Raw genomic sequence first — 144179 nt, forward strand, 5'->3', positions numbered from 1 at the left:
TGGTTTGCAGGTAGGCGGCCACCGCCTCGGATCTCTCCTTGGCGGTTTCCGCCACCCCTGCGGGAGTGGTGATGGGTGGGATGGTCGACGGGGTGGCTTTGAGCCTTCTGAGGTATGATCAGAGGGAGCCGGTGGTTGTGGAGAGGGAGGCGAGACGCTGTGTTTCCTGCCGGGCCCTCCATTCCGCCGTCAGCCAGCGACACCAGCCCCTCAGCAGGAGGTACACCCTCCTGCCGAACGGGGATCTGGTGTCCTGCCAGCGAGCGCGGAAGCGGTTCCGGAGGGACAGAGCGTCTCTGATGGTCTTTGGGAAGGGGATGATGAGGGAGCGTGGTGGTGTCATAGGGACATGGGAGTGGGCAGCGTCCGATATTGCACGGGTGAGGGTGAGGGTGTTGGCGTCAATATCGGCAGGTGAGTTGAAGGGGGTGGTGAGGTCGAGGGATTGGGAAAGGGCGTTCTGGAAAGAGAACCAATCCGCTTTCTGGAAGTCGAAGCTGGGGAGGTGGGGGTTGGTGTGTGGTAAGTAGTGGAGTGAGCCAATGACGGGGATGTGGTCTGAGGTGCCGGTGGTGATGGTGCGGAGGTCTGTGATGAGGGGGAGGGCCGAGGATAGGGCGAGGTCGATGATGCTGGGGTGCCTGTTCTGCTGGGCTGGGTAGAATGTTGGGGTGGGGGGGGGCATGAAGGGTGAGATGGGAGGTGCGGAGGAGCTGGCGGAGTGACCTGCCCCTCCTGTTGGCAGTCGTGCAGCCCCAGAAGGGGTGTGTGGCATTGAGGTCCCCCGCAAGCACGACGTGCGCGTCGAGCCTGCCGAGGGCCACAATGTCGGCTGTGGGGAAAGGGTGCTGTGGGGGGAGGTAAAGGGATACAATGGTGAGGGCGTAAGGGCCTCCGTGGAGTTGCACAGCGACTGCCTCAGCCGCGGGGGAAGTTTGGATGTGGCGGCGGTGGTGGGAGATTCGGGAGTGGAGAAGCAGTGCCACCCCCCCTCCCCGACCATCCCGGTCGGAGCGGTGGGCGGCGTAGCCGGGGATCTGGAGTTGGTCGGTGGGGGAGAGCCAGGTTTCTGAAAGGAACACGACATCGGGGGAGTGGGTTTGGAGGAGTTGGAGGAGGTCGGGTAGTTTAGGAAGGAGCGAGAAGGTATTCCAGATGAGGATTCTGAGGGGTGGGGGAGGATTCATTCAAAGAATGAGAGGAGAGCTTGGAGGAGGACTTCGAATTTCTCGGTTTTGGTGGGGGCTAGGGAGAGGGCAGTCATGGTGCGGCGGATGATGGGTAGATAGCTCTTTACCCAGGAGATGATGGTGTGGAAGATTTCGGTGAGTGAGGAAGTATCTGTGGAGGCAGGGGCAGGGGGGTTGTTTGTGGGGGCCGGGGAGGTGTTGGCTGGTGGAGTGAGGTGTGGTGTGGTGGTTGTATGTGGTTGTGTCCAGGCATTTCCCTTGAGGGGGGGGAAGGACCGGGCTGAGGTGATGTTGGGTGGAGGGGGGGTGCAGCGGTAGTGGTGGGGGTGTCAGCAGTGGTGCGGAGTGGGTGGCGTTTTGCATAGGCGATGAGAGTGGGGCATTCAGGTGAGGTGGCGATGTGGGCCCCCTTGCAGAGGCAGCATCTCTTCTTGTCGGGGCTGGCAGTGCACTCCCGGGACCAGTGCTCCCCGGCGCACTTGAAGCACCGGACAGTGCGCTCGCACAGGCTGGAGGGGTGGCCGGGGGTCTGGCAGCGATAGCACTGCGGAACCCTCCCGGATCCACGGTACTTCTCTACCCTGACCACCCAGCCGCCAAGGTTTCTCATTTGAAGGAGTTGGGGTGCCTCCCCCAATTTGTTGGTGGACACCAAGAAGGGCTTGGTGTCCGCGTCAGGCCCCATCCTCAGGGGGGTCACGGTGGAGACAGGGTAGCCATCATGGAGTAATTGTTCTTTTAGTTCGTCGGCAGTCGTCGCAAGTGGTAGTCTTTTGATGACTACCTTGTCGCACATTTCGTCATCATGTCGACCAGTGAACGGCTGGTAGCCTCGTTGTTTCAATGAGTGGAAGAGCGTCGTGTGGTCGTGTTCGTTTGATGTGTAGAAAGAAGTTTTGTCCTTGATACTGGTGATGGTGAGGGTACCAGTCAATTGTTTTTGGAGTCGGGTGGCAGTCAGGAATGGTTGTGCGTGGGCTGGGACGATGCAGGAGATGGGTGGCATTCTGGGCTGTAGGGGAGGGCGGTTTTGGGATGGGGCGGGGGCGGATGAAGTGGAGGCCTGTTGATGGTCCTTTTTGACAGTCTGTCTTCGTTGTTGTTGGTTATGTGGTGTTTGTCGTGCTTTTGTCGGGGGAGTGGGGGCGTCGTCAGCGTCGTCTGCGTCCAGTTGAAGGTTGTCGGCGAATCTGTTGCTGGTGGCGATGGTGGAGGCGACAGATGAGGAGGAACCCATCGACTCCTTCCTGGCACGTTTGATGGCCTTCTTGGGCCTCACCAAGCCATCCGCCATGACTACGTCACGCGGCGGCTGCGGTGCCTGTTGAGCTGGTGGTGGTGCCTGGTGAGCTGGTGGTGGTGGCCCCAGAGGGAGGTCCAGTAGGGCAGGGATTTGTTGTTGAGGTTGTTGTTGGTGTTGTTGTTGTTGTTGGAGCATGAGTTGTTGTATTTCGTGTTCCTGTTGTTGCTGTTGCTGCTGTTCCAGTATTTGTTGTTGGAGTTGTTGTTGTTGCAGGTCTTGTAGTTGCAGTTGTTGTTGTAGTTCTTGTTGAAGTTGTTGGTGTCGAGGGTCGGTTTGTTGTTGCAGTTGGTGGTGTTGTTGGCTGTACGGGAAATTGTGCACACTGCTACTGATTGGCGCGATGCTGGCGGTCGTGGTCGTGAATGTCGTCGTTGTGAGTGCAAGGGGGAGACTGGATGTTGGGATCAACCCATCCAGTCGTCGGAGTTCCGACACCTTGACACATGTGGATTGGGTCTTCCTAGGAGCCTCTGTGGGCGTCACTGGGCGAGAAAGTGGTTCGGTATGGTCAGGGATCACTGGTGAGGCTGTAGCATGAACAATGCTCGTTTCATTGGTATTGATACAGTTTTTCGGTTTTTGACGGGCGTAAGTCCGTTTTTCTGGTGATGCGGCCAAATTGGGTAGTGCCGGGTATTCGTCTGAGTTCATTTCGGTGGTTTCCATTATTTAAAACTAAGTCCTGAATTTAGAAAAAATAAAAAATGTTTTTCGCCAGAATCGTCCTTGTTGTATGGTCACTGAGCAGACTCTACAGTTCGTCTGCGCGCTCGCAGCGCGCCTGGAGTGACGCCAGTGTACTATCTGTCTAAATCGCGGTAAAATTGCGTGAAAAAAAAAAACTTGCAAAACAATAAATCGAAGCACTTTTTGAGGTTTTTGGCACACAACATTGAATTAAAATAAAATTAACTGGTGGAACACATTATTTTCAGGTTAAATATTAATAAAAGTTTCGAGAAAAGTGTTTTGAAGAAAATAAGTTAAATAAAGGTTATGAACTGTTAGTATTAAATATTAATTGCCGAAAATCCACAAATAATCAAAACAGACTGTCCGAAATGGACGTGAAGTATGCTATGCAATACGCAAGTAAATGAATTTGTGTAATTCTCGCGTACTTCAAGATGAAAATACGTCTTCATTTGAAAATTTTTTGGTCATATATTATACATCATTTAAATAATTTAAGAGGTCGTAAAATAAATATCATTAATTTTGTATTTTACTAGTATCAATAAATAAATTGACAAAATTCATTTATGGATATTTAAAACGACGTTTCGACAAACACACATACATATTTAGCCTACCGATCGTTAATAAAAAACAAAAGTACAATAATAATGTAAGTTGCCGTAAATTCACGTGACAGCGATGAAGTGTTAAAAAAATGGACTAACTTCACATGCGTTTAAAAATAAAATCTAAACATCCTTTTCAGCTGGCTTAACATTGAACCTATCCGGATTCGTCAAAGTCAAGTGAAATACGAAAGGTTGCAAACATGTAACTGCATTACTTTCTGATTAATTTTTATAAAATTATGCATATCTCCAAAAAAGTTCAGTTAAAATTAGTTTTGTATTGGTGTTTGTATTAAAATATAATGTAGACCGGGTGTATTTTTATTGTGTTTTAATATTTGTTGACTTTTGTGCCTCATGTACTTTTGGTGAAAAATGAAAATGTAATTATGTATTATTATCAGGGCCCAAAGCATAACTATATTTTCGTTGGCCGAAAATGAAATGTAGTTATACTTGTATATCTAAAAAAAATATTTTTATTTTGTATGAATGTATTTTATTACGTAAATTTTTACTACTTACAAATATTTTGTACTCATAATATCTAGTTTCCATTTGTCTTAAAACATAATCAAGTTATACACTAAGCAAAAAATATTTATTGGTTCGCAATTTTTCATTGTAACAAAATTTATAATGTAAATTTGCTATTCAGCAATATCAACTTCTAAAACGTGAGTAAAAATTATCATTAAATTATATAAATGGCATATTTATTTAATTAGTATTCCTTGCTCTTAATCATTTACTCTGGTTGATTACCTTCTGTATAACCTCAGTGATCTTAATTTATGTACACCTTTTCCCCACTAAGACGATTCAGGTGCAGATTCTGGAGCAGTGTTTTTTTATGTACGGATGTGTCAATAAATCCATCAGTTTGGTGTTGGTGTTGGGGGGAGGGATTACTACTCTTAAAATATCACTTTATCTGTATGCACGATAAAATATCATTGGTTAGCTCCCTCCGAAATATTCTTATACAACCTATGACGTGTAGCCTACTCCTTAGATACGTTTGATTGCGTAGAGATGCCGATTCTTCGAGTATGTGGCCCTTTCAGAATTAAATTATTATTATTAGTTACAACTGATGTTTATTTCGAGCCTCTTTGACTTACATTTCATACAAAAAAGATGAACTACCAGTGATGCTTGACGTCACCAGTAGGGATAGCGTGGAGCTCCTCATTTCGCCAGACGCGACTGGCATACACAAGTATTTATATTGCAATAATAAATTAATAAATGATAGCTTAATTTTCGAAAATATGATTACGTTTTTTACAAGAAGTACGAATGCCAGGACATTTACTAATAACATCGTTTTTAAACATCACATAAAAAAGGAAGTGTAATCAAAAGCCACAAGCTGCAGGTCAGCTAAAAAAGCAAACAAAAACTTTTTTCTAGCTCTAGCCTCATGTATATATACATAAAAACATAATAAATTTAAAACACTAAAATTAATGCAATAACCTGCAATATTTTGAAGACAAATATTCAGCTACAAAAAATTATCCGATAGTATAAAATGTTCGCCTGTATATTATATATATATATATAGTTGCACAGAAAAATACAGTCCTAATCAGATATCAAATATAGCAAATAATACCGCTTTGCAACATAACGTCATGCTATTAGATGGTCAACATCCAACTGTTTGTGTAATACAAATACGCACACACCTGTGACAAAATGTGTAAAGAAAGAAAATTTGTAGAAGCGCAAAACCTTTGTAGTACACAGTTAAATTTTTTTTTGACGTGACGTCTAATAAATCGATGAACGCCGGCTGCACGCACGAAAAAATGTCCCGTAACGCACATTATCCCACTACGATGTTTTTACAGGGGCAGGAAAACTACATTTGCACTCGGTTACGTACAGGTTTCTAACTGAAATGTACCAAAAATAGTAATATTTATTCTCTTGTGCTTTGTTGAGGATCGAGTAGTTTTGGGTGCGTGTTGGGTAAAGGGACAGAGAGGCAAGGGATTGGAAATCTAAATGCTCGCCGAGGCAGAGTACACCCATCCCCCACCCCCCTCTGCCTAACCGGTCGTAAACATGACACCCTGCTGGGCGATAAGAATTCTGAGAACAGCGTCCTCTTCCCCACCCCCCTTCTTCTTTTTCGCACGTCGCTACATCGTTCAACCGTACTGCTAGTGTGCTCTGTTGAGGACGTAGATAACTACACGTGTCTTTGCCCGCTCGCGAGAAACTCAGGATCTTAGCCTTAAAATATATTGTAATTTTTATGCATTTCATTCACTAACCACGTCACGACGGGAGACAGGGTAACTGTTCAGGGTGCTTGGTGCCAAACACCCCACCCCCCCTTCTCCTTCCCGCTAACTTTTCGGCCATTGCTCGCACAGTCGCTTCCCGTCGCTACCTGAAAAAAGACGCTCCGTTCCGGCTCTCCAAGGACTTCGCCTTTATGCATCTATCGAGGTGGTTGGACCACAGCTGTGCCTGTCGTGCTGCGAGGCGTTTTCATAGAGCCATTGTGTTTGCGTCCTTCGAGTGTTGTCTGTCGGCGTGTGGGGCACCCTGAGATCCCACTGCGTGGCTTTTATAAACAGCATGCTCGACGCTGAGAGCGGGCCAGGTCAGTGGTTATGGTAATTGCTGAAGGGGGAAACGAGTCACGCCGCCACATGGGCTACGTCAAGCCTGAGACAGAGTCTTCTCGCCGGGTCCATGACCCCTACACACGGTGGCGCCCAATAAACGTATGTTATAAATACTACCAAATCCCCCGACCTTGTCAATTGGCTCCCAAGAGCGTCGGGCGTGACAAAAAGCTGCCTTGACCATCAAGACCAGATGCGCGGGAGTTGAGCGATTGTTAACCGGAGTGCACGGAGCCGAGCAGCCATTGTCCGTGCAGCGCGCCTAACGGTACTCCGTCGCGACCAATCCAGTGACCACTAGCGCACTTCCACGAATCCAGGCGCAGCAGAGGCATTCCGCATCCCAGGAGCGGTAATTTTGTTGCAGTGCTTATGTCAGTTGAACTAATGCGATCATGGCAGACGATAGACGACCGGTAGCTGGAGTGGGCTTAATTAAACCAGAGCTCGTGTTTAATATAAACAGTATGTATTGCATCACGTGCGCATGTCCGAGGCACGTGGGGGCATCACGGGGGCCTCATGGATGGACACGTGTGTGTGTCTGGAATGCTGCGAACCACGCCTGGATGGTTTTGCAGGGCGAATGAATTCAGTCGGGATAGAACGTTTGAAGTGAACTGTGGCAACCTGTACTGGAGAGGCGGGTAAGGACGCTTGGTGCCGAAACTGCCGGGCCTTCAAACACGTGCGGTGTATGGACCAGACCGAGCAGGCTTCTTCACGCGACAGTTGGTATGACTGCACCGAATGTCGGGAGGTGAAGTTCGCAACACGCGGGGCGGCGTTCGCCACGGGGACGCGAGTCTATGTCAAGCCAACAAATGCGTGCGCGCGACCTACGCCTGTGGGTCACATCGAGCTGCCCGAATTTTTTGGACGGACGTGTGATGACCCGGGGAAGTTCGTGCGAGTGTGTCATGAGAGACTGAATCGGTACGGCGTGCCGGACGTGGAGTGGACAGAGCGTGTGGGAGGCGCGCTAAGAGGGGAGGCGAAGACGTGGTGGAGCATCGTCAGTGAATTCGACATGCCCTGGTCGGAGTTCACACGGCGATTCGAGGCGCGGTTCGTGGATGTGAAAGCGGAGATAAAGGTCAGGACAGAGTTGTACTGTCTGGAACAGACTCTGAATGAATCGGCGGAGGTGTTCATTGTCAAGAAGCTCCGGCTACATAGACGGGTGTTCCCGGTAAGCGGCCCAGAGGAATTGTTGGAGCGCATCATCGAGCTGATGCGTCTGGAGCTACGCCCGCATCTACGACATGCAACCCGCCAGACAGCCGAGGAGTTCACGCAACACGTGCGCGCCATTGAGTATGACCTGAAGTCGGTACGGTCATCCAAATCGACAGTACGAGCAGAGACAGTGACAGCCGCTGACGCAACGGCTGTGGTGCCGTACTTCCCATCCGCCAACAACAGTCGGCAGGAACGCCCGCCACCGGCATGGCACAGACACGAGATTGGCATGGGGCCACCACCGCAATGCCACTCGTGCCCGAGTGGCACCTTCCACTGGCATGAGGACTGCCCAGTGCGCACCAATATCGGCCAGCTGCCCAACGGAACGATATGTCGGGAAACGGGCAGCCAGGGGCGACGCGCTAACGCAGCCCGCCACCCTCGCGCAACAGGCTATCACAAAAACAGCTTGACCAAGCCTGGGGCACGTGAGCGTGGAGGAGTGCGTGCCACTTCGCATCCCGGTCGTGGTCAACGGGCGGGCAGTCAGTGCCCTCATTGACACCGGCACCAGCCACAACTGTCTGTCATCGCAGTTCGCCGAAGGGACTCCCTTCGAGGCCTGGATGGGCCAACTCCAGCTGGCGACCACTGGGAACGCCTGCCACACCAGGGGCGTCGTAATCCTGCACGTGGACGTGCGTGACCAACGTTCGAGCACCACGGCGTTGGTGGTCGACAACCTCCGAGACGATGTTATCCTGGGACATCCGTGGCTGTACAACCAAGGTGCCATGATCTAGGTACGAGGTGGGTGCGTACATGTCGGCAACCAGGGCCGCCGTACAGTGTATGGCCTCAGACACTCTTCGCCACCAACCAAACACCAGGTCAGTCTCGCTACTTTCAAGCATGGAGTGCTCTGTGAGCACCAGGCAGCTATCCAGAGTGTAATTGTTCCCCGCAGTGACGTGTTCGCGACTGCCGATCTGCTGAGATGTACGACGGTCGCAGAGCACTCTATTCCTACTCACCCCCACACCCCTATGTTCATCCCTCCTGGCAGCTACGGGCACACGGGGAAACAGACCATCCTGAATCAAGTGAGGGAAATGTTGCGAGATGGCATTATCGAGCCGAGCGAGAGCCCATACAACTTCCAGGTCGTGCTAGCGGAAAAAAAAAGATGGCACTTTACGTTTCTGCGTTAATTTTAAACCAATTAACAAGGTAACAGTAAACGCACCACCTCCACTGTTGAACATCGCAGATACAATCGCGGGGTTGGGTAATGTAAAGATTTTTTCCTCGTTAGATCTAAAAGCGGGTTACTGGCAAGTACCCATACGCCCAGAGGACCGCCCTAAAACCACTTTTACGACTCCGGAGGCAGATGGTTTCAGATTTGCGCCATGCCCTTTGGATTGCAGGATGCACCCGCCACATTCCAGAACATGATGATGCGTGTGTTAGGGGACTATGCGGGCAAGTTCGCGGCCGCATATCTCGATGAAATTATAATTTGGTCACAGACATGGAACGAACACGCGCACCACCTCGCGTTGATCCTAGAGCGACAAGCCGCCCACAGGCTTACATGTAACCCCGAGAAATGTCACGTAGGTACAACGGAACTAGATTTTTTGGGCCTGGACGTGAATGCGGAGGGGAATCGGCCAACGTCACAACAACTGTCTGTCATTGTAAACAAGCCTATCCAAAACACTCGTAAGCAGCTGCAACGGTTCATCGGACTGGCCAATTGGCTACGTGTGTTCATACCAGAGTTCTCTGCCATCGCCGCACCACTGACCGAACAGCTGTCACCAAAAAAGTCCTACCGGTGGACCACGGAAAAACAAGCTGCTTTCGAGGAATTGAAACAGCATTTCCGGCAATGTCACTTGCTGGCCCGACTAGATCCAGGGAAGCAGATAATTGTACAAATGGGCGCAAGCCAACAGGGAATAGGAGCCATATTGTTAAAGCTTGGAGATTCTGGCGAGCCTCGCATAATTGAGTAGGCGAGCGCCAAGTTCGGGGCAGTAGAGCAACGCTACAGTGTGAATGAGAGGGAGTGTTTGGGCGTGCTGTGGGCCCTGAGGAGGTACAGGCCACACCTAGAGGGCCAGCATTTCATACTGTGGACAGACAGACAGTGCCTGAAATGGCTTGCCACTATGCAGGGGCGGCGGTCAAAATTGACGTGGTGGGCTATGGTCCTGCAAGCACTCGACTTTACTGTGGAACACATCGCTGGCAATCAGAAAGAGCTGGCCGACGAGCTGTCGCGTAACCCAGACGACACAGTAGAGGCGCGGGACGACACGGACTGGGACGAGCTCCTCCCACCCACGAGCGGCACACCGACACCAAGGCCACACACGCTTAGTCAGGCGGCGGCGCTGTCTGCGATCACAGATGTAAACAATACCCCACCCTACCGCCAGGGGCGGAACAAGACGATCTAGATGCATTCGTGCGCGCGGCACAATGCAGAGACGAACACACGCAAGGGCTAATACGTCAGTGCGGGGAAGCGGCGTGCGAGGGGTATCGTGTGCTCGAGGGATTGTTACAGGCACGCACCGCAGGCACTCAACAACCATGGTGGACATTTGCACCCGCAGTGATGCGACGCGAAATATTCACAATGTTACATGTAGACAGACTAGCCAGACACCCGGGTACGGATCAGACTGTACGTGCAGTACGAGACCTCTTCTTTTGGCCCGGGGTTAACAAGTATGTGAGGGACGGCGTGCGAGGATGCCGACACTGCCAATGGCGAAAGGCGCGGCGAGCCGATTGGCGAGAAAAACAAAGACCCCGGCGACCATCCGAGCCATTTCACACGGTCGCTCTGGACTTGATGGGGCCGTACCCAAGGTCAGCGCGCAGGAAGAGATTCCTATTGGTTGTGACGGATTGCTTCACGCGCTGGGTCGAGGCCTTTCCGCTGTCAAACTGCCGCGCTGGCACCATTGCACACACCATGGACACAGAATTTTTCCCGCGCTGGGGCTATCTACGCGTTGTGTTGACGGATAACGCGTGACAGTTCTCGGGACGAAAGTGGAGGGAGCTATGCGAGGCGTGGCGAGTCACGACGCATACCACGCCGTTGTACCACCCCCGCGCTAACCCCACCGAGAGGCGCAACCAGGAGATAAAGGCGCAGCTGAGACTCCGGCTGGCTGAAGACCACATCCTGTGGGACACGCACATCCCGGAAATTACTTATTGCCTGCGTCGCCGTGTGAACACAGTTACCGGCGAAACTCCAGCCACACTCATGCAAGGACGTAACCTACCCCTGCCCGGCCAGTACCGGGTGCAAGAGAGATGCACGGAGGACAGGGAGGAAACCCCAGAGGAGCGCGGGCGGAACATCGCTATGACGCATGAAGAGGCTCGTCGCAGGCAGGCGGCCTACCAGGCGCAACACACGCCCGTCACAACACGACTACCGCCGCCACTGAAACCTGGGCAGATGGTGTACGCACGTCTACATCCACTCTCAGCTGGAAACAAAAACTTCTGTGCGGGGCTTGCCTCCAAGTGGATCGGCCCCATAGCAGTGTTGCGCATACCAGGCCCCACCGCGGTCGTAGTTACACTTCCGAGTGGTCGTGCCGCGAAGTACCATCGGAATGATGTACGAATCGCGCATGAAGGTGGGGAAGGAGGCCCTGAGGGAGAGGGAAGCAAACCCGTGACCCCCACAGTTACCGAGGACCAACATCATGCCAATGCTGCGACATCAACCCCTATGGAGAAAGAAGGCGCAGGATTCCAGGGGTTTCCGGGAGTGGAAGTGGAGTTGCCGGTTCCAGCCCCACGCAGAACGGGCCTGACAAGACAGCTGCTCACAGAGACAGACAGAGAGGAAAATCCCTTCCGCGGGTTCGCGGAAACAGACAAACTGCCGACGAGAGGAGTCGGTATACCCTTGCCACTGATATGGACGCCAGGCGAAGCGTACGAACGACCAGAGTCGCCGGACAGCCATGAGATAATGTGGCCATCCCACTACTCCATAGAGGACTCAGATGTTCAGGTCTTCGTGGAAGAACCCACAGAATCCGAGGCAGGTGAAGGAGAGGGAGGAGCACCCGAGCCCGCTCCAAGGTACAACCTATGACCCAGGAGACATCCAAGGGCACGGAGCTGCTGCTCAGCTGGCGAAATCTAAACATTGCCACAGGGAGCGCGAGGTAAACAATGCCACGCCCACTCAAGGTCGGGAGATGTCATCACATCGGCCTACTTTAGGAGGGGGCAATTGACGTCGTCCAGGGCTGCGCCCATCTGAGCCCGATGTGCCACCACCTCCCTCCCCTCCTGTTTATCCTCCAGGCTGACGTGTTTTTAAATAGCGCGCCACCGCAAAAGGGCGCTGTAGAATCAGTGCTTCGCTCCCCAAGAGATAATACTGTGCAAATCTTTTGTTTTGTTCCCCAAGTGCAATATGTTTTTATATTAAAATTTATTGTAATTTTTATGCATTTCAATCACTAACCACGTCCGCGGCACGACGGGAGACAGGGTAACTGTTCAGGGTGCTTGGCCCCAAATCCCCCCCCCCCCCCTCACATTCCCGCTACCTTTGCGGCCATTGCTCGCGCAGTCGCTTCCCGTCGCTACCTGAAGAAAGACGCTCCGTTCCGGCTCTCCGAGGACTTTGCCTTTGTGCGTCTATCGAGGTGGTTGGACCACAGCTGTGCCTGTCGTGCCGCGAGGCGTTTTCATAGAGGCATTGTGTTTGCGTCCTTCGAGTGTTGTCTGTCGGCGTGTGGAGCACCCTGAGATCCCACTGCGTGGCTTTTATAAACAGCGTGCTCGACGCTGAGAGCGGGCCAGGTCAGTGGTTAGGGTAATTGCTGAAGGGGGAAACGAGTCATGCCGCCACACGGGCTACGTCACGCCTGAGACAGAGTCTTCTCACCGGGTCCGTGCCCCCTAGACACGGTAGCGCCCACTAAACGTACGTTATAAATACTACCAAATCCCCCGACCTTGTCAAGTGTTGAATGAGGGACCCCAGTCGTATAAAAATAAAATTTTCTATTATTGGAATAAATAATTCCATTATTTTATAGCCCAATTTTTTTTCTTTATCGTAAAAAATAAACATTACCACATTGAAAACTTGATAAAGCAGTATGTGAATCACTCCAGGAGTGTAAAAATAAATTTTACTTTGCATAAATAATTGCATTATTTTGTAGTTTTAACAAAAAATATTTCCTTTTTTTTTTTGTAAAAATCAAATACGTCTGCCACATTGAAAATTGTGCTAGCATGTTTTTGAATGCTACCTGGAAGCTGTCATAACAGTAAAATAATCATAGAAGGGAAACACTGTAATAATAAATATATGGAAATGAGGTTTTTTTTCTTACCATTTTGTAGCAGAAAATTACGTCATTCATAAATAAATCGCTACTAAATAAAAGCATGAAACATTTACCTTCATTTGTAGATAATACAAAGTCAGGATCACAATCGGAACTATCTCAGAGTCCATCAAATGACCAATAATTGTCTTCACTGTCTTGGGTATTCATTTTACGAAACATTTATGTATTCCATTAGCATATATTATATTTTTAAGGCGCCAAAAAATACTCCGCAAATGTAATTGCATGTGGTGCCCAGCACAGTAAGGAATGGTGCAAGCTGCACTATCAGGCGCCGCACTTCCGAATTAAACTCGAAGTCGCGATTCAATAGTAAGCAAATGAGGCTACCTGACGTAGATAAAGTGAACTACATGGACAGATGATGCCGCTAGAACAACCAGACACCATAAATATACGTTACGCACGTTAAAAATACAAGGCAAATGTTGCGCAGTAATATTGCGTTGATCACATTTTTACCAGAACACACATTGACATAATATTACGTCGGTAGCCTTCAAAGTGTTAAGCAAATAGAGTTAATAATGGAATTTATTAAGTTTTACAGATTTTGTCTTTTAAGGCTGTAAAAAGGGAGCAAGATTTAAAATTCATATCTCCATAGCAAACAAAGCTCGATGTAAGAATCTTAGCATAAAAATTATAAAAAGTTATAAATTACATAGAGTACTTTTACAATTTTTCGATATTCTACCCCAAAAGCAGTGACATAGAGCAAAATTATTTTTTATTAATAAATTATACAGCCAAGCAAATTAAGATGAATATAAGAAAGTGAACATGAATTATGATTTAATATCATGTTTTACCATATTTCTGTATTTCACCGCAAAAGGGGTGAAAAGGCAGTCAATTTGTTTTACTATAAAAGTTGTATCCCTGAAGCTAATCAAGCAAGATTTAAGTTATGTGGTATGATTTATAAACATGCGACTACTAACTTGTTTTAACAATTTGCTGAAGTTCTACTTTTAAAAAGGTTGAATATATTAATAACTGAAAACAACTGTAAATTGTAAATATTTGGAAATCTTAAATTTTAACATTAAAAATAATATCTTCTAATCAAATCAAGCTTAATTTAGGATATTGGAAATGATAAATAAACATACCTTTAGCTACCTACCTTCTTTTATTCAACGTTCTCTGAAATATCATCTCTCAAGTAAGGGCGCGGTTACACGGGAGTCTGAACTACTTCAGGTGAACATGTTCAGCTGTTGAGTGCGGTTACACACAGTCTGAACATGTTTCGTTCGAGGCCATTTCTCATTTAACTTAAACAGGTTGGCAAAGTAGTTCAGATCGACATATCTTCTACATTAGCCTCTGATTGGCTGGTTAGAATATAAACAGTCTTTTGCAGAAATTCTAGATGGAAAGTGTTTCTGGCACAAGTTCGAGTAATATTTTACCGAATGCAACAAAAAAACCAACAGATAATTATACATATTTTTTAATTTATCCTGACCTTAATTTTCTTAAAACTGAGATAGGTACTCTCGCTCAAAAAATAATAAAAAATAAGTTTAAAAATTTTACTGTGCATGTTTGAATTCCCGATTTGTAAAAAATTATTGAGCAATATGTAAACACATTTCATTTCTGCTGATAATGCTGTATAAACAAGTGAGAAAATCCCGCGTTTTCTGGATGCAATTAAAAAATAGAGATCAACAACACAGTCATTCGTTGACAGTAGACAATCGGTTTTAGAGCTAAACACACTTTTCAGCAACTACCGTGTAACCGCACACTTTCGCGTTTGTAAACGTGTTTACTTAAACATGTTCACCTGAAGTAGTTTAGGGTCCCGTGTAACCGCGCCCTAAGGCTTAATATTATTTTAAAAATATAAAAAAGTTATGAAATCCATTATCAGTAGGCCTATTGAAAGAAAAAATTAAACTTAATATAAATATAAGATTACTATAATTATTCTGGAATTCACATCTGCGGTAAAATAAAAAAAAAGACAAGTTTGGTATTTGTTTAAAAACAAATATTGCCAAATTTACTTAGTTCTAAAGTTTTACATGGGCATCCATGTAGGAAAAGAGTAGAGGGGTAAAACATTAGAGTATTTTATTTAAGTAATACTAAGCAAACTAAGAATCAACTAATGCGTTAAGAATTTTGATATCTGTATTCATTATTTCAAATAAATATGTGATTGTATCAAATTTCTTTGTATAATAGCAAGTATTTGTAATAAGGTAAAATTATCTAATTATTTGAGTATAGCTTAAACTATAGTAAATTAAAGTGTTAATTTACATGATTGCCTTAAAATAGTTAAAATAAAAAAGGTATTAAACTCTTTTTTTAAAGAAAAGGAGGTAAGTGTAATTTCAAAAATGCAAAATATTGAGGGCGTACCGGTGTTGAGGTGAGAATATTGGTGGAAATTAATGGGCGCCACCACGTGAGTGGGCACGTGGACGCGGCTGAAAGACTACTCAGGGCATTACGTGGCCCGTGTGCGGCGAGATACTAGCCCTCCTGATGTTTTACGCAGCTCCTGTCCCTAACTAAGCCCGCTCTCAGCAACGGGCACGCTCCTAATTGTCGCAGTGGGCTCTCAGGGCATCCCACATGCCGCTGACCAGGTTGAGGACCCACGTGGCCCCCCCAAACACAAAGCACGTAACTAAGTTAATTGGTTTTTATTCTACTCACGGTACACATCTTTACACGATCCGCCCGAGGCACGAATCAGATTAGGTGAAGAGGCGAACCACGCACGTGGCCGCCTCAAGCCGTTACTTAATACGCCGATGAGATAAAAACTCCGAAGAGTGAATAATTATTACTTATGCAGTCTCTCCGACCGAGAGAGGCCCCGAGGATGAAAAGAAAGCGATTTGAATAAATTAATTTACAGAATTACTACTCGGTGAACCAACGGTGATGTCCTCGGGGTGTCGGCAGAGACGTCCGCTCTCGGCCGGCTGTAGAAGGAGACTGGGATGAGCTCATGGCTTGCGGGAGGCAACATGGCGCCCCTTCGCGCCGAACACAATTACCGTTACAACTTAGCTGTGGCGTGCCCCGGGTTACTATTAAAAAATACATAAATCCTTTTACAAAAATTAGTAAATTACTTCCATGTCCAGACCGTCTGTAATAATTACTTATATGAATAAAAAGTGGTTCAAATGAAGTTGCATGCTAGTTCCTCCGTCGCCCGCTAGGGAGCGTCCTTGTTCGTGCTTGCACTTAATAATTAACAAAACATCATGAACTAGTTAAATAAACGACACTCACATGCATAGCCGTAGTGACACTTTTGGGGCAAAAAGAAAAAGGATTACAATATTTATTAATATATATTAGGGGTGCGGCGCACTGCAGCTAAGTGCCCTCTTGCCGGGCTAGCAACAAACACACGCATACACGCACGCACAAGCAGGAGGTTTGAACAGATGGTGGCATATCGGACTCCAAGGGGCCGCAGGCCCGGACGACGTCAATATATACTCAAACAAAAACAGAAGTTAAAATTCCAAATCACTGTATAACATTATCATGGTTGCTACAAGCTTGGAATTACAATATTTCCTGACTTTCCAGGTTTTCCAGACCTGAATTGAGAAATTTCACTGACCTTTCAGACATGAACAATCCTGCTGCACCACTTGATGTTGACAAGTATTGTGCTGTTCAAATGTTCCGTTTTCATATCAAAACTTATGCACACCAAAATAAATAAATAATTAATTATTTATAATTTATAATTAATAATTTATCGGAAGAAAACACTAACAAAGGACTTCAACTGCACCTATAATTTGTTTTTACTCATTAGTACTCACCCAATTGAAATTAATAATTGGTAATTCTGAAGGAAAGCCTCTTTTCTGGAAAAAAAAAGTCATAAGTTGCATTCTTACTGCCTTGACGTCGACCGGGGCTACCCCTATTCCTTCCTTGCCGGCATTCGAATCTCCCGCGGCCGACGTATGCGTATGTGGACGCCAGGCAAGGGGCAGAGTCAAGCCAGTGCCTCGTTCCCTCCTAATTTTTAATTATCCCTAGTGTTGTTTTTGTAAGTTTCAGGGCATAATACTTTATTTCATTTGTTTTCCTTTTGGCAGAAATGCTAACGGGTCGCTACAGACTCTCACTTGCCGAAGGCCATTCAGTTACTATAACTTTATTTAATTCTTTCTTGTTCAACTTAATTATTACGTGGTCGCGGTTCATGAACCGCCAGGGTAAAATGTAAAAGGGTGTTTGGTGATTTAATTGGTTTTATTAAATATGCCATGGCGCGATATGGTTCGGAATAACGATGCTATCTGTCTTGGCGCGCAACACAATTGTCCTGTCACCCCGGAGGCCATCGCTCGCAGAGTCACTTTGCATCACCACCTGAGGTAGGACGTGCTCTGCACTGCGAGGACTTCAACTTCGCTATACTGACCCGGTAATTCTGTTCTGTGTAATTATTATTAATTGCTTTCGCCATCCTCGGAGCCTACCTCGGGGGTCGGCTGTTTCATTAATAGCATTGTAATCCGTAAGGAGTTCAGACATCACCACGAACGTAATGTCAGACCACGTGGTGGCCCCGGACAGCCCGTAAACCGATCGCGCCGCAAGGCTTTTAATCAGTGTTAACATATTTAAGGTTCTGTATGTAACGCGCTCAAGCGGGAATTGTACCGTGTAGTCTACAATATATCACAGCGTTACCGAACTTGTCTCTTTTCGTTTGATCACATGTGTACTTCAGGTTGGCGTGTGGGACGCCATTAGAGCCCAACGGCGTTAATACATAGCATGCCCATCACTGAGAGCGAGCCCAGGTTAACTATTCTGTAGGCAGTGTACGGGGGTCGAGTCATGTCCCCACATGGGTGACATCACACCCAGAGTTAAAAGTGTCTCACCCGGGTCCGTGCCCCCTAGACACGGTGGCGCCCTTCTTATTTAACGTCTCTCTAATGGCCCGACACCCCCCGCCCCCCGACCACAACCTGATACAAATTACAATCATTTATGTTGTTAAATTACCACTCTTAAATGATTAGGTTAGTTTTAATATATTACAATTACTGTGGTATAATCATCAATTGGAATAGTTTGGCCACATTTAAAATATTGGTTATAATTTACCTATTTCAGCATACCTAACCTAACCAAAAACAAAATTTTATGTCAAAGTGAAAAATCAATAGTACTGAAGTAGAAACCACTTAATAGAATAACAAGTACAACCAAAATTTTGATGTAGTTAAAATACAAATTTTATAAACTATAATTATTTACCTAGTTTATTTTTACCTGAGATTGTCAATTTCACAAGATGAGGTTACCTGATTTTGAAAGCTAGTTTTACACATCACTCACTTCATACAGATGCTCTGGCAGATTTGCTGACTTCAGGGTCATACCACACTTTATAGCACATCGTGTAGTTTTTTCTCAAATGTTTTAGAATTTATAAATGATTCCCGATGCCATTATTTTCCCCCACCGGCACCAAAAAGTGAGGTCTACTTTTTGTTTCATATATATTATGTTTAATATTAACACATAAGCCCTATGCATCCAGTCTATACGAATATTTTAGAAATCACTAATATATTCTCCTTAAAAATACTTTGGTCTTGATCTCTTTACCACAACAAATATTATTAATTTAAATTTATCATAAGTGAATTATTCTGCTGTTTTTGATTAACTCTTCGTAACTTTATCTCTATTATTCTCCAGAAGCCGGTAATCACCAGAATTATTGGAATAAAATTATATGTTGAAGTGACTATTGGCAATAATATTCTTAATACTGTAAAAACAGCAAAATTACTGGGACTGAATCTTGATGAGAATCTAAATTGGAATAATCATATATCTTTTCTGTGTCGTAGACTTAGTTCTCTTTGTTTTGCCATAAAAACTATTAATACTGTAACTTCACATAAAGCAGTAATGGCTATGTATTATGCAAACATATATTCAATAATGAGATATGGTGTTATTTTTTGGGGAAATTCCTTAAATTGGCTAAAGATATTTAAGCTTCAAAAACGGGTTATTAGAATTATTTATAATCTTAGTAAGACAGATTCTTGTAGGCCTATTTTCCTGAATAACAAACTCTTAACATTTCCAGCCATTTATATATATTCGGTTGTCATTTATGTAATTCAAAATATTAAGTATGTAAAGAATAATGAAATACATAATCACTTTACCAGATCCATTTATAAGAATCATATTCCTTTTCATTCAACAAAAAAATATGAATTGAACCCTTTTTACATGGGCCTTAAACTAATAAATGTTCTACCGATATCCCTGTTAAATACAGCATCCCAATCACATACCATATTCAAACGACATCTCAAAGATTACCTACTACGAATAGCTCCATACTCTGTTAATGAATTCCTCAGTGCATCTACATAAATTGCTGCATTGTTTTTTATTATCATTTTTTATTGTATCATATATTATTGTGTTATAATGTATTTTTTTTTATATTGTTTTGTTAGTGTATTATGATGTATTTTATTTATAATGTTGCTGACAAAACCTGGACATATGTACTGTCAAATATAGGACGCTAATAAAATGAAATGAAATGAAATGAAATGATTATTTATTGATGATACACACTCATCAAAATAAATAGCCATGTAGTAAAATTACCGCAGTTTGAGATCAACAAACGAATACTATCGATTTACCTGAAACTATTGAGTAAAGGCTATGGAACTTATGTATAAACATGCGTAAAGACATTTTTATTTCTTGTTAAACTAAATGTTTAAGTTTATTGCAAAAAGCCTGAGAATTCATGGAAAGAGGGAAAATCAAATGAATTTCATGATATTAAACACGTTTCCAAATTTTTTGAGGTGTCTAAACATCAACAAAAGCTGTATTTTACATTTCACTTTTTTTAGCATAAGAATAAATTCCAGAAATAAGTTGTGATTTTCCTGAAAATTTCCAGAACTTCCTGTTTTAAATACCCTGTCTCTTCCCTGTTTTCTTTTCCTGTAGCAACAGTGATTGTAATTTTAATCTGATTAATTAAAAGTAAAGAGAAAGAATAGAATCATAAGTACCATCATAAAAGTTGATATACTTGACTAAAGCTATAGTTCTGCTGGAACTACTAATTAGATGATTAACAAGCTGATGAAAATATAATTTAGAATCTAAAATTATGCCAAGATCTTTTAAAGTGAAAGGTTTGGGAAGCGCAGTATTTTCTAGTTTGTAATCATATTATATGTAATCATATACTATATGTAGTAGGGAAATAAATGTGACGTGGAAATAAATGTGTTTTTAGAATGTTGGCGATTGCCAGAGAGTCATGTAAACTAAGTGGTTATGTGTAAAGCCTGTATTCCACGATGGAAGTTTCCTTGGAAGGTCTTCCATGGCAGCTGGCATGGAAGGTTCTGTGGAAGAAATATCGGAGCGCTGGCCGTTTCCATGGAAGTTTTTGTAATCGGTCGCGTTTGAATTTCCATGGAAGGTTTCATAAAATGTGAAAATTTTAGCCAATCAGAATGAAGTAGTGTGCCCCTAGTAGAGGTGTAAAAGTAACGAAAAAATGTGTACCCGTATGTATTCATTACTATAACAATTAGTACTCGTTACTTTCGTATCGTTACTCGTTACTTCTGATACCGCATGACATGGCACATGCTATGTTATGTAACAGCATCGAATCAGTCGTATTTCGTACGCGTACAGTATGACGTCGCGTAAATAAAAATAAATCGAATATAAACAATTAAAAATATTTGATAATTAACAGCTTTTGTTAACCAAGAAACAATTAACTCTCATTAGAGCGGCTTTATTATAATATATCTTTTAAGATAAGAACATAAAACGTGAAAATACGCGATTATAAAAAACAAAAACATACATATTTATAATTTGTAAAAAATATTTTCTTACGTTGTTTCTGTTCGAATCTAAAACTTTGTCTACACACACAATACCTTTAATAAACAGTAAAAAACTTGGACGACGAATTTCCAAATTATACTTTTATTAATAAACAAACATCGTTCTTTGTAAAGCTAGGCCTACACCAGGCACAGTCGTCCTCGATTCTACGTGTAATAGTTTCTTCCACTGAAACATCCATACCTGCTGCCCTGGAGGCTTGGCTAGCAGTTTCGTTGGAAGCTTTTAGAGGAGCATGTACGGAACCTTCCATCGTGGAATACGGGCTTAAGCAACGTGATGTACGATAGATTTCATTAAACGAGTGTGCGATGGCAGTTAAAGTGTTTTATTTTAGTAACACGATACACTATATGCAATATTTCTTAGTAAATGATATGATTTTATTTTTTCCTTATTAAGAGATACAGAATTAAGTTTGCACCAATTGAAAATTGCATTAATATCAGTTTGTAGTTATAGACAGTATTCCAAAGAGTTAATTTTGCTACAAATTTTGAGGTTATCAGCAAATAATACTCCATTGGAATGAATGGGAACATAAGAGATATCAACAATAAATATATTAAAACATAAGGGTGATAGGGTACCACCTTGTGGAACACCAGGTAAAGAGTGGTAACTGTTAATAGAAACAAAGCAGCTTCTAATTTTGAGACAGCTAAAAACAAGTTAACAAAATTGTCACTTAGACCAAAAAATTGGGATTTAGAACCCATATTGATAGAACAATACTTTATTTTTAAAGGGAAATTTATAATCTTAAAAATAATTTTTATCAAAAATATTAGAAAGGCCATTGAGAAGAGAAATATGTCTATAGTTAGTAACATTTAATTTGAAACCATTTTTTGGATGGAAATAACTTTGGCAATTTTTCATTTGTTAGGAAAAACTTCAGGTTTGAGGCTCATATTGAATAAATGTTTCAAAAGAGGTACAAGTAGGTGAGAAAAACCATTTAGAATAAAATTAGATATTCCATTGGGACCAGAGAACATGGAAGATTTAATGGACTTAATACTCCAAAGCAGAAGTCTTTCTGAAATGATAGGAACTGAGATTGTCTTAACACAAATTTGAAGTAGTAGTTTGGATCTTATCATTAATGGTCAAATAAATACACATACAGCAAATACATAGGATAGTACAGAAGGATCACTAGATAAAACGTTAAGCAAAACTTTTAATGCATGTTGTTCATAAAAAAACCATCTTTCATTATTTTAACAATGTGCCAAAAATTTTTGGGATTGGTATTGATGTTGTTATTAATATATGGTCAATTTATTTTGTCATACTTGATAAAGGTCTTTCTTCACCTGCTTCCCCTAGAAAGAAAAAAGTGAAAAGTAATACCATTTATTATTTCTTTTGTAAAGTTTATGAAAATGTTTCTTACATTATAGAGCTTGTATTAATTTTCTGGAAAACTAGCAAGGGTAATTAGATTTTTTTTTTGTAATAACTGGAATGAAGACATTTATATTATTACATAAACAAGTTGTTAATAGGATCAATAGATTTATAAAAGTTGGACCCATCAAAATTTTTCATGGAATTATAAAGACCTAAGAAGTCACCCTGTTTAAAGTTCTTAAACACAGTAGAAAGATTGATCATGCAGGGAAAAGTGACCATTATAATTGTTATATTAGGTCAGGATGATATAGGGTAGGTGGGGGCAATTGTCCGCGATTTTTGGTTTTAAATATTTGTGGACAGCAGTTATATGATTTTACCAGGTTTCTGGTATAGAATTAAAAGATTAGGATGTAACTAACCATTGTATAACAATTCCAGCTAAATATAGTTATTATTTTGGGAAATATTAATTTTTATTCGAACAAATGATTGTGCGGAGATTTGCCCCATTTTGTGGGGCAAAGTTCCGCACTGCGGAGATTTGCCCCAATAGTGGAAAACGGGAGGTAAAAATACGAATTCTTTTAAAACTCATCATAAAAACTTTATTTTAGTAGTTATAAAAGTCACTAGAAAGAATAGAAACTGTGAAAGGCTTATTTTTTTAATATCTAACTACCATCTCTGAACATAACATTATTGTGATGAAACAATAGGCTAATATTACAAGAACTTAAACTTATTGAAAATCACCTACGTCAAAAAGTGTAGGTAGTTTACTTAACATAAAAAATAATAAAATTAAACTACCTGCCAACTTAAAGACTAGGAATCTATTGATTTCTCGACTAGTAGACAGTCAAATCAGTCAAATCGTCTGGGAAAGTTAACATTTTATGAAATCTAGCACTGTGGCTCTCATTTGGTTTTGACAGTTTCAGGATGATATCTTTTTTGTCAACGAACGCTTCTTCTGGAGTTTCTGAGAATTTGTAGGTATTAGGATACCGCTTGAAAAACATACATTCGTATCCTCCGTGGCTATGAGAAAGGATTTTAGCCACATAAAGTCAGAAAGAGTCCTTAGTTATTCCATGAACTTTAACTATAGCATAGTCATTCGATGATAGCGAACCAGAGTTCTTGTTCTCTTCAAAGTTTTCTGTTTCATCTCCATCAACCTCACTTCCAGAAAACAGAGACCTCACATCAAGGTCAGTGTCAGTGTTTTGAAGAGACATTTCACCTTCAGATTCTGAAGTGCTTGAGAACTCAGTGTCAGTCTTTTTATTTTTTGTTTTTTTATACCTTTTTTCAGGAGGAAAGAGCTGTCTACCCTGCTTCCTTGACATCAAACGTTTCTCCTTTTCAGTTGCTTCTTTTTTCTTTGCATTCAATTCTTTTTCCATGTTTTCTTTATGAGGAGTTGACGTCAGCAACACAGATTTTAACCCTTTTCGTGACCGTTTCCTTCTTATAAGTATTTTCGGAAGAGGAATTATTTCTTCTGGGCTCTTGGCTTGATGCTGACATTGTTCAGCATTGTCTTTGGCTTAAGTTCTATCAATACAAGCAGGAGGTTGGGCAACAAATTCTTCTTGGCTTGCGACAACTGATGAATGTGCTAAGGAGGCAGAGGATGTTGGACCAGGAGCAGCTTCCGAGATTTTATCAGGTTGATTGAATGCAATCAATCTATTGTTATCTGGGTCCTGTAAGTCTTCTTCTTCTTCATGTGGTAGTTCCTGGTTTGTTATTTCAGCAGGAAGAAAGTCATCATCTGTGAATTTATTTACATCCAAGGGGTAAATTCCTGTAGCTCTAAAACCTTGTACGGCATTTTCGATAGTGCCTGCCTTCTCGAAAGCTATCTTGAAAGCTTCGGCAACACAGGATATGTTGAAAACTTCTCCTGGGTGGTTGACATCCCAAGTGTCAACAGCAGCATCGTAATATTTTTTCAAGGGACCAAAAAAATTACGATCAAGTGGTTGTGTCTTGTGACTGCTGTGTGGTGGCAAAGTCAGGAGGTGAATATTGTTTGTTTTTGCATAAATCACAGCCTCAAGAGTTGTGTGAGACACATGGTTATCCAATATCAGCAATATAGGATTGTTCTCACTTGGGTTTGCATGTTTTTTGAAGTGCTCAAGCCATGTGATAAATGTGACTGTCGTCATATATCCTTTATCCGTTATACCCATGTCGCATCCAGTAGGCCCTCCTTTGATTAGCAAACGATTTATTCTTTTACGTGCATATATGAAAAAAGGAGGTACATAATGACCAGTGGCATTCATAGCGCAGACAGCTGCGACTGTTTTGGAAACATCCCTTTTCCCTGTTGGTGCTACATGTTTTGGAAGTTTATTTGGTACCGTTTGTACCCCACTTTCGTCCATGTTGTAAATTTGATGTGGACCAAATTGAAACTTTGTCAATGTGGCCTCCAAATTATTAAATACATTGATAATTGGACCCTATTAAAGCCCATAGTTCTAGCCACACTTGTCTTACGTGGCACTCGTAGTGACAGGTTGTTCCTTTTCATGAAATCCCGAGTGAAGTCTCTACCAGCTAATTTCGCCTCGGTTGAAAATTGGTGGGGAATTTCATTTTCCTCAGCATATTGATAAAGGAGAAAACGTAATGATTTAAGGGTCAAACCAAAGTACATTTTGTCAAGTTGAATGCAATGTTTAACCAAAGCATCCTCCTGCTCCTTGGTGAATGTCTTCTTCCTCCCAAATTGCCCACTTGCTTTATTTGCCTTCAGTCGATTTCGTAGTGTCTTTTCATCGAATCCAACTTCTTTAGCAGCTCTACGAACCGAGAACCCTCTTTGAACTAACGAACAAGCGACTTTGAATTGCTCTTCTGTCATGGGTTTGTAAGTTTTCTTCCTCACATAGTTCCTGGAACAAAACAAATCTTTAGAATAGGTATGTATCTAACTAAAGCCAGTACACAAATGTTACATGTGCAGGTAGATATTAATTTTAAAGTGAAAGACTTGATGGGTATAAGTAAACCTTTAAGTTAATAGAAATACTACATTTATTTTCACTATTTATAACTCTGTTAGAAAAAAAAGGAAAGTAAAAAGGTTTTGCAAAAATGGAGCAGACAAGGGGCAAATGTCCGCAATCGGAAGAGTGCGGAGAATTGCCCCAAATAAAGTGAGGAGACTTGCCCCATTTTGTAATGTCCAAATGATGAGCTACTTTTTTTTTGTAAACAAAAGAAAGAATAAAAATTAAGCTTTAATTTCAAAGATAATCAGTAACACTTTTTGACAGAAAATTCTACAGTTATAATAAGTAGCTCTATTCTTCTAGAACTTTAAAGAGAAGTCACGAAAATATTGTAATAAACATATAAATATCTGACTTACCTCATTTTTTCTGCTCCCGAATGACCATTAACCACGAGTTCTCGAGATACAACTGGAAGTTGCACTAACAACCTACTGAGGCAAGACTGATTGAGTAATCGATTGTTAAAATCGATATAACATCGATGCGGACACTTGCCCCCTGCGGACAATTGCCCCCACCTACCCTATGTCTTCTTTGATGAGAGCTTCACCTGCTTGAATTACCGTACTCTGAGAGGAATTGGTACAATTTAAAAGATTTTTAGATACTAACTAAAGTATTATTACACTGTAACAGATCAAGAATACACAAAAAATAAATAAAGGATTGACCCTTATTTTTAATGGACGCATTTGTCTGTTTATTGAGCCATACCACACCAGGAACATTACAAAAAATAAGTATTACTATATCATCTTGAAAACAGGTAAGTTTATATTCAAGAGCCTTGATATGTATTTGTAGTTGTGTGAAGGTAAATGTATATTTCCGAGATTAACAAATCTATTCGTTGATGTTCTGATTTTAACCCACTCAGCTTCAAGGTATTATTATTAATGAGTTGAACTGAAGAAAAATTCAGTCTGTTGACTGCTATCAAACATCACCACCACATTCTTCCATCATCAGTAGAGCATCTCTATCATTTCTAATAATAAGATAATGGTCCATAAAAAAGGGGAAATTTCGACTATGGTTATTGAACCAGATTTACATTAAGCAGAAGATATGATAGTTGGTGTTGAGAAGATTATTGAAAAATTCAAAAGATTTGGTTCTGAGACTTATGACATTTTGATTTTAAAAAAATTCTCACTCCATGGGGATAATTTGCACGGAAGAATTTTAGGGTGCTACTCCAGGTACCTGAGTTGGAATCGAAGCAGTATTCAAAACTGATAGGGGTTCAGGGCTTGTCTTAGCTGAGTGATCAAGATTAAGTGAGGAAGAATCATTGCTGACAATTTGTTCGGGAAAAAGTTTACCATAAATGGGGCTTATTATTAAACATCCACTTGGCCAAAACACAATGTTATTGATTCTATCTAGTATATGAATCATGAAATGAATCATAAGAATTGAATTTGGTCTGGAGTTTCACTACTTTTACATGGTGTAGATAGAGCTCATTGGCTATATATTCAGCAATTTCTTGTTATTGCACTAAAGAATCTAGTCTGGTAACAAACAAGGCCTTAGTTTTTTTTAATGCTGGTTTGGCAACCATTTGCAAGGTGGGAATGTTTCTGATGCCCATTTGCATGAGCATTTTCTTCTGTTCCTTATCACGTTTTTCATCGGGGATTACATTTATCTTGCATTTGTCTTTTGCTTGTGTTGCACTACAGTGAACCTGTCTTTATAATTTCTCCCAATTGTATTTTCTCATATCAAAGATCACATCAATTATTTTTTCTTGAAGTGTGAGACCTTTTGCATTTTTGAGATATTGTTCACTTCCTCTGAGGTGACACACATTACATAACATACGGGACAAAATAAAAAAAAAACATTCAAACAGTTGCTTATGTTGGATATGTTTTGTGAGACACATAAGTCACGAAAGTAATAATGTTTTATTTGTATTTGCTACATAGACTTTGATTTGACTTCCTTTGTTTAGGTGCCATCTTGTTTTTGTATGTGTACGAATGTTGATATCGTTGCAGCCATGTCGGCTCTGTGTGTACTGTGCGATACTAGTAAATAGAGATTGAGTTAAATGCAAAAGGTTGGCTACATCATTTATTGAAACTTACAACAGGTTATGGGCCCAGGACGTTTTTTGCGAGTGATGAGATTGTGACTGTGATTGGCAGTGAGTCGGTAAAGTTGCCGATCGGCGCGCGTGGCAAACTGTGGTTCAAGATGGCTTTGCACGAAAATACAGAATATAGAAGCAACATCCCGCGGCTGGATTCCAAAAATTACTTTGCATGGAAGTTACGGGCAAAGGCCGAACTTATACAAATTAACTGCTGGAATGCTATAGAACAAGGATTTGTGCCACCAATGAATGCGGATCAAGAAAGGGTTAACAGGAAGGCTTTGGCATTTATGTACAAAAACGTGTCCGATTCATATCTTAACGATATTGCGGAATGTGTACTGGCGAAAGAAGCGTGGGAAATACTGGCGGACATACATACGAAGGTTAGTTTTTTGCAGGGATTGAGATCACTAAAAGCTATGTTTTTGATCTCTAAAGGTGAAGGGGAGGAACTGCATGAATATGTGGCTCGTGTACAAACACAATACCAGAAAGTGAAATCGGCTGGTTGGGTGTACACGGACAAACAGATTGCGGGTATCATCCTCCTTGGACTCCAATGGGATAAATATGGCGGACTGGTGGAAGAGTTGGGAAAGGAACCTAACCTATCGATCAGGTTGGTAAAAGCAAGACTTTTAGAAGAAGGTAATGAAGATCGGGAAGAAAATGAAGTTTCAGCACTTGCAGCAAAAGACGATGGTCATCTAGGAGGTGCTCAAGCGTTCAGAGGGCGTAGAAGAGGAGGAAGACAAGGAAATGAAGGTACGGAGTATTGGAAGAACAGGTATGTTGAAAGAAATACTCAAGGAAGTGATAGGTTATTTGGTATCCCCACTGATAGAAAGTGCTACAGGTGTAACGAGTGGGGTCACATGGCTAAGACTTGTGACAAAGTGAAGTGCTACAGATGCGGAAATAATGGACATTGGGCAAGTGACTGCAATGAGGATGACCAGTCAAAGCCTTATAACAACACAACTGGCAAAGAACAGGATAGGAAGCTAAAACACAAGGCATTAGTGAGTGCATGTGGCTTGGTTTCACCCATGAAAAACACTGTGGACTGGGTTGTAGATTCCGCTGCAACTGACCACATATCAAATCAAAGGGAATTGTTCCTCAACATGAAAGACTGCAAAGGGGAAATAACGATGGGTAAAGGTACAGCGAAGGTTAGTGGATGTGGTATGGTAGAGATAAAAATCACTGATGAATGTGGGGGGTGGACTCTCACTGTATCGGATGTACTGTATGTGCCAGAATTTAACTTCAATCTGCTCTCGGTAAGCAAGATGGCAAAAAAGGGTATTCGTCTGGAAATGAATGTCAGAGAAGCCATAGCTTACGATCATGACGAAATGTTTTTCAAGGCTCCAGTCTCAAATGGCTTATATGTACTACACTCTGAAAAGAAATTGGACAGTATCGCAAATGTAGTAAATATGCCAAACCATGACGGTGAAATTAGGGATGCTACAGCGTTGAAGAGTGTAATGGTGTGGCACCAAAGGCTTGGCCACCTAAATGAAGAAAGTATCAGAAAAATACCTGAACTGGAGATTGAGGGGAAGATGCTTAATGCTTGTGACACTTGCATAAAAGGAAAAATGACAAAAATGGGCTTTCCCCAAATGAGCGAAAGGAAATCTAAAGGACCACTGGAGCTAATACACTCTGACTTAATGGGAAAACTGCCTATGTCCTTGGGAAAGGCTCAGTATTTACTAACCTTCATAGATGACTACTCTAGGCACCTTACTGTGAAATTCTTGGCGAATAAGAGTGATGTGTTTGCTGCATTCAAGTTATACCAAAATGAAGTTGAACTGCAGCATGATATCCGGATAAAGGGACTTCAGACAGATGGAGGAGGAGAGTATTGCAACAAGGAATTCGAGGCGCATCTCAAAAAATGTGGGATAGTGCACAGGAAAACCGTTGCTGCGTCACCGCAACAAAACGGTGTCGCAGAAAGAGCGAATAGAACAATTATAAATTCCACCAGGTGTATGCTTGCAGAATCAGGCCTACCAAAGGAATTTTGGGCTGAGGCGGCAAATACTGTGGCATTCGTGAAAAATCTAAGCCCTTCCCGTGCCATAAATTTTCAGATACCCTTGGAGCTGTGGCGAGGGGAAACGGTGAAACTGAAGACATTCAATTTTCTGAGGGTGTTCGGTTGCAGAGCCTGGATGTATGTGAATGGGAGAGATAAGTTGGATAGCAAAGGTGTCGAGTGCGTTTTCATAGGTTATGAAACAAACATTAAGGGTTACCGACTGTGGCAATTAGAAGCTAAGAAGGTCAAAATTGCCCACAACGTTATTTTCCAGGAGAGCAAATTTCCGTACAATGCGTGTGGTATGTCAACAGAGAACAAAACCATTGTGGTACTGGAAGAAAACTGCGAGGGCATGCTGGAAACTGAGAAACATCATGAGAACGAGGAGGTAAGAGAAGGCACTGAACCAAGAACAAACAATGAGCCAAACTCCAATGACACCCTGTCGGAAGACGAAGAACCCTTCTTGGGATGGGAGGAGGAACCGGTAGTGGAAATCAGGAGGTCTGCTCGACTCCTGTCAAGATACTCGGAAGCACCTACTTGTCCATACGGGTGCATTACTATGTCTACAGAGTTTTGCTCCCACGAACCAAAGAGTGCCGAAGAAGCTTTAGGGGGCAGTGATGCGATAAATTGGAAAAGAGCGATGGATGAAGAAATTGAAAATTTGACAAGCAAAAACACTTATGAAATTGTTGACAGGCCCAAAGGAAAAAATGTTTTAGGGTGAAAGTGGGTCTTGAAATTAAAGGAGAGCTCGGATGGAAGCTCCGTACAGTATAGAGCAAGACTGGTAGCACGTGGGTTTTCCCAAATACCGGGGATAGATTTTACTGAAACTTACTCTCCAGTGGTGAAGAAAAAGACAGTTCGTGTCCTCCTAGCTTTGTCAGTGAAGTTGGGCTGGGTCAGGGAATACCTGGACGTCTTGGCTGCGTATCTGAACGGGGTCCTCACCGAGGAAATCTACATGGAGCAACCGCCGATGTACTAAAAAGGGAGTGACAAGGTCTGTAAACTGCTAAAAAGTATTTACGGCCTGAAACAGAGTGGTAAGGAGTGGCATGACACCCTTGACGGTATCCTAACTGGCTGGGATTTGAGAAGGTTGAAGAAAGACCCTTGCGTATATATAGATGACCACAAGGAACTAGTGGTATTTGTCTACGTTGATGACCTAGGCATATTCGGGACGCGTGAGAAAGTGGAGTATATGAAAAAGAAGCTGTCTGGGACTATCGAAGTGAGAGCCATGGGGGAGATGACCAATTTTCTTTCAGTGAACATAATTTCCACAGGTGACTCTGTATTACTGGATCAGTCTCACTACATCGAGCAACTGCTGCGTACTTTTCAAATGACAAATGCAAGAGGAAAAGCGTTCCCCATAGAGATCAACCGTGATGATGGAACAGATGCTGGAAACAAAGCTTTTGACAAGCACTTATACCGCAAAGCGATTGGGAGCCTACTACATTTGTCGCAAACAACAAGACCGGACATTAGCTTTGCAGTGTGCAGGTCTAGTCAAAAATGTGAGACCCCCAACCCTTCGGGACTGGCAAGATATTGTACATGTGCTCAGATACCTGAGACAAACCAAAGACTGGAGGTTGAAATTTACCAAACAAAATGGCGCTGCCATATTCTACTGTGATGCAGACCTAGCCAATGATAGGCGTGACAGAAAGTCTATAACAGGAGTTGTGGCAACCTTAGCGGGAGGTCCTGTTATCTGGGTTTCGAGAAAACAGACCTGTGTTGCTGATTTCACTGCAGTTGCGGAATATTATGCAATCTACGAAGCAACAAAGGAAGCAAGATGGTTATCGCAGTTCATGTCTGAATTGGGGCAAGATGGCTCTGCGCCCAGCCCTGCCGTGATCCTCTCTGACGAGACGGCCATAGCCATGTGTAAGACATGGGAAGTGTCTGAAAGGACGAAACATATAGATATCAAATATCATTTTGTGAGGGACATGACGGAAAAGGGGAAGATACAGGTTAAGCACATCACTGGCAGGGAGAACCCTGCTGATTTGTTCACCAAGGCAGTGAATGGTGCGCGCATCAAGTACCTGTGTGAAAAACTGAATCTTGCACGTGTTCCTTGAGTGTCTGTCATGATTGTTAAATTTTGAGATTTAACTAGGAGCTATGAATGACGTGAACTGGGATATGTTTTGAAGTTAAGTCAAATAGTGTTTGATGGGTTTTTTTGTAAGTTCATACCGAAGGTTTTATTCAACGAACACATACTGTGCTGAAGGAAATCTTAGTTTCTCTAACCTTAAGTGTCTCAAGGGGAAGTGTTGGATATGTTTTGTGAGACACATAAGTCACAAAAGTAATAATGTTTTATTTGTATTTGCTACACAGACTTTGATTTGACTTCCTTTGTTTAGGTGCCATCTTGTTTTTGTATGTGTACGAATGTTGATATTGTTGCAGCCATGTCGGCTCTGTGTGTACTGTGCGATACTAGTAAATAGAGATTGAGTTAAAAGCAAAAGGTTGGCTACATCATTTATTGAAACTTACAACAGCTTATTGGTAAGACACATACGTGGTCAAATAAAGTGTCCTTTGTCTGTGAGGTTGGTAGCACCAAGTTAGTGGGTAAAGGATCAGCATGGCAGCTTTAGCTGAATTGTGACTGATTGCATGGCTTTGCATTACTGTTGGCAAAGAAACATTCCATAAGAACAAATTTATTTATTTATTTATATATACACACCCATACACAGAAAGACCCTAACACATTCCAAGAAAAAAGAGCATTAATCAAATTATTTTTATTTCATAAGAGTATGTTAATCAAAGTAATTCTATTTCCAATCAGGTACGTGTGCTTGCTGACTACATATTAATCATGACACTACTCCCATTAAAATCAATTTACGGTATTATTATACAAAAATATTTGGAGTAGGTACATTTAAATAAACATTTGAATAACATTTTGAGATTAAACTACCTAAAATTAAATTACTGTGTAAAAGAAATCATGGACTGCATTGTTTACATAAGTAGGGATTGGGAAAAACATTTCTAAGTAGGTGCTAACAACATTTCTGAGTTGCAACAGAATAATGTTATTAATATTCAGTTCAAATAACATTAAAAAAAAACATAATCTTAACTTAGAAATATAATTTAGGTAACCTGTTTACTAAATGTATGTCAGCCATGATTCGCCACTAGTGCCGCTTGATGCTGTTTTTGATGCTGCAACAATGTGTGTCTGTGTGTCTGTGTGAGAGTGTGATTGTGAGTGTGTGTGTGAGTGTGTGTGTGGGTGTGTATGTGGGTGTGTGCACGCGTGTTTGAGACAATTAATAGAGTTGTTGGATTAACAGGAGGCAGTGTGTGCCGGGAAATTGAAATTCATCTGTTGTTAGGAAATGTTGGTTTTTAGGAAGTGACCGTATAAGGTCTCATAATTATAAATCCAAGCACTTTGTGCATATGTTACATAAGAACCCTAAATTAATTTTGTTAAAGCAATAACAACAACTAATAAAAATATGTTGAATTGGTTTAAAATTAAACTGTTCTTGCAGACTACAGATGTAACAAGAAACCATATTAACATAGATAAAAACAAAAGCATTTAATCCCTTAGCATGTAATCCGAAACTACATTAACATTGATGATAAATATTCTTATTTCCACAGAAAGATGTTTTATCAGAAAGGATTCTCGTCAATGTCTCATGAATACATTCACATTATCACTAGTTTGCATTCACCTGTGTTCATTAAATACTTGTATAATTAATTGAGTCCTGAAAAAATCATGACGCGTAAATATCCAAAAAAAAATTACTTAACACTATTAAACAGTGGGAAATGGTGTTAAAGCAAGTTAAATGTGAATTTTTGTAGTTTTGACTATTGAAAAACTCACAAATTTCTTTGGATATGATTGTATTCATAAATTGTATTAATTCACAAATATCTAAAAAAAATTATTTATTTCATACCATCTGGGTTTTTTTAAATAATAAAACAGACATGAACTCAACAGCATGAGATTATTACCGTAACGCATCAGACATTCTAAAAGAGTGGGAGGCAGAGATGATATAATTATCTTAATTATACACAACTAGCATTTGAAAAATATAACATCTAACGTGATCACACATTTTTTTAACTTTAAGAAAATAATTACGGTTATAAAAAAAAGTAACATAATCAACGCAAAAATCTTAATGGAGATTACAATGAATGCATTTGCTGCTGTTCTGTTAGATTCTGCCGGCAAATAAAAAGGAAAGATAACAATTCCAACTAACATCTTAGAAGAGCGCTCATTAGTAAACAAAACAACATCTTCCTTTATGTCAACTTGCCCTCACTACCAACCCTTAAAAAATACACATCCTCGGTTGTTCGAGTGTTTCAACACTCTCACTTCTTTCTCCCCTCACGCTCACCTCCCGACCCGCCTGTTCAGCCTCAGCAGTTCCACCCCAGCCACAGATTCCCAAGTCAGATGATCCGCTAACACTGATAGTTACAGTATTTTGGGGAGGATGGTTCCTGTGGGCAAGTGGTGATGGTAGTACCTGCAAGACCAGGGGATGTAGATACAATACAATATCCACCTGCTTTTATTTACAAAGTTAGAAATTACTTTGTTGTTAAATAGAATATAAGCAGAATTAATTCAGTTTTAAATGTTAATAAGTAATTGATATGGCCTATTTTGTGGTATGTATGTATCTTCTACAAAAGTCTTTTTACTCAAGATTTCCAATTTTACTCAAGAATTTTGATCTCTGTAACCCATGATATTTTCAGGTCTAGTAATCAGCAAAAATATTGCAACATTCAAATGATCATTCAACAGAGTGTAGTTTCATATCCTTTAAGATCACTTTTGTGCCTGAAATATTTGCTAAACATGATGAATATGAGAATGGCCATTCACCAGTGCAAAGTCTCATAGCTACTTTAATAACACCCCTTCCCTTGAAAGTTACAGAATATAAAGAACACAAGATTGGTCTCCCAACAGCAGAAGCCAATTACATTGTAAAAACTTTTCACCCACACTTGAATCACAGTATCACTCATAATCACAACAAAACAAATTATCGTATGTTATTAGGTTTTTTTCTTATTTGTGTCTCATTTGCAAACTCAACTTTAATGTTTCAGACTCGGATGACTGGAACGAGTTACCAGTCTGTGGTGTTAGTTCGTGGTTATCCAAGCGAATTGATAGTTCTGCATCCTTCTGATCTTCAGGACTGCCTGGTTCCACGCACATCTGTTCACTACTGCCTATAAACACCATAATGGAAAAAATATTATAACTTTAAAATGTTATGTAAATTTGTCAGTACATTGCAAATGTTTCAGTTTTTTTCAAAACAACAATCCAAATCTAGCAACAAAAAAACTTCTTCACGTTATTAGTTATGGAAGACTTAACTAGAAATAAAAGAGTAACTTGAGTAACTGAAGAAAATCAATTTGATAAATTTCAAAGTGACTATAACTATAATTTTAATTATCACAATGGTAGCACCCAATTTATTTTGAACACAATCAGTAATAGTTTTTTTTGCCAGTTATCTTGACATCTGATAGGGGTGAAACAAGTTCACTTTTCTAGGTAAAAGTCAAATTCTGAATCTTCTACATTACAAAGTTCGAATTCCAATTATAACTTTTCAACAGAATAATTGTAATTTTTTACAGTCTAATATCTGTACTTTAAAAAATGTTTTGAAACAATCATCTCTATATTAGAAACACACTAGTTCAGTAAAAATGTATGTAACTAGACTATTTTGTATTAAGTTTTAACAATATTTACAACAATTCAAACCACAAGAGTTTGTAACTGAAAGGTGCTGATTAATTATAGTGTAGATTTAGATTTAAACCTACTTCTGGAGTCATCTCTAGCATATCAGCTATTTCTTACTAATTTTAGTACCATTAAAGTAAAATATTAAAGAATCATTTTGAAATAAGTTTTACAAATTTACTAGAAAAGGAAGGGGGGGGGGGGGGGGTGAATAAGTTAGAACAGATAATATTCACAACATTTTGTCAGAGTAAATTGGTACCTAATTAAAATAGAATATATTAATATTAAATTTTTGAACAATAAACATAACTCACACGAGGGTGTCTTTCTGCAAGTTTTGCAGACACAAGTATTTTTTTCTTTACTCATGTCAATGAATAACTATATAACATAATTTGAGACTGTTAGCTTGTCCTGAGAATAGGATCACCTTCCTCATGATCACCCTTGCGTGCAACCGACACCACATCCATTATAACTGGCTATTCACATGAACATAATCAGCATAATACTGTGGAATGTATGGATGGATATTTTACCAATCAGTTGCAAAACATTGGGGAAAAAAATAAAACTCATGTAATCCCGTGAGTTTCCATGTTAAACAAATGCTAATAGCCAAATATTGTGTTTGTACTGTTCGTTAGTGCAAACAGAAATTTGGTAACATTGTTACCTTGCCAATTTTAACATCTACGACAGCAATCCGTATATAATATGCCAAAAACCACATTTTTGGGGGTTTAGTACAATTTTTCATCGTGCAGAGACACAAACAGGGTGGCTACTGACACTGGAAAACCTGGAAAACCTGGAAAAATCAGGGAATATTGTAATCAGGGAATAATCAGGGAAAAATCAGGGAATTTTTGTTTGGTAGGTTGTAGTTGGCAGTTTTTTTGTTTATTGATCAGGTTGCATTAACGTAGCATCAAGTGTATCCCCTCCCATTTTTATTTTTGAATGGCAAATAATGAACAGTTCCCACGTCCATTTTCGGATTCGGAAGTGGCGTCAAATCACGTGATACAAACTGGTTCAAGCTGGTCTGTTATCCTGCTGACGTGACGTGCTGTGGCATATGCTTCCCACGTTCGGATTATACGGACAGGTGCATTTAATTTTAAGTATCTATGGATGCTCCCATCGTAAACTGGGCATTTTTGTTAGCTTTGAAAATACGTATCACAGACACTTTTGGTGAAGATTCGCCATAACTGCTAGAAATTGGTGGCTGTGGGCTTCATACGGTCCATGGTGCTTTCAAAACTGGAATTTCTGCTACACAATGGGACGTTGTTAGTTTTTTGAGGCACAGTAATTTTTTTTTAAGCATGTACCTGCATGGAGGGCAGATTACATTAGAATAACTGGATCAGAGCTTTTTCCCAAGAAATTTTGTGCAATCAGATGGTTAGAAAATACTGCAGTTGCTGAGCGTGCCATGAAAACATTACCCCACCCAAAGAAATTTGTTAGTGAAGTTTCTATTTCATCTGTCTCTTTCAATGTAGTGAAAAGTGCTCTTGAAGATAGTCTTCTAGAAGTAAAATTCTTCCACTCTTTAGCATCAGAGCTGGAATTGTTTCTTACAATGTTCCAAAGTGAAGCACCCGTGGCACTTTTTCTCTATGATTCACTGGTAGACATTTTATTAACTTTGGCAGGAAAGTTTGTGAAACCAGAGGTACTGAAGAGCTTTAGGGACAAACGCAATGTATCTCGATTGGATGTAAATAACCAGGAAAATCTATTGACTGCTAACAATATCAAGTTGGGTTATGCAGTACGCCATGCCATCAAGAAAGTGAAAGTACCAGAGAAGTCTGTCTTGTTACTGAAAAATAATGTTAGGACTTGTCCAAAGTTTATGGTAAAAAAACTTCAAGACAAAATTCCCCTGAAGTACAAACATACCAAGGGAATTTCCTGCTTATGTCCGTCTGTGGCTTTAAATACGGGTGTGAAGAAACAGCTTGTGAATGTGAAGTATAGTCTATAATGTTGTCTTCGAAACAGGTGGCTATCAGGACAAGAAGCTGATAACATTGAGTGATCATGTCAGTTGGTATGTTCCTCGCAAGATTCTGAAGCACTGTGGATGCTCATTCTTAAGGCACATACAGTAGCTGCTAAAACAGGCCTTCTAAAGTTTGTGAGGATGATGTTGGTACTTTTCCATGAAAATGCATCATTGGAAAGAGGATTTTCAGTGAATTATAATCTGCTGACTGAAAACTTGCAGGTAGAAACGCTGATTGCACAAAGACAAGTGTACGACTTTGTTCAACGTTCTGGAGGTGTAGAGCATGTTGATATCACCAAGTCCATGTTACAGTATGTAAGAAATGCTAGTTGTAGGCATAAGGAAGCCCTGCAAACAAAACAAAAAGAAAAGGAAGCTGCAGACAAGAAGAAGGCAGAAAAAGAAGAGTTGAAGAGGAGATCAAGGCATTGCAGTTTAAGAAAGCTCGAGTGTTGGATTTGGCTCGTTCTGAAGCAAGTGCAATAGACGCAAAAGTTGAGTCACTGCGAAATTGACGGGAGCTTCCTTTTACTAATTTTTTTGCAATAGTAATTGTGTGAAATATTTGTAGCAGCATGTTTTATTTGCCATCAATTGAGTCAGTTTGGCCACGTCTGGAAGAAGGTAATTTTTTTACTAATTTAATTAAGTTGAAATACTTTGAAACCCGTAAATGTATTGTTATGCAGTTTTTTCAGTTTCGTGGAATGTCGTAATTGTGTTAAAGAAAACCTGGAAAAATTCAGTTTTAGACCTGGAAAACCTGGAAAAATCAGGGAATTTCATTTACTAGATTTGGTAGACACCCTGCACAAACTAGAGAGAAAAATCCACCACTTTCAGAAACAATACATAAATATCATTTTAAGACCACAAAAATGTTAACATTTTAACATCAACAATGCACATAATCATTTGTAACTACCCCAAAACTGTTTATAGCTGAAACTGAAATTAACGTTTACGCATAATAACATTTTGATGCTACCAAGATCGCCAACTGCTGTTTTAAGAAATTCTTAAAATGTAAATTTGTTAAAATGGTTATAAACAATAACAAATATTATCTTTTGATAGGTAATATAACAATATAAGTAATCATTGCACTGCTTTTATGGGTGTGGGATGTAAACAAATCCTTCTGTTAATTTTTATTCATAAATCATATTACGTTGGCAAAACTTCAATCATTGTGAACATAAGATTGTTACTAATAAAATATATATTTCTGAACTCTATTTTACTGTAATAAATAAAGTGATAAAAGTTACATTAATCATCTGCATGCCAGTGTTCAATGAAGCCACAACCCTATAAGATGTTATTGATGATTCCTACGAAGAAAATTCTTAGTGTTAACTTTGAATCAAAGTCAGCAAGCTTTGATTCAATTTAGACTTTTTCGAAGCTTTGAACACCCCTAGCATCTGATCCATAACCACAATGAAGAATGCAAAATCTCTGGTGTTCCCAACTTCCAAGGTCCATTAGTGCCAACCATGCCTTTTCCTAATTAAGAAACAACACTAACCACTCTGTCGATTCAAGAGTTCTAAATAACACCCAACACTGCAGCCAGTAACTGAACAGTAACAATTAAAATTATAAAATCGTTCATAAAAGCATATTCAGTGTGTCATTATGCACCACAAATGTCTATGTATTTTTTTGTCTGGTTAAAATTAGTATTCGGTTATTTTGCTTAATTTATATTTACCATTTTTCATATATTTCAGTACTCAGTTGCTTTTGAATGACCATGATGGTGAGCAGACTTTGCAGCTGATGGACTTCTGCAGCCTGGGAAGACGACAATGAGAACCCGGCCTACTGTGACTGATGAGGACGAGCATCGTTTGAAATGCCGAAACAAACTGTAAGTTATTAGCAGTGACTGGATTGGGTGTGAGGCCCAGAACGTTCCCACCATTATTAATCGGTCAGTTTTTTTAGAGTGTTTTTCAGTGCCGAGGAAACAGACTGAGAATCCCTGGAAGCCTAAGCAGTGAGCAAAAGGGAAATCAGTCAGTGAATTTCTTTGATGAGAAGTAACTTGTTTCTCACGCGGGTGCGCACGGAGTTGTTGGACAGTCCTGACAGCGCTCAGCTGTGTGTTGCATCACAGGGAAGGTTACACTGGCCGCACAGCCTGTAAACATATTTTGCACTAGGCTTATAGTGTGCATATTTTTGCCTAAGAATTGTAAAAACGGTGCAGGAAATCAACACCCAACCTTTTGTGAACTGTAGTTGGAATTTAAACAATGTCCTAAGTTGCTAGGGGCCTTGGAAAGAAGGATTTTCAATCCTTTACCAGCCTGTAGAGGGCTGTATAGATGAATGGACTATGCCACAAATAAACTGAAATGACTGCGTCGGAGGAAAAACGAAATATGGGTATATAAACTTTTAAAAGAACTTAATCAATTTTTAAGAAATGGTACCACCGCGGTAGACGACATTCGCACAATTTCCTAAATTCAGTGTAGTGTTTGATTTAATTTTCTGTAAAGATACTTTCGTGGGGATTTTGCTGCAAGAGCATTTACTGTCGGTATACCAAACATTATAAGGAACTTTATGAATTATAAATATAGCTTAATTTTAATGTTAGACAATATTGCTAATAAGAAAATGGTACACAGGAAACTCTTGATTATCCGGGTGCGGATTATCCGGTTTGCTGGTTAACCATGGCATATTTCACTTCCATAAATATTTTCTGTTTTTTTTTTTTTTTTTTTTTTTTTAATTTTTTATCTCCATGCGTGCACAATGGCAACGACACTTGTGTAACATTAAATCTAATGCATTTAATTAGTAATGCAACAAAATAATAATGTAACGATTTATCAAATAATAATTTGCTCTTTCCTCAAAAGCTATTCGCTTCCTTCATTGTATATAACATTTCCGATGACACTCGAATTTCAGCCAATGTTTATATTCCGCAGTAACTCTGCTTTCTGGGCTAGTTTACCGTGCACCTCCTAGTGAAAGGAGGTTAGGCCCTGACCTACCCTTAACATTGATTCTTTTAACGTGGGGATTTTGAAATATAAAAAATATTTATTCTTGTGTTGTGTTTGGTGTTGTAATATTTGTATTTGCATTCCTTAGATGTTTTTTCTGTAACTCCTTTTGTTCCGTTGGTGACTTCTGGCAGAGGTGATTTATAAATTTAAGGTTAAGCCGGGTTTTGGGAAGTATGAGTAAGGAAGGGCCTTCCAGCTGGCGCCAAGAGGTGTTTAAAAATGTTGTGGTGTAACTTAGTTAGCTGTGATTGGCCAAGTGACGTTTCACTTTATTTGGGAGAAAATCGCTGTAGGCTGCCGCCATATTGTGCCGGAACTATTTCTTTATAGGTTGCCAGAGGTTATTGTAACCTATTAAATAATGGTAAAGTAAATGAATTTGTGGTTTAAAATCTTGTATCTATTTGTTGTTAAGCTCATGTTACTTTGAAGTGTATGTTTGGTTGAAGTAATTGCAAATATTGACCGCGGAAGGATATGTAACTTTGTCTTTGGAGGGAGAGAGAGGCTTGTAACGGTGAATTGGAAGGAGCTGTGAAAAGGTGGTTAAAATAAAGCTTTTCTTTTGTAGTTGGGCATTGTTAAATTTATTACTGAAGAGGGACCCACTACATATATTTGGCGCCCGAACAGGGACCCGATGGGTAAACAATGGACAGTGTTGAGTGAGAAAAAGAGGAACAAAAGGAGTTGTTAAAAGGTCGGCGTGGCAAATGCAGCGGAAACAGGGGCGGTGTAATCACCTTGGGAGAGTGACTGGAGGTCTGCAAAGGGCAGAATAACGAGTGCTGTGTAAATAGTCACTCGCGGTGTAATCACGGGGAGGAAGTGTGATTGTACATGTGAAGTCAGCATGGCTACAGCGGCGGAGGCGATAGCGTGGTACAGCTCGGCAGAGGACAACAGCCTAGGACACTCCATGGACGACAGGGCGGCATTCGCAGCTGTCACCAGGGAACCCGGCAATTAAGGTCGGAGATATATCATCACACACAGTATCAGCAGAGTATTTCGACCCATCGGTTTGTGTTAGTAGCCTATTGACGGTATTATATATTTTCTTTGTGTGAAGTAGTAGTGCACTTTTGTTATGTAGAGTTATTGTAAAAAAAAAAAAACATAAAAACGTGCAAAACAGAATAAGGTGCAGTGGTGTAAGTTGCAACTGTAATCATTGATTAGCTGTACACGTGCGAGATCCTGTTTGGTTTAGTGGAAGGGAAAAAGTTTTTTTTCGTTTTTGTCTATTTAGATGAACTGGTGTATGAGTAAAATAATATCATTGTCTTTGAACATGGCGCCAGTAAATACGCGTTCAACCGGGGCACTAGCCAGTAGTGCAACAGACGCACTTTTGGAGGACCTGCCACTAGTAAGTGTTGGGGTGCTCGATCAGCAAGGGGAAACTAACAGTATATCAAGGGGAGGAACAATCTGTCGGGGGCATATTCACAGCACCTCCGCCAGCAGGGGAGAGTAACCAGGATCTAGCGTCACTAATCAAAGAAATGTTTGCGGTACACAATCAAAAGTTGGAAAGTTTCAAAGCAGAGATCAGGGGGGATTTTGCAGAGTTTCGCTCGAGGCAGGAGGTTTTGGAAGAGCGGTATGCTGGACGTTTAGCAGAAGCGGAAAACCAAGTTTCCAGCATAGTGCAGAACAGGTTGCCATTAGGGAGCAAATAGCCAAAGTGGAGGAGGAAGTAAACACTCACCAACTTGATGTCAAAAAAATAGAACATCAGCTGACATCCTCTAGGGATGTGATGGCCAGCAGCTGAGGGGAATTTTTGCTCGTTAATCAAGAGCTAGAGATGGCTAAAGCAAAACTATCGAGCGAAAGTAGGTTACAGGAAGAAGCCATTGCACAAACTCGTAATGAGATGAACCAAAAGATAGACGGAAACGAAACCGAGATAGGGAACCTCAGTCAAAAGTTAGCTACGATAGAGGGGGAACTTAGCGCTGGGGGGTACAGTGGAAACAGTATTTGTCGAAATAGGCGTCTCACGCAGCCATATCAGGACCGAGACATCCCTAAATTTTCGGGGCAGGATAGGGTACACCCAAAGAAGCATCTTAGCAAACTACATGAATTTTTCGCAGTTTATGGGTGCTCGGAAGAAGAAAAACTTTTTGTTGCAAAGAGATCCATTGTGGGGACAGGTGAGAATTGGTTGAGGCTGAGTGAAAACCGCATTACCACGCTCCGAGAATTCGAAAAAGAATTTACAAGTGAATACTGGGGAAAAAGGGTGTAAGGGATAGACCGAGCGAATCTGTATCAGGGGAGATGTGTGGCAGGGCAGCTAGAGGCTCATCTTAGCAATGTAGTTGAGCGTAGTAGGTATTGCGATACGGCGTTCAGTGAAGAGGAGATAGTTACTCTCGTGTATTCTCAAACACCTGAACATGTACAAGAGGCACTGGTGGAAGGGATATATCCACTGTTGAGCAGTTGCGCAAGGTGCTTAAAGAGTTAGACCGTATCAATGCTTGGAGAGAGCCACGAGTAGCTTCTGGGCAACCACAGAGTCTGGGGGTCAATAATTTTTGCCATGGCAAAGCAAGTGGGGGGTATCAGAGCCAAGGTGGGTGTTTTCAGGAAAAGACCAGTAGCAGTAACCAGGACTCCAATAACAGCCACTGGGAGACCATGCCATGGAAGGGAGGAGGATTTGGTAATCGGAGGGGGCAAGGTGGCTTGAGATACGGGAAAAACGGTAGTGGACCAGCAGATGGGGATGATAGAAAAGCAGGTGCAGGACAGGGAGAGAGGGGAGAGAAAGAAGGTAAGATAGATGAGAGAGGAGGCAGCGGCGACCACCGTTCTAATGCCCAATCGGGAAACGAAGTGGATCGTCAAGCCTAGGCAGTCAGGCTAGGGCGATCGAATCTGTTGAAGGGCTGGTAGGTGGGTGTAGGCCTATTCACATGGCTGATGCAATCTTCACTGATGATAAAGAATTTTTATTGTCTGAAGGAGCCCAGAAACCAAATCAAGTATGTGTGCCTGAACTAATGTGTAAGATAGGGGACCAGGAGGTGGCAGTCCTTTTTGATTCGGGATTGGAAGTCAGTGGGATTTCTGAACAGTTCCTAGCAGACCTAAACAAGCAGGGATTCACGTATCCCATATTGCCCGTACCTCAGCTGACGGTAATTGGGGCCACCAGGGGTAAAAGCAGAAAGGTAAACAAGCAAATATTTTTGGATTTTCAGTTAGGGAGAGAAACCTACCGTGCGAATTGTCTGGTTATACCCACATTAACCAAGGAGGTGATACTTGGCATTGATTTCATGCATAGTCACAACATAGTTGTTGATTTTGTTCAGTCTAGGATTTTCATTAAAGGAGACCCTTATGCTATGGTGAGGAGTGACAACTGGTTGGACCGGAGTCCTGGGGTGTTGAGGGTACAGTGTGTGGAGGATTAGAAGGAGGGTAAATTGGAGGAAGAACTAAGAGAAATGTTAGAAAAGGACCCACAACAAATTCAAAGGGTCACTGCTACACCTTGGGAGGAGGAGGTAAAGCATATGTTAGAGCGATGTGAGGTAAGAAGTGAGGAGGAAAGGATGCAGTTGAGGGGACTGTTGCTTGAATTTAAAGATGTTTTTCGGGGAGAACCTGGGCTGACCACCAAGTATGTGGCCAGAATACCCATGAAAGACGACACGCCATTCAGAGGTAGGAGCTACCCGATCCCTTGGGCGTGTAAGGATGAGGTTGAGAACCAAATTAGGCAGATGGAAGCTAGCGGCATAATCAAGAGAGGGAACAGTCCTTTTGTAAACCCCTTGGTGTGTGCTAGAAAGAAAGATGGGAGGGTGAGGCTATGTGTAGATTCAAGGGCATTAAAAGGCAGAATTATTCCCGATAGGCAGAGTCCAGTGGAGCCCAGCCAATTGTTCACTGCGTTCAATGGATGTAGATACATCAGCATGACTGATTTTGTAAAGGGGTACTGGCAGGTGCCACTGCATGTCAACGATAGAAAATACACAGCTTTTCTTTAAAAGGGGCGTGTATACCAATTTAAGGTACTGCCTTTTGGTTTGCCTAATAGTGTAGGGGAGCTCTGTAGGGCGGTGGATGCTTCTTTAGGTCCTGAATTAGAATCCAGAGTTCGAACCTATGTGGATGATGTGCTAATTGCAACAGAAACGTTTGGCGAGCACTTGGAAATTCTTGAACAGTTGTTGTACCGACTAAGGGAGGTGAATTTAACCTTGAACGTATCCAAAGCAATGTTTCTAAGGAACAAGGTGATTTTTCTAGGTTTTAGGTTGAGTGCAGAGGGGATAAGACCGGACCCGGAAAAGGTGAGGTTAATTAAAGAATTTACGCGACCCAAAACTGTCAAAGAACTGCGAGGATTTTTGGGATTGTGTAATTTTTACTGAAGATTTGTTGAACGGTTCTCGGATGTGGTGGCACCTATGTTGAATTTACTTAGGAAGGGTGGCGTCTGGGATTGGAATGACCTATGTGAGAGTAGTTTCCACAGGGCAAAAACCCTTTTCATGGACAGTTGTGTAATCCGGCACCCTGATTTCACCAAGGAATTCTACATCAGTACAGATGCCTCCAGCTATGGACTGGGTGCAAAGTGCTTCCAGCTAGGGGAGGAGGGGGAAGAACACCTGATAGCCATGCTAAGTAGGAGTTTGAATGCAGCTGAAAGGTCCTATACTGTTACGGAACAGGAATGTTTGGCAGTAGTGTGGAGCCTCGAGAAATTGAGAAATCTAATGTTAGGCAGTAAAATCATAGTGCAGTCCGATCATCATTCACTAGCTTTCTTACAATCATGCAAACTGATGGGGAGCCGTCTGACTAGGTAGTGCCTAGCTCTGCAGTATGACTTGGAGATTGTTTATATCTCGGGCAAGGAGAATGTGGATGCAGATTTACTAAGTAGGATGATAATAGAGCAAGGGGAGTTAGTTATGGAGGAGAAACCCCGAGCAGGACTCCTTATGGCCATTATTAATGTGGGAAAGGATGATGAACTATTTAGGAAGTTCACCAAATTAGGGGAGGGCCAAAGGGAAGATGAAGTCTGGGGCGTGATCATAGGGGTATTAGAAGATGAAAATAAAGATGTCAACCAACCACAAATCCAGAAGCTCGCTTTTGTGGTACTGTAAAACGGGGAAAGTACTCTATAGGAAGGATGCTTCGGGAAAATGGAGACTATGTATACCTAAGATATTGGTCAACCGATTAGTATGGCATCTTCACCGATCCACTGGACATTTTGGGAACAAAAAGGTATTTTGGTTAGCAAGTAACAGCTACTATTGGTCTAACATGGAAAAGACAATTAGGAAAATAATCAGTAGTTGCGACATTTGCCAAAAGGCAAAATACCCGAATCGTAATTGGGAAGGTAAATGGGAACCGATTGTTCCATCAGGATCGGAGAATCTTTTAGCTGTGGACCTATATGGCCCACTGCCCAAGTCAAGGGGAGGTGTCCAGTACATTTTCGCGGTATTAAATGTTTTCACCAAGTTTGTGCTTTGCTATCCTTTAAAGAAAGCCACGGCAGCGGCATGTGTTGACAAATTATTCAATCATTATTTTGAAAGAATGGGTGTGCCTAAAAGAATACTGAGTGACCACGGTAGCCAGTTCACAGCGGATGTTTGGCGCTGGGAGTTAGCCTGGAAGGGTGTTGATGTGATCTATAGCTCTGTCAGGCATCCACAGGGGAATCCGATTGAGCGTGTTATGAGGGAAATAGGGAGATTGCTACGCACCTATTGCCATGAGCAGCACAGCAAGTGGGCTGAAGCTGTGCCATTATTAAATAGGTTTTTTAATGAAAACATTCACAGCAGTACTGGTTTTTCACCGCAGATACTTACCAGTGGTAAAATTCAGAGGGACAGTCTAGCCCTAAAATTTAAGTTTCCGGGTGGGGAGGAGGATCAGACTAGTGACAGTATTGAGGAAGTTAAACTGAAACTTAAGCATGCAGCATTGAGGAGAGGATTACAACAGAGAGTTATAAGCATTAACTTCAAGGTAGGGGATTTGGTACTGCTCAGAGTTGGTGGGAGAAGTGATTTTATGTTAAAAGAGACGAAAAAACTGGGACTGCTATATGAAGGGCCGTTCAGGATCACTAGGGAAGTAGGAAAAAATGTCTGGGAGATTGGACACTTGACTGGTGGCGGGGGTGTTCGAGGTAGCTTCAACCAATATTTGTTAAAGCCGTACATTAGTGAAACATAAATACAATCGTGTGGCGCCATTTTCAAGTTTATTGGGGTTTCGAGAGTTGTTTCATGTTATATTGTGAGTAAGTTTAGTTTGATGTTTCTCGTGTGGTTAGTGATGTAACGGAATAACTTGCATAACATGTTGGCTTTAAGCAGGAAATCTCTTGAGACATTTTGGGACTCTCATAATGGGGTTGTTGGTAACAGCCAATGTGGTTTTATTTTATTGATGATTGTGTGCAAGCAGTTTTGTGCTAAGGATATTCTTTTGTTTTGTTTGTTAATTACAAGTCTATAATTTTGTCTACTGGGATTCTGTGACTCTTATTATTAACTATGCCAGAGAGAGTAACTAAGTAAAACTAAATACTTCTAAATGGCTATCGTGTTTTGTGAAGTAATTGGTGTAAAAGCCACAAGGAAGTAAATAAGGGAGAATTGGTTGCCGGCTTGCACATACCTCAGGCAAAAGTTAAATTTTGTTTACTCAAACTCCATTTAACTTGGGGGGTTGTAAGGAGGTTAGGCCCTGACCTACCCTTAACATTGATTCTTTTAACGTGGGGGTTTTGATAATATAAAATATTTATTCTTGTGTTGTGTTGGTTGTAATATTTGTCTTTGCATTCCTTAGATGTTTTTTCTGTAACTCCTTTTGTTCCTGGCAGAGGTGATTATTAAATTTAAGGTTAAGCCGGGTTTTGGGAAGTATGAGTAAGGAAGGGCCGCCCAGCTGGCGCCAAGAGGTGTTTAAAAATGTTGTGGTGTAGCTTAGTTAGCTGTGATTGGCCAAGTGACGTTTCACTTTATTTGGGAGAAAATTGCTGTAGGCTGCCGCCATATTGTGCCGGAACTATTTCTTTATAGGTTGCCACAGGTTATTGTAACCTATTAAATAATGGTAAAGTAAATGAATTTGTGGTTTAAAATCTTGTACCGTCAAGCGGGGTGACTACGGTCACGGGGGTGACTATGGTCAAAGCAAAGATATATTTTAAGATTGCTCCTATCCTACAATAAATTACACTACTAGCAATAACTATATTTTTTACAGAATATATGAACATATTGAAATATAACAGGAGAATGTTAACTTAAACTTCGCCAATATATATATTTTTTTTGTTAAATTTTTTGTACCAGCAAATTTACCTCAAAATAAATGTTGGCTAAACTGTTTAACACAGCTGATCAGTGTCATGTGGTATAGCAAAAGGAGTACTTGTGTAACCTGCACCAAGATTTCAGGATTTTAGGTAAGTAAACATGTAAGCATTTATTTTAAAATTGCTGTATGCCATTAATATTTCTAATAAATAGTGTAAATACATAAATAATTTGGGGTTACTATGGTCATTTGTTAATTTTCATTATAACCTATGAAACATGCATATTTTTTAAAATATTAATGTCTACGATAGGTAACCTATTCAGAATTAACTAGCAATTAGGCCTTAAATGTATAAAAACAAGAATACAGATACTTATCACTGTGTTCTTTTTATATTTATTTGCAGGTGATCTTCATGGTGAGAACCTATCAACGATCCCCTGGGTCGCGATCCTACATGGATTACAGCCCAGAACAAATGGATTCAGCAATTACTGCTGTTAGAAAGGGAATGAGCATGACAGCTTCCGAAAGATACAAAGTAAAAATGGAAGCGTTGAGGAAAAGATGCAAGAACATGGACATGAAGAGACCATGGGGACAGACAATATTTACGGAAGCTGAAGAATCTTTGTTGTGTTCTTACACCACCCAGCTTGCTGAATGGGGCTTCCCAATAACCTCATTTGAGTTACGTTTGCTCGTGCGATCAAACTTAAAAAGGCAGGGTAAAACAATCACAAGGTTTTCTGATGGGTGTACCCCAGGAGTAGAGTGGGCTCGGTCGTTCATAAAACGCAACAGTGAAAAAATATGTTCCCGCATGGTCTCAAACATCAACCCCAATCGTTCTCAGTGAAGTCCTGAAGATGTTAACAACTATTTTGACAATATGGCAGACATTAGTAACAGAATCTACAGACTTAGGACTTTTCTTAAAAAATCTCGAGGGGGTTTCTTTATTTGGTCAGACAAGCCAGATGTTTTTGTCATTGACAAAGCACAGGTAATCAGAATTCTTCCTGCATCAGTTGAAGAGAGAAGAGGCAGGTTAATGTTTCATGTAACGTTTGATAGCTTTAATGTTGGTTAAACTGTTCAACCGAACGTATGTTTTTTAGTGACGTTGTTGGAGAATTTACAAATTGGTTGGCAAAATGAACAATTATGGAACTGCATGTAACATAACTATGGGTACCGTAGATATGATGCCCTATTTAGGACTATTTTATATATTTCACTCTTGTGTATTCCTATGTATTCATTATTTTGTGTGACCATGTTCACCCCTTTAAAAATTCACCATTTTCAGAATGTTTTGCATTGGTTTTGTGTTGTGACCATAGTGACCCCAATCGGTGAGGTGACTATGGTCACAATGTATTATTTTTTTAGTTAAATATATAGGCTCAAAAAAATTCATGCTAATAGTATTTTGAAAGCCAGAATCATGTACTTTGTTGTACAAATTTTTAATGAAATATATAATTACATATAACAAATCTGGTATGAAAAAACCATTAAAAGTGACCATAGTCACCCCGCTTGACGGTATCTATTTGCTGTTAAGCTCATGTTACTTTTAAGTGTATGTTTGGTTGAAGTAATTGCAAATATTGACTGCGGAAGGATATGTAACTTTGTCTTTGGAGGGAGAGAGAGGCTTGTAACGGTGAATTGGAAGGAGCTGTGAAAAAGTGGTGAAAATAAAGCTTTTCTTTTGTAGTTGGGCGTTGTTAAATTTATTACTGAAGAGTGACCCACTACACTAGGATGCGCTAGTTGCAAATCATGGCAGAAATGCATCTAGTAAACAACAGTGTCAGGAATTACATGAACAGGTTCAATAATCTTTTTAATAATAGAAAATGTTACGTTTATGCTTTTTTAAATCTTATTACAACTGAAATATATCTCCTATATCTAAAACATTATTATGTATTTTGTAACTCAGAAATGTTGGTAATGCCTACATAGAAATGTCATGCCCAAGAGGCCAAGCCTTATCATGTAAACAATGCAGAACGTGAATTATTAAATTTAATTTTAGGTGGTTTAACCTCAAAATGTTGTTTATAATGTATTTAAATGTACTACTAATGTATTTAGATGAAAGTATATTAATACTGTATAATAATTCTTAATGGGAGTAATGTTGATTAAAATGGTAGTCAGCAAGCACACTTTGCTGATTGGAAAACAAATTATTTTTATTAAATACTCTCATAATGAAAAAACGTATTTGACTAACGCTATTTTGATTAGCGCTCCGTTTAACTGGAATGAATTAAGGCGTTACTTCGAGGGGAGTTTGTTACAGTGTTTCTCCAGATAATAGAGTTAAAACAAATTTTAGGTTTTTTTATTAACTTTGCTTTAACAGAGTTTTTCGGTTATCTGTGGACCCCCTGCCAGTCATTACCCCGGATAATCGGGAGTCTACTGTATTTACATTTTTTGAAGCTATACAAGCTTTTGATCTGTATGAATAAATTTTGTGTTGAAACCTTTTTGTTTTAATTCTTGCCTAAATGACTCAATTTCCCTTTATTTATTTGTCTCTCCTATTTTTGGCATCGCTTCAGTGACAATAACATCTAAGTTCAACAGAGTTATTTGTATAGTTTTTCAGATTTTTATAATTTTTCTAATCACAAAAATAGCACTAGCCGGGGCAATGCACTACCGATATGCAAGGCTGTTTTGAGGGCACGCATACCTGTATCAGCACTTTATCTTGTCAAGCTTACACATCAGTAGGTGCATTCTGTCAAAACATTCATTTCTTGTTAGCTCTGTAGTACAAACTCATTGAAGAACGAGTGTCTTCTATTTACAAGGATATAATAGTCAGAATGATATCCTGGGAAGGTGTGGTAAAAACAGAGGTTTGTATGCAAACAACTTACTGACAAGTTCAGAAAGACCGGACTACAAGTGCATCTTCAACCATGCCTTGTCCGCCCAAATACCCAGTCTCAAGAAAAGCATGATTGGCAAATCAACCTCCAGTCTTAACAGGAAGAACAGTGTGGCATAATATATCGGTGAAAAGCTAACTGTAATGCAAAGACATTTATATTTATTGACATATAAAAAAAAATGCATGTTCTCAATAAATATTTTGAGGCTGGTAACAAACAGTGAATGTGGTGTTTCCTACTTTCAACTGCTACTTACTTATTACAGGAGAAGACTTACATGCAATTTGATTGGCAGATGCACATTTGCAAGTGTTGTAGTCAATGAACACCATGACACAGCAATTCACAGCTACACAGGGTTGCAAGTGTGTTAAGTTTTGAGCAGGAGGCTACCCAGGTTGCAGTTTAGAAATTTTAAATGTGCATTTGCAGTTGCACTGAGCAAAATTTCAATTGGACAGCATTGACATTTTTCATGCTCTTTTTCTTTGCATAAAATTATACCTAAAGAGCGTTAGGTGTTATGGATAAAAGCAGGCACCAGTTGTTGAAAGTGGAAGCTAGAAACATGGCCCAGCTAACACAGTGATGGAAACACACCTGTGTACGTGACGGCCACCCCCAGCGGCTCACACGCCGGGTCATCTCCAGAGCCTGGCTCCTGCTTCACTGCCACACCGCCTCCTGACATGTCGACCGGGAGAATCACAGTTTCAGCACATGAAGCCGCCCAACCTCCATCAGCGTCGTCTTCACTCTGCAACGGTCGGACATTGCCTGCAGCCGTGCTTCGCTAGACACACATGTGGCCACCTAGTGCTGCTAAGAGCCATGCCACACACCCAGTTGCTGGTCTGTTGCACAAGCTTGAGAGCGAGACCACAGTAGTCCCAGAAACATTACATTGCAACCCTAGTAGTTGGTTACATCAGGTGCCGGCTCAGTAGGAGGGTTGTGTGATGGTCAGGAGTCGATGACTACACTACGCCTGGTGGCAGAAGGCACAGCAAACCACTACCTGCTTCATGTTTTCCTCCTGGAAGCATGTCGTTCCCGTAGCGGCTTAAGTCATGGTCACCTACTGAGATGTTACAATCACACTTACTTGGTGAGTACCAAATTAGGTAATTTTTTTTTGTACTATGTCTTTGTTACCAGACTGAAACCAGCCTAACTGCGTAGAAACATTCTTACCTCCTCCATCTCCTGCTTCATGTTCAGGAACACTGTTTCAAATGGCTCCGGCTTCACTGGGTGTTCATTGATGCTCCTATCTTCTTTCATTGCCTGTGAACAATGTAGGCCTACACAAACTGCCAGTCAATGCACAAGTACTGAAGAATTAAATAATTAAGTCTACATGTCTCGTCACATCGGGATCATTACAGAAAATGAAGGATGGCAAATTGAGAATGGAGCATGTCAAAATGATTGGGTGGGGAAACCCCATTGGCTCACTGTAATGGCCACACATTTCCCCAATGCATACATAAAAGATCAATAAAAAGGAGGGTAGGGAACATTTAAAAAAATAAAAAATTGAATACCTTATTTTTATTTCTCAACTAGCCAATGTAGGCTAAGCCAAAATTTGATAAAAATAGTAATTTGTTAAGTGTTAGTACACAAGTAATTCTTTCGTCAATGATTGTTCACAATATTAATGTTAAGAAAATAGACCAACATGTATATTAATTAATGTAGCATTTGTTTATGTACAGCTGCTGCCCAAACACACTGAAAAAAACTTGACTTGGTTATTTATACTAAAAAGATTAATAAACAGTAAAATAGGACACTAGTTATTTAATACTTTCATCGTCACTGCTAAATGGTACCTTTAATGACAGGATGAAATGTATCAAAATAAAGAAGTACAGGATGTCAAAGTCCTATCACCAATTAAAAAAATCATTAGATACATATCTAGACCATTTAAGATAAAACAAATTATGAATTCAAAAAGCATTTTGCAATGCAGCAAGTTATATGTAAATATTAAAGATCCCTTTGATAAATCAACCATTTAGAAATGGTTAGTGATAATATGTATTAAGTATTATTGGTAATTTGTAACTTAACCCTTATCCGAAGACGTGGGGTCTCCGTGACTCCAGCAAAACTTTAACTCGCTGCCATCTATGTGCAGTTCAAGGCACTTGCTTGTGGTGCCATCTACTTTTCGCTTGGATATCACATAGTCTCCTCCTGCAGTGTCAGATTTGTTTACGCTGTCTGGCCTAGATATCAGGTGGCAAAGGTAACTTGGGGTCGTAGTGGCACCATGTCACCAGATATGTTTCTATCTCAGAAGTGATAAAATGGCTTCTAAACGAACATGTGTGCGTGTGGGCGATCCAGATTATGACAAAACTATTTCTAAGTGGTTGAAAGATATTGGCAGTGACTTAGTGATAAAAGTGCAGAATCAGATTATTATCTTCCAGGTAGTGATCAAAATTCAGATTCTGAAATCAGCTGTGATGAAAACGAAAATCAAGATAATGGTGAAGAATGTGCAACTCAACATCGCCAAGAAATGTACTGCGAAAACGTTGAGCGACAATATCATCGAAGCAGTGATTTGGCCAGTGAACATTCAAAAGTTAAATACTATTATGGTAAAAATAGGTACAAATGGTGTTCTACACCTGCAACAAAAACTATTAGAACACCTAAGCACAATATTGTCTCTCATTTACCAGGTCTAAAAGGGCCAGCAAAGAATTTACCCACTACTACAACACCATTAGAAGTGTGGAAATGTATTTTTACTCAAGAAATTGCAGATGAAGTTATTTTACACACCAACAGAAAACTCAGAATTGAAAGAAAAATATTCAAGGGAAAATAAACCTGAGTTGTCTGACCTGGATTGCATGGAGTTTGACGCACTCTTAGGTGTTTTGTACTTTTGGTCAGTGTTCAAATCAAACCATGAAGATCTGGAATCTCTATTTGCAACAGACGGCACTGGTCGGGAAATTTTTAGAAGTGTTACGTCTGTAAAGAGGCTTCTAATCCTTCTGTCATGTTTGCGTTTTGATAATTCTGAGAGACGGGGAACAACGAAAAGAAAATTATCCTTCCGCAACTATATCGTGGATTTTCAATGAACTTGTGAAAAACTCTCAGTTATCTTACTCGGTGAATTGGCATGCATTGATGAAATGCTGGTTGGTTTTAGAGGACGTTGCAGATTCTGCATGTATATGCCGAATAAATATGGAATCAAAGTAATGATACTAAGTGATGCCAGAACAAGTTATTTTTACAATGCATATACTTACACTGGGAAGGATTTTGATGGCAAGTTACTTCCGCAAGTAGACAGAAAATTTCTGAAACCAACACAAGCCGTTTTACAATTAGTTTAACCGATTGTAAATACCAACCGTAATATTACTGCAGATAACTGGTTTTCCTCTGTTTTAGTTGCCGAGGAATTACGCAACCGGGGCCTTACTTATGATGGAACACTGAAGAAAAACAAGAAAGAAATACCAGCCACATTCCTACCAAATAGAAAATGACAAGAAGGCAGTAGTATCTATGGATTTACTAAAGACATCAAACTACTCTCTTATGTTCCAAAGAAAGGAAAAGCTGTGCTTCTGATTTCAACAATCCACCATACCGAATCAACTGATGTAGAAACAGGCAAACCTGTAATTATTGCATTTTACAATAACGCTAAATCAGGTGTTGATTCTCTTGACAGGAAGTGTGCCAATTATTCAACAAACCGCCGAACAAATTTGCAATTTTGAATATTGCTGCGGTTAATAGTTTTGTATTACATGGCCGTTATGCAAAAAATTGTGAAATACCAAGATCTACCTTTCTAAAGGAACTTGCCAGAGAACTTGTTCACAAACACATGGACAGGAGAATGAAAAATGACAGGCTACCCAGAGAACTGTGATTATCCATTGGAAGAATTTTGAAGAAATAAATCGAACAAGAATCCCTGAAAAAACTACTGGGAAAAGGAGAAAGAAGGTGTCATCTGTGTCCTCGCAGCCAGGATAAGAAAACAAAAAATGTTTGCAGTGTGTGTGGAAAAGCAATGTGTGATGATGATTGCAGAGCAAACTGGTGCAAATACTGTACTACAGAGTGACTTTTTGTACAAATTTAATGTTTTCAAACAATGTTTGACTAAATTATTTAATGTAAAAATGCCATTTTCAAAATATATAAGTATGTACCGTGCTTTCTAGTGACCTAAATTTTATATTTTGTTGTGGTATAAGCATTGGTTATGCAAGGAAAATATTTGGGGGGAAAAAAGTAATTTTTTTTTGGGAAAATTTATCTGTTGTAGTTTTTATGAAAAAGTCTTATTATTCGTAGACATTTTCTAGATTTTGCTTTGTCATTATATCTACATTGAATAGCAAATAAAACTTTTAGGCTACCATCTGCTTATTTTTTTTTAAAAAAGCAAGTATTACAAATAGGCATTTTTAGATTTATTTGAGCAAGCACCAATGGAAAAAACTGTATTTTTTATTTGGCAAATAATTATTAACTAATTTATTTTAAAATTTAATTAATAAGTATATTAAATGCATGAAATAATATTACATAGGACAAAAATAATTTCTAATCAGTTAATTTCTACAAAACATTTTGGGGTCGGAGGGGCACCACGTCTCCAGATATCTCAAATATTTTCACGTCTCCGGCTAAGGGTTAAGAAGTTTCACCGAGAAATAATCATATGGTATTTTGGAGCCAATATTCCTTGATTGTGTCAAAAAACTACATTTAGTATATTAAATGTCACTAAATTAAAGAAGTCAACTGTACAAACTGGAAATTATTGGTTAAATACTCGAAATTTTGTAACCTCTAAATGATCTGCAATTTACTAGTGTAGGTGCTCGGTTAAAGTAAAAGTTCAAAATTGTGACATTTGTATTTTTAGTATTTACATATACATATTGTGATGATAGCATAATAGAATTGTTGTGATAATCCAAGTTATTCATTATTTAAAAATGTTTATTATTTTTGTTCTTTCACGGAATTATGTTGTTATTGTATCTTGGGTAAAAATTGGCACCAACTTGCCTAGCCAGTAAAAATTGTGACAACTGTCGAGAGTATTAATTTATGTTCTTTGTTGTAAGTGTAACATTGTCAATAGTATTTTAGGGTCGTTTAGGTAAATATTACAACAGTGGAAGGTTGTAAGGTTACCAACAATAAAATTTCGGGAACGTAATAAATTTGCTCAAATATTTTATTTGTGTTTGTTATCTTGGTTGCGATAATCTATGGCGTGACTGTTTGGTTTTACATATAATTTAATAGCATAGGCAAGACTGTTTTCCATATGATGTCCTGATCCTAAGTCGCCGGGCCATATAATGCACCTGTTGCTCCAAATTGATTCTGTGGTTCTCCAGAGATTCTTAGGAGTATAGTGTACTGAAACTGTTTTCTAAAAGACAGGGACTTTGATGTCAGTAAGTTAAGGCTGGGGCCAAGACTGTTTTCTGCCCTCATTTGTTTTCCGTATCTCAGTTGAACTGGTTTTACACCACAATTTTCCTCCACTTCATGGCCTTATCAAATACTAATTTCTTAGAATCTAGTGTGAATTTTAAAACACTGTTTTTGGGTTTAATGAAGCTTCTGCAATGCTCTTAACAAGTATTTAAAAATATATATATATTTTTTTGTTTTATGTGGGCTTTTTTTGTACCACTATATACTTGCTTAATGGTTTCGCTAAAATTTTTGAAAAAATTATGTTCAGGCAAATTAATTTCAACCTTAAACAGATTATCTGATAGTCAACACGGTTTCAGATCCGGGGTGTCATCAACAACAAATTTACTTACCATTTCAAACCCTATTTATTCTAAAGTAACAAATAGGTGTCAAGTTGATGCTTGGTTCTTCGACTTTGCCAAGGCATTTGATACTGTGAACCACTCTTTACTTCAAATGCTTGTAAGATTTGTTGTGTGTGATAAAAACATAGGCTGGTTCTCTAATAATTTTAAAGTCAGATGCTTTTTCATTTCAATAAACAACCATAACTCTTCTTTATATCAAGAAGGTATTCTATCACATTTATTGTTTAATATCATTATTGATGTCATTACTCATGTGTTAAATTACTCCACTGATCTGTTATTCACTGACGACCTTAAAATCTATAGAAAAATTACACCTGATTATGATTGTCAGCTACTTTCGCAGGACATTTCTGAAATCTGTAATTGGTGTAATTCTAATTAATAAAGATAAAACACAAGTTATATTATACACTAGGAAACTATATCCTGTTCGGTTTGATTACAATCTCGAGATACCAATTACAACAAACACTTCTTATATTAAAGATCTAGACATTACACCTGACTCTAAATTATATTTTCATCTACATATTAACGCTTTGGTTCTAGTTCTTACAGAACCCTGGCTTTTATTAAATACATTACTTACTACGCTTCTGATTTAGACTCTTTACTTACACTTTATAAAGTTAGAACTGAACTTGAATATGGATCTATAATTTGGAACAAATTATCTCTTCCAACAGTGATAAACTCGAAAACATAATATCAAAATTATTTAAAATTACTAACCAAAGAATGCAGAAAGCTACTAGACTCTCTCTCTGTCCATAACTGCTATAGTTCTAAAATAAACTGTTATTATTTCCTTGAAAACTCTGGGCTCAGAGTACCTGAATTTAATAGTCATTCTCAAACATTACTTCGAAATCTAAACAATTGAATGATATTTTATACAGATTAATTAATAACTTCAATAACCTAGATAAACACACCAATTGTTTTGACAGCAAATTAGGTTTAAAAAATTATGTAAATAGTTTACTTAATAGAGTAAAATCAGGCTTTGTTTAGTAGGAAATATATAACTATTTTTTATTTCTTATCACAATTTTGTAGAAGTGGTATCTGCTTGGTAACTTAAAATGTTGACGTCAACCGGGTCTTTGTCCCCTTAAGCCTGGTCAGACTCCGCTCCCTTTATTTTCCCACCTCACACCGAACCACTCCTTCCCGGCATTAGTACCGACGAAGTACGTAGTCTTGCGAGTTCAAACAGCGCGCCGCGAACTGCTTCAAGAGGGCGCCCTAGCATCAGTGCTTTGCTTTCTTAACTAATCTTAAATTATAATGTAAACCTTTATTAAATTTGTCCCAAGGATTTTGTGTTACAGCAGACCGGCCAAGAAGGTTTTGTTTAGTAATTTTTAAATAATTATACACCCAACACAATGACAGTGTCGAGCACTCCTGAGGCAGACCCGTGCCCAGTCAAAGTCAGACTTTATTTGAATACGAAAATATTAATGACTATATGCTATTAAGTAACCAAGCCACTAGAAGGTAAGCAATAATTGCAACAGCGCCTCTTGCACCCCCCCCCCCCCCCCCCAATCCATCATCATCATCATCATCATCATCACCGACCGAGAGCAGACACACTATCACCCCGGGGACCTCATCTCTTGCAATAATAATAATTAGTTCCCGATCATTTATTTAAGTCTTTCAAACCATTTGCGTTTGTCCTAGGTGCTTACCTCGGTTGACGGGCTGCTTAAATAATTGTTTTATTAACTCTGTAACGAGTCTTTAATCACCAACTACGTTTGGCCACGTGTGGATCACACTGCACCTTAAACCGATTCATGACTTGGGACTTTTTCTCTGCTAGTTAAGTAAATACTTGTATGAGGGTGTTTTATCTCTGAATAAATGAAAACATGAGTTAAACTGAGTTCTCTTCTGACCACGTGTCGACCATCTCTCGTTACCCTAAGAGCTCAGTGGAGTCTTACAAAGGTGCAAGCATGCCCGAAGCTGAGTGTGTACCAGGTCTTGGCAAGTTATGTTCGGAAAACTAAGAGGGTAGGAATCTCGCTCCCACATGGGCTCCAGCATACCCTGAGAGGGGTGTCAGCCAGGTCCATGTGCCCTATAAATACGGTGGTGCCCATTATTTACTTTCGTTACAAAACCATCCAAGGAACAGGCCCTCAATGTAAACTTGCTGATTTTCTTTTCTCTTTTAATTACTATAACTTACCTCCATTTTAAATTAGATATTAACCCAATTGTCTTGCAAAAATATATATATTGTTTCTAATCTTGTTGATTTTTTCTATTGTTTTATATCATATGAATTTTATTGTTATATTTTGATATTTTTATCTATTTGCCTGTCCTCATGTCTTGTTTTGAATTGTGCTGTTCTTTGTGTTTGTCTTGTGTGCTGTAGTCCCAGCAGGTATGGGGTGCCTGCTAGTGTTAGTTGGTTATTTTCTTGTAGTACCTACCTGTTTAAGTTATCTCCTTGCAGGTTGTGCCTACTTGCACTTAGTGCCTACATGGGTTTGGCACTTGCATGCCTGTAGGCATTACAATTTATTGTCCTTTGTACCTTTTTGTATGTCATTCCAACCTAAAAAGCTACCAAACTGTTGATGGGCATGTTAAAAATTAAAAGAAATTAATTAACTAACTGAAAAAAAAATCTTATAAAACTGAGGTAATTTGTCCAATCTTGCAAAATTACAAATTTTTTACCCGAGTGGATTCTACAATATTTAATATTTTTGAAGGGCGTACATATGTTAAAAATTGTAATGTTTAGCACATAAAAACCAGTAAATTGAATTGAATATATTTTTATTAACATCATAAATTTTTTAAAGATATATAAATATTGTAAAAAATTTCCTGATTTTAAAGTGTTTTTTTTTACCCCATAATTTCCCTGGTTACATAGCCCTCCCCACTATCAAGTTTTTTTTTTTAGGTATCCTGTGTAATATTCAAAATGCTATTTTAGGGGGTAGTTAAGGAACATTAGTTGTTTACAAGAACACCATTCTCATAATATTAATGCCTTCATCTGGTGATAGCAAAAAAAAACTTTAATTACACGTGCTGATTTTCCAGAGATTTAATTCAGGCTATAAAATCTAAGTAACATTTTACTAACTTTGCAAAAGAAATAATAACATGTATATCTTCTCACACTTTTCTTACTACCAAAAGCAGGTCAAAACCTTTATCAAGCCTTACAAAATTAATTGGACCAGGACAATTAATAACAACACCAAGACCCACCCCAACCATAGTTAAATTAATGAACGACAGTTTTTATGAACAACATGCACTAGAAGTAAATGGTGGTGTTTCTAGTAATTCTTCTATACTATCTAATGTTTATGATGATTATTTTTATAGTTTTTATTTGTCCTCCAATGATAAGATCCAAACTACTACTTTAAACTTGTGTTATGATACAATATATTTGCTATCATTTCTAAAAGCTTTGTGCTTTGGGTTATTAAGTGCATAAAACATCCATATCCTTTGGTCCCAATGGAATATCTAAATTTATTCTAAAAATGTGGTTCTCACCTACTAATACCTCTTTTGAAACATTTTGACGCGGGGGGGGGGGGGGGGGGGGGTCGATCGGTCGGCTTTACGGTGGATTGTTAGTGGGCGCCACCACGTGGTACGGCACGTGGACCCGGTGAGACTCCTAACTCAGGGCGTGACGTCGCCCATGTGAGACGTGATATCCCCCCTTGAAAACATCTAGCACTAATTCCTGCCTGCTCTCAGCGTCGGGCACGCTTTTCCCTACGAAGTGGGCTCTCAGGCGTCCCACACGCCGTCACTCTCCACGTGGTCACACAAATAGAAAATAAAAGAATAATACGTTGAATTCATACACCTGATTTATTCCGCTACTTCAGCTCACACACGTACACGGTTGAAGCTATGCAAAACGCCCGAGGCACGAATCGGTTTATAGGTGATGAGCCACCACGTGGTCACATATTGAATTATGTAGTACAAGATAAAAGACCGAGACTGGCCGTAAATTAATTAATAAAGCAGTCCCCCGACCGAGAGCTGCTCCGAGGACTAAAAGAAAGCGATTGAGATGAAATTAAAGTTAACAGAATTACTTGGCAGAGAATACAAGCGGTGAGGTCCCCGGAGTGCTGATGCGTCTGCTCTCGGTCGTTGATGGCAGAAGACTGGGCTGAGGTCATGGCTCGCTCGACTAACATGGCGTCCTCCCGCCGAAACAATTGCCGTTAAAAGATATTAGCGAATTTGTGCCACGGGAAACTAAATTAACATGACAAGAAAGCGTTGAAAATTATGTAACAATTTTTGAATGAATTGAAAAGATTGTACAAATTATAATTACTAAGATTTAAATTTAATTATTGTCTGGCTTCGGGTTTCCTCGGGAATGTCCGGAAACGCTATGATATTTTAATATATAAGTTAGAAAATAAAAGTACATAAAACCCTCCCGGCCGATCTGCCATCACGTTGCACTTGGGGAATATAAAAACAAACAACACAATTACATATACTTATTTTTTTAGGGGTACGGCGCACTGGCTCGACAGCGCCCTCTTGCCGGGCGAGCAAACACGCACGCACACTTACGCACGGGTAGGCGGGAGGTTTGAATGGAGGGTGGATGGTGTTTGGGCGGTGGCATATCGGACTTACAAGGGGCCGTAGGCCCGGACGATGTCAATTTATTCAATATGAGCCTCAAATCAGAAGTTTACAAATGTAAAATGCCTAGGTTATTAGCATTTAAAAAAATGGTTCCACATTAAATGTTACTAACTATTGACATATTTCTCTTCTCAATGGTCTTTCTAAATTTTTTGATAAAAATTATTTTTAAGATTATAAATTTACCTTCAAAAAACAATTTATCTTTTTATCAACATGGGGTGAGATAAGGAATGACCCCTGCCACTAATCTTATTACTTTTCTAAATCCCATTTTAATGAAGTTACTTATAGAGCCTGATACTGGACTTAGCAAAAGCTTTCGACTATATTAACCATGCACTTTCTTGGCAAATTATTAAACTTTGGTCTAAGTGACATTTTTCTAACTAGTTGTCCAGCTATCTCAAAAATAGAAGCTGCTTTGTTTCCATTAACAATTACATCTCTTTACCCTATGTAGCCATTTTTAAAATATTTATTGAAGATATCTCGTATGTTCCTAATCACTCCAATGGAGTATTTGCTGATGACCTCTTAAATTGCAGAAAAATCAATTCTTCCAATGACTGTCTATTACTACAAACTGTCATCAATGCAATTTTCAATTGGTGCAAACTTAATTTAGTATACTTTAATAAGTAAAAAACTAAAATCATATAATTTATTAGAAATTAATTACCTATTATATACGATTAGAAATGAGAAAATACTGTGCTTCCCAAGTTGTTCACTTTAAAAGTTCTTGGCATTATTTTATATTCTAAATTATATTTTTATCAGCATGTTAATCAACTAATTAGTAGTTCTAGCTTTAATCAAATATATCACCTTTTATGCTACTACTACTTCTGAGTCTACTCTTTCTTTTGAGGTGTTAAAGGGGGCTCTAATGTTGACCCGAGTCAGAAGTGACAGTCGCAGTTACCAAAACCAAAATATGCACAGAATGAAATAAAAGTAATCTATGAAGGGCCTATGAAGGGCATCTGAAAGGAAAGACTTGAAATATGATAAACCAACATTTAATTATTGTGAGGCAAATTGATTCACAAATAACATCACCAGCATGTATTGAACTTGGGCCACTAAAGGTAAAAATTCCAAAGTGCTGCAGCACATATATACCATAAAAATTATAGAAAAACCTGGTATGCTACGTTGATCAAAGCCGTACATTTTATGATATAAAATGTTAGGCGCATAATAGCAAATATAAAATTTTTAATTTACAATCAAGGCTAGAAATAGAAAGCCCCAAAAAAGGTAAATACCAAAAAAAAATTATGATACGAGGCAAAGATATACCAATAAAATGAAAGTAATTTGATTCCACATTACATGTACAACTGCCCTTGCGTGTATAAATTTAACCTATATATATTAGCAACCAGGCCTAAGATTACTAAAAATTAGAAAAATTCAGAAAGGTTTTCTTCTGAGCTAAAAGACTCGTAAACAATGACAGTTCATCATGATGGGCATCGATGATAATGACTAAGAGTTTTAAGTACTTCTTAAGCCACAAGACTATTTCTCGCAAAAGTAAGTCTATAATCATTCACTTTTAGCGTGCATCAAAAACACACTAACATTCATTTAGCACGCTGATATGTCATTTTGGAAACTGAGCGAACGCCTCCAAACTCATGTATAACTCCATCACAGAACAACTATTACGCAACCCAAACTTCTTTGCCAGTCCCAAAGTCAATTTCATGTTCTTAGAATGTTCGCTGAGGCTAGGTATTAGCGAACGTAGCTACCTTAAGGCAAACTATATTGACTGCTATAGCTTGCAAAACTTCAGAGTCCCAGTCACAGCTAAGCCCAAAACAATACTTGCTGATGTGCAAAGAGATTTGTGTCCAACCATAGCCAAGTAACATTTTTAGAAAAGACAAAGTGTTTTTGATGGCTTCCCAAGCTCTTAAAATGGCAGTCGAAACGAAAACTAGTTCAAAAGTAGCCCCATCAAAAATCCAAATGGATCAATCCACAAAGTGAGGCACCATCTACAGCATTAATTGTGCTGTAATTGCAGCAGCTTATAACGACAGGTTCAAATCACAGCTATCTGAAGCGAGCTGGCCAACAAAATGTTAACCACCACAGCCGATGCGTGTAATAATTTTAAGTTCGTTTCAACACCAAACACAGCCCGATTCCTGGGAATGTAAACGCATGATGACATTGCTTACTTGTTATAATGTAGCGACGCTGAAGTCCTCTAAGTCGTAAGCGCGATCGCTCATGATGTTAACAGCTTGGCCACAGTAATAGAAGTTAACAGCCCGAGGTCTCGTGGCGAGCACCGTAGCAACAATTCAGGCTCTACACGCCGGTGGTGCTATGGAGTGGCGAAACAAAACACTCACCAAGGCCCATAGTTTCGGTATGCTGACAGCAGAGTGGCAAAATTTATTCGTAGACTCAAGACACAAAAAAAAAGCTCCGCTCCAAATTAAATACATTAATTAAACCAAAAGAATTGTAAATAACAAATATATAAAGGGTAACAAATAAATTAAATACAACTTAATGAGAGACAGAGGCATGCAGCATGCCTCACTCTTTACTTTTCATTAATCAGATAAAGATTATAATATCATGGTTCAGTGATTTAGAATTCTATGAATTCATCTGCTAGAGATAAAATTTAATTAATTAAATATAAAATATTGAAACTTATAGATATAAAACACTTTTTTTTTTCCTAAATTTAACAACTTTGAAAACCTGGGAAATTAACTGAATAAGCATTATATTCATATATTATATTACTGATGTTTTTACTATCATATTCATCTAACCTTACAGTACTTTAGATTTATAGCATTTTATAAACTTTGTAATTATCTTGCTTTATTAATAATCTTGCATATATTCACTCATTCTTTTTAATATTATTTCCTTTTTTGGTATTAATATTGAATAGTCATAATTGTTTATATTTATCATTTTATCATAGTTGGTTTTGATCTCTGGTTGGTGCTGTCCTTGTTTGTCATTTGTCCTGTTTTATTGTTTTGTTAGTATATGGTGTTTATGTATGTTGTCCTATCAAATAAGGTTTTTTCCTTCAACTGTAGTAAGTCATGTTACAATAAATAAATTAAAAAATTTTTTTGAAATTTTTTTTTCAGAAGAGTGCCTACACTAGGAAATGGTAATTCCCTTGGTCTTTATTGCCCTCCCCACAAAAGAGTGAATAATTTCAAAATATAGTTTTAGGGAATGGTTAAGGCTCATTAATAATAACAAAGTACTCTAGGAAATCACCAAACAATCATCATTTTGAGAATAACCCAAAAATATCCTTTTAATACTTTTTTTTACGATTGAGCTTCACATAACACATTAACAAAATAACTTAAGTGAAAAGGTTATTACCTTAAGTCAAGATTTTAATTTTGATTAAGTATATAATGCTGTAATTCTGAAGGAAAGCTAAATTACAAACAAAACATAAATATTACAAAATGCTTTTTTTTTTTTTTTTGCTTGTCAAATCATTATCTAAGAATGAGAGGGATGAAACTCAGTGTATTAGTAGCATACATTTAGGTTGTTCACCTCTTAAAATAATAAAAACGCACTGGCCAGCCGATGCTGAGAAAAAAAGCCTTTGAAAATTTAAGCGTAGTTTATATAATAGTTACGTTTCATTTTAGTCAACGGCTCAGTGGCCTGGGTAGTAACGTACTTGCTTGCCATCCAGATGCTCTGGCTGTCATTTATTCAATATAATGTAAAATAAATTTTTAATAAATTTACAGTTTACTAATATTATTAATTTAAATATGAATCATTTTATTTATATTTGATATTTAAATTACAGCAATTATTGAATCTTTTAAATATAAAATTATAATGAGAAAAATAATATTTATAAATAAACATTTTAATGACTCGTCATTAAAATGTAATTAAATGTTTAAATATAATCAAACTAAACAGTTACAAAATATTTGGTTGAAATCTGCTTTACCTGACCTGTTTCTATCAGTTTCTATTGAAAAGGATAATGGTGTAACTTTTTTTTGCATACCTCACTATTGTATGTAAATACTTTTTCTGCAGTTTGATCATTTTTATTTCTCTGCAAATTCTCAACAAACGTTTCAGTTTATTCTTGAATGAATGAAGTATGTTTTCCAAAAGATAAACTTCAACAACATTGTTCATGTAAACAATCATATTATATTAATTGTGCAAGAGATACCAAATAATATTTGGTTTAAATGTTTTTTTATGATAATTCTCATCCAGAATCTTGTTAGTAAAACTAAATATATCAATAGTTTTTTTTAATAAGAAACAAATTTTTGTCTAATTGTTACAAACAATATAATAGTTATTATTATTACTACATAGTTAGTTGTGCCTAATGCGCCATTGAAAAATGATGAATGCAACAAGTAATTTAATATTTATAAATTATTTATCTTATATATAAAATTCTCGTGTCACAGTTTTCGTTGCCATACTCCTCCGAAACGGCTTGACCGATTTTGATGAAATTTTTTTGTGCTTATCCGGTATCTATGAGAATCGGCCATAATCTATTTTTCATCCCCCTAAATGTTAGGGGTAGTCCACCCCTAATTTTTTTTTTTTATTTCCAGTTTTTGGTAGGAAATCACCATGGCTGTTGCTTTGTTGATGCTTCATTCGTCTCTATGGCAACGGCTATTTCATTGTTAGTGTAGTCCTCATCACTCATTAAATACAGACCACCAATTATTCAAATTAAGAAGACAATTACTAACTACATCTGATTTCTAAAAAGGTCCAGTGAACTCTTTACCAAGTCAACCGATTTCGATGAAAATTGGCATTTATGTGTAATTGTTTCCAACTTGAGAGATATGGTAGTTTTTATTTCGATTAATAGTCTTAATAATTTATAATTAATAATAAACTGATTATCAATGTTGATTGGTGTTTAAGCCCGGGAAACAGTGGGTACTTCGTTTCCATGACAACGTTGCGTGCTCGAGAGTCGGGAAACCATCGGTGCTATTAGTTTTTTCTTCGGTACATTACAAAGCATTGTATTAAGTTTTTGTCAAAATTAATTAATTTTCATTTTATTTCATTTATTATAACTGTAAATAGGAGATTTGGTCTCATTTTCCCCCCCCATAAATACAACCGTGCGAAGCCGGGTCGGGCAGCTAGTATATTTATATATATATATATATAAAATAATAAAGTATTTGAGAAAAAATTTCTTTCAATGAAGAACTTCCTGAAAAACTACATTACATATGAATTGTTTCATTCAATAATCTTTAATAAATTATAACAGCATACTCTCGTAACAAAAATTGATTTTCAGCGATAAACTGAATATTTATTAAATTGCGAAGTTAATTATTCAATTAGAAAAGTAAAAGAATGATTAAAATCTCACAAATTAAATTTAAAAAAACCTCTTCTTTCACTTTTGGTGAAAAATTCAAATGCACTTTTTAAAAGATATAAAAAATATGAAAGTGTTGCTGTGTGAAAAACGGCAAGTGCGGCTGCCGCACATTGCCGGCCTCAGACTCCTGGTGGACGACTTCCCGCCGCACACTGGCATTCTGCAGGCAGGCAGTGATCTGTGATATGCGTAACTATGTATGGGATTATATTGGACCCATTATTATTTTAGTTGAATGATTGAATTATTACTGTGAATAAAATATTAAGTAATATCTAATAAATTAAAACTAATAATTAAAAAAATTACTTATATTTAAATTAATAATATTTGTTACCAGATCTATTTAATTTTTTTAATTATTAAAAAAAGTAACTCAGCGAGAACTGAAACCAGAGCGTCTGGGTGGCCTGCAAGTATGTTACCTCCCAGGCTGCTGTGTTGTGAAACTTCACTAGTATATTTTCTGTTCATAATTTTTAAAGGCATTTTTCTCGGAATTGTGCTGGGCAGTGCGCTTTATTATTTTAAGGGGTGAACACCTTAAAGTTGTACTACTAAAACCACAAGTCTCATACCCAAGTGAATTTTCAAAGTCGTGCCCTTTCATTGTAAGAGGGAGTTGTGATACTTCAAGTAGTTTCCCAGTAATTAACATTTTAGAAAGTGGTTATGTTAGGTTAGGTACATTGAAAACAGCATAAAATCATATGAATGTTTGGCTAGGTTAGCAACATTAAAATATTATAAAATTGTGTGAATGGTTGATAGGTTATTAATGTTAATATGTTACCTTACCTACATTAGATATACAGTACAACCTGATTAATGGAGGGAGTGGAGAGGAAGGTCAGCATGGATACGGATAAGCGAAAATCAAGGATAATCAAATTCAATAGGTTATAGGTACAATATATCACAACTCACCACTTCCGGCTAGCTCAAAATTAGGTGATGAGTGAACATACAGGTTGGTAGCAGGTCAGGTAGTAAATTATACGCAATGTTTGATGTATTACCTGTTTTTTTTTTTATTCGTGTAAAATTAACAATACATCATGCACAACAGAACACAAAAAACATAAAACTGTACATCCAGAAAGGAGAAAACACGGAGCCATCGCTCGACCATGGCCTCACGGCCCGGTGCTCGAACAATGACCGCTCAGCACGATGCTATGACAATGACTAACCATACAGCCCTACTTCCCTTTGTGCGGCTCACTGACGTAATTTTCAGCCAATCACGGCGCATGGCAACAGAAACTTCCACGAAATTCTTACATCTGTTCCCACGACATAGCAATTTTCTCTCTCTCACACACTCCCGTGACAGTGACTCAAACGCCTAGCGTGTGAAACAAAGCCTCAGTCGTGGAAATAATGAAGGAGAATCACGCCAGCATGCCTTTCCACACAAACAAGCCAGCAAAAAACTAGAAAAATTAACTTATGAATTATAAAAATAAAAACAATAAACCCGGTGAATTACGTTCACAATAACATCTAAAAGAAAAAACTTTACATCTAACCTGAAATATGACAAAAAATTTATAACAAATTATTATTACTGGATTGCATGGGGAAGGCTGTAATCTGGGTTGTTACAAATACAGCAAAATTTCGTAAGTAATTTATACACTGGCAATTCTAGTCCGTTTTTCTGTCCGTCTGTTTCTACTTTTAATACATACTTTATAGTTTTACTCCTTTCTTGTCACCTTCCTTAATAATTTACATTTCGTGGGCTTCGTTTCCCCCCCCCCTCCCCAAATTATGTTTAATTTTTAATTGTGAACATGTTTAACCGAATGCCCCATTAATCGGGTCAAGGATAATCAAGATTCTACTGTACTTTTAAATATAAAAGATTGAATACTACTACTTTTCTGCAAAATCTTTTTACAAAAATTGCAAAATGTATTTAATTACTTCCTAACATGTTTTCTAATCATTGTGTAAAGAGCTCATTGCATTTGAACAAGTGGTTCACCAGTAATCCTTTTTAAGTAAAGGTTAGGTTAGGGTAGCCACATGTGATAAGTTGTATTCTCAGGTTAACGGTTGGTGTAAAATTTTTGTAAGTACCTGTGACGTAAATTTGTGTTGTGCTTTAATAGTGTAGCCAAGACTGTTTTCCACAAAAGATTGCGCTGATTTTGTTTTTTCACCCTAATATTTTCTTGATATTAGCTGCAACTTAATCCTGTGGTTCTCTCGAGATCCTTAGGGATGTAGCGTAGCTGGCACTGTTTTCAAAAACACAGGGACTTTAATGTTAGTATGTTACAGCCAAAGCATACTGTTTTCTACCCTAATCTGTTTCCCATTTCAAGGGAATATTCAAGAATATTTAAAAATAACTACTTGAAATAGAAAACAAATCAGGGTAGAAAACAGTATTGGCCACGAATGTAATTGACTGACATTATTGTCCCTGTATTTTTTAAAAAAGTCTTGGCTACGCTATATTCCTAAGGATCTCTGGAGATCGCAGGATCAAGTTGCAGCTAGCATCTCTGTACATACTGTGTACATGTACCCGAAGTGCTGCCTGCCTGACACCTTGGGATGTTCAATGTCAGATAGTATGCAAGTTAAATAATGCAATTAGAAACACAATACAGTAAGTCCTCTATTTACGTCGTACCGATTTACGTCGTTTCGGATTAACGTCGCTAATGTTTGAGTACTCATGTTTCAATTTAAGTTGTCGCCGATTCACAATAACGTCGTTTACAATGACCGTAAATCTTTATTTTAACCAAAACACCGTATATAATTCGTTTATATTTCTTTGTTTCCTTCGGTAGTTAATTAATGCTATGTAACGTAAGCTACACGTTCACCGCCTTATCTTATCATACATCATGAGGGACGCTTCCTGCTCTCCGCTGCTCTCCGCGCGGTGATGCAATACTACCAGCCCGTCCGCTCGGTCACCCACGTATCTCGCACGTAGAAGTGTTATCTACTTCCCGCAACGACACAGCATTTTCTCCTACCCCTTTTCGTCCAACTCCTTGGCACTTCAGTCGCTATGATATCATTGAGTTGGCCGGAGTTTTAAACGTGCCGTTGTTAACTTTAACGTGATTAAATGCGTTTGTAGTAGGCCCACAGTATCAGCTCACTGCAATTTATGATTTTTTCTTCATAAGATGTCTTCCAAATGACTAAATTTATCTTCAAACGTAATTTCAAAAAATAATTCATTAGCCACGAAAATGGAAGTTTTGAGACGTTTCGATTCGGGCGAGAGGGCTGTTGAGATTAGTAAAGTGTTAGGTCTGCCACCTACCACAGTTCGTACAATTCGATCAAACGCGGACAAAATTAAGAGTAGTTTAATGAACATGTCATCTGTCAGTGCTACAAAGATGAGTTATACATGTAATAGCGCTATGGAGAAAATGGAGAAGATGCTTGCCGTATGGATTGAAACACAGAACCAGCACAATTGTTCCATAAATTTCCATAAATTATTCCTGTACGTAAATTGTAAGAATTGCGCCGCGCTATTGTATAACCTCTTTTAGGTGTTTATTACTTCATGTGATTATTTTTAATCAAGGGCTCTCAATGTTTGTCATACTTATAGTACTTTTATTGTATGTATGCATTTCTTTTGACTTTGTTCTTACCAGCCTCCAAAAGAAAACAGTTGTTTTCTCCCGCGAATGACTCAAAGTAAAATCTGTGTAGCGCTAAACCACTTTGTATCCTTACACTTTGAATGCATTATGCGTTTATATTACGTACAGTATGTAAGTTACTATATATCTGTTTTTATATTTCAATCAATAAAGGTAATAAAGCAGCTGGTTAAATAACCATTCTATAAAGCTGAGAAGTACTAGTTGGACTTGTTTCCCACGCTGTCGGTTGTCATTTGCTGATAAAATTGCCCGTTGTCACGTCTGTATGCCAGCGCTTCCGGCCGACCTTGGGCCGTGGCCAGCCGGTGGCATGAAACATGGCTCATTTTGCGTCGTTTCTATTTACGTCGCGGTTTTCAGGAACGTAACCCCGACGTAAACCGAGGACTTACTGTATATATGGCAAAGTTAGACACGGAATACATGTTTATTCCTAAAAATAACAAACAAAAACAAGCACTGTAGGCACAAAATATCAGACATTCAAAAATGCACAATAAACAATGACACACTAAATGACTACAAAAAATAAATAATATAGGATCAAATATTTTGTCAAATTTTAATGATTCACACACACTTAAATTAAAACAGCTGCTACTAAAATATCAGGAAATTTACAGTGGACAGAGATAATAAAATATATATCAAAACAAAAGTCAACTGAACAATGTAGCCTACTTAGTATACGATCACAGGATTTACTAAAAAGTGTTTATCAGGGTGCAATTTTTTCATAATTATATTTAAATTAAATTTCAGTCAGTTCATAATTATTGCAAAGTTAATTACTTGACTTAGCTCAGATAGTAACACGAGAATTTGCTACTAAGACCTCTGGTGGAGATAAGTACTAGATAGCCACTTTTTACACTTAAAACTGTACCTATAGTTTTTATTAAAAATAGTGTCATTCAAATTCAAAGACTTTAAATCAACATAATACCAATATTTTTTGGTTGTAAATTACCTGGTGTTAACTAACGTGGATGACATGGGTAGGCAGAGATCAGGGTTAGCTGATTTAAACCACAATGGTTTATATCAAGTAATTTTTTTTAATGATTTTTTATATACAATATCTTAATAAATTTTAATGAAAGGTCTATTTCCACTCTAATAACAATAGTTTGTTTATTAATGTTTCTCGTGATTTATGGGAACTAATAATTATATACTAATCAAGATCTTAACATTTAAATAATCTGAATAAGTTGCAAATTATATCCAGCTAAAGACTCCTCTAAAATTAAATTAATCAGTAACTTGTAGTCAAAAGTATAAAAAAAAAGAGGAAATACATTTTTTTTTATTATTTTTAAAAAAATTCCTATTTTGTGGTAAATCCTTGACTGTACTGTAAATTCCCTTTCTGTGGGAGACACCCATTCTATGGAGAATCCTCCTTCTGTGGGGAAATACCCTTTCTGTGGTTAAGTACCAATCAGATGTGCAGATCTGCTGGACTTTAGTTCTTTGATATTATAACTTTTCTGGTTCTACATGAGTGGCAGAAAGTGGGATGTTGTATGGCTTTCATTTGAACATGTTGAGACCAAACTAATTAATGAAATAAAAAACCTGGTTTAAAACAAAAAACCAGGATTTTTTTAACTGATTTTTACTAACCCTGGTACAAATTCATTTCTTAATAACAATTTTGCATTACTTTGAAACACATAAAATTCCACCACAGTATTTCTACTATTTAAAAAAAAAAAAAAAAAAAACATTGTTTATCCGGCATAATCTAATGCTTATCCGACTCACTGGGTCTTAAGGTTAATTAACACAAATTAATACTTGATGCAGTGTTAAAACATATACTTTTGTCGGATATCCTGGAGCTGGAGCACAGACTCTTGGTCCAGCCAGGCCCGTTGGAACACTCCTCGATTATATTATCTTTGAAAGATTTGTGGAATGGGAGTGCATGACTTGATGTAAGTTTTTGGACATACGCCATTGCTAAGAACTTTTTCTGTTGAAGAAAAATAAAAAATAAAAATAAAGAAATAAATAAAAATACCCAAAAAAGACAAAAAAACACAAATTAAGCAAAAAATTGCTGTTGTCAACAAGGATATAAACACCACAAAATATTCCGTAACAGGAATATGGTCTTCAAACAAAGAAAAACAAAGAAAAATGTACTAAGAGAACGAAAAAAAAAAATAAAAATAAAATAAACCCACAAATGATGACACAGAAATATTGAACCCAAAACAAATTCAGCACAACGGTTGAAACGAAACAAAAACACGACAATACTATTGTGGTTGTTTCGTCTTTTCGTTTGAAACGAAACAAAAACACGACAATACTATTGTGGTTGTTTCGTCTTTTCGTTTTGTCGTGTTTTTGTTTCATTTCAACCGTTGTGCTGAATTTGTTTTGGGTTCAATATTTCTGTGTCATCATCATTTGTGTGGGTTTTTTTTCGTTCTCTTAGTACATTTTTCTTTGTTTTTCTTTGTTTGAAGACCATATTCCTGTTACGGAATATTTTGTGGTGTTTATATCCTTGTTGACAACAGCAATTTTTTTGCTTAATTTGTGTTTTTTTTTTTTGTATTTTTTGGGTATTTTTATTTATTTATTTATTTTATTTTTTAGTTTTCTTCAACAGAAAAAGTTCTTAGCAATGGCATATGTCCAAAAACTTACATCAAGACTCCTCGATTATAATTGTTCAAACAGCCGCTTTGTTGCGATTACGTCATACTGACAGACACAACGGATGATGGAAAGAAATGATTACTAAGCAAGACAAAAATAAACATAAGCATTCAAAAATAATGTTCATAGTGTAGAGGTGGGTTGTTACAGCAATTTTCAGTATCTGTTCCAACCTGATACTGATACAGCATTGTACCATGTTACAAGTCTCTGATACTTCTGTATCAGACGGTCCCAGGAGGCAACAAAGCTCCGCGTACGCAGACCGTGCGACCGGAAGGAGAATCTGATACATTATTTATCACGCCTGGTAATTCTCTACCTCTGATACTCTCATGCCCGCCTGATACAACCAGTATCAATCAGTTCAACATTCACTGCAGTTCGTCCTGGCCGTGTATCACCATGTTGCGGGCTGTCATGCTTTGTAGTTAGTATCTTTATAGTGAAATAAGGAATGGATAAGTGCACGAAAAAGACTTCATTTGTGTGGAATTTTTTCACGGAAAATAATGAGTTTGCTAATTGTAATTTGTGTAAACAAAAACCGAGTTATAAATCATCGACTAATCTGAAGAAACATTTGAAACGTATACATTGATATAGTATGCTCACTAATGTACCTATCTGTTTTTTTATTTTTTATTTTTGATAAAATCATGAATTATTAATGTATAAAAACACTAGTTACTAATTGTTTTCGAAAAAAGAAAGTCCATATGTTGATTACATCTGTTATTAGTGTCAACTGAGAATTTATTTGCATTTTCATAGCTGTTAGGTGCACAAATATAAATATTATATCTTGTATTAATGTACTTTTTAATATTAAAATTTCATTAGTTTTATTATTGAACGAGACGGTGCACGCACTGCTCACTGAGCGTACTTTGAAGTAGGACAATAAACAAAATGACTTGTAACCAGGGCTGCCACTCTGATATTCATGAAAAACCTAGATGACCTACAAAAATACCCAGACACATGGGTAAAAAACCCAGATGCGTCTAAAATGCTATAGTTGAAAATGTTTGCGTACTAATTCAAAAATATAAACATAACTGGTTTTAATATAAAACAATTAATTACCTTACAAGACTGAAAACGGTTAGATACAACCAATACAAGAAAATTACACTGCAGCAAAATGTCTGTATAAGTAATTCTTGGACCAGCACATATCATAAAAAAACCTACAAATATATACATGACAAAACAAACACCATCACTGCATTCTTTAAACCGGTAATTGTTTTTATAAAACTGCATCATGTACGTTAGTCTTTATTCAGAGTCTGATTCTACAAGATTGGTTTGAAGGTTAATTGTTGCATTGGTTTTGTGTTCTGCAAGCCTCTTTGAAGAATGTGTCTAATTTAATATTCGACTTAGCTTCTTGAAAACTAGTTTTGTGTTTATATGTATTTTTGTGTGTGAAACACATAGACTTGTTTGCATTTATCAAACAGATATTGCAACAGATACAGTAGCTACTACCTTTATTATTGTTTTAGGTATAAAAATAATTAAAGTTATAAAAAACCTAGAATTGTTGGAATTCATTATTTAAAAACCCAGAAACCCAAACACCATTGGAAAAACCCAGATCTGGGTGGAAAAACCCATGAGTGGCAGCCCTGCTTGTAACAATATCGTTTTGCGCCTCTCCTTCAAGGCTTCAACGCCTTCCCCTGCGCTTCCTCCCCTACATTCTTTCCCTTCTTTATCCCTTATTCATCGTTCCTGCTCCCTCCCCTTTCACAAGCTCCGCCCAAGTGACCGTCATCTGCGATCGGGTACTGCGCTCATTGGCCGTGGTGTTGTTCCAGGTGAATTCTGAACTGATACTAAAGTCTCTGATACTTTTCAAGTGTACTCGTTTGCCGTTCCTGATACAGGCGCATATCAGTGACAAAGTATCAGGTTGATACTTTTCGACCCACCTCTATCATAGTGAAAAACCAAAGTCCTAAATAAATATATAATACATATTACGTGTAACAATCCTTCATGATCATTTACGGCTTGTTCAAAAATTGTGTTGTTGGGAAAATGAAAGTAAACAATTTAAAGCGTTGTTGCAATAGTATTCTCAAAAACATTGCTAATAAATTAACAAAATAAATAATGTACATTAGGACCTTGTCGTATGTTAGTGTAAACTAATATCAAGAAAACAGTAGGGCAGCGACAACAGAATCAGGGCGATCATTTGCGGAACAGTCTTGAATACGATATTAAAACATAACGCTAATTTGTGTGACTATATTTACAGTACAGGTATATTTACAATATAATTCTAAACCAATAACAAACCAGAAATTACCATTTTCACACATGGCTACCCAAAACATACTTAAAATGGTTTTAACTGGGAACCACTTGTACAAATGAGATATCACAGAATGATTAGAAAACATATTAGGAAGTAATTGGAAGCATTTGGAATTGTAAAAAAAATTTGCTGTAAAGTGTATTCAACATTTACCTTCTTTAATTGTGTGAACATTAGCTACATTAAAAATACATACTATAAAAGATTAAGGGTGGTTGGTTAGGTTAAGTTAGCTACATTTTATATTGGTAATTCATAACCAAATGTACAAACCATTTTACAGTAGTTTACATAAACAATCATTCACAATATTTTTAAGTATTTTAAATGTCACTTACCTAAATCAACCGACTCTGACCAGAATATAAAGTATTTTTAATGTAGCTAACCAAACCTAACCCACCAATGACACAATATCACAGTATTTGTTATATGTAACATAATTGGGACTAGAATACATTGCAATGCCGTGATAATATTGATGAAATTATTTGCTTTCATTTTGTTGTTGTTACTTCAGGGTCATTCCATGTCAGTTCATCCAACAAAAATTGAAAATGTAACCATTATTTTTTAATTTTGATAAAAATTGGTTCATTTGTTTGGTGACATCAGACCACTTAAAAACAAAAATTTCAGATTTTAATCTCAAATACTTCCTGAGAAATCGAAGGTTTCGTTGTGACCATTTTTGGCCTAAAACAGGTTGTAATGACAGCATAAATTGGTCAGAATCTGTGTTTCCTTGCTTTGTATTTCACTGTAATACCAATATTTCAGAATAAGAACACTTTTCCTTATGTAAAATTCTCTAGAGAATTCAAATTTTGCCGCCAAATTGCTATATCTAGAATGGTTTGTAAGTTATAACAGAATTATTAACATGACTGATGTTTCATGTATCATCTGCATCCTTTATTACAAAATGGACTGTATCTCAAAAGGCAGACCTCACAAAAAAATGAGCTTGGTACTAGGTGAAAGAGAAGGAAATTTCCTATAAGATACATTAAAAAAAAATAGTGGCTTTCTGCTGGCATCATGTAATGTACTCGATAATCGCTTACTAATGCTATATCTACACATAAAAAAATTCCCTACTTACACAAATCTATTGCCAATGAATTAGAATCTACAGACACAATCCTCCAATTTTTGCAATTAGCAAACTGCATTGCTTTTCTGATAAAGCTGCCATTCTATATCACACTTGCACAAGTCTTCTTTCAAAAAACTGTAAGTTCTGCCAGAGCTGCTTGTTGATGGTGCCTGCAAGATGCTGAGTATGTGTGCAAAAGGAACCCAGCACACATCGTCTCGAGGTGAAGGCCAGAAAAAGGAAGCACTTGGACCAGCAGGGTGCATGAAGGTTACTTGAGCATCTTCTTCTGACCTATCAATGTTGTTTACAACACCAAGGAACCATTTTTTGTCATACACACAAGACACATAGCAACCAGTATACAGTTTTGATATTGTACCACCAGGGTCTTTGCTAGCTGCTGTAGCGAAATTGAAAACTAACGAATATGCATTATCCTGACTTGTTTTCTTCATTCCTATTTCATACTGGGATATTGGTGAAGCATTGTGAAACCCTCTTGTGCCTGGGATTGTCTTTGCCATAGTATACCGTTGTTGTAGAGTCGAAAGAAAGTCATCCACATCATTCTTGTAAATGTAATGAAAGATAATACCTGTTATGTGTTCATTGCAGTAGGTAAACATCTTAGACACTGATGTAATTTGGTCTTGGAATGGTCGTTGAAGACTAGCTTTTTATGTCAGTCGCTTAACAGTTCCCCCAATTCCATCGAAAGATGATTTGCCATGGCTAGTGGCAAAGAATGACCAAGAAGCAGTGAGCTGAAAATCTTGTGTGTGGTGACACAAATTGAGGATATTCTTCTTGTACTGAGCAGCACAACCATCACTGAAATAATGTATGTGTTTTACATGAGGCAGGTGTCTTTTAACATATGTGACTATTTCTGACTGTGTTTTATACACCATGGAAACATCATGATCCAAATCATTTGACAAAAAAACCAATGACTGCTTGTTTTCAAATTAGCATTGTCTGAATTTTTGTAGTAAATGACTACTGGATGAATTGTACATTGACTATTGGTCCAATGGTATCCTTGTGCTTCATTTTGGATAACGAAGGAAAAATTTTCACTGAAATTTAATAAAGCTATAACTTCTCTTTCACTTATTTTCTCTTTCAGCTGCTTGAGGTAGTCTGATTGTTTCTTTGTGGTATAGGAATGGGGTATGAGGAGTTCCATTGTTTGTACTAAAATTTCCATAAAGTATTACACTTGAGGTAAGGGTTTTTTATTGTGTTCTGTCTGTACTGACCCACTGTTTATATACATACACATCATCTGGATCACAGTCTAAAGTATGATATAGATGCTGCTTTAGAGTATCTGGAGAAGGACATTGCTCACATTGTCTTAGCATACAGGCAGGATTTAAAATGTCACATACAAGATACAAAATAAGTGAAATATACTTTTCACCTACACCAAGATAGTGAAGAAGTAATTCAACATTTTGGTGTATAGTGCACACACAGACGGAATGGGTTCCAGAACTTCCAGCTAAAACGCACCATTTAGGACGCAACGTACAAAACTTTGAAAACCCTACCTTGAGAGATGGATATTTTGCCTTAAAAAAACAATACAGCTCATGCAAGTTGCATAGCAAAAGTCTTTTCTGTTTGTGAACATTTTTGGATATACTAACTTTATCTTTCATTCCTGGCATTTCCCTGGAAAACTCACCTTGATAGAAATCTTGAATGATCTGCACAGTTTCTTCAGGTAACTTCTTCCCGCCTGTGGGATAAACTAATGTGCAGATTCCTTTTTCCAGTGTAAGTTTTCTTGCTTGTCTTACCATGTACTCAGAAACACCAAATTCTTGTGCTGCCTTCTGTCTAGACCATGATTGAGGGATAAGGATAAGAATTTGTAATTTGCTTTGTCTATTCATTGTGGGCAGCTTTAGCTTTATTAAAGTTACCAAACGGTCCAAATCGGCAGCCTTTTGTTCCACTTCATGCCTCTGTAATTCTGTACTTTCACTAGTTGATGTGGCTGGAAGCTGTACATCTAATACTTTAGATATTTTGTCTACTACAGCTGATGATACCTCTTGTACTTTACGTTTCCCATATTTTTCTTTTGCATGTTGTGGTACAGCATGCAGTTTTATTGGTGACTGTTGCAAATATTCCAAACTTTTGTCAAGTAAGCTACGGGTTTCTTCTTTTGATGCTTGAATCTCTAAACCCTCTGCAACGTCACTTTCAGATGATTCTGAAGATACCTGTGCACCTACTTCTTGAATATTATACAACCTATTCCTACATGAGAAGCATAATTTTTTACCAGGAATTAAATTAAGTCCCTTGTCTGCTGCTTTTCTGTAGCACTGTAAAAAGATTGTGCGCAAAGAACGCTTAACTGGAACACTATGAACTTTCATAGGATCACAACATGATGTCTGAAACATTTCATACTTCTTAATATAAAACAATTCGTGATGAAAACATATGGTGTGTAGATTATGTTTAGAAATACCTGTTCTCAGCACAAGAAGAGTTTGAATATCTTTGGAAAGTGATTACAATCTTTTGATTCCCTTTGTTTTAATATAACACTCTTTATGGCATTCTTCATTCATATCATTCCCAACAGAACAGAATTCTAGTTTAGTAGTACTGGTAGTCATGTAGTTCTCATCCAACTTATAATGAACTAAGACTTTCCACTAACATTATAAACAGGCAGCACAGTAAGACTGGCCTACACAGTGTAATCTGCATGGTGGTAGACACACGCCTTATCTCTGACCCCAGTTAACTTTATTGCTTTCTTCCCCTCTGCCCCTCTGTTCATGGGCCACTATACTGCATTTGCTGTGACATCCCAGATATTAGGCCTATCTCTCAACTGCCTCTGAGGAAGCAGAAAAAAAAAACAATGTCAAGGGGAACAGAGCAAGTATCAAAGAACCCCTCTCTTGTAGCTAGAAGGCAGACTCCATGCAGAAATGACATACGTACAGTCGCATTACATGGCTCTGCAGATAACACACGGAGATAACACAGGGAAGGTAATTAGAGGCTTTGAAATTTGCACAAAATCCTTGTGTAATATGTGGAAAATATGGGACATACACAACCCTTATATTCAATTCTCTTTGCTTCCATCTTCTGGCTGCCTTTTGTTAGGGGCCCCATTTACATCACAAAGTCATTTTCATTTTGTTTTTCAACACTCCAGCAGAAAGCCACTATTTTTTTAATGTATCTTATAGAAAATTTCCTCCTCTTTCACATAGTACCAAGCTCATTTTTTTGTGAGGTCTGCCTTTTGAGATACAGTCTATTTTGTAATAAAGGATGCAGATGATACATGAAACATCAGTCATGTTAATAATTCTGTTATACCTTACAAACCATCCTAGATATAGCAATTTGGTGGCAAAATTTGAATTCTCTAGAGAATTTTACATAAGGAAAAGTGTTCTTATTCTGAAATATTGGTATTACAGTGAAATACAAAGCAAGGGAACACAGATACTGACCAATTTATGCTGTCATTACAACCTGTTTTAGGCCAAAAATAGTCACCAAGGAACCTTCGATTTCTCAGGAAGTATTTGAGATAAAAATCTAAAATTTTGGATTTTAAGTGGCCTTTTGTCACCTAACAATTGAACCAATTTTTATTAAAATCAAAAAAACATGGGTTACATGCCCTGGATGAACTGACATGGAATGACCCTTCAATGAGTGTAACACTAACCAACCTATCCTAAGAAAACACAAAGACATTTTTACATTAACTAATAAATTTAGTGATTGACCCACCTAATAAAGCAAATAGTTCACCGACATTGCTAAATTAAACAACACACCCCTCCCCTAACACAGCAAACAAAATTAACACAAAACACTACTACATTACATGAAACATTTAATAACCCTTAAAAAAAACACTTTTCCTGGTTTATGGCATTATTCTTTTTACTATAAATAATACTCTTGTATATACGAGGGGCATTTTTAAGTAAAAACAGTTTTAAAATTTGGCTGCTGCAGCGCTGTGGTTGGCATTACGGTCATTCAGGTGTGTACCTATATCTGTTGGCAAGCCACAGGCACCATTACAGAAACATTTTACCATGTTTACGTTTGTGAGTATTTAAAATGCCTCCGCAGATTGAGAATCCCACCAACTGTGTAATTCTCACTTGATTCATTTTCTTTGTGCTAAAGGTGTAAAAGCAGCTAAAATTCATCAACAGATCAGTGAAGTGTATGGAGAAAACATTATGTCCAATGGAATGGTATCAAAATGGGTTACAGTTTTTAAAGATGGATCCATAATTAATCAAGATAAGGAAGGAAGTAGGTGACCGTCTGTCATTACAAAATATTTGGTGCAGAAAGTTGATGAAAAAATGAAAGAGAACAGATGTTTTAAGTATTCGTTGTTATACGAGTTTCCACAATTCTCAATGGTTTTTAAATCAGGTGGCAGATTTCTAAGAGGATGGGATTCAAATGCTGGCTGTACAATATGATAAGTGTTTTAATATTGGTGGAAATTATGTAGGAAACGAGATTAGGGTACAGGCTTATTGTATAAAAATAAAATTGTTAAGAAAAGTCTACTTGTTTTATTTTTTCAAACACATCTCAAATTAAAATTACATCAAACAAGTTAAACACTTCACCACTTAATTTGTTTGATATTGTAAAATAAAAAGGCACTTTCCTAGTCACTTCTACTATCACAAACACACATTCATTCCCTACATCATAACATTAAATTAATTCAATATAAAAACATATAAACTTTCCTTTCTCTCTTAACTACTACACTCATTACTGCACATATTCAATAAATTTTTTACTACCTACTAAGTACGTATTGTTTACTTATTTAAACACTTACCTTTTATCAACATATTCCATTCCACTTATTTTCTGTTACAATTTTAGTACTTCACTCCTACTCATACCAAAACTGCTATTTTTGCTTCTAAAACTATATTTAAATATCATCAATATTACATACTAAAATTCCCTTCATTCTTCCATTCAAGTCTATCATTGGCCAACCTCAATGACCTCATACCATTACCCTGCATTTTTTTCCAGCCATACTACTTAATGGTATTGAGATGTATACTTGACCCACCTAACCTAACTACTCCTTAACATGGTACTACTACAAGTATCACAACACTCTCTTAAAGAATGATTGGAAAACACATCAGAAAGTAAAATTAGTTATTTTATAATTTTTCTTTTCAAGAAAAGTAGGGTAATATTCTTACAGCGAGGCTTTTCCGTGAATTAATAATAAAAATCAGAAAATTTTTTGGACACTAAGAGACGTTTCTGTATTTACCTTGAAAACAGTATTTCTATACACAAATCCCTCACTTAGCATGACTAATACGTCTCTAAAAATGTTCATGTTATTTGAAATTGCGTATTCTGAAGCATTAGTCTACATAAATTGCAAGACTAATTTACTTAAAGTGTTCCAAAATAAGTACGGAAATATTCTTTACATAAAATAAATGCATAAAATAACACTCAATGATAAATATGCCACACCATTTATCTTTATCAGCCTACCATCAAATACTTTATATGACAAATATGACATCATGTAACGGGAGATAGGTGGTTATGTACTTCTCATGAGTTGGATTGCCCGCCCGGGCGTGACCTTCAACTCAAGTCACGTACCTTTACACAAACTTTCCAAACCATCCTTTACTGGCAGTGAAACCAATATTACTGTCCGAAAAAATATTACATTTTAATTTTTCAAAAATTAAAGTGCTCATTTGTGTATCACCGCTTGGTCCATACCAATCCGTAAGGCTCATGATTTTTTTATATTGCACCATTCATTTAACAACCTTTTCCATGTAAATCATCTGTTCATTTCTGTTTCGGTATCTAATGTCAAATATATTCTAGCTAGTACAATCAACAATATCAGACTTATATAAACGTTTGATAGAGTCCACCATTATTTTTAGGTATTTTTTGATAGGCCATAACTTTTTTGTGTTAAGAGCTATACACCTCGTACACATATCATTGGAAAGCTCATTGAATGTACATTTTTTTTGGCTTATTGACATAGGATGCTTTTTGCATTCTTCACTACTTTGTAAATTTATGAAACTAACCAAAAAATCTTTGATTTTCATTAATTTAAAATATTAAAAATTTAATTTAGGACTTAGAGGAACAACTTGAATTTTTTTCCTGTGATTCATCCCTATATGCCAGCAAAACCATCATGATATTCAGGTTCCTACACTGTAAAAGAAATTCCTGAAAATCGAAAATTTTGAAAAAATGGGATTTTCAGGGCAAAAAAACCTTATGTGGGACCAACTTAAAAAATCTAAACTAATATGATTTATAAAGCTCCTAAGATACTACTTTAAGGGAAAAATAGTTTGTTTTGATACTTTGAGTACCAAAAAAGTTACAGAGCTTAGAATATGATGAAATATGAACGACTACTGAAATGTTTATTTTTCAGTACAAATAAGTAGTATGTGAAATTAATAATTGAGTACCTGTTTAAAATAAAGGTTCAAATGTTCATTGCTCAGTTAAAAGAAATAACATTAAATGAAATATTGAATACCTGTTTTAAAATATTTATGGAGACTTGGCGAAAAGTTGAGATAAGCAGAGACTCATTTCTGCGCTGATGTGTGTTCTACCTGTAGCAGTTGTAAGCTCCAGTGGGGAGAGTATTCTGAGAATGTGCTCCTTCGTCCTCCACACAGTGTCACTTGATGAAAGTTTGTAAGAAGTTCATGGGCCATGTGTGTGGAAGAATTGTATTTGTAGCTCTTGATCCATGTTAAACACAGCAATTTCTGTTACAAGTCCTAGCCACCAATTGTTATTGTAAACACAACAAACATAATCATTTACCTTAGGTACAATGTGACAAATTTCTTTGTTGATGGGCACTATTTTAAATTCGGTGGATATGGATGTCTTTTGAACTTTAAGACTGAATTCATCCACAGGTACAAAACTGTGCAAGGTTCTTATTTGTCCAACTGCAATAGCATTGTCAAAACGAGGCTGAAGAAATTTGTTGGCTTCTTTTAAATTGTCTTCAGTGCAGTAAAAGAAAGTGATTCCTTTGATTTGTGATTTACAAAAATTATACATTTCTATAGGAGTTGCAATGTGATTAGTTAGTGTACGCTGAAGACTTGCTTTAGCCATCAACCGCTTCACCGTACCCCCACTCCATCACATGGACCTTTGCCGTGAGAAGTAGCAAAGAAATGCCATTCTGCCTTCAAACCGAAGTCTATTTCATGGTGACAAAGATTGATAAAGTTTTTCTTATTCTTATATTGTGCTGCAGAGCCATCTGAAAAGTAAAAGATTTTAACAGTGCCAATGTGTGATGACTTTATGTGCTGCAGGATAATCCTCTGAAAACAATAAAAGGCAACAGTGCTATGTTCTAATGAATCACTAATTACACAATAACTTTCACTTTCCAGTTACCCAATGGTAACTTGGGATCTCGTCTTGCATTACAAATGTAAAGTTTTCTGAGAAGTCACTCATGATAATACACTCATTTTCTTGAAGGTTTTCTTCAAGGGATTTTAGATACTGAGATTGTTGTTTTGATATGTAATGATGTAGTTTTATGTCACTAAGACCTTCCAATAAATTATCACAAAATTCTTCAGGTGTAGTTACAAGCTCTAGAAGTTGACATCTATCGGTTGATAACCATTGTTTATATTTGACTTCTTCACAGATTTCAAATGCTCCAATATCTTCTATGACAACTTCCCTAACTTTTTCATTGCCAGGACACATTTCACACACTGTAGGGTAATACACTTTTCACTATTCAAATCACAAACCATCTTACTCAGAAGTTCTTTGTAATCAAGTTTAGTTTTTATAGCTGCAAGTTTAACATTTTGGTACATTTTACATACACACACACAGAATGAGTACCAGCAGAACCTGTAAGCACACAATATTTTGGTCGTAACTCTGCAAATTTAGAGAATCCTATTTTAATGTTGGGGCTATTATCTTTAAATGCAGAGTACAATTCTTTGAGATTACTTAGCAAAAGTCTTTTTTGAATGTTAGTTTTTACACCATCTTTCTTACAGATACACAATCTTTCTTCCCGGGCATCAAACGACTATACCAGGATGGCTACAGAACTTAAGGTTTGAAATTCCCTGTGTTTTCCCTGTTTTCCAGAGTAATTCCAAAAAACTTCACTGTTATGAAATAACTTTCTCAATAATACTTGGATCACAATATTTTTAGAACCACTTTTTATATAAATGAACATACTCTATGAGAATAAAATAATGTTATAAATAATTAAATATATTGTCATAAATACCTCTATATGAATCACTTCTAATTTTTCTTGGTGTAGACAGCAAACTTTGTGCTTTCCTCTTGCAAGTACCCATAATAATGTTTTCAACAAAGACAATATTTTTAATAAGGGGCAAATTAAGAAATATACAAAAATATAAATAACTGCAATCAAGTAGGAGTTTTTATAAACCACACCTTCGGGAAGTTTCTTAGTTCTTTCGAAGAGACCTAATCTCTTCTTCAATGATACGTGCTTGTAATTGGGCTTCTTCCAAAATTTTCCTCTTATTAACCTCAAGTTCAGAAGCTCTTTTTCCTTTTTTTGCTGTGCTAATGCTTCTGCATATCGTGATCGAGAATTACGAGCTGTGTGAATCAATACCTTTGTCACTTCAATATACTCTACACCACCAACTGCTAGTACTGCATCGTACACTTGTCTTTGAGCAACAAGTGATGCTTCACATTGATTTTCTACAATGCTCTCTTTTTTATAGAAAATCCTCTTTCTAAAGCTGAATTTCCATGTGAAATGAGAAATACTATTTTCAGAAAAGCCTTCAAATCACCATATTCGGCATCACTAGGAATAAGGCTCAACCACAATGTTTTCAATCTGTCACTTTTCTTGGAAAAATCTTTCATTTTTCCAACAAAATCTGAAGCACAGCAAATACTTTTGAATTGCCGATCAATACGATCTGCTCTCCCTGCACCAGACACCCACTTCTTCGTTACTAGTACCTCCAATGCCATACAGAGCCTTCTGTCGCGAACTGATGCATGCTGAGCCACCCCAGGATCCAAACATGATATCCCTTTTGTCAGCTTGTAACGAAGTGGTGATGAAACTAATAGTTTATTACAACGTGTTTTCAAGCAAATTTTACACTCTTGTCGAAAAACCAATATATCTTTCTCTGTGACATTCTTCACTTTGCGGAGGGCATCTCTTGTTCCATATCCCAGGTCAACGTTTTTTCCTCTGAAATGATTAATTTTGATTCAAATTCTGTTTGGAACTCTGGCTTTATAAACCTCTTACCTAAGGATATCATATTCTTGTTGAGGTATTCATACAAAAAAGGTGCAAGCGGGGTGTCTGTTTGAAATACACGAAGAAATGGTACCACTTCTGCAGCTACTGACTGAAAGAAAGCCCATTTTGCTGCAAACAGTTTGTCCTTTATCGCTGCAGACACAACTTGAAAACTTTGGCACCCTGGCACTTTCTTGGAAGCTTGAACTCCCGCCACATAGTATGTACTTTTCTATACATGTAAGAATTAAGAGCTCTTTCAGCCACTTCAATATTTTGCAGCCATCTGACAGCACAAAACTTAAGAGAAAAATTGATAGATCCACTGTAATGAATATAGTCTGCTCTACGAGCAGGAACATTCTTGAACAAATTGTACAATGATCTAAGAAAACAGACAATATCCCACTGAGTTGACTGCATTGCTGCCTTGAAAGCACAGTGAAGTCTTTGAAGACCACAACTGCCAATACTGAGTGGTTCTGGACTATCAGAATCATGTGAGGTGATATCATCAATAAGGTCCTTGTGAAACTTCAGGTTTACGTTCGGTCCATCCATTGATACTTGCACTATTCTGACCGACTACAATTCTGTTTTCCACCACTTTAATGTGTTTTTTACTGGTGGCTTTGTACTGCACGTTTACCCATGTTGCTTAATGCAAATGTAGTAGTGCAAAAACTACACACTGCTGAATATGGGTCAGTAACACGGCTTTAACCAATCCTTACAGTCAGGGTCCTGTAACCACATTGTTTTGAATTTGGCTTTGTAAGCCATTTTATTTTCATGAAAACGAACACACGATTTACTGTAATTAATGTCAACAAATCACATATGAAAGGAGTCCAAAAGTTATCAACACCGCCATATTAATAACTGTTATATAACCTCGTATCTCTCGCAACTCTGCGAGCGTGGCCGAATCGATATCACGGGCCAGAAATCGATATATCGACGTAACGCGATGTAGGTTCTACAATACTTGAAAATGCTGTAAAACTGTGCAAGAAAGTTTTTTCCTTAGAAAAATCTGTTAAAGGTTTTTGTGTATTCCCCGAATACAAAAATTCGGGTTATTTTCAGAATTAGTTGTGATTGAAAATTTCTATCTTTAGTCTGGTATGCAAAATTCCCTGGTATTTCCCTGTTTTCCCTGTTGTATTAAAATTCCCTGCATATTCCCGGTTTTCCCTGTTTGTAGCCACCCTGTATACTCATCATTTTCATAAAATGTTTGCACTTTCACGATGGTTAACTCGTCCAACATTTTCCCCACTTTTTTACTCATAATATCAGGCAAAACTCCATCCTCGTTTTTCAGGTTATGGGTCAATCGAACTAAGTACTGATTAGAATTAATTCAGTCTGAATTTTTTTCATACTCCAACTTTTAGGCAGTAAGCTGAGAATTCCTACTTTCCTTTTGTAGTTTCTGCAGTTCTGAACTTTTTTCTTTCTAAGTTCCTCGTTAAGTGATTCATATTCACCACCTAAATTTTGTAAATCATTGCAGTTCATGTCCTCTTCATCTTGTAATGATGTTCCTAAATTGAAAGATTTTTGTAGCTTATCAGATACAACTGCAGCAATCTTAGACACCTTCTTGTTTAAAACGGGTGGTCTAGCATACGTTGAGAGTTTCTGTACTTTGACTGGAGATACACCAAGTGCTGAACATGCTGTATTAACTGACTCTACCAAAACACATTCATGTGGTTGTTCAGTGTCATAACCTGAAATATGTGAAGAAGTTTGTACTTTTTGTAAGCACTTGGAGCACAAAACTTTACCAGGAATCAAACTAACCTGAGTGCAGTTTGTAGCAGTTGTGAGGGTTATTTCTCGAAGAGATTGTTTAACAGTTTTCTTTTGAAGTTGGTAAGGATCACAACGTTTTCCATGAATATGAAAATATTTGTCCAGATATTTTTTTTTCATGATACGTACAAATGTATTTTATGTTTTCACAACCTGATCTCAAAACTAGAAGTTGTTTTTTCTCATCACTAACATCACTTAATGTTTTGAGTTTGGATGATCTACTATAGGCTAGATTATGACATACCTCTCTAACGAATATCCCAAAGGAACACTCCATTCTTCTAACATGACATCACTCCATAAATTAATAACAGTTAATAACATAGAAACATCTCTGAGAAAAAATGTCAATATCACTGTCTAACTTGCAGGTCATATATACTGCATTAATAAAAAAAATTGTTTTGAACAAAAAGCACTGAGAAAAAAATGTTATTTCCACTCTCAGCACAACTGCTAGCTTACTACTAAGGCTGTCTACTGGCAAGACTTCTAGGTATTCACTATCTAATGTTGTGACTCAGACTTGCTGCACATCAGCAGATAAGCATGCCTCAGCATGCAAGGCAAGAATAACTGATAAGCCTACAGACAGATACTGCTTGGAGTGTCCTAGGTGCCAGGCAAACTTTAAAGTAATACATTCTAGGTTGTATAAATAACTTTCCCCTTTATTTCAAACAAGTACTCAGTAATTAATTTCACATCTTACTTATATCCCTGAAGTAAATTTGCAAAAAATAGGGAGGAAAACTAGTCAAGAAATTAAAGACCTCGTTGTGAAGTTCTATAAAAGTGAAGATGTAAGTAGGATGTGTCCTGGGATGAAAGAAACCAAATCAGTACGTCTTGAAAAAGGAGTGAAAGAATTAAAGCAGAAAAGACTGATACTTTGTAATTTAAAAGAGCTATACCAACAATTCAAAAAGAAGCACCCATTGGCAAAAGTAGGTTTTTCTAGCTTCTGTGCCCTTAGGCCTCAGTGGTGTATTCTAGCTGGCGCTAGTGGAACACGCACAGTATGTGTTTGCTATATACATCAGAATGTGAAATTGATGGCTGCAGCTCTAGGCCTTTCTGATTGTAAATCTCTGCTTTCTACAATAGTGTGCAACATCAATGAAGAAAATTGCATGATTGGTCAGTGCTCACAATGTCCTGGTGTTGATGAACTGGACTTCAATGAACTGTGCCATGAAAGTATAGATGATGATGAAAATACAATATTTTATTGACAGTGGGTTGCTACTGATCGATGTAAGTTGGTCACCATTTTGGAACCATTCTCTGAATTCAAAGAAAATTTTGCTATGAAGTTAACTGATTTAAAGAGTCATCATTTTATTGCCAAGAGTCAATCACAGTTTCTCAAGGATACGAAACGGAATTTGCCAGAAAATGAATGTGTTGTCATTGCGGATTTCTCTGAAAATTACACATTTGTGTTGCAAGATGAAATTCAAAGTTACCACTGGGCCAATGTCCAAGCCACTGTCCACCCATTTTGTGTTTATTTCAAGAAGGAATCAGGAGAAGACACATGCCACAGGAGCCTATGTGTAATAAGTGATTGCATGGAGCACACAACCACTGCTGTCTATGCATTTCAGAAGCAACAGGTACTCTTTATAAAATCATTAATTCCTAAGCTGAAGAAGATCTTGTACTTTTCTGATGGATGTGCAGGTCACTATAAAAATAGAAAAATCTTTTCTAACCTCTGTAAACATTACGATGATTTTGGTGTGCATGCGGAATGGCATTTTTTTCCACCAGCCATGGAAAAGGTCCAAGTGACGGGATAGGCGGAACAGTAAAGAGGCTTGTAACAAAGGCGAGTCTACAATGGCCAACTGAGGGCCACATAAACACACACAAAACAATGTTTGATTTTTGTGTTCAGAATATTAAAGGCATAGACTTTGTACTGGTTACTGCAGAAGATGTACAAAAAGAGCATGAAACTCTGAAACACCGCTTCGAAGAAGCAAAAACATTTGATGGAACTAGAGATCATCATTGCTACATCCCATTGGATAGATCAACTCTTCGCGTCAGTAAGATTTCTGCATCTGTTTGTTCGAAACACATTGAATTTAAGACTGACAGAACTTCACAATTATTGAGTATCAAGGACATAAACAAAAATGATTATGTTGTATGCGTGAATGACAAAAAGTAGTTTATCGGAAAAGTTATTGATGTGTCCGAAGCAAATGATGATGTGAAAGTAGTGTTCTTCAAACCTGCTGAACCCACAACTACATTCAGCAAGACAAACAATGATGTTGTTTGGGTGAAGAGTGCTAATATCATTGACATTCTCTCACTAGACTTCACCACAGCCACAGGGAGAACCTACAACATTTCTCAGGAGAAAAGTACACAACTTTGTCATAAGTTAAACTCGTTTTTGAAAATACAGTGAAAGCTGCGGAGAGTTCGTAGGCTGTGGCATGTTGTCAACACATTTGTTTCTGCTAAACTGCAAACAGACTTGGCCTTAACAATGTTTATATTGTGTGACAATTAATGTATGGTAAACTATTTTACAAAACTCTCTCATTTTATCATTTTAGTGTTTTAAAGACAGAGTTAAATTATTTATTAGTAAGATATTGCTTTCACAAATGGTCATAATTGCAGTAAAATTTTCCATTTAATGCAACAATTCAGGCCACATTTCTGTACAAATTTGAGAGCTTGTAGCTAAGGAACCACAGTGAACCACAAAATGAAACTTGCAGGTTGTGTTAAGTACCAGTAGGGGTATGCCATCCCAAAGTGTGTAATTTTTGGCAGGTCCCCTTAACAGTTATTTGACCTTGAAATTTCAATTTTTTTTTTTTAAATGTTGCAACTTTAACATAAAAAAAAAAGCAAGAAGTGCTTACAATCCAGTCTTTGCTTCTCCATGGATGTGACCCCTATTAGTCACAGTTCTTGAAGAAAAATTGCCAGTCAGTGTTCAAGCCCTTCACCATCAGTATGACCTTGAATTTGGTCATTTTGCTCATTTTTTGGCACACTTTTAAGTCTCATTTTCCCCTAGTACCTTAAATGCTTGTTTGCATGTATATACCTTACATGATACCTTAGAATACCTTCTTTCAACCAGTCAGAACCAGAATGTTCTAATTGTAATAGACAAAGTACAGCATTAATTTTTCGAAACCCTAAAATACACACATTTTCATACGTTTTCGTGTAGAAAAATTAGCCTAATTTCAATATGGCTACCAATAAAAAATTTAAAAAATTTGTTTTTACTGTTCAATAGTTGGTACATCTATGGTATAAATATAAAAATTAAATTAAATAGTCGTGCAACCCCACTTAGGTGATTTCACATGGAATGACCCTTCTTTTTTTTCTTTTTTGTATCTATTTTTTCCTGCATTCTGTTACTGTATTGTGTTTTTGAGGCTTTTTAAATACACTGCTGCACCATATTGGATGATACTTCCTTAGCTATAAATCAGAAAACTTGAACTCTGCAGACAAAAAGTTATCATGGTATGATGTCTACAGTGATGAAAAGGAAATAACTCCAGAAGAGGAAAGTAACACTCCAGATGGAGAAAAGTTGGAATATTCAACAAATGACTTTGTTTTAGTAAAATTAGCTGGAAGGAAAGATGTAAAACATTACATTGTTATTATAATGTCTAATATGGACAGTTGTGGAGAGTACACTGTAAAGTATCTAAAAAGATGTAAAGATAATAAGTTTGCTCTTCCACACAATGAAGACTCTACTTATGTTTTATCAAGTACCTAGTGATATTGTTCATAAATTACAGCAACCCCTTGTGAACAACAGAGGACAGTACATATTTTCAGATCTACCAAATTGCCACAATCTTGAATAACTTAATTCCTAGGCCTCAAGTCACAAGATAAAAAGTGACTCCAGTAAGCTGTAATGGGTACAAGAGTAAAAAATTTGAATTTGAATTGTGTTATGTTAACTTCAATAAGTTTATGAAAAGGGGGCATACTTATTATTGAAATTTTAGGTTATGTTTATTCATGTTTAAAGTATATCTTTCACTAACCTTGAATTTTTTTCAAACGTAAGCTAGCTCAGTTCATTAAATCTTGTCTCTCTTAAAAGTCTTGTCATATTATTATGTTATGTTACTTCTGTGGGCACATTAAAATTATGTAAAAAATTAAAATTTTACTTGTGTATAGTTTTTTTATTTGGTTTATGAATAGCTGGGCATATTATTGCAATTTTAGATTATGTTTAATCACACTGAACTTAGGTTTCACATATTTTATTTTAAGTTATTAAAGATTCTCTACTAATTCTGACAGTACTCATTGACCTTGTATTTTTAAATAACCCAAGCTAGCCGGATAATAAAATCTTAGTTACTTAAGAGATTGTCACGTAAACAGGGCTGCCAAATTCATGGGCAAGGTGGTCACATTTGTGGACAAGGCTGTCACATCCGTAGACATATCAAACTTTCTATTTAACTTTCTTTTTTAACTATTTATCTTTGAGCTGGGAAACATTGCAAAGGTACATTAGTATTTCATACTATATATATCACAATGTGCCTTTGGTACAGTTTGCTTAATGTGATATAAAAATAATATGTATTTACAAAAAGCACCTTATTTGGAGAATGACCCAGGAACAAAATCAAAAAAATACGCTTTTTGAACACTAAAGACGTTTCTCTATTTACCCTGCAAACAATGTTTCTTAATTCTTACTGAATTCTGAGAAATTACAGTTTGTAGTGTACACATACGTGTACTTGAAGAAATTAATTTTTTTTTTTAAATTACTCATGAACTCTATTGCAGGATATAATAACAGGGCGCCAGAGGTATTCAACATTTAACAACAAAATAATACTATCAATAATTATTTTTATTACATTAAACATAGCATGAAAAACCTCGAGTCATGGAATCAACAAAACCAACAAATATTAAATAACTAAATGAGTCCAGTCTATGGGATGTCGTAGATAACCTGACTCTTAAACAAAATAAAATAAAAGTATTTAAGTTCCTGAAAGTGTTCACAAAGCAATAAGTTTTGGGGTTTGCTCCGGCTTGCTCGAGCATGAAATTCCTAGCTTCTGGACCTCTGAACTTGTGTGTGAGTAAATTGTGGATTTTTAAATATTTTTGCCGATAATTACCGAAAGTCAATAGTCACGTAATTTGATAATAATTCAAAGTTTATCCTAATACTGTTCAACTACGTCGACTGTAAAATTTACATTAGCGTCCCAATATAAAGACGATGCAGGCCATACCTTAACTCTGGACGATTAAGATCGTTCAGAAAATACTTCGTCACTCACGTAAATTGAACGCAATCCCTCTGCATTCAATATCAGGGCGTCGCTGACTATTGCCCTGTATGCAGAAGTATTTTTCACAATAATAACGCCGAAATTAGCCTCGCCACGTATAAATATTCCCCGAGGGAATAAACTTCAACCCGCACTAAATGGCGTCATTTTCCACTCTTCTTTCTTCTCTCTTGCCTAAATTAAATTGTTACTTGAAATAGGCCAATCACGACCGCGACACGTTAGCGTCCTTTTTAACTAGGCCAATAAAATGTCATTATTACACAAGCATAGGCTCGTTGAAGCTGTTCCAAACTCCGCGCAATTATTTATATCAGCAGTTGTCATGACGACGCAGCACGAGCTGCGCGCGCCGCCATGCAAGAAACAAAACAAAACACTGCCGAAAGTCCGGGGAGCGGTATTAACCTCGAACGTAAAACAATAACAAACAGTTTCAGTTAGTCTGATAATACCGTAGTATTACAGTAGGTAACATTAGATAGCCTACGCAGAAAAGCAGCCGTCATCACGTGTTATATTTATCTAACTATATTTATTACACACTGATGTTACTTTAAACATCAATAGATGCAGACATTGGACATCGCAATCGAATTGTAGACTAGGCCGTTTTCCATGCAACAATGTAACTTCTTTCACGTGAGGATAAGGATGCACACCACCCACAGGTTCAGCCTATTGTAGACGGGCCTTTATGACTTATTTATTTTTCATTTGGATATTGTAACACAATGTAACATAAATAATAACTTAAAAAAAAAAATATGTGACATCTCTACTGTGCATACAAACCCAAGCGTCAACCCTTGACAGGGATTTTTTTAGCAGTATGGAGGCACGACATGCCAAATTGTTACGTGCAATACCAAATAACCTGTCGTATAAAAGGAACTGTCATTGCGTGTATCAAATGTAATACGTAATTCCTTTTGTATGTGAGTGTTCATAATTGGGTTTGGATGCACAGTAGGAAGTCACGTAATTTTTTTTAAAGTTATTATATACGTAACATTGCGTAACACTATCCAAATCAAAAATATACCTACACGTTCTTACGTATGGTGAAACCACAGGATTGGTAAAGCTATTAAAGCACAACATAGAGATGGCCGCTTCACTGCATAGGCTTATCTAATGTGACCTACAAATGGTAATTTCTCAGAAACCAATAGGAATAAATTAAAGCTTTTTACAGGGTAGGGGAGGCTGGGGAGGGTTGGGACAGATTTAAAATATATGTTTTTTAACTCTAGCATATTTATTTTATTTCAATATCTGTCATGGCTATGTTACTAATTGAACTTTAGGCTATGTCTGCAAATTTTTTGAAAAAAAATAATTGGTGTACTTTTTAACAATACATGTGTTTTAATGAGAAGCTTACTGTTGTCCCAAGCCTCCCTCTGTTAGGGAGGATTGGGACAACACAAAAAAAAATTTCTCCCTTATTCATATAGCATAATATGAAGACCAACATAATTTATAATTAATATTTACATGTACAGTAAAGGCATATGAACCTACTAAAACAAAATTTTGACATAGGTAGGCGTAAATCATTCAGGCACAGGCTTATTAGAATAGCAATTTGTCCATCTAGCAATTTGTCTATCAGTCCCTCTAAACAAAACTTGTTGCCTTGCTTGTAGTTTTTAGGCTAAAAATTTCAATAGCAAAATTTTTTGATGACAACAAAAATAACAATAGCTCATTATTCCAAAATATTCAAAATATGCTCCCAAGCTATTTTTGGTGCATGCATATATTTACATTAGCACATCAATTAAGCCTTAACAAATTATTAATGAAGATATAAATGAAGAGGAAGAAAACTTGAGCTTTAGTCCGGCCCTACGAGTTCCGCCGCTAGTCACAGGATCTCGGAGCTGTCTGCCACTATTGATATATCATCAACCTCTGGATAATATAAGTTAAATGTTTCACCATCTCTTCGCAAAAATTGAATTTATGATATTCAAAGCCACTTTCAATTAATGACTGGATTCGTCCTACATAGTGCACACAGGAGGATTTGGTTGCAAATTTTACAATAACATAGTTCCCTTCGTTAAACTTTCGGTCACTCGTATCATTATCAATTTCTGATTCACTGTCTGACATCTCCAAGGGCAAATCATTTGACTCTTCACTAATGCCACTAATGTCATCTTCGAAGCTATCAAACATTTTTTTAGTTTTATCTGGAGCATATTTTTTGCTTGCCTCTAATTTTTTTCTTCCTCACATTGCATACTGCTGCTCTAGCTCCCATTTCTCTGGTGTGTCTGTGAGAATTCTAGTTCTTCCTGGTTTTCGACCTCCACGAGAAGTTTTACGAGCTGGAGCTTTGGGGTATGGTCTTATGTGTTCTGGTGTAATTGTTGCACGGACTTCACTAGTGCCCTCAAGTATTAGTGAACAATTTCCAGTGTCACTATTGGTGGTAAGGATAGAAAGTGTGCCTGTTTGGGAGGATGCTGCTAGCTCATTGTTCATGTCTAAGGTCTGTGATGGAGATACATGAGGTGTGATGTGCATAGCACTTGATGTAGATGGTGACACTTCTGAGTTAGCAATGGTGGTGGTAGGTAGACCTGTGTTACTGTCAACATTTTGTGGTATAGGTCGATCTGTTATTGCCGAGTATAAGAAGTCATCATCACTAAATACATCAGAATTGAAGGGATATATTCCAGTCTTTGTAAATCCTGCCTGAATGTTTCTAGGTGTGAATTCTTGGCTGTAAGCTTTGTTTACAATACTGGGAATATGGTTAGTGGTAATAGTTTTTCCAGGATTGCTAAGCATCCATTCGTCACAAGCACTATTACCTATAATACTTTTTGAAGGGTCCAAAGACACTGACATCCAAAGGCTGCAGCTTATTGGAACAGTGCGGAGGCAGTGTCAGTAAAATAATATTGTTCTTCTTACAGTAGTTCAGGCCTTCAAGAGATAAATGACTTTCATGGTTGTCTAGAATTAAGAGCACAGGTTGGTCAGCAGAAACATTAGTGTATTTTTTGAAATGCTGAAGAAATAATACAAAACTAGGACCTGTCATCCACCCAGATACATGAGCTGAACCAGAAGAACCTGTAGGAGCTCCGACCATCATGATGTGCTCTTTGTAATGCACTCTTGGAAATATGCCTATAGCATTCACAGCACTACACATCGTAACAAGATTTCCTCGCTCCGCAGATGTAGCTTGGCAAACTTGTTTGCATCCTTTACTTGCAATAACTTTGTCTGGTACTTGAACAGTTTTTAAACCAGTCTCATCACAGTTGTAGATTGTGTGCGCTTCCAACTTGTATCTTGAATAAACACTATTTAAGTTAGAAAAGAAATCCCCTACATTTTTCCTATTAAAACTGGTGTCTCTAGATAAGCTTGTGGCTTCCGGTTTCCGCAGTGACAAATTTAGATTTCTTGCCATATATCCCCGCATACAGTCTAAACCTGCCATTTCATTTGTAAACCAGTTGTCAGGTACTTTGATTTTGTTCGCTTTTGCAAACTGGAAAGCTAATTTTCTAACACCAACTTTTTATAATACATAATTTAGTTTTGAGGAATGCTAATAACTTTTCCTCTTCAATAGTGAATATTTGGGAATGTGTATATGGGGATCCAAACTTCTTGGCATGATCAAAGGAAGAAACATTTTCTACTGCATAACGTGGCAGTGAAGATTTTGTAATTCCAAACTTTTTAGATGTTGCCCTCAAACTCTTGCCTTCCTTCAGGTCAGCTGTTGCTTGCTTGATTACATCCCATGAAGGAATGCTACAAGAAGTGGTCTTTTTGTATTTCTGAGGCATATTTTGACCTAGTTGCTTAAATCACCATCTGTAACAAGCATATTTGTAATTGAGGTTAGTAAACCTGTTTACAAATTAATATGTTAAAGACATTACAAATTTTGGCATATTATAGACGCCTCATCATAAATCCCAATCAACACTTGACCAAATATGTGAAGTACTATAATTAATATACAAAACAGCCAAAATTTTAAAAGTTTGTAAAATGTTTTCTCAACTCTGCTAATTTTTAGGTGTGATGTAGTTACTAGGGGAGGGTTTGGACAGTCCTAACCCTCCCCACACATCTTGTCCAAATGCTCCCCGTGAGATGTTTTTGTATTGAATTAAAATATTTTCACCTTTAAGGTTATAATCATAGCATTATGTCAACTTTACATTTTGCTGAGATACTGGATGCACTATTTGAACATGATTCAAACAAACTAGGTCTACTAATTTGCAGCTAGTACAAACCAATTACATACCCTCAAAAATTACTTTAGTCCAGTGAAATTAGAAAAATGTGTTCTTTCTTCTTAGATGCTTCTTTAGAACTGCCAAAACAATATGGCTGACAGCTTTAACACAAAAGCAAACTAAAAAAAAATTATCTGCCCAGTGCTACCAACCTTTATAATTAAAAATTAGATGTCCCATTCCTCCCTCTGTCCCAACCCTCCCCATTCTCCCCTAAATAGAGGAATGTTTTTAGTGTTCTGAAAAAGTATTTTTCGTATTGTTATTATTTTATTTATGGAAAAGCTGCGAAGCGAGAAAATTACCAAACATTATTGGTCTATTCTCCTCAGAACACCATTACCACCATGTTAACTATGTGTATGTAGGCCCTATCTGTTTTGGCACTACTTGTATGAATTGTACAATGTTATTTATAATTAAAATAGTCTCAATACGTATCAAGTGATGTAACAAAAATGCTTGCTGCAATGTTCAGTAATACGAGAATATCGCAGCTTTTTAGAACGGAAAGAAAAAAATCAGAAAACATGTTTTCCACACAACACAAATCCCTAAATTTACTCCGAAGGGATGGTTTCGTAACTCCTACTAGTTTGTAAAATTACATTTTTAAATCTTAGGTATACATCAAAATACCTGTGCTTTTATGCTGCTGCCATTCATTGTTTAACCGCCAAAAAAAAAAAAAAGGGAATATATGTTTTCTGTATACTTGAGACGTTCCTGAATTAACCCTGAAAGGAAGGTGTCTTGATTCTTACTGGTTTGTAAAAAAATTACAGTTTACAGCTTACATTACAATACCTATGTATTGTGTATTCACGCAATCGCCGACATTAATTGATTACCTGTGTGATTTTTTTTTTATTTTCTTTGAGAACTTAAGTCAATGTAAATGTTGTAATATTAAAACTTGTTTAAATGACAACCGTATTGCAATTCTAAGGAATTTTTAATGCTTATATTTCATATTTGTTGGTTTATTAAAATAAGAAATTGTAGTACGAAATGTGTGTTTTGTTACATTGCATTTAAAGTACCTAGGTACGTACTATTTTGAGTGATATTGTAACACACAAGTCTAAAGGAAGGCCAAATTTCAATAGATTTGTTAATGTAGTTTATTTTCTGTGAATAATACGTACTGTGCACTGAAGTACGTAGCTGACACATTGAATTTTATAGTCTTTCCACTGAATTCTTTGATTACAGCCTTCATATATTCTCTATTTGATATGGCTGGTGTTTCATGTATCCCAGTTTAACCCCAGATCCTGAAGACTAGATCCTGATGGCATGATCCTGTTGGCTTGATCCTGTGGTACACGATGCTTGCTGTTTTAGGTCAGTACATCGGAAGATCCTGCACATTAAAGAAATGGCAAAATAAGAAAAAATTATGATTGTAGGTTGAAAAAAAATTCCTTTTTATTCGACTTACGATTAGCCTATAATTAATAATTGACTTTTTTTTTATGTACAGGATCTTCCAATGTACTGAATTAAAACAGCAAGCATCATGTACCAAGGAACAAGCCATCAGGATCTTTCAACATACTGAACTAAAACAGCAAGCATCATATACCACAGGATCAAGCCATCTGGATCATGCCATCAGGATCTTTCAACGTACTGAACTAAAACAGGAAGCATCATGTAGGTACCACAGGATCAAGCCAACAGGATCATGCCATCAGGATCACGGCTTCAGGCAGGATCCCAGGATAAACTTCAATATATGAAACTGAAGAATTAGCATATTTTTTATTCTCCATAGTTGGCTATAGTTGTGCTAAACAAAGAGATACACGATCGCTGGTAAACAATTAATGGCAGCGAAATTGTGAAAACACAGGCACCTACTGTAATGTAAACTTTAAACTGTTATTTTTCATGAACCAGCAGGAATTAAGGACCATCCTTTCAGGGTAAATTTTGAGATGTATGTAGAGTGTAAAAAAGTTACTTAATTTTTTCTTTCCATTTTAAAAAGCCACAATATCCGAACATTACCCAATTGTCTTATCCTGTAATGTAAATATTGAGACTAAAATTATTTTATGCTTTAAAACATAACCAAGACTTATTTTCCAAAAGATTTCCCTGATTCTGCTGTTGCCTCCCTACTGTTTTGGTGATACTAACTTTGCAACTTAATACTGTGGCCTCCAGAGATTCTTATGAACATAGCGTAACCGATACTGTTTTAAAAGAGACAGGGATTTTTTATATTAGGTAATACTTTGGTAAATATGTAGTGTAGCGGTATTTGCGGAAAAAAAATGTTAAAAATCCGAAAATACTTTTATTCTAAGCTCTTTAACTTCCTCTTTTCATTAAAAGTGGCGGAGGTAAGAAATTCCAAATACTTTAGGAGATATCAAATTTTTAAATTTCATCATATGTAGTTGAGCGGTATTTGCGAAAAAAATGTTAAAAATCCGAAAATACCTTTATTATATGCTCTTCAACTTCCTCTTTTCATTGAAAGTTGTGGAGATAAGAAATTCCAAATACTTTAGGAGATATCGAATTTTTAAATTTCATCACAATTATACCAGTGCATTCATGTGGAATTCACCATTGTTTCTTGTTTACGAGTATCTATTTTTTTATTGGATAATGATGTCACGTGATTGTTCGTGATAGGCCAGAATTCAAATGAACCAATACGTGATTATTTAGTTCATTTATTGTTTAAAACGGTGTTTAATAACCGCCTCCAACTTAGGCGAGTTTTTAACGTTTCTAATTTTAAAGTCTTATTTGTTATTGTTGCGCAAGTAATGAGTAACAAAAAAATTTTACGTGAGTTGTTACTGTTCATCCTTTGTCCCGGTTTGTTATGTCAGGTCAGTTACATTACAAATACTTTAAAACTAAAGAACTATTGAAATTAATTCATATTATTTTTAATGTACGCTTAATTTCAAAGTATTTAAAATGTAACTGACCTGACCTAACCTAATCGACCATTTTCATTAATTAGGCATTCACAAACACACAGCAATAAAAAAAATTGTGACGGTCGATTGATTACACAGGTCTTGTATAGCAAAATAAGAACGGCGATATCTGCTAAAGTATTGGGAATTTCTTATCTCTGCCGCTTTTAATGAAAAGAGGAAGTTGAAGAGCATCTAATAAAGGTATTTTCGGAATTTTAACATATTTTTTCGCAAATACTGCTCAACTACATATGATGAAATTTTAAAATTCGATATCTCCTAAAGTATTTGGAATTTCTTACCTCCGCCGCTTTTAATGAAAAGAGGAAGTTGAAGAGCATCTAATAAAGGTATTTTCTGATTTTTAACATTTTTTTTTCGCAAATACCGCTCAACTACATATTTACCAATACTTTTAAGGCCTTTACCAAGACTTTTTCTTCCCTGATTTGTTTTCAATTTCAGTGAATATTGAAGGTTATAAAAATATTATAAATTTTCACTTAAAATTAAAAAAAAATTAAGGTAGGAAATAGACTTGGTACAGGACAAAATAGTCTTGACAATAGGATCAGAGATATCTCTCATAAAAACAGTCTCGATTACACTGATAAGAGCACAACATGGCAATGACTGTGTCACTGGCGATTGGCAAGTATCAACTATCAAGGTAACAGTATGGAGGCTACCTAATGTAACCTATAAACTGTAATTATTTAGAAAACGTAAGTAACTTGAAACGCAAGTAGAGGATTGGGTAAATATGAACAGTCGCGGTAGATGCCAAAAAAAATGCTAAAAATCTGAAAATACTTTTATTCTGTGCCCTTTCACTTCCTCTTTTCAAATCAACCGGCGGAGGTAAGAAATTCCAAATACTTTAGGAGATATCGAATTTTTAAATTTCATCATATGTAGAGTCGCAGTAGATGCCAAAAAAAATGCTAAAAATCTGAAAATACTTTTATTCTGTGCTCTTTCACTTCCTCTTTTCAAATCAACCGGCGGAGGTAAGAAATTCCAAATACTTTAGGAGATATCGAATTTTTTAATTTTCATCACAATACCTGCGTAGTATGCGGCGATTATCATTGTTTCTTGTCATAGATAATAAGGTATCTTGTTTACGAGTATCATGTTTCTTATTGGACAATTTTGTCACGTGACTGTTCCGTGATTGGCCAGTATTCAAATGAACCAATACGTGATTATTTATTCATTTATTGTTCAATACGATGTTTAATTAATCGGTCAACTTCTGCCGTGAATGACTACATCATTTCCTTATAGTGGCAAAGGAAATGTACCCGCCTCCAACTTAGGTGAGTTTTTAACGTTTCTAATTTTAAAGTATTATTTTTTTATTTGGATATTGTTGCGCAAGTAATAAGTAAAAAAAATTACGTGAGTTGTTAATGTTTTATCATTTATCCGGGTTTTGTTAGGTCAGGTCAGTTACATTATAAATAATTTAAAACTAAAGAACCATTAAATTAAATTCACATTATTTTTAATGTCCGCTTAGTTTGAAAGTATTTATAATGTAACTGACCTGACCTAATCGACCATTTTATTTATTACGCATTCACTAACACACGTCAAAATAAAAAATGGCGACGTTCAAAGGGTTAAACGGGCGTTGTATTGCTAAATTAAAAAATTCGTTATCTCATAAAGTATTTGGAATTTCTTATCTCCGCCGGTTGATTTGAAAAGAGGAAGTGAAAGAGCATAGAATAAAAGTATTTTCGGATTGTTAGCATTTTTTTCCGCATGAATACGCAGGTATTGTGATGAAAATTAAAAAATTAGATAGCTCCGAAAGTAGTTGGAATTTCTTATCTCCGCTGGTTGATTTGAAAAGAGGAAGTGAAAGAGCACAGAATAAAAGTGTTTTCGGATTTTTAGCATTTTTTTTGGCATCTACCGCGACTGTACATATTTACCGAGCTTTGTTTATATTGTTGTAAAAAATTACTGTACGAATTTCATAAATTATATTTTTAACGAAAACGTTGCCAACTTTACAATTTACTTCTTCCTTCGCAGAAGTCATAGCTATAGAAATTTACCAGTTGTCTCATTCAGAATAGCTCCATTAGATTATTAACATCACCTGAAAATTCTGTGCGCAGGAGTGGCCGATGCGCCTCTGACATTGCTACGAAATTTGTGTATCGATAAGTTGCATTCGGTGGAAATGGTACACTTGCAATAGTTGCGTTGTTCAATGAAGCAGCTGCGTTTCTCAATGCCTTCTGTCTCTCTCTAAATTCCCTCGCCCGCTGGGCCCCACTTTTAGGCGGCTGTTTCGGTGGCTTATTTGCACGTTTTCTTTCACGACATTTCCTTGACCGCACTGTTGAAGGTTTCGGCATTTTAATAGAAATACTATCCATTTTGTTTATAATTTAAATTATTATAATTTTATTTTATTTATAGGCGATAACTAAAACACTTCGATAATTCACTTGATGTATAAATCTAAATATTCAATAATTCATTATCTGAAGAGAAAAACTACACATTTAATACACAAATCATAGAGTAAATAAAGTACTAGTACAGAGTGGACCAGTATTGCCAGGCGTAGCACACAAAATTCGGGTACACTTACCTCAAAATTCGAGTACTTACGGGTACGAGAATTTCTTATTTCGGGTATAATTCCGGTACACACACAAAAAAATATTTAAAACATAAATAAATAGCCATCTTCTTAAACAAAAAAAATTTCATATATGACACAATCTCATAGAAAACTTTTATAGTTTCAAGGCCCTTGTGAAGAATATTAAAACGTGTGGTTTTGGCAGAACGAGCTGGAAGGGGTAGATTAGGTCTCAAATAAAAAAAAAAAAAGGATAATTTAGAGGTCAGGAACAAATAACTTCGATAATGTATAGTTTTTAGTTACCAGTTCAATTATATTATATGATAAAAAGTAAATTAAAATGAATATAAGATCTTCAAAAGCATTACCTATATATATAACTTTTCCTGGTACAGTGAAGAGTGTTTCACACCCAACTAACCCTCTTTTTTTAAACAATACCAGACCCTCTTAACGCATGGCTATGCTACTGCTTCTTTTTATGAGTATTACTGGTGAACAAATGGGCATATAATTTTTTTAAGATTGGTTTGTAATATCAGTTGATATGTACTATTTTTGAGAATACTGTACCTATGTATCAAGCTTTCCGAATGATTGAATGCTTTGTGAGAGAATAGTACCGTCAATTTCTGTAGTATTAAGACTGCTCTCTCACTTACATTACCTCTGTGTAGTTCTTGACCGTGTGTTTACACTCCGTAATTTTGTAGCATAAACAGGATAAAATTTGGTTTTTAAAGTGTGTGTGTTTTCTTGTAGTTGACATCGCTTTAAACACCAAATTTTTTATTGGGGTTAAATTGTAATTATGTACATAACTGTTTCTATATACACTCGTAAATCGTGGTTTTAGAAGTGCGACAGACATTCGGAAAAAAAAAATTACACAAATTTTTATATGACACGTATGTTTAACGATTTATAGAAAGTTCAGGGATTATTTGTGGGAAATTCAGTCATCAAAAGAGAAATCGTCTCCAGCAGTGACATGTAGTTGGTTTGATGTCTGTGGTTGCAGGTCTGCATAAACATTTGCATTTGTCGATTAAGTGAAATAAATATAAATAGCCAAATAACTCGAACGTTACATACGTTTACCAGGCAATTTCAATTGAAAAAAGACTCATTGAATAATTTAATTCATGTAAACCATGCACAATTAAAAACGCAGGAGTAGTAATACCTACATAAAAACAAGTAACTCAATCAAGTGGTTCTACACACGAAAATATTTCATATTTACTATTAGTTTACCTGTAAATCCCCAATATATTCCAAGTATGTTGGGTCAAACTTAACTCTAGAGTTATCTCACAAAAATTAGCTAAAAAAAGTTACTGTTATAAAACAGAAATATTTTACTAAAATAATATAGTTAGAATTTTTTACTATTGATTTTTTCGTTTTCTAAAATTCGGGTACATTTGCGTACCCGAGCAAGTCTTCTCGGGTACCAGGTACAGACACAGTAATTCGGGTATGCGTACCCGAATTCGGGTACGTCTGGCAACACTGGAGTGGACACTCAATGCTATTGCAGTTCTACGTTTTTTTATTCAGAAATGCTCTAGTTGCTATACAAAAACGCAAACTTGACAAACATTAAAACGAAATTGCAATGGCTTAAAACCGAGATAAAGTACCTTCTGGAGTAAGACTTACATATCAAATTATAATTTAAATACAACATTGATCGTAGAAAGTACAATTTGCAGTTAATATGCTTAAAACACTAATTTGAATAGTAGGGAAATTTGCAGCTTCAACTGAATGTTGGCGAGCTTGTGACTTTTTCGTGCATGCATTAATATTTATAAAAATATTGATTTTATTTTTTTTCCTCTTATAAGCAAATCAATTAACTAAATATCGGTAAACGTAACATAAAATGATTTAGGAGAGCAATATTTTTAAAACAATAAGTAAATTTCTTACCTTCGGGACAGTGTTTGCCTTAACCTCATTTCGGTTAAAAATGTTTTGTTTACGTATCATAACATTTGTTAAAATGCATAACATGTAACATATTTTTGGATTATATTAAATTGCTGCATTTATTAATGTCCAAGAAACAATTTTTGTTCTAGTAGAATCACGTTGATTGAAGTTAAGGTTAGGATTTTCGTAGGTACCTACCGAATTGCATTACAAATCGCAAACAAAACTAATGCATAAAAAAAACGTGCAGAAGTATTTAATCATTAACACAGGCAATGTGTATTTCTGGCAAATTTAACTGCATAAGTTGTACAATTTTCCCACAAAAAACTGAAATGAAGCTGTTACCAATGGCATAAATTATTTATGGATTAGGTGAAAGTACAAATCATTACCGTATCTTCACTTCTTGAAGACAGGTGTATAGCAAATTGTTAAGGAGAAAAAACCTTAATTTCAACATAAAAATTTAAAAGACACTTCATTTTATCGCAACCCTCACCTCGGTAATTGTTCCGTATCACGTATCCACGTTTATCCCTTGATCCTGTTGGAATGATCATGTATGATTTATCCGGTGGCACATGATGCTTGCTGTTTTAATTAATATTAAAACAACAATAATCATTACCACAGGATAATGCCATTAGTATCAAGGGATAGACTTGGATACGCAATACAAAATTTTTACCCACACCTTCCTCTCGACCTAAAAATAAAATTCATACAAAACATTTAGACTAATTAAAGTACATAAGTAGCAAGTTTGAGGAGAATTTGAGACTCATTGACGTTTAGAACAGTACCTAGGTATTAATGTATTGTGTGCTTGTCCTCAACGTGCGACTACACACAGCCTAAAAAGAGGAAATTCTGTAGGGCATGAAAACAAAATGCTCATCACTATTTTAATTACACAAAACTTTTATTTTGTTTCGTTTTAATAATTTACACACACCTAGTTTCGTCAAGCGGAAACTTAAAGTAAAGTTAATTATTATTATCTCTTCTCTTGTTGTACCAGTAGTTAACACAACACGTAGCCGAATCAGGCATGTTTCATAAAGCCTACTACACACGGGACTCTTTTGTGAGCAGAAAGGTGTACACTTTCTTGCTTACCTCGACTAGTAGCCAAATCGTGTCGTGTGAACACCCGACTCGCATGCGCGCGACTCGCATAATCTGAAGTGTATACTAGCTAGTATCAACGAGCATACAATCGATTAGAGCAGGTACTATTTTTCGCTCTCTTTAGTGAGCGAGTCAAATGTAAATAAACAATACTATTGCGCGCGCGAATGTTTTTAATGTAAACAAACATTGTTATTGCTGGTATTTGGTATGGATTATTAAATAGTCTCTAAGCACATAAATATCATAAATAATAATACAAACAGTTGTGAGTGTGTGTAACTGGTAAGTGTTTGTAGTGAAATGTCGGACTGGACGAAAGAAGCAGTGGAATATTTAATTGAGACCTACAAAAAGCACGAAGTTCTGTATAATAGCAAACTTCCGGGATATCTGAATAAACACTCCAGAAAATATGCTTTAGAAAAAATAGTTGTTGAGGTTAAGAAGGTGCGCCCTCAAAAAACAGTGGACGATGTAAAAAAAAAATTTCTTTCATTGCGGACTCACTATGGTCATGAGCTTCAAAAATTACAGCAAAGTCAACGAAGTGGTGCTGCAGCTGACAGTGTTTACAGACCTACAGTATGGTGGTTTCCTCTGATGGGTTTCGTGAAAGACCACATCCAGGCCAGAAAAGGAGAGTCAACAATGCCTTCTTCGTTGCAATGTGGAGAGCCAGCATCAGCGAATGTATCTGGAACACTGCTGACTGTAGAGGTAGGTTTTTCTCCTTCTTCTCAATGTAGGACTGCATTGAGTCTCCCTTGTTCTGAGTTTGCCCGGTTATGAGACATTTATGGGTAATTGATTTAATATAAAATACCTGCACTGCATACAGGTACATGACTGCAATGAATTTGTGCTTATTTTGATTACAGAAGTTGTTTGAGTAAAATATTACATCTTTGTTTGTACATTCTTGCAAAATAATAGGAAACACAGTGTTTTAGATTTATTTTTATTGCAGAAACACATTCACAATCCTGTAAAATTTATGAGTAAATTAATTTGTGAAACATAAAGCCTAAGGCCACATCACTAATGTTAAATAATAACTTAACCAAATATATATTTACAAGCATGGAAATAAAGCCAAGCACCTACAGCCTAATACAGTACAATACCTTTATTAACTGATGAACCAGATATAAATTATTACAAGCATCAATGAACAATAAGTATTTATTTAAGGAATTTCTGGTTGCTTCAAGTGTATTTCCACTCATATACATATTTACAACAAAGTTTGGTTATGAAATTGTAGACCTGTATACCTGGATTCCAAAATTTATGATAATAAATGACATACACAGTCATGCTTTCAAGGCTAGCAAGCAAAAAAATTAGGTAATGCATTATTTTTTTAGGAACAGATGTGCCTTTTTTGTGTACTGCATTAATTTAGAAATTGAATTTATTGACACATTCCCACTGCCAAGGCACAGCGCCAATATTGTTGAAATAAGCACATAATTTGTTTCTTATTTCAATTGCACTATTTTGGCATCTATTACCTATGTGTGCCCTAAGGCCTTTCAGACTATACCCTTGTTTAAATGTTGAATTTTGAGTATCTTCAGTTTCTATGCCACTTAGGTAACTACTTGAATGTTCTTGTATTAAATAATTGTGAAGTGCACAAGCAGCGAGTGTTATAGTTTGAACCTTGTCAACTGACAGATTAATTTATGTAAGGAGCACGTGAAACCTATTCGCCAGGATGCCAAAAGCGTTTTCCACCACTCTCCTGGCACGACTTAAGCGATAATTAAATACTTTGCGCTCTTTTGTCGCAAACCTTTGACTGTATGGCTTCATTATATGCGGATGTAAAGGAAATGCATCATCTGCAACTAATGTAAATGGCGATACAATATTTGTGTTAGGTAAATTCATTGGTGGTGGGACGTTAAGAGAATTGTTCTTGACTAATGAACTTAAATCGCTATTATTATACACACCACCATCACTAACACGGCCATTGCAACCAACATCGAGAAATAGAAATCTATAATTTGCATCAACAACAGCCAAAAGTACAATACTATTAAAACCTTTGTAGTTATAAAAATATGATCCATAACATCTGGGGACTTGAAACTGAATATGCTTTCCATCCATAGCCCCTAGGCAGTTGGGGAAGTTCCATTGATCATAAAAGTCTCGAGAAACCTTTAACCATTCTTCTGTAGTGTTGGGAACCTGTAAAATAAATATTTGTCATGTACCTTTTGTACACGCTTTTGTTACAGGATGAAGAAACACAGATTTTTTCACAATAATTGCCTGCCAGTGATCTCACCCACGAACAGTCTATTCCAGTAGATCACGAAGAAACAATTGATGTGTGCATGCAAGAGGTTCCAGATGAAGGGACAGTTACTGCCTATGATTTGTCGCCTGCCCCTTCCGGTTCATCTAGTATAAATTCTGGACCAAGTAGGAAGAGAAGGAAAGTGAATAGCGACATGGCACCACTTTTTGAAAAAGCAGATACAATATTGAATACTGTGCAGTCCAGACTTGGCTCCCAGTCACGCTCAGAATCCGGCACACAATTGTTTGTCAGATTTTTGGCTGAACAGCTTGAAAAGATTCACGATGAAGAGTTAAGGCTGGTAACACAACACAAATTGCAAACAGTTGTGATGGAAGCGCAACTACAAGATATGCGGAAACGCCGACCAACGAACAATATAACCTATCCCGAATATTAAATAATTTTGTTAAGAAAAGTGTGCAAGATAAATGTAACATATTTGTTTGTATTTTAAATTGTTTTTATTTTCATCCTGTTTTCCAATCTTTTGTTACCTATTTATGTTTACTTACCTTTAAATAATCGTCTTTTAAGGCATCATAAATAGCTCTACAGGTAGATGGAATGATTCCGCTCAATGTGGACGCAGGTATTCTGTATGCAAAGCTCAAACTTTGGTAAGTTTCGCCCGTTGCCAAAAACCTCAATGTAACAGACAACCTGAAAATATAATATACTTGCTGTAACTCATTCAAAATGCTTACAAGTGTTATGTTTTTCTCATATAAACATATACCTACCTTTTCTCAACAGAAATACTTTGCCTCATATTTGTGCTCTTTTTTTTAATGCGTGATTCAACTACCCTTTTTAATTTTTGAAATGATTGCTCATCCATACGGAGGTAGTTTTTGTATGATTCTGGATCTTCCATTTTTAACTCCTCGTTCACTAGCCTATGTACACAGCCAGCCCCTTCATCACGCCTCTGTATCCAAGGTCTTGTCCACCACCTACACCTTCTCCATCTGCTACTTTTCAATGCACATGCTATTTGTATAGCACAAATAACACCTACAACACCAAGTACTGCTTCAATGTCAGAATTTTGCTCCATTGTTGAAACACTATTGTTTACAAACTTTCTTGTTCACCAAAGAGAGTTGTGTGTATGGTTCACACTAGCTAGTATACAAGTTAGAGGTCACTTTCTTGCACACTTTAGATGGTCACTTTCTTGTACAAGAAAGAGTCCCGTGTGTAGTAGGCTTAAGTCAACAGTGATTTATAAAGTAGTTCATGAAATCATTGAAATTATTTAACGAGATTACTATTTCAACATGACTGAAACAAAATTTCCTTAGAAAGGTTTTTATTAAACCTAATATTGCTTAATTCAACGCCGACGCCATTAATTATGGTGTTGTTGGATAAACAAGTGGTTCAACATGCCAACGAAAATTTGTTTATTTTCTTTTAAGTAAATATATTATTTTCATTTCAACAATACCAATTTATGCCATAAATTTGATAAAATGTTAAAACAAATGTAATATTTATTTAATCAACGTGGTATTTTGATTATAATTTTCGTGCTCAGATGTTGGATAAAACTGTATAGCAACTAGAAAAATGTGATTGCCATGCCCTATGAAGTGTCCCCCCCCCCCCCCCCCCCCTGGCAAAAATAATACAACCATAGAATAAATAAAACACTAGTAGCAAATATTGTAGAACAATACAGGAAAGTCGACAAAAAAAGGTGACACGTTGTGCAGCGCATTCTATTGGCATGTCCTGCTCCTACAACGTAAGCGCATTTGGGACAATGTTATTTTAGCGATTTTTATTTCACTTTTTTTTTTAAGTTTTCTTCAGTAGTTGTAATTAATTATGGCTGGGAAAATTTTTTTCAATGTTCGGTTGCAACAATTACGATGTTACTAACTGTTCGAAGTCATTTTTAAGATTTCCGAAGGACGAAGCACTGTAAGTAACCCACTCCACCACTTCATAACCATGATAACCTTTATATGGTTTAAATTTTTCACTTTGTGGTGATATTGGTTTTAACCTCTTAGCAACCTCTTTGCATGAACATTGTTTAATCTTCAATATTACCTCTTATTAGAGGTGGGTTGGGACAGCAATTTTCGGTATCAGTCCCAACCTGATACTGATACAGTAATGTACCTAGATACAAGTCTCTGATACTTCTGTATCAGACGGTCCCAGGAGGCAACAAAGCTCCGCGTACGCAGACCGTGCGACCGGAAGGAGAATCTGATACATTATTTATCACGCCCGGTAATTCTCTACCTCTGTTACTCTCATGCCCGCCTGATACAGCCAGTATCAATCAGTTCAACATTCACTGCAGTTCGTCCTGGCCGTGTATCACCATGTACATTGTTGCGGGCTGTCATGCTTTGTAGTTAGTATATTTATAGTGAAATAAGGAATGGATAAGTGCACGAAAAAGACTTCATTTGTGTGGAATTTTTTCACGGAAAATAATGAGTTTGCTAATTGTAATTTGTGTAAACAAAAACTGAGTTATAAATCATCGACTAATCTGAAGAAACATTTGAAACGTATACATTGATATAGTATGCTCACTAATGTACCTATCTGTTTTTTTATTTTTTATTTTTGATAAAATCATGAATTTTTAATGTATAAAAACACTAGTTACTAATTGTTTTCGAAAAAAGAAAGTCCATATGTTGATTACATCTGTTATTAGTGTCAACTGAGAATTTATTTGCATTTTCATAGCTGTTAGGTGCACAAATATAAATATTATATCTTGTATTAATGTACTTTTTAATATTAAAATTTCATTAGTTTTATTATTGAACGAGACGGTGCACGCACTGCGCACTGAGCGTACTTTGAAGTAGGACAATAAACAAAACGACTTGTAACCAGGGCTGCCACTCTGATATTCATGAAAAACCTAGATAACCTACAAAAAAACCCAGACAGATGGGTAAAAAACCCAGATGCGTCTAAAATGCTATCGTTGAAAATGTTTGCGTACTAATTCAAAAATATAAACATAACTGGTTTTAATATAAAACATAATTACCTTACAAGACTGAAAACGGTTAAATACAACCAATACAAGAAAATTACACTGCAGCAAAATGGCTGTATAAGTAATTCTTGGACCAGTACATATCATAAAAAAACCTACAAATATATACATGACAAAACAAACACCATCACTGCATCCTTTAAACCGGTAATTGTTTTTATAAAACTGCATCATGTACGTTAGTCTTTATTCAGAGTCTGATTCTACAAGATTGGTTTGAAGGTTAATTGTTGCATTGGTTTTGTGTTCTGCAAGCCTCTTTGAAGAATGTGTCTAATTTAATATTCGACTTAGCTTCTTGAAAACTAGTTTTGTGTTTATATGTATTTTTGTGTGTGAAACACATAGACTTGTTTGCATTTATCAAACAGATATTGCAACAGATACAGTAGCTACTACCTTTATTATTGTTTTAGGTATAAAAATAATTAAAGTTATAAAAAACCTAGAATTGTTGGAATTCATTATTTAAAAACCCAGAAACCCAAACACCATTGGAAAAACCCAGATCTGGGTGGAAAAACCCATGAGTGGCAGCCCTGCTTGTAACAATATCGTTTTGCGCCTCTCCTTCAAGGCTTCAACGCCTTCCCCTGCGCTTCCTCCCCTACATTCTTTCCCTTCTTTATCCCTTATTCGTCGTTCCTGCTCCCTCCCCTTTCACAAGCTCCGCCCAAGTGACCGTCATCTGCGATCGGGTACTGCGCTCATTGGCCGTGGTGTTGTTCCAGGTGAATTCTGAACTGATACTAAAGTCTCTGATACTTTTCAAGTGTACTCGTTTGCCGTTCCTGATACAGGCGCGTATCAGTGCCAAAGTATCATGTTGATACTTTTCGACCCACCTCTACCTCTTATTCAAATCTATGTATTAATTCATGTAAATATCTAAGTCATGTTTTGTGCTTAATAAAGCCTTAGTTTCTGAAGATAAGGTTTATTATGTCACACTTATTGATAGGTATAAAAAATATTGTTATACTGTAGTATTAGTAACTGAATAATCTTCTCAATATTTCTCAAAGTGCAAACAGTGGGTGTTGAAATGCAAGTGAAGTGACTTGGATGTTGTGCTCAGAAAGAATGGACCTGGTCATTTTAAATCCAGACACATTTGCTCTGACCATTTCAAGAAAGAAGATTTGCGTAACCCTAACCTGCCATCACAAGGGTAAGAACATATATATGTTAATTTTTAAATCTTTGAACATTTGGTTAGGTTTGCTACATTGACAGTATATGCTGTAGTTTATCTGAATGGTTGGTTAGGTTAGGCTGGGTACAACACAAATCCTGTAAATTGGGTAACTTTCGGACACATGAAACGTTCAGTTCAAACTCAGCCTTTATGACTGAGCTACTAGCAGACACAGGTACCTAACTCAAATCCTGTAATTCAAACAGAGTTATAGAATCACAATTAAAACTAAAACAAATGAGCTAACCAAAAAGTTTAAAGAAATATATTATGATTACATATCTACATAATTGTGCTCTTAAAATTTTTTGTTACAATGTAAACCAATTTTAAAAGAATTTTAAGGTATGTTATGTTTTTTTAAATAGATGCTTCTTTAAAAAAAATTCAAATAAATTTAAAAAAATTGTATTTTTTTAGTTTTTCTAATTCTATTTAATGACTTAACTGAACGTAACTGCTATATTTCAAGAGTTCATTAGTATTTACTTATTTCAACAGTTGTGAAAATTTTGTTTGCAACATTAAAAAAACAAAAATAGTTGGTTAGGTTAGCAACATTTATTATACTGTAATTATTTATTGAACAGTTTCTTACATTGAGTTAGCTACATTTAAGTTAGGTACTTTAATTTTTCTAAATGGTTAGGTAAAACTAGCGATATTGAGAATTCTCACTTTCGTTTTTGGAACAAGTATATATTAATTTTTTTTTCCAGATGAACTCTTCCTTAGGAAATTACCTGTTTTTAATTTTGTCGCAGAATATTTACAAAGTAAACGATATAGTGTATATTTAATTGTTAAATGCTGCCTCATCTGTGTCCTTTAGTTTGTCTGTTATGATTGAAATGACATCATTTTTCAGATCTTATAGTCAATAAATATTTGTAGTTTGTAAAAAAAATGTGTTCTGGTTATGAAACACTGTTTTAAATACAAATACAAGGATGGTAAATTCATTTCGTGATGACAACAAGTTTTCAAAAGACGAGAGAAGAAATGTGCCGAAATCGCCCATTATAATACGTACACGGGAATTTGAATTTCGCGGGTGTTCTGCAGGACAAGCCTCTAGGATCGCTGCAGTCATGTGTCACCAGCGCTCGCCATGTTAAATGGCCTGAGTTTCCTATATTGTTCTTCTACAATATTTGCTAGTAGATTAACGTTGTAGAGACGAGGCACCCTATCGGGAAGCCTACATTTCACAAAGGGTTAAGGACCAACCCGAACATGCCCGAAGACTTCACCTTCGGCCAACTTCGGGACTTTGCTTTTATTTTCATAGCACGGCCATGTTGGTGGATATCAAAAACACTTATTAATAATAATTGTGAGGTTAAGTGTTTAATTCATAGAAAGAAAGTGCATATTTAGTAATAATCTTAAGATTATTATTCACTGTTATATTACAAGTATTCGTTATGTTCAGGATCTTTCAACGCACTAAATTAAAACAGCAAGCATGATGTACCTCGGGATCAAGTGAAAAACTTGGATATGCGATACTGAACTTTAACTAACTTTCAGATTTGCGTGTAAATTAAGAGATATGTATCATCATTTAGTTCATATTTTCTCTCTACAGGTTTTAAAGTTTAGCCTAGGTTGACGTAATTTTTTTCGTATCACGTGTCCAAATTGATCCCTTGGTTTTGTGGTACAAGATGCTTGCTGTTTTAATTTGTTACGTCGAAAGAGTATGGACATAACAAAAACTAGAACATCACAAGACAAACAAATTATCTCAGGTGTTGTGAAATAATTTTATTTGTAACTGTTTTACATTCATATATAAATTGTAATAACACAAGTTAGTATGCCCATGTTCTTTCAATGTACCAAATCAAAACATCAAGCAAAATGTACCACAGGAACTATGTATACAAGATCATGCCTTCTGGATCAAGGGATTAATTTGAATATGTTATACGGAACTTTTACCAATTTCACTTTCGGGACAAGTATGTATCACAATATCATTATCACATTAATGATGACATTAACATGGCACATTTATGTCATTACCATATCTGCATTATTATGTGACTAGCATGATTATATGGGGGTTTTAGTTGGGGAGTATTCTAATGCTTGTTTTGCACAAAATATGTTTGTGTATTAAACTAGCTTTCTGGTAACGTATTTTATGCTATGGCCATGCTTATTCTAGATTTAGAACATACCTACTACAGTATATATTTTACCTGTGGTATCATATTCTATACTTAAGAACAAGCCCTTCCTGTACTAGTATAGTAGAACACCATACTGAAGATATATTACATTTCATTATTATTTCTCAAGATATATATCTGATGTAACAGAAGCATATGAATGTCCTCCGTCCAAAAGTTTTTTTTCCAGTGTTTGTACTTTAAGAACGTACAGGTATGTGTGAATGCACAGGTATTATAATGTAAGCTTTAAACTTTGATTACTTGCTAACCTGTAGAAATTTAAAGTCTGTTTTCAGGATAAATTCAGGGCTATGACTAGTGTCAAAAAAAGTTTTTGTCTAATTTTTTTTTAGTTTGTGGAAAAGCCACAACGTAAGATTATTACCCACCTCTCTCCTAACAGCAAATAAAATGCACAGAGTAATTGTATTGTTTTGTGGCTTTTAAATGAATAAAGAAAAAAATTCTGAAAAACGTTTTTTCACATCCTGACATGTATCGAAATATTTCCCAAGAGAATGTTGAGGTACTTTAAGTTGTTTATCGTTTTTAAAACTGCACAAGATTTTATTAAGTTTGTTTTAATCAACAAAAGTAAGAAGAGTAAAAATTATAACTTTTTTTTTTTACTTCCTGATATGTTTTTCAGTCATTACCCAAGAGAGCAATACTTGGAGCAAGAAACACATAACTCCATATGTGACAAAATCTGATTATGAGGCCCTTGTTTTTATTGAAGCAAGCTTTTTGCAAGCACAGCAGGGACTCGCACATGGCGGCGCTTGCGATATCGCAATCATGAATGTTAAAACTATAAAACTATTGGTAGACTGCTTGATGTAACACAGTGCTGTCTTACAAAATGATTCCAAAGCATTTCAGGAAGCAAAAGGTATTTTGTAATTTTTATTTTCTTGTTTACAAAAAATCTGATAAACTGTAAAATTACAATGAACACAAAACACTACTACTTAATTACTATAACATTTTATAAAATTATAAAAATAAACCACCTACTTTTCTGGCTGCTTGTCTTAAGTTTACACAAAAAATATTTACTGTTCTGCCATTAATCTCACTTAGTGTTGCAGCATACAGTATCGCAAAATTCAGTCACTACTACAATCACCACACATTTATATTCTATACATCTACCTGAGAAACATTAAGAGCTAAGTGCTGTTAACTATTGTTATCACTTGTGTTTATAAGCAGTAGTATTTTTTTTTTTAATTAATGTGTGTAATTAGGTGCTAATTTTGCCATTGCATTAAATCACCAAACACTCTTTGTAATGTAGGTATACAATATTTCCAATTTTTTATGTAACTGAATGTTTGACAAATATAAAACAAAAAAAAATATATTGAAAGCTGTGAATACATGAAGCACAGTATACATTTAAATAAGATAGGCCTACCAAAACTATTGAGTTTATCAAATTATACATATACTTACCAAATGAAATGTGTTGACCATCTGGTGTGTATCATGTTGCCATGAATATTATTTTTCTGCTATATAGTTTCTGTTAAATACTATGTATTACTTTATTGCTCTACAGTTTCTGTTATGGACTTTGTCTCCTGATTGCCATTTATATGACTTATTCTCTACATTCTCAGTACTTGTAATTGTTTCTGTTTTTTGCAGGTATGTAAGGAAATTAGAAAATGAGCTGAAACATTAAACTCCTTGGACACTCCATAGAAAGGAAGAATTATTTTCTGTTTAATGCTGGCATGTGAAGACATTAGAACATTTTCTTGTAGATTAAATTCTTTGGACATTCAATGAAAACAATTTATTTTGTGAATTTTTGTTATAATAGTGCTTTTTTTATTTTACTTAGAATTTTATTTCATTGCCAGTTAATTGATAGTAACTAAGAAAGTGATTTTTTTTTTTTTTTTTTTTTTTTTTGATTTTTTTGGAGAAATAAAGAGTATTTTTTACAACCTTATATTTCATGATTGTCTATCTTCAAAACTTACCAAACTTGGGTGATTCATATGGAAAAAATAATGCTGTCATTTAAAGGAAAGAAAAGTGTAAAGATTTTTGCTGAATGTTCATAATAAATAATTTTACCTTTTGACATGTCAGTTATCTTTAAAACACATTGTAGTTATTAGTATGTGTTGTATCAGTGAGTCTATGGCGAGTGTGTAAGAGAGGAGGTTGTCTTGTACTGAATGTAAACAAGTTGAAATACAAGATTATACAGAAGAATGTACGGCTGTATTAAATAGCAATTTGTTTAGACGAACCCACACAACATGGTGTCAGAAGTGGGATCTCGCGTGTTCGCCGGTAGAAGATTGTGATGGGAAAAAAAACCTGAAGTGGAACTTGCGCCCGAGATGATAAACGTCAACATGGCAGACGGCGGCGAGGAAAAAAAATGTTGCGAATCATCACTAGTAATTGGGAAACAGCTTAAACCACCGGGGCCTCTGGATTTTACTGACCCTAACGCCTGGTTCAAGTGGAAAGTCCGATTCGATCGTTATCTAAATCTCAGTGGTCAGAACAAATGCAAGGATGAAGAGAAGATCGACTTATTAATGTATGTGTTAGGGGAGAAAGCGGATGAAGTGATAGTCACGTTCGAGAAACCAACGAGTGGGTGGACTTACAAAGAATTAGTGCAGGCCTTTGATAGACACTTCAAGCCTCGGGTAAATATAATTTTTTGAAAGATTCAAGTTCAACTCGCGAATTCAACAAAAAGGGGAAACTGCGGAACAGTTCATTACAGCCCTGCATAACCTCGCCGATCACTGTGATTACGGCCCCTTGAAAGACGAGCTTATTCGCGACAGAATAGTGGTCGGGATGCAAGACGTCTCGCTAAGTGAAAAAATGCAGCTCCAGTGTACCCTGACCTTGCAAGATGCCATTAATATGTGCCGCCAGGGAGAGTTGCAAACATCACAGTCACAGCAGTTGCGTGGAAATCAAGAGCAGATAAATTACATACAGAAGAAGGGACCTTCCAGTAAATCGGACGCAGGTCAGAATCGTAGGTTCAGTGCCCGTTTTGAGTCAAAAAATCCACGTCGAAGCTTCGATTCCGGGGAACATCAGGGAAGTGGTCAATCATCTATGCAGAACACTGGAAGTTGTGGGAAGTGTGGACTGACGCACAGCAGAAATAACTGTCCTGCCCAGAACATTACATGCTACACGTGTGAACGCCAAGGGCATTTTGCTAGGATGTGCAGGACCAAGAAAAATCTTCATCACATCTGTGAACTCTCGGATCCAGATGGAGAACCAGACTATGTGATAGGAGTTATAAGAGACACTCAACAATCAAACCCATTTAAAGTACACCTACAAGTGGTGGAGCTGGAAAGATCGGTGGAATTTTTGATTGATACGGGAGCCGATGTCACCTGCATGCCAAGCGAGATGATGGACCCAAAAGACTTACAACAAGGAACCAACATTAGTAATGTATGCGGGCCAGATGGGCGTAGTCTGGATGTAGTCGGTTACAGGAATCTCACGTTGCAGTATCGAGGGCGTAGGCAATTAGTTAAAGTGTATTTTATTGGAAAATTACTCCATCCGTTATTGGGTAAACATGCCATTCAAGCATTAGACGTAGTTCAAGTGGTTCACCGAGTGAATGTAGAAGCAGAGTTTCCAAATCTATTCTCTGGTCTAGGTAAATGGGAAAGTGACATGAAAATTCACCTTCAACCAGAAGCTAAACCGTACGCATTGACAAGTCCAAGAATGGTGCCCTTGCCGTTGTTAAAGAAAGTGAAACAGGAACTAGAGAGGATGGTCCGACTGGACGTTATCACACCAGTGGAGGTTCCGACCGAGTACTGCGCTCCTATGGTGGTAACCGCCAAAGGCGATGGAGTAAGGATTTGTGGTGACTTCACTAAACTAAACAGGTACGTCCACCGACCAGTGTTCCCTATTCCAAAGATCCACTATACCTTGGCACAACTGAAAGGGGCTAAGATCTTCAGCAAATTGGATGCTAACTCTGGATTTTACCAGGTGCCCCTGAGTAAGGAAAGTCAACCCTTAACAACATTCATCACACCATTTGGGCGGTTTATGTATAAAAGGCTCCCATTTGGGTTGAACTGTGCACCTGAGTATTTCAGTTCAAAAATAGCACAAGTACTTGAAGGTATCCCTAATGTGGTATATCACGTTGATGATGTACTGGTGTTCGGGGACACGGTTGAAGACCATGACAGAACATTGCGCCAGGTATTGGAAAGGTACAGTGCAATGGGCATTACTATAAACACAGAAAAAAGTGTGTTTGGAGTGAGTAAAGTTACCTTTTTAGGTCATGAAATATCAGCTGAAGGTATTAGGGTGGAGCCCAGTAGAATACAAGCCATTGAAAAATTTGCAGCACCTGAGGGTAAGCAAGCACTGTTGCGGTTTTTGGGCATGGTCAACTTTGTGGGTAGGTTCATCCCAAATCGTTCCGAAGTATTGCAACCACTGACCGATCTGCTGAAGGAGGGTCAGCCATTTGTTTGGGGTAGGGATCAACAGGCAGCGTTCATGAAAGCAAAAGACCTTATTACTCAATCACCTTGCTTATCACACTTTGACGCGGAGAAGGAGCTTATTGTGAGTGCTGACAGCTCATCATTTGGGCTAGGATTTGCACTGTTCCAGCAAAACACAGACGGAACACGAGATACTGTCTGTTATGGCTCGAGAGTTTTATCTAAAGTTGAATGTCGTTATGCTCAAATTGAGAAAGAGGCACTAGCGCTGACGTGGGCATGTGAAAAACTACAAGAATACATACTAGGCCAGCAAAATGTTACCCTAGAGACAGATCATAAACCACTCATACAGATTTTGATGTCCAAAAGTATTGATGAGCTTTCTCCACGACTTCAACGGTTTAGAATAAGACTCATGAAATACAACTATGTGGTTGTGTATACACCAGGGAAGCAGTTAGTAGTAGCGGACTGCCTGTCCAGAAGTCCGTGGCAGGAGGTGAACGTCGAGGACGAGTTGTTGACAGACACGCAGGCACAGATCAATATGATTATTAATCACCTGTCAGTGGCTCAGACTATAATGGACCAGATAAAACAAAACCAACAACAGGACTCAGTGTGCATCAAGTTAAGACAGTATACAAAAGGCCAGTGGCCAAGGAAAAATCAAGTTCCGGTTGAGCTCCAACCATACTATCAGTATCGATGGGATATATCAGTGGGTAAAGGTTTTCTGTTGAAGGGTAGTAGATTAATTATTCCAGAGAAACTGCAAACTTATGTTTTACAGCAACTACACAAAGGTCATCTAGGTATAACACGATGTAGGGCCCGAGCTCAGGAATCGGTCTGGTGGTTGGGGCTAAGCACGCAGTTACAAAATCTCATCCAGACATGCCCAGTTTGTGTGGAAAACCGGGCTAATGGAGTAGAGCCTTTTGTGGCAGAAAAGGTTCCTGACTACCCTTGGCAAAAAGTAGGGGTCGATTTGCTGAAATGTCAAGGGAAGTGGTACCTGGTGGTTGCAGACTATTATTCAAAGTACTTTGAGCTAACCGAGTTGAACAAGTTAACTGAAGCAGTTGTTGTGCAGGAGTGCAAAAACATCTTTTCTCGATTCGGCATCCCAGAGATAGTGAGGACTGACAATGGTCCTCAATTCAAAAGCGCATTTTTACAGTTTGGTCAGTCATATGGTTTTCAGCACGTCACCAGTAGTCCCCTGTACAGCCAATCTAATGGGTGTGCGGAGGCAGCAGTAAAGACTGCAAAAAGACTTCTGACGAAAGGAGGGGACATTTACGAGGCCTTACTAGCTCATCGCAGCACACCCTTGGCTGGGGGCATGTCGCCCCTGGAAATTATGCTAGGGCGAAAGGTCCGAACATCAGTACCGTCGTTGAACTTACACAATGATACAGTCTTCAAGGGAGTGAAGAACCACTTACAAAAAGAAAAGGAATACCAACGGCAGTGGTACAACCGGCGACACCGGACACGGGACCTGGCCCCCTTACAAAATAAGGACAGGGTATGGGTAATAGACAAAAAAAAATATGGAGTGGTGGTGAGCACACCCGCAGAGCTACGAGTTCCCAGAGCATACGTCGTGGAAGCAGAAGGAGGCAGGTACAGACGTAACAGATGTCACCTGGTTCCCGCCCCTCTGAAGTGGCCACGAGACAGACCAGGGTGCCAAAGTAGCGACTACGAAGAAACTGTATCAGGAGGAGATAGTCTAGGAACCAGTGAAGTTGTCAGTGGACCTAATAGTAGGCATGGGCAAATGGGAAAAGAAGTGGCAACAGACAGTGTCCAGGCAGGAGAGCCAGCCGTGAGCCAGGAATTGGGGGGACTGGAGTCTGATGATGAACCGGAATGGTTGGGCTGGGACAATCAATCCCAGCAGAATGTCGGGGTAAATGTACCGAATTCGAGAAAATCTAGTAGAGTAAAGACCACTCCCGGGTGGATGAAAGACTATTACTAAACTGGGGGGAAACCAGAACAGTACAATGGTGAATGCAATAATGTAGCAGGTATTAGACGAACATGGGTTATATTGTGAAAGGAAGAACTGGGGACTCTCAGCTGTGGGGTGTACATAGTAGTGTGAACTTGACTAGTACGTTAGCATGTAGAAGTGATAGGAATGTATAGTAGTAGGTGAAAGGTAACTGGTGTTTCTGTATAAGGGTTACCTAGTCAAGAGTATTAGTAGACTGTGAAACTTAACAAAAAGGGAAAGATGTTGTATCAGTGAGTCTATGGCGAGTGTGTAAGAGAGGAGGTTGTCTTGTACTGAATGTAAACAAGTTGAAATACAAGATTATACAGAAGAATGTACGGCTGTATTAAATAGCAATTAGTTTAGACGAACCCACACAACAGTATGTACAAGAAAGAAAATGCAAGAATTTATGCCTTTAAAATATTAGTGTTTAAATATTCAATGTGTCTTCGTTTTTTTCATTCCACAGCACATAAATGAATTTTTTTTTTTATGAAGTGAACATATAAATTTAAATGTAACATGTAACCTTTTATGTGGTATCGCTTTCAAGATACATTCACCCACTGTGTTGGTACATATCAAGTAAACCAACGAACAATTAGGAAAGCTACAATGATTGGGTTTTTTATACAGGAATGTTACGGATAAAATAATACAATGGAAAGAGATTAATGTGGACACAAAAAATTTTTTAATATTTGTTGTTTTTTTTTTTTTTTTTTTCATAAAAAAAATATTCTTTAGTGACAATCTAGGCTGCAAATGTCTCATACATTACTGAATTTCTATACTGAGCATTACCAACACAGAGCTTACACAGTAATATTTCCTCTTTACATTATACCATCAGGTGACACTACAAAGTCTCATAACATGCTATTGTTTTAAACAACCTCAGTATGTACCTTTATGGACAATTACTTTTATGGTGAGAAACATAATGTAGTAATTTGTGCATAAAATAATTGTTTATATAATTTACTTAATAGTCATGCAGTATAGCTGCACAGTATGAACCTCACAAATATAATGAAACCAGTTTTTAGTGAATGACCACAATATTAACTCAGCATTTTCACACACATGTCTTGAAATATTGTGGTAAATGTTTTATAGACTTTCTCACCTCTAAATCTTTTTTCTCTCGTTACCCACACATCCCTGGGTCATCTTTGCGGAGCCGGGCTTATCCCAACCGCCTTAGATTTAACCCTGCCACGTGACCACGCCGCAGGGTCGACAATTATGGAACTCGCTGACTCCAGAGGTAAGCGTTTTAATTTAATGTAGCCGTGCATATGTCTGCTGGCCCAAACAAAGACATTAAAGCACTTGTAGATTCACGGCTCATAGAGCCTGTTCGAGTCGTAATTCAAAAACTTACGGGTATGGCCGACTCCATGCAAATCCCCAATAAGACTGTTGTTAGATGTAACGTAAGCACATAACGAAGCAATCAGAAACTTTTGTCAGGGTAAAGTATAAGTTATAACGCATAGTGTAACACCGCAATGCATAGCATGCCAATAAATGCGAGAACAAATTGACAGTGATTTCCAGTGCCCCCTTACCTAAGTTAGGCATCAGCCAACCATGCTGCCTGAGGAGTGTGATACTACTTCTCTAGTTAGTAATTCAACCACTGCCACGATCCTAATGAACAAAGCTGGGGCCGACGACCCACCAAACAGCTGCATAAGTTAGCCTGGCACCCTCCCGGAAAGAAAATAAAATTTTTAAGCTGTAAATATATAAAGATGATTTTGAATTTTCCATGAAAAACAATTGAAGCATGCTATAGATACAACACTAAATATAATTATCCTGAAACATGTTGAATTCAGTTAAGTTCTGTTACATAGTTGAACAGTGACGAGATTCTGCAAGATAGGAATAGCCTCTGTCCTTAAGTATGGGCGGTGGGCCTTCACTAATCAAAATTCCCGCGCGTCTTGTTAAAAGAAAAACAAAGTCCCGAAGTTGGCCGAAGGTTAAGTCTTCGGGCACTTTCGGGTTGGTCCTCAACCCTTTGTGAAATGTAGGCTTCCCCACCCTATCGGTGGATACGTGAAGCATGAGCCACGCCACCGGCTCAGTATATGTGCTTAATGAAGCACCCCCTCAGCAGACTCTCGTCTGACTGATAAAGGGATAACATCATCGCCGATGAGGGCCGCGGGGCCCGAATGCCGCATCTTGGCATCGAACTCCGCGACCCTTTAGGAGTACCAGGTGGCTTACTGCCGACCCATAACCTCCTGTTTTGCCTAATGTGTTTTCGGTTTTGACTTTTTGTGTGAATGACTTTTAAATAAGCTGCGAAGCTGTGTTTTGTTGCAAGTGACCTGGTATAATCTACTTTAATTTCGTGTGGTGACTCTACTTTAAACTCGTGTGTTGTCCAGCCCTCCCTTTAAGTTTAAAATTTAAATTCAAAGGGGGGGGAAGGGGGTGAATATTAATTTAAGCTGAGCAGTTGGCCTTAGCTGCTCAGTTTGTTTTGATTTTTATTTACTTGCTTGAAGAGCGTGTTGATTTATTTATTTGCGTGTGGGCAAAGGCTGGACTGATTTACTGTGTTAGCTAGTGTGTTGTGTGTGTGGCGAGGTTCCTAGACCGTGGGCTGCTGACCCCCTCCCTTTAACGGGAAGAGGGGCTAGGCCGGCGGAGGGGACAAGTCCCCTCTGCCCACGGCTGGCTCGGTGTGTACCTAGCGCGGCTCAGCACCGCAGTTAACATTTCTGCCAACTGCAGCACTGCGCCGCGCGGAGCAGACTGCAGCTCGGTGGGGCCCCAGGCCCTGGGGAGCTGCTGTCTGGTGTGGGCTGGTTCAGCTGCGCAGTGGGCGCCTCTGATGGTGAGGCCGGCCTCTAGCAGGCGAGTGGCCTCTTGAACTGTGGCGAAGGCCACTCTGTAGAGGCCAGTGAGGCGCCCTGTTGCCCTGCTGCAGACGCGCCAGCACCTGTTCGGCTTGTGGCCGGCCGAGCGCAAGGCTGCGTCGATTTCTTCTGCAGGAGCCCCGGCCCCCCTGCCGCCCCTGAGGACGACAAAGTGCCAGGGCGCGCGGCGATCTGGTGTGCGCTGACTGGGCTGCTCCTGTGCTGGCTGCCGCGCCGATTTCCCCGCAGCCGAGGCCGCCTTGGGGGCGGTCTGTGTGGCTGTAGAGGCTACCGGCGGTGGCAGCAGTGGAGAGAATCCTTGTGCCACATGAAGAGCTGCGGTGGTGCTCTTCTGAGCTGTGACAACAGCTGCTTGGGTGCCAGATTCCCGGCACTTGGCTGGGGCGGGCGTCTGGCTCCACTGGTGCCGACTCCGCATAGCTGGGACAGTCTGGCAGCTGCTGTGGCGCAGCTCTGGGGCAGGCTGCGGGGGCGCAGACTGCGTCCAGACATCCCGTGTCTCTGGTGGTGCTGGTGCTGCTGGGGCGGGAGCCACGCCACCAATGATAACTAAAACATTTACATTGTCGCTTATTTGAGTAGTAAATAAATATTGAGAATGCTTATCTGTTATTGTTATTAAAATACATAAAACAGTCAAGTTATGTGGTTTGATTAAATTTTCCATTTGTAATGTTAAAATATAATTTCATTATATTTAAAACCTATTTACATCATTGCTAAGGTTTGGGACGAATCTCACCCGGGAAATGACTGTACACTTTAAAAAATATTCGTGATTCAGTTAAAATATATTTCAACTATTTGTCCAGGTTTCATTAGGATGAATCTTTAAATTATCAATGGATACAATAAATTCGGAGCGATAACTGGACAAGCATCAGCTAGTAGAATGTGTTGTGTTCATTGCTAACATGGAGGTAAGAAGTTAGGGAGTGGTTGTTTGGCGTGGATGCTGAAGTCATTTTGCTTTTTGGGACACGCCCACTAATGCGACAAAAACAAACGGCGAATACAAGTTTGAAATGGTGTTTTTAATGAAATAAATAATGTCGTGTTGTGCTTATGGTTGTACGAATAGGCTAGCGAAAAAGCAGACGGGAATTACATTTCACAAGTAAGTTTATATCAAACCAGGAGCTTCTATTATTGAAGTGGTGAGATGAATAAGAGAAGACAAGACATGTCTCAAGAAAGATGAAATAGTTATAGTAGCAGGTGGAAATTACGTGTTCAAGAAAGAATAAAAAAATTCGTGTTGTGCTTATGGTTGTACAAATAGGCTAGCGAAAAAGCAGACAGGAATTACATTTCACAAGTAAGTTTATATATCAAACCAGGAGCTTCTATAATTGAAATGGTGAGAGGAATAAGAGAAGACAAGACATGTCTCAAGAAAGAAGATGAGATAGTTATAGTAGCAGGTGGAAATTACGTGTTAAAGAAACAATCAAAAACTGTGTATCTCAGTTTGAAATATGTATTACCTTCATTATGTAACACAAAAGTGGCGGTATGTACAATCCCACACAGATTTGACTTGATGGATAACTCATGTGTAAATATAGGGATAAGGAAAACTAATGAAAAAATTCTGACTCTGTAGTAAGTACAATTTTGTACGAGTACGTATATTTTGCTGATGACACAAATCTTCTTATAACTCCAGAAAAATATTGGAATTAAAAAATAAAACTGAATTTGAAATAATTAACTTGAATAAGTGGTTTGATGCAAATAATTTAAAACTTGAAATAATTAACTTGAATAAGTGGTTTGATGCAAATAATTTAAAACTTAATATAAATAAAACAAAATTTATTAAATTTGGTAATAAAAGACTGCTCGATCAAGTATTATCTGAATTTCAGAATCAAGCGATAAGTCAAACTGAATCAACTAAATTCTTGGGCTTACATATTGATGATAAACTAAAATGGAATGTACATATCAATCAAACTATTCATAAATTAAGTAAAGCTTGCTACGCCCTCAGAATTCTTAGCCAAATTATAGACAGAAATTCTCTACGAACTGCATACATTGCACTTTTTCACACACACATGGTAGGCCTATATGTAATTGAAATATGGGGTAAGTGTAGTAATAGTATTAAAATTTTTAGATTGCAAAAAAAAAACCATATGTATTATATGTTTAGCTGATACAAGAGCCTCATGTAAACCTTTATTTACTGAGTGGAATATATTCCCTTTTTTTTCGTAATATATTTATAGGTTGCTCTTATTTGTAAAATTGTAAATAATTTTGTAGAATCTGAACATACTGGACCATATATCACAAGATATAACTATAAACTGAAACCAAAATTCCACACTTAAGATGTATAACACTATTTAATAAACTACCTAAAGAAATTATATTACTACAAAATTTTAATGAATTCAAAAAAGTTGTTAGAGAATACATCAAAGGATAAAAATATTTATTTAGCTGGTGAAATAACACCTTGTAATGACAATATAAATAATATGTAATTTGCTGTATAATTAATAGGACACCCTACAAATGATTCAGAGTATATTAAATGAAAAATATGTACTGTTTGTTGTGTTGTGTAAATTGTGAAAATTATAAAATTTGTTATTATTTGTTGAAAGTGTAGATTAGCAAAATTCATTATAATTGTAAACTTGATTATTTTATTGCAATTTTAACTATGTTTAATTTTTGTTTATAATGTGACAAGGTCAATATCCCTTGAGCTGTTGGCTCATGTAGGGATCTGCAGGTGGATTGAAAAAAATTAAAAAAATGAAATAAAATAGATTGTGTTATCTGCATGAAACCATAATTTAGTGAGGAAATGGATGAGGAGAAGTGATTTAATCTGTAAAACATTTCACTTTTAGTTTTATGCAGTGTGGTTTAGTATCATTTTGTTCTAAAATTCCCTCGGCGTAACTTTTCTGTAATTAAAGTAATAAAAATCAATTTCGAAAATATTTCTTTCGAAGTAGTCAAATGTGGATAGTGTTTGATTAGGCTAGGTTAGTAACAACACTAGATTGTAGGTTAGGTTAGTATAGCTACATTAAAAATGCTGTAAAATATTTTTAGTGTTTTTCAGGAATTACCAATTTAAGATGTACCAGTTGCCAGAGGGAAATGCTGAAAATTCATTAATTGCACAGAAAGATAGAGGTGGAATAACATACCCGTCTAAGGACGTGCAAAGTATTTGTAAGATGAAAAAACATTTTTTTCCTCTTTGAATCAGCATATGCATGACATGTCCCCATTGAATAATCATATTGTTTATTTGACAAAAGCAGTTTCTGATAAGTATGTTTGTATAAGGTTCAATTATTTTGCTAAGAATATAATTTAAACTAGTGATTCTGTTCAAAAGATGTTTACAAAGACAATTTTGTTTAAGGGTCAATGAGAATTTTTGCAGTCAAACTTTTAGTAGCTATGTATGCATTCTTCCTTTTGAGCTTCAAGTGATCTTGTTATTCCATTCAAGAATAACTGTTTTACCTATTACAAATCAGAAACATAAGTATTTTTTGTATTTATATGCAGTCTTAGTAAGTATTGATTGGTTATTGCTACATAGTATTTATGTGTGTCATCAAGTAAGGGAAACCAAGAAAAAATCTTGACAAAAATAATTAGGTTTCCTAGAAAAAATTTCTATGAACTAATTTTTGCAAATCTATAGTTGAATGGATATGAATATTAGGGAAATTGTGGGTAAATATTGCCCCCTATGAGAACAAAAAATACAAAAATATAATTTTCGATTTAAATATATCTTCACTAGCAATTTATAATCCTCACTGATCTCAAAGAAGCTTAAGGCACACATTCAAGGCTAAAATTGTGGGATGAAAAATAATTAAAACGTAGACAGTATAAATATATAACACTTGGAATCGCTATAGTAAAAAAAAAAGTTGCGAATGTAATCACTGCAACATTGCTGCAGGTAGGCATGTGTGCCCTCTGTTATTACTGTTACTTTACAGTACTGGCTCCTAAAGTGAAATATTCGTGCAAAGGACTAATTTAGCTCTGAAGAAACTACTGGTATGTTTACTATTGCGTGGCCACTGCAATAAATAAATAAATATATAAATAAAATGCAAAAGTTGTAGCATGTACAAGTTAATATAGGCGAGTGGGCTCGTGACAGCTAATCCATCCATACACATAGGCCTAATAATTATGACGAGAATTTAAATATCAGTTAATTTGTTCATTTCGTTTACAGTAACATGTAGGTAATAAGCTAATATCTTTAACATTGTAATAGTCCAATAAATGAAATGACGAAAAAAAACCTTCTTTTAAGCACAAATAATGTAAACAAGGGTACTATAATGTTATTGACACAACATACTGCCTAAATAACATCAATGCACCCTACCTGAATGCTGTTAAGTAAGCAATAAATTAATTTTATAACCCATTTCGTCATTACATATATCGGGATTTATTGCCTTATTTCTACTAAAAAATCACACGTTACAGTCTTGCAACACAACATTATATTTCATTTCATAATCTTAACAAGATAAACTTGGACATATACGCCGTTGGTAGCTAATATCGGATTAACAAAATACAGTATTCTGCATTTAAATGCATTGCAACCAGTGATGTTTTGCTCTCACAAGGGGGCGTGGTCGCTTTTTGTTTTGACTTCAACTGTTAACACAGCAGAGATTACACACACCTACTCCCTAACTTCTTAAGGCGATTGGTGCATGGAAAATATTACGACAAAACATATTGAACAGTACATATTTACTTTTTAATCTTCTTTTTAAGTTAAAATGAAAATTACCTATTTTTTTAATAATTTTTTTTACTAAGTTATGTTCTTGTAAACGTATTTTTTTTCTTGCCGAACCACCAAAAAAAAAAGAAAACTTAAAGAATGATTATCTTAAGTATAGTTCAAGTAATGATTGTACAAATAATTTGTCGGACCAAGAAATACTGAATATTCTTTTTTTAATTGTTAAATTTGCATTTGAGTTTTGAAAATTTCCATGGCTCTTTGCCGGTCTATTTTAAAATATATTTTACGAAAGAATTGCAATGAAGTTTAAAAGATACTATCTGACACACCATTGAGTCACGCATGTATTCTCGTATCCTTTTGGTTTTGAGATGACCTGACTCAAAACACATACGCTGGAGTGATATTCCTAGCACTGCGCGTGAAAACTTCATTTGCCGGGAAGAATGTCCCTGCGGCGTGGCGCAAACTGGTGGCGCTCCTTGGAACCACGTAGGCGGAGATCCGGCCGGCAGCCGCTGTAATGAGGGAGGGGGAAGGGAGAAGAATGGAGTGTAAAAGGGACAGAATAACGGGGGTAGAGGGAGGCAGGCTGAGGCGGGCGATGACACCGCGTCTCACTGTCAGACAAGGCTACGCTCTGTAGTGGATGGAGGCTATCGTCGCTCAAGCAAGGAATAGGTTTTCGTGGAGAAAAATTCGTGTAGCGAAATTATTTTTAATTGTTACATTTTTGATAGAAGTTAAATACCAACACGATGCCGAAAAAGACACCATTCAGCAAGATCCGTAAAAGAACTAAACGGTCGAAGTGCATAAGAAGACTGAAGGAAAAATACAAAGAATTTGTTAATGCTGGTTTCAACTCTGTGGAAAGGTAAGATTGCAAACTTTTGAGTGTGTTCATCTTCACTAAAATTCTGCCAGCACAACATGTATGTATTATAAAATCACATTTTTAGCTGTGCAAAAGTGCTAATATTATTAATTAATTCCACAGGACATCTTCCAGTTTAACAGATTATGCTCCTGCTGCTGCTACACAGATGGAAACGTCTGCCTACGTACCACCTGTATGCCAGGGCGATCACGACACCACCAGCGGTAACGTCCAAAATATAACCGAGTAAGTAATTTAATTACATAATTTCGTATAGTGCTTGTTACCTAAGCATGATGCGAGGATCGTGCTGTTAGTGTTATGTAAGGCACAGATGATGGGTTCGAGTACCACTCTGACTGAGGATTTTGAGGCTCCCTCAGATAAAGTCAGTGTGTAGTGTGTAAGTCATCTTACAATTAGTTTATCAGCATTATAAATTAGAAGTTAACAAGCAAAAAAAATATTTGAAGCGGATGCAAAAAAAATGCTGCAGGTTGTGTAATTTTACTCAAAAATTCCTTGTGTATCAAGAAAATCTAAATGTCTTTCGTTCAAACTTGTTCAGGCGTAGACTTATTTATAAAGAAAAAAGTGTTTTGTTGTACATGTTTTAATTCCCTATTTTGCAATTCAATTTATATGTAAATAGATTGGTCGATTTGTCAGAATGCTTCTTAGGTAACTTATTGAGTGGTTGTGGGTTCCAAACCTCCTATCGCATTATATAACTATGAAATAATCCGGTGACAAAATGTTAGAGAACCTCATAATCATGGTTGACTGTCATACATTGACAGTGATTTATTCTCGGTTTAAAAAAATAGCATACACTGTCTGTATAAATGCACTTCATGTAAGTTAACTACTAGCCGAAAATGAAATTCACCCCTGCATTAAATATGTATCAACATATACTCGTTAATATAAAAATAGTCTGGTAAAATTACCCATTCATAGAAATTTAACACTTTTGATGGAACTTTTACTTCTGCATAGAGTGAAAGAATTCACGAACTTTGTAGGTGCAAAAGGACACTAACATCGGTGGAATCTCTGCTGCCGCAGACTATTGTGTAAATTTACACAACTTTTTCACAGTTTATCGTGTTCCTAGTGATCACATACAGTAGCATTATAAAATTCATTATCAGTATTCTAAAGCACCAACTCTCTAAATCACCTGGTATTCCACTACACTTAAAATATTCAAAGTAACCATCTGAAATCATGCAAAGCTTTGGTGGGAAGCTGGGTAAGAATGTAATAACAGCCGTTCACTCATTGATGACACCAAGCTAGCACAGTCGTCCGCCACCCTCGCCAACACAATAAAACCAATTTTTAGACAGCAATGAATTGCGAGTCGGTTACGCATAAGAAGAGTTGTTTTTTGGTTATCAGCATTTTTTTTCAACGAATAAATAAGTAATTAAGCTGCAGCAAAAAAGTTCACTGTACTTAGAGAAGCAGGCACATGGAAATCGGATGTTGTGACAACTGTATCTCGCAAGGCGTATTAAAATAAACATAGTGTTAAAACGTGGAGTGACACAGACTAAGTAAAATTCGTTTTAAATTGTATGTTGTCATAACAGTTCACTGTGATAAATAAAAGTTTCAAATGACAGACGTGTGATTAAACTGATTTTTTTTTCAGCGAGGATATTTCTGGATTGGATTGCTCATTCTTGCCAAGTGAAGAAGTATCGAATGTTGAAATTCTTCCAAATGAAACTGCTGAAACTGTGACAATGAAAGAAAAAATCGTTCAAGGACGTCGTTTTGTAAATATGAGTCACATGTTAAACCAACTCACTCACATCTTTAGCTACTCATGTGCTACAGTGCACAACAGGTCGCTTTGAACTTCAGTCCGAAAAAAGAATTGGCATTGTCAGCTACTTCACTTATAAATGCATGATGTGTGAAAAAACAAGGATAATTTCAACGGAAAAAGAAGAAGAGGAATTAAATGATTTATTTGTGTGGGGATCATTATCAGTTGGGATTGGACACCAACAAGTAGAAGAAATGATGGCAGTAATGGAAGTCCCTGTAATGGGTAAACGGAAATGGACGAGACATGAACAGCGATTTGAAAAGGTAGGAAAAAGCACTATGGTTTGTTTTTTATTTTGCATAATATAAATATTGGTACCTGGGCGACCGAGCATCGTTCGCGTCTTATATTTTTTGCTTTAAAATCGCTTTTATTCAGGGAAGATACCTAAGTGAATAGAAAAATAGTGAGAAAGAAAAAACATCCTTTATTTTCGATATTTAGTCTTCAAGTGTTATATATTATATAAATATAAAGTCTTTAAAGAGGAATTGGTAACAATATTTGAGCTCATTTACGATATCGAATTTCTTAGCTCTCACCCATATTTCTTGAATTCGATACTAATAGCTTTATAACAATAGTTGCATACAGTTTTTATATTTCTAAATTAATTTAATTTAATTGTAGACTTTTGCAATTGGTGTCAAATATTGTAAACTGGCTATTATTATGAAAAAAATTGGTCTGAAACAATTATTAAACGAACAACAATAACAGCGGGAAGACAAAAAAATATGGACGAAAGGAAAACGATAAAAAATATTATTACCGTAGTAGCCACAGTAACAGTTGCTTTGAAAATTCATGCAGACCTTTTAAATATTATCCACATATGTCTTCCAAAAAATGTTTGTGTACGACTAACTATTACTGTACGGATAGAAAACAGAGAGGGTGGAGGAAAAAACGTAACTCCACTATTAGACACAGTATCAAATCAATTAAAATTTTTAATCATTTAAAATATAAAAACCAAAAATTTTCTAAACCAATTTTCGATACGCGCATTTTAGCTGTACATAATGAAAAAATAAGTTTTGAGGGATTGATAAATTCTAACCCTCTTAGCAGGTATAGTTCAGCAAATCCATCCAAAGTTTTTAAACGTTCTAAATATTATACAAAAAAATTGTCTGAAACAATTATTGAACCCTTACTGCTATGGGTGACCATAATACGCACGCGAAACAACACCTTTACGCCCTTAGTACATACAGTTAGAGCCATTTAAATGTTTGTTTTAATATTCTAAATATAATCAAAACATACGAACGATGGAAAAAAAAGGTAATATGGACAACATAACGACAACACCGACTAACACGGTAGGATTCCAATGACAAAACTGTTGCGACGTTTCGGGAACTGGCCTATGTTCCAGAGGCGTAGCACAGGTCACTAGCACCCGGCGCGGATCCCACATTTGCCGTCATCTTATTTTTCTAATTGATTATAAAAAATTGGGGCATGGTAATTATTGAATAACAGTAACCTTAAATTTGAAAATGACATTTTTTGACATATGAACAACATGTTTGTAAAAAAATTAATTTATAATATTGCATTTTATTCTACAGGTAAACAAACATGACAGAGATGGCAGAATACCTATTAAAAAAATTACAGAGAAAACTTAATGCAATAACGATAGGAGAAAGAGAAATCGCCTACATAAAACGAACAGCTCTGCAAACTTGATACGCAGAAATTCAATATGTACGCTACGTATAGTTTCATATGAAGGCCGCGAAATAGTTTGTGTTCGTTTTTCGCTTTTTTCTCAAAGTCATCGATACCTTGTAAGACGTATCAAATTGAAACACGATTGAATAAAATAAAGAGATACGCTCAGTCATTACGGCGAAGTACAAAGAATTGGCAAGGAGAGATGTTCGTTTAAATTAAAATTGAAACCAAATAAGTTTCCTAAGTATTAGTTATTGAGAAACCTTGCAATATCCATGCATTGAATATTGTACATGGATATATGGGAATAACAATAAAAAATTTACGGGGAAAAACCTTGAAAAACATTAACTTTATGTTACCGCCACCTGTGAAATGCCGCCCCGGCCAAAGTGCCGCCCTCTCCGCCCCCCCTCCCCCCCCCCCTGACACACACACAAATGCTACGCCACTGATCTATTCCCATTATCAGTCTGTTTGTGCCTGATGACTTTACTGCGCGTTTTTGGTGATACGCACAATGTCTACAGCAGTAAACATAGGCATATATTATAATATACTATATATACATTTTATATTAAAAATAGATAGGTATTTATATTATAACACAAGCATAGTCGACTCTAATTAAGTTAAAAATTTCATATGTTCAGAATTTTACAATGGTTGTGTTTATGTCTTCGTTTGCCATTGAGGGTCGAACGAAAGTAAGGCTGGCTAAAACCGGTTATCGCATCACGGCTGTGCGCTACGAGGATTCTGACAGGGGATGGGGGAGAAGGCCCTTCGTGGCTTGTTTCCCTCTGTCCGCTCCGCGGACAAATGTGGGGAGAGAGAGAGACTACAATAGTTTTGCAAGACGTTCCAGCGATGTCCGCTAGATCGCAGGCCGCGGAGCAACTTCGACACCCCTCACCCACGAGAGCTGTCTCGCCACTAAATTGTGATATCTCACCCGCTAGCTTATATACGATCCGGCTGACTATATAGTATTGATAAGCAAGCGTTTATGAAGCAAATAAGCCAATTTTCAGCTTATTCTGACGCATGACTGTTTTTCACCCTCCACCAATCGCCTTAACTCCATGATTGCTAACCTGATGTGAATGTTAGAAGTACGAAGCAATGAAAATGAATTTCCTGTGATTTTTCCTGTGTTAGCAGGACATTTGAAGCTTGAATGTTTCTACCGAAAAAAATTATATAACATTCCAATGGAAAAAATCCTGTTGAAGCTCTCTATTTGAGTAATAAGACAGGAAAGGGGCACCACGGAAAATAAAAAGATAAAAATATGATTTTTTTACTTTCTCACAATAATTTTGATTATTCTGCAAATCGGCATTGCGAAATTTCTGGAAGTTTGCTTATTATTAACATTTTAATATTGGTAAATTGGGTGAATGGTTGGTGGGATTTTGTTAGCTAAATTAAAAATGCTTTAAAATCGTGTGGACGGTTGGTTTCCACATTTTTATCTTATTTCTGTGGCACCCCTCACCAATACATTTACTATCACTTTGTCATACAGTACACAATTATGTTTCAAATTGTAGTTATCATTTTGTTAAGTTACTGCTAAAAGCTTGTCGTGTCCTGCATTTGGCCTCGGCCCCCTTGTGCGAGTGCTGCATGCTCATCCCTGAAACAAACATGGCTGCCCCGACACAGCAGGGTAATTTTACCTAATATCTATGCCTAAGCTAGTTATCCTGTGAGATGGTGATGCACCCGGCACCAATAAATGGTGCCTGCTGCAGAATGTAAATAATTTGGATTCTTTGTGGCATTACTCAGGGAAGGAGCGGGCTTCCGATTGTGTTGGGAGCATTCCGAGATTCAGAAATCAGCATATTACCAGAACAGTGGGTGACATATTATAGAACATGCTGCAAAGGCTAAATCTGAAAATATTGACTGTAATGATAATGTAACCGACTTATGTAACCGACTTGTATATAAGCTTGGCTTGCACTGTACCAGTCAGTGATCCTTACCCCAGAGACATCTGGGGGAATAAGGTTGCTATTAGTGTGAAAGCTAATATTTACTTCTCTGTTTCAGTGCGGTTTTCAGCGTACAATGCAACTGAGGACTTTAGCTTAGTTTTGTTTTGTTCAGTGCTCTTGTAGTTAATGTAGGTTTAGTATTGACTTTGTTTTTGGCGCCAAACCCTCTTCGGGTAAGGGAGCGGACTGCTTGAGGTTTGGAATGGATCCAAGCAATAGTCCGCGCCCATCCCGAGCTGGGGGAGGACCGAGGTCTTCGACCAAGGCCAGAGAATCGGATAGGTCGGGCAGATCGTCCAACCGTTTCGATAGTCGTAGTCGTCAGACCAGTGATTTTGACTCCCACACGTGGGCAATAGCAGTAGGGAAAAGCCTCTGCTCACAAACCCGAATAGACTCGACCCTTGTTTCATTTAATGTTCGGAAGCAACGCGTGACTGGACCCTCCCCTAGTGGACACACCAGCTCTCCAGAGCTGACCAGTGACATAGCATCTTTCTCTGCTCGTCCGAAGCCCCAGGCTCTACATGATGCCCCTCTAGGCATATCTCCTGTGTGGCTCATCCCTGAGATGCCACCTACTCAAGTGATAGATGTCGCTCCCACCCAGGGTGATCGACGACTGCTAGATGAGACAACTTCTTGCGGGCTCGCATCCTCTCAGCCTCACCCTGTTGCTGAGTCTCACCTAGAGGAACAGATGAATGACTCCGCCCAACATGGCACCACCTTGTCGCGAGTGTTCGGCAGTCAGTTCAGCATCCTCACAGATTATGATGATGGTGGTGATATGTCCACCGTAGGTTCCACAGCCAACTGGGCTTCCAGTCGTGACGATCTCAACACTGGCTCTCAGCGCGTCAAGAACCCCAAGCAGAAACCGTCCCCCAGACAGTCATCCTCCGGTGACTCTTACGCCAGGGCTTCTGCAGCACAGATGACTACGAGAAAAGACACCTCTCAGGGCACATCCTGCCCACTCAAGCTCCGGAGGAACACCACCACACAACCACATAACCAAAACCAGAGTAGTCTTGGCCCTATTCGCACCGAGCACCATCCTTCTCGGCCACCAAAAATTCCCTCGATCTACTGTCGCGGGTCACTGAACGACAAGCTCTTTGGAGCAACAGTCGGGAACTTTTCAAGTACACCAAGCGGGGCACAATATCCGATTCGACCCTTCTACACCTGCAGTTCACACATCACTTCTTCAGCTTATTATTGATGAGGGGATGGAACCCTTTACCTATCCAATGATGTATGTCGGCCTGCAATGTGAAGGCATTATTTCGGCTGCCCCAAGGACTCGACACTCAAGACATTGCAGATAGTCTGGCCTCCCATGGCTTCCGCGATACCAAGATCCAGAAACTGGGTGACCCAAAAATCACCCGATCGCCGGGATACATGCCGCTCTACTTGATAACCCTTGAGGGCCGCACACAGAAATGAGAACTACACGCCATTTGCCACATCGGCCCCTTTCTGGTGAAAGCAGAGCACTACACACCAAAAGGCCCTAATCAATGCTTCAACTGTTAGTGGTATGGTCACTCAGCCCGGGCCTGCTACAGGATGCCTCAATGTATGAAGTGTGCCGAATTCCACCTTATCAATAACTGTCATCACCTGCCAGACCACACCCCCGAGTGTCCTAACTGCGAGGGCCCTCATGTAGGTGGTTCAAAGTTGTACCCTCGAAGACAAGCTTGTAAACAGGCAAGCATTAAGGCACCGCCACTTGCGTCGATCTCCCAAGCTCCTATCTTTAAGTCCTCAGATTTTCCAGCCATACCATCTGCATCATTCCCTGGCGAGGCACCTATGCCACCCCGTACTTCATCGCGTTCTCGAACCACGGTCAAGGGACCTCCGCCACCTGAGTCTCCTGCATTGCAACGACATCCGTCGACTTCCGGTCTAGAGGATCCGAAGACTTTTGCCGCCAACGTTCGGTAGACCAGTCATGTACCTACTCTTGACACTACTCAGTCAACTACTGCTCCAATTTCCGACATGTTTACATTCATGCAGGAACTGCATCAACTACTAGACACTTTCCGTGGGTTCTTACACATTGTGAGGGCGGCAGTCCAATGCCTGCGCAGTGCACGTACCACCGGCGAGAAATTCCAGATCTTGTTCGAAGTGCTGTGTTCGTTCTTTGATGGCAACACGGCTTAAGGTCGACACCTGGAACATGCGCTCTCTCGTTTGTAAGATGGGGGATCTTTTCGAACTGCTACAAACTCGTCACCCCGACATGTAGCCCTCTCCAAGACATGGCTCACCCCACAACATCGACTGTCACTTCCCGGCTATGGTATCTATCGCAAGGACCGTATTGACCGAGGGGGTGGGGTCGCACTATTCGTGTGTTGCTCTCTATGATGCCATGCCATTCGGCTGTTTCCTCTGGACACCATCGAGGCATTTGCCATCCGCCTGCCGGATGTGTACACTCCGACCACCGTCGTCGCAGCCTACATATATCACCTGGGCATCGGTTTCCCATCGCAGACATGGAATCTATCTAGCACCTGGACCAGCATGTTCTTTGGATGGGGGATTTTAATGCCACACACCGCCACTGGGGCTGTCCCACAACCAACTGGAGAGGCACCCATTTCTACTCCTACCTACGTCTCACACCGCTGTGCATATTTTCCCCTGCAATAGGAAACATACTATCCAGCGGCTACCAACCGCCTACCGAATATTCTTGACTTTTTCATTACCACCAGCAACCTCACGATCACTGATGTTACCTTTGTGCGTGTTGGTACTTCGGATCACTATCCAGTTATCGGCTACATCCACCTTCAACCTCTTTTTCGTAATATGCCCACCAGGTTCAACTTCCAGCAAGCTAACTGGCACCAATTCCAGCAGCTCATAACGCGCGAATTACTCCTGGACTTCTCCATCTGTACTCCCCGAGATCTGGACCTTCGGGTCGAACAGTTAGTGTCAGTGATCAAATCTGCAGCAGTAGCCTTCATCCCCCTGAAGGACTCTGCAGTGCATGACAACCCCCTCCCGCCTTATTTGCGAACACTACTGGGCATTCGTAACAGCATTCGCAGACACTGGCAACGCACACGGGACCCGCTCCACCAGCGTGGCTACAAGATTTTGCGGTCACGTTGTCGAACTCTGTATAAGCGGTGGTGTGCTCTTGAAGAAGAACGCCGACTTCGTGCTATAGCTCGCCGGGGCGATCCAGTTTGGGCCTTCGTTAGCCGCCTCAAGGCTTCCACACCAGAGGTGCCCCCGCTTACTTCTGGCAGGCGCACTGCAACACTGCAGAAGAGAGGGCAGACGCGATTGCATAGTACCTCGCAACTACCTTTCGCCACTTTTATCATCCTCCTCATCATCATCGGATGATACATTGCATGCTGCCGAACCCGGGCTCTCACTTGCGCTTCTGCCATTGGCCCCTACACCGGACATTAAGCTTGTCACCCTGCGCGAAGTTCAGACGGTCATTTCGGGCCTACACACTTCGATGGCCCCAGGTAGGGATGGTATTCCCAATGCTCTACTGGTGCATCTTCCGTGGGCAGGGATTGTATTCCTCACGAGACTCTTGAACAGCATGATAGTGCTCGCAGTGTACCCTACTGCGAAGAAGACTGCTATCGTCGTGCCAATCCCCAAACCGGGCAAATCCCCGGACCTACCAGACTCTTATAGACCGATATCCCTTCTCTCGTGTCTCTTGAAGATCGCCGAACGGATTCTCTACAATTGTCTTTCCACCGTGGTGCAAGAGAAACACTTACTGCCAAACTTTCAGTTTGGCTTCAGGCCCAACCACTCAATGACCCATGCTCTCGCTCGTGTGACCAGAGTTATTCGTACCACCTTTAACAAACAGTAGTGGTGCGGCTTAGTGCTGCTGGACTTCAAGCGTGCATTTGATTCCGTTCACCAAGGCATCCTCATCGCGAATCTGATGACGGCAGCCATTCCCCACTACCTCCTAAGACTTCTTCATTTTTCCTCTATGGCCGCACCTTTTGCGTTCGAGTGGTGGACTGCGTCTCTCGACTGCACCCCATTGCGACTGGGGTCCCACAAGGATCACTGCTCGGCCCGCTCCTATTTGCTCTTTTCATTCGCCTCATCCCTGTACCGAGGTTCACGACAATCACGTTGTATGGAGATGACACAACCTTGATTGTGCGCAGCTACATGGATGAGCAACTCAGTCATCGCCTATGCACCGCCTTCGGGACCGTCAGTCGCTTTTTTACATCCATCAGCATCACGCTCAACCGCCTACGAGATGACCACATGCAACAGATTACACTCGGTGGTGCTGACATTCTTTGGCAGCCTACTGCCAAATACTTAGGAGTCACACTGGACTAACACCTACTCTACCACACCCACATCTGGATCGCAAGTGGTAAGGCCAATGGCGCCCTCCATGCCCTCGCCACAGTACTCAAGCCTGGCACGCCACTACCGTTGCCACTACTTGTGAACCTTATTCTGCTGTACTTTGTACCACTTCTCACTTACGCTGCCCCCATTTGGACTACCACCAGGCCAACTGCCTTTCGCCTTCTCTACGTTGCTTTCTACCTGACACTTCGGCTTCTCCTCGGACTGCCCCGGCGAACACCTTGATGCATTTTGTTGTATTAGAAAAGGCGAACATCCAGTGCCTCCCCTACTACCATCGTCGTCAAGTTGACCGCTTCGCTATCCGACTTCCTGCCCACCGCAATCCCCTCATCTGGGCTTTAGCCGTACCTATACCCGGCAGTATCATTGCTCAGTTTACAGTGGACCACCTCCAAGAAGATTACCAGGTTCATCTCCACGACTAGAAGATTGGCACTCAATAAGCCTCCAAGAACTCGGCATGACATCAGTGGGTTTCTTAGGCCGGGACCTCCGGTTTTTCCCACTCATCAAGACACCTGACACACAGGAAAGTAGTGTTCACCCACGCCACATAAAAATGGGTGAACACTAGAACCAATGAAAATTGGCCCTAATGAATTAATAATGGATTTCTCCAACACTTTTTACAGTCATTAAAACCATACCTGGTGGAAATGACTGACAATCCCATCAACCTTTAGTCTTAGACATAACAAGCCTCGGACTAATGAAGGCAGGCCAAAAAAAAAAAGCAGGAATCTACAAATTGGTGTGGTGATTTCAGCTCTTCTCTCCTCACCACTCCTTTCTCACTCACTCTCTCTCTCCCTTTACTCCGGAGCGGCCTTCGGGATTATGCTCTGGAATCCTTCGCTGGAGCGGCCCTCTTCCCCTGGAGCGGCCTCTTGAGGATTATGCTCTAGGACCCTCCCCCTGGAGTGGCCTTTCGAGGATTACACTCTAGGACTTTCCTCCTGGAGCGGCTATTTGAGGATTATGCTCTAGGGCCTTTCCCTCCCTGCTCTTTCTTGTTGCCCTGCCCAGCAAGAGGGCAGGCCGCAGCCCCTCTCTGCCTGGCGGACTGCCCGACTACAGAAGCTGTTCGACAGTGACGACTGAGGACATTTCAACCCGGGGGGAGGTTGTTCACCCCACCTCAAGCCATTCCAGCACTGGACACTGTAGCCGGGACACGTCAAGCTTTCAGCCTTTGAACACATTTGGATTATAACACTCATCATAACTAGTGTTAGAAAGAAAACTGCAAATCAAATCAGTAACACTTCAGTTCGATTGTGACACTGGTTTAAAATTTAATTATGCGAAACCCCTAAAACATGAATATAGTAACACTCAACATAAAAAGCTGATCTAATTGTTGAGAATTTTCAAAATTTACGAACTTCTTTCACTTGCAAGAAGTGTGTTTAGTTTAAACAAGCAGAGTACTAAGTTTGAAAGCCTTGTGTCGTACCATTACATAACAAAAGTTTCTTTGGAGGTACTGACGTCGACCCAAGTGTCTCCCCGGCTCCTTCAGGCCGTTATGCCTCGTCAGTGCCCTCTCTTGCATTACTAGTGCAACCTAAGTGCAGTGTCTACGAACAGGGACGACCCGCGTGCGCCCTGGAATGTCCAAAGACGATCTTGTGTCTTGTAAATAATTTCTAATATCTTATACTTATTTTCACTATGTTCTGTTGTAAATATTCACGAGTGTCTACATTTTGGTTAATACTTTGTAATGTTGTCATAGTTCTTAACTTGTGTTTACGTTTTTGGTATAATAATTTATAATGTCTTTATCTTTTTAATAATTTGCATTTAGATATTTTTGTATATATTTTTAAGTGCTTATGCTGTGTCAGTAACATGTAGATCCGCAAGCCTGGCCCACGGCGCGAGTCGCGTCTCCCACACCGGCCCGTTTCCCCTTCCTCCCCTCCGCAGCCCGCGCGGGCGGGCGGCGGAGTGTCAGTCAGTCGCCTGCTGGCAGTCGCACGGAGCGGACCTGCTTCGCTCCGCTCCGTGAGAAGTAGCACGGAGTCTGGGTCGCAGCGTGGATGAAACGTCCGTCAACCGACGTGGTCGTCCAGGCTGTGACAGGATTTCCAGTGATAAATCTTGTTAACAAGATCGCGTCTTCGTTACTTCGCAATTCGCTCCGCTCGAGACGCATGCTGTGCACATCTGAAACTTATTTCTTTCTTAATCAGTACGTATTGTTACAGAACTATCTCCGCATACGTGACAGGTCGCGTACGTGCTACTAAGCACTGCTGAACTTTCGTAACCGGTACGATTCGCTACGGGGCTGCATTCACTGTCACATCGGGTCACATTTTGTGGCCAAGAGTTTATTTCCGGGAGTCTGGGTGCGACGGGGAAGCACACTCGTTCCGCGACATGCCGGCCAGGCTGCGGCAGGATTCTTCACGGAATAAAAGAGCTTGTGAAAACGGACAGCAACATCTTCTCCTTGCTACAATCAACCATTCCTTCCACCTATGCAAATTTCCCTCCTGGTCCCATATTTCCCGGTTCCGGCCACGTTGGCCTGAACTCCACTCTCTCTCCGACTGAAGCTATGCGGGCAAACCAGAGCGAGTCTCAGGACAATTCACAACAGGGACTTAGGGACCATAGGCCGAGGGACGTCAGTACATTTGTAAAAGTACATAAATCAATATGCATATATATATTTTTTTTTGTATATTCCATCCCAGTTAAGCATGTCGAACATCACACAATAGTATTGTAATCAAACTTTATTATATATTTATTACTCTATGGACACACCACTAGCTCCATCGCCGTCGGTGCCATAGCAACCATGATTTGTTTTGTTCCCATTATTTTTACTTTTTTTAAGTGCTTTTAAAGTGAACTAAATTATTATTAAAATGATTTTAAACCACATTTTTTGATGTTGGAAAGAATTTCTTGGCAATTTCAGTTAAATTAAAACATTTATTTTGATTATGTTCCTGTATCAGTGGATACTACGCGACTGTTGATTGGTTCCGGGAAACAAGACTTTGTTGCCCGGGGCTTTGAATTAAGTTAGCATGGTTTCCTAAACATTAAGGACTGATTTGGAGAGAAAGGGTCGCCATCTTCGGTTTCGAAGTCTGTAGGCTTGGTGTGGTCCTCCCTGCACCCAGGGTGAAAAGAGATTTTATAGGGCGTTTGTGCGAGGTAGCACACTTGCACATTGAGGCTACAGTACAGCCATGCAAGCTGTGAAAATAGGTTTTTCTCTTTTTTTTTCGGCCCACACGAGAGATCTACAAGAAGCTGCGACGGACGCTATCCAGCATAGAGGTACGGCATATTGTTCCTGATGATCGACACAAGGGAAGTGACGTCGTGCCTATTGTGTCCCGCACTAGCGCTGAAACCCCTTGCAAACTATTTCAAACCATAATTAACTTTGAAATCAGCATTTTAAAACTATTTTGTGAAATTTTCCCTGGGGAATTTGGTGGCAAACGACTAACTGTAGTGGACTACCCAGTGGTCCATGAAGTCAAGATTCTATCTTTACGGCTGTTGCGAACCGAGCATAATTAATTTTATTTCCCTGAGATTACGAACATTTGATAGGTGTGCCCAACCTAGAGGCAACAGTTATGATTTTCCTATTTTCTAATTTCAGTTTAGTCTTTTAAACTGGATTGGTTTTCTTTCTTGTTTTATTTCCTTTTAAGTTATATTAAATATTAATATTACACAGTATATTGTGTTAATGATTTTCTAATGTCTGTGGATTTGGGCCAGTTATGTGTTTATTTACTATATAAAATTCTAGTACTAGTAGCTGTATACTAGTATCACGGATTATAGACATAGTAAAATTACAATATTAATTTAAAGAGTACAATATAGAGTATATATGTTACCTTTATTTTTACTACTCTTTTAAAAAGTGGTGCCCAAATAGATAATAGACTATATATATATATATACTACATACATATTTATTTAAAGTGTATTGCCACAAAGTTTGGCCGAGAAGTTTCCCTACAGGTTTTCACTGTGTATCACCATGGAAACAAGGGGGAAAAGCGAGGTCAGAGACAATGTCAGGTCCAGGTACACCAGCCCCGCACAGGGCAGTGGAAATGCTGTCCCCACTAACGAGCATGTGCCACAAACAGAATCGATTGAGCAGGTCAGGGCTGGAATACTTGTAAGCGAGGAGATGCTGGAGTTGGAGCTATTAGAACTTACCCATGCAGAGGTGTATGTCACGCACCGCGAGGCGCAGCCTGACATGATGTCCATGCTGGCCAGTATTGTACAACAGATGCAGGAGATGTGACAGGACCTCGGCGATAGCATGCGTCAGGAACTAGCTACTACCCTTAGCCAGCATCCACACCAACATCTGCAATAGCATGCGACAGGAGCTGCT

General features: G+C 38.0%; 1 protein-coding gene and 2 long non-coding RNA genes across 10 annotated transcripts; 2 read left to right on the forward strand and 1 right to left on the reverse strand.

Annotated features, from left to right (window-relative positions):
• Positions 1–34444: 34444 nt before the first annotated feature.
• LOC134527180 (uncharacterized) lies at positions 34445–116333 on the reverse strand. Of its 8 annotated transcripts, XM_063359595.1 has the most exons (5): positions 105992–106109; positions 63504–63652; positions 51938–52030; positions 51344–51500; positions 34445–34879 (listed from the first exon to the last, which is right to left on the reverse strand). In XM_063359595.1, exons 3-5 carry the CDS (start codon positions 52025–52027, stop codon positions 34713–34715), a joined length of 414 nt encoding a protein of 137 aa, XP_063215665.1. In that variant the 5' UTR covers positions 52028–52030; positions 63504–63652; positions 105992–106109; the 3' UTR covers positions 34445–34712. The 8 variants fall into 8 exon arrangements, with proteins under 8 accessions (XP_063215665.1, XP_063215663.1, XP_063215661.1 ...); XM_063359593.1 differs by lacking the exons at positions 63504–63652; positions 105992–106109 and adding an exon at positions 116206–116333; XM_063359591.1 differs by lacking the exon at positions 63504–63652 and having other exon boundaries at positions 105992–106126.
• Positions 104634–108796, forward strand: LOC134527182 (uncharacterized). Its single transcript, XR_010074121.1, has 2 exons — positions 104634–106723; positions 108259–108796. It is a non-coding gene; the product is annotated as an uncharacterized LOC134527182 (long non-coding RNA).
• Positions 116334–125074: 8741 nt separating the features above from the next.
• LOC134527183 (uncharacterized) lies at positions 125075–131776 on the forward strand. The gene is made up of 2 exons (XR_010074122.1): positions 125075–130063; positions 131478–131776. It is a non-coding gene; the product is annotated as an uncharacterized LOC134527183 (long non-coding RNA).
• Positions 131777–144179: the final 12403 nt, after the last annotated feature.

Source organism: Bacillus rossius, chromosome 1 (assembly GCF_032445375.1).
Source record: "Bacillus rossius redtenbacheri isolate Brsri chromosome 1, Brsri_v3, whole genome shotgun sequence".
In the NCBI taxonomy this organism is placed as follows: domain Eukaryota; kingdom Metazoa; phylum Arthropoda; class Insecta; order Phasmatodea; family Bacillidae; genus Bacillus; species Bacillus rossius.

Bases quoted from the DNA above. Each gene is read 5' to 3' on its own strand.
- LOC134527180 (XM_063359590.1), bottom strand. From the start codon at position 102,713: ATGGATAGTATTTCTATTAAAATGCCGAAACCTTCAACAGTGCGGTCA. The intron at 52,048-102,430 runs GTGATGTTAATA...CAGTTTGTGTAG, and splicing joins CCTGCGCACAGAATTTTCAG to GCCTACATTGTTCACAGGCA. The intron at 34,880-51,343 runs GTGTGTTTCCAT...TGGTGTTTATAG, and splicing joins GGTGGCCGTCACGTACACAG to GCAGTAGTGAACAGATGTGC.